The sequence below is a fragment of the Oncorhynchus keta genome, chromosome 10 (genome assembly GCF_023373465.1).
Source record: "Oncorhynchus keta strain PuntledgeMale-10-30-2019 chromosome 10, Oket_V2, whole genome shotgun sequence".
In the NCBI taxonomy this organism is placed as follows: domain Eukaryota; kingdom Metazoa; phylum Chordata; class Actinopteri; order Salmoniformes; family Salmonidae; genus Oncorhynchus; species Oncorhynchus keta.
The window spans coordinates 12,961,320-13,096,317 of NC_068430.1; the positions used below are offsets into that span (position 1 = coordinate 12,961,320).

General features: G+C 41.9%; 4 protein-coding genes across 22 annotated transcripts; all 4 read left to right on the forward strand.

Moving 5' to 3' along the window:
* The first annotated feature begins 10,355 nt into the window (after window positions 1-10,355).
* Window positions 10,356-42,999, forward strand: igfn1.4 (immunoglobulin like and fibronectin type III domain containing 1, tandem duplicate 4). Of its 17 annotated transcripts, none has more exons than XM_052526510.1 (28): window positions 10,356-10,496; window positions 15,567-15,660; window positions 18,083-18,115; window positions 19,807-19,929; window positions 23,634-23,773; window positions 23,946-24,045; window positions 24,252-24,327; window positions 24,433-24,619; window positions 24,823-24,936; window positions 25,235-25,403; window positions 26,044-26,316; window positions 26,418-26,654; window positions 26,965-27,024; window positions 29,249-29,308; window positions 31,436-31,519; window positions 32,880-32,927; window positions 34,447-34,512; window positions 36,379-36,494; window positions 37,101-37,242; window positions 37,343-37,636; window positions 37,758-38,057; window positions 38,263-38,442; window positions 38,717-38,845; window positions 39,047-39,126; window positions 40,960-41,152; window positions 41,652-41,948; window positions 42,198-42,518; window positions 42,641-42,999. In XM_052526510.1, exons 2-28 carry the CDS (start codon window positions 15,612-15,614, stop codon window positions 42,643-42,645), a joined length of 3,876 nt encoding a protein of 1,291 aa, XP_052382470.1. In that variant the 5' UTR covers window positions 10,356-10,496; window positions 15,567-15,611; the 3' UTR covers window positions 42,646-42,999. The 17 variants fall into 17 exon arrangements, with proteins under 17 accessions (XP_052382470.1, XP_052382471.1, XP_052382474.1 ...); XM_052526511.1 differs by having other exon boundaries at window positions 31,460-31,519; XM_052526514.1 differs by lacking the exon at window positions 26,965-27,024.
* A 10,746-nt stretch (window positions 43,000-53,745) lies between these two features.
* On the forward strand, window positions 53,746-85,564 carry LOC118389615 (immunoglobulin-like and fibronectin type III domain-containing protein 1). Its single transcript, XM_052528631.1, has 28 exons — window positions 53,746-53,788; window positions 54,534-54,686; window positions 54,851-54,990; window positions 55,202-55,301; window positions 55,418-55,444; window positions 55,550-55,598; window positions 55,798-55,987; window positions 56,098-56,211; window positions 56,310-56,472; window positions 56,605-56,877; window positions 56,980-57,465; window positions 66,711-66,829; window positions 67,092-67,233; window positions 69,099-69,220; window positions 69,503-69,644; window positions 73,368-73,486; window positions 75,865-76,006; window positions 76,478-76,596; window positions 76,864-77,005; window positions 77,113-77,406; window positions 77,580-77,882; window positions 82,455-82,631; window positions 82,800-82,928; window positions 83,578-83,660; window positions 83,798-83,990; window positions 84,165-84,442; window positions 84,603-84,942; window positions 85,256-85,564. Exons 1-28 carry the CDS (start codon window positions 53,746-53,748, stop codon window positions 85,258-85,260), a joined length of 4,587 nt encoding a protein of 1,528 aa, XP_052384591.1. The 3' UTR covers window positions 85,261-85,564.
* Window positions 85,565-101,272: 15,708 nt separating this feature from the next.
* zgc:66479 (uncharacterized protein LOC327541 homolog) lies at window positions 101,273-113,002 on the forward strand. The gene is made up of 4 exons (XM_035777073.2): window positions 101,273-101,698; window positions 106,772-107,250; window positions 111,033-111,180; window positions 111,619-113,002. Exons 1-4 carry the CDS (start codon window positions 101,420-101,422, stop codon window positions 112,015-112,017), a joined length of 1,305 nt encoding a protein of 434 aa, XP_035632966.1. The 5' UTR covers window positions 101,273-101,419; the 3' UTR covers window positions 112,018-113,002.
* Window positions 113,003-122,756: 9,754 nt separating this feature from the next.
* On the forward strand, window positions 122,757-132,775 carry LOC118388231 (protein phosphatase 1 regulatory subunit 12B-like). Of its 3 annotated transcripts, none has more exons than XM_035777076.2 (7): window positions 122,761-123,684; window positions 126,922-126,938; window positions 127,121-127,232; window positions 127,575-127,679; window positions 130,288-130,347; window positions 131,142-131,215; window positions 132,310-132,775. In XM_035777076.2, the coding sequence occupies exons 1-6, from the start codon at window positions 123,577-123,579 to the stop codon at window positions 131,211-131,213; spliced, it is 474 nt and encodes a 157-aa protein (XP_035632969.1). In that variant the 5' UTR covers window positions 122,761-123,576; the 3' UTR covers window positions 131,214-131,215; window positions 132,310-132,775. The 3 variants fall into 3 exon arrangements, with proteins under 3 accessions (XP_052382485.1, XP_035632969.1, XP_035632968.1); XM_035777075.2 differs by having other exon boundaries at window positions 122,768-123,684; window positions 131,142-131,192; XM_052526525.1 differs by lacking the exon at window positions 131,142-131,215 and having other exon boundaries at window positions 122,757-123,684.
* The last annotated feature ends 2,223 nt before the right edge of the window (window positions 132,776-134,998 follow it).

A 134,998-nucleotide genomic window follows, 5' to 3' on the forward strand; every position in this document is an offset into this window, starting at 1 on the left:
ACATAGTGCAGCAGCCTCTAAGGTGCAGGGTTGAATAACCGGGTTGAAGCTGGCTAGTGACAGTGACTAAGTTCAGAGCAGGGTACTTGGTGGAGGCCGGGCTAGTGATGGCTATTTAAAAGTCTGATGGCCTTGAGATAGAATGGCTATTTAAAAGTCTTGTGGCCTTGAGATAGAAGCTGGTTTTCAGTCTCTCGGTCCCAGCTTTGATGCACCTGTTCTGAGCTCTACTTCTAGATGATAGCAGGGTGAACAGGCTGTGGCTCGGGTGGTTGATGTCCTTGATTATCTTTTTGGCCTTCCTGTCTTCCTGTGATATCGGGGGCTGTAGATGTCCTGGAGGGCAGGCAGTGTTTCTGCCAGTAATGCGTTGGGCAGACTGCACCACCCTCGGGAGAGCCCTGCGGTTATGGGCGGTGCAGTTGTCATACCAGGTGGTGATACAGTCCGACAGAATGCTCTCAATGCATCTGTAACAGTTTGTGAGGGTCTTAGGGGTTGAATATAATTTATTCAGCCTCCTGAGGTTGAAGAGGCTCTATCGTACCTTCTTTACCATACTGTCTGTGTGGTTGGACCATTTCAGATTGTCAGTGATGTGTACACAGAGGAACTTGAAGGGGTGTACTCCCTGTGCTGTTTCCTGAAGTCCAGGATCAGCTCCTTCGTTTTGTTGACGTTGAGGGAGAGGTTCTTATCCTGGCACCACTCCACCAGGGTACTCAACTCCTCCCTGTAGGCTGTCTAGTCATTGTTGGTAATTAGGCCTACTACTGTTGTGTCATCTGCAAACTTGATGATTGAGTTGGAGGCGTGCATTACAACGCAGTCATGGGTGAACAGGGAGTACAGGAGGGGGCTGAGCACACACCCTTGTGGGCCCCTGTGTTGATGATCAGCGAATCGGAATTGTTTCCTACCTTCACCACCTGGGGGCGGTCCGTCAGGAAGTCCAGGACGCAGTTACACAAGGAGGGGTTCAGACCCAGGGCTCTGATCTTGATGATGAGCTTGGAGGGTATTACTTAACCTCTCTTGTGTAGAGGGCAGTATATTCACATCCGGATTAAAAGCGTGCCCTAAGTAAACTTCTTGTTACTCGCATATAATTGGTAGATTTGGATAGAAAACACTCTAAAGTTTCTAAAACTGTTAAAATGATGTCTGTGAGCATAACAGAACTTATATGGCAGGCACAACTCAGAGGACAAACCACCCCCCTCCAAAAAAAAATCAGCCTACCACTGTTTTCAATGGCTGTCACTTTAATTATAAGGCGATATCCTCACAGATTGCAGTTCCTAGGGCTTCGACTAGATGTCAACAGTTTTTAGAAAGAGTTTCATGCTGGTTTTGGAAAAATGAGCCAGAAATTGTAGTTTTTCTAGGTGGCTCCCATTTTGGCTGTAGTGTTTCCAAGCATGCGGAAGAGAGCGCATTCTTTGGTATTTTTCTCCGGTTAACACAATAACGATTCTCCGTCTTAAATGTTATCGTTTGTTTACTTTTTTAGGGTACCTAAGGTTTGATTATAAACGTTGTTTGACTTGTTTGGAAAAGTTTATTAGTAACGTTTGGGATTCATTTTGAATGCATTTTGATGGAGGGAAACTGGGTCGATTATTGACGGAAGCGGGCCAGCTAAACTTTTTTTCTTTATGGAAATAAAGAAGGACATTATCAAACAAGAGGACCATTTGTGATGTATATGGAACCTTTTGGAGTGCCAACAGAATAATATCAAAGGTAAGGCATTTATTATATTGCTATTTCTGACTTTCATGGCGAACCTGCCTGGTTGAAAATCTTTTTCATGCTTATGTTGCGGGGCGCTGTCCTCAGATAATCGCATGGTGTGCTTTCGCCTTATAGCGTTTTTGAAATCTGACACACCGGCTGGATTAACAAGAAGTTATGCTTTATCTGGATGTATTACACTTGTGATTTTATGAATGTTAAATATTTCTAATTCTGTAGTTTGAATTTCGCGCTCTGTAATTTCACCGGATGTTGGCCAAGTGGGATTCTACAGTTCCACCTGCCCATAAGAAGTTAATAGTGTTTAAGGCTGAGCTGTAGTCAATGAACAGCATTCTTACATAGGTATTCTCTTGTCCAGATACCAGTGTACAGTGCGATGGCGATTGCAGCGTCGGTGGATCTATTGGGGCGGTATGCAAATTGAAGTGGGTCTAGGGTGTCAGGTAAGGTGAAGGGGATATGATCCTTAACTAGCCTCTCAAAGCACTTCATGACAACAGAAGGGAGTGCTACGGGGCAACAGTCATCTAGTTCAGTTACCTTCTTGGGTACAGGAACAATGGTGGACATCTTGAAGCAAGTGGGGACAGCAGACTGGGATAGGGAAATATTTAATATGTCCGAAACACACCAGATACCTAGTCTGCGTATGCTCTGAGGACGCGACTGGGGATGAAGTCTGGGCCGGCAGCCTTGCGAAGGTTAACACGCTTAAATGTCTCACTCATGTCGGCCATCGAGAACGAGAGCCCACAGTCCTTGAGAGCAGGCCACGTAGGTGGTTATCCTCAAAGGGGGCGAAGGTGTTTAGCTTGTCCGGAAGCAAGACAGTGTCCACGGTGTGGCTGGTTTGTAATCTGTGATTGTCTGGAGTATCTGCCACACACAGTTGAAGTCGGAAGTTTACATACACCTTTGTCAAATACATTTAAACTCAGCTTCTCACAATTCCTGACATTTAATCGTAGTACAAATTTCCTGTTTTGGGTCAGTTAGGATCACCACTTTATTTTAAGAATCTGAAGAATAATTTTTTTTTCAGCTTTTATTTATTTCATCACATCCCATACAATCAATTAGTATTTGGTAGCATTGCCTTTAAAATGTTTAACTTGGGTCAAACATTTTGGGTAGCCTTCCATAAGCTTCCCACAATAAGTTTTGTGAATTTTGGCCCATTCCTCTTGACAGAGCTGGTTTAACTGAGTCAGGTTTGTAGGCCTCCTTGCTCGCAAATGCTTTTTCAGTTCTGCCCACACATTTTCTATAGGATAGGGTCAGGGCTTTGTGATGGCCACTCCAATACCTTGAATTTGATGTCCTTAAGCCATTTTTCCACAACTTTGGAAGTATGCTTTGGGTCATTGTCCATTTGGATGAATCATTTGTGACCAAGCTTTAAGTTCCTGACTGATGTCTTGAGATGTTGCTTCAATATATCCACATCATTTTCCATCCTCATCATGCCATCTATTTGGTGAAGTGCACCAGTCCCTCCTGCAGCAAATCACCCCCACAACATGATGCTGCCACCCACATGCTTCATGGTTGGGATGGTGTTCTTCGGGCTTGCAAGTCTCCCTCTTTTTCCTCCAAACATAACAATGGCCAAACAGTTCTATTTTTATTTAATTAGACCAAAGGACATTTCTACAAAAAGTATGATCTTGTGTCTATGTTCAGTTGCAAACCGTAGTCTGGCTTTTTATGGCGGTTTTTGAGCAGTGGCTTCTTCCTTGCGGAGTGGCCTTTCAGGTTATGTCGATATAGGACTCATTTTACTGGGGATATAGATACTTTTGTACCTGTTTCCTCCAGCATCTTCACAAGGTCCTTTGCGGTTGTTCTGTGATTGATTTGCACTTTTCGCACCAATGCAGATTCATCTCTAGGAGACAGAACGCATCTCCTTTCTGAGCGGTATGATGTCTGCCTGGACCCATGGTATTTATACTTGCGTACTATTGTTTGTACAGATGAGCGTGGTATCTTCAGGCATTTGGAAATTGCGCCCAAGGATGAACCAGACTTACGGAGGTCTACACATTTTTTTCTGAGATCTTGGCTGAATTCTTTTGACTTTCCCATGATGTCAAGCAAAGAGGCACTGAGTTTGAAGGTGGGGCTTGAAATACATCCACAGGTACCCCTCCAATTCACTCAAATTATGTCAATTAGCCTATAAGAAGCTTCTAAAGCCATGACATCATTTTCTGGAATTGTCCCAGTTGTTTAAAGGCACAGTCAACTTAGTGTATGTAGGGTGTGTGGTCAGCCCCCTCCTGTACTCCCTGTTCACCCATGACTGCGTTGCAATGCACGCCTCCAACTCAATCATCAAGTTTGCAGACGACACAACAGTAGTAGGCCTAATTACCAACAATTACTAGATAGCCTACAGGGTTTAAAGGCGCAGTCAACTTAGTGTATGTAAACTTCTGACCCACTGTAATTGTGATACAGTGAATTATAAGTGAAATAATCTGTCTGTAAACAATTATTGGAAAAAAATGACTTTAATGACTCCAACCTAAGTGTATGTAAACTTCCGACTTCAACTTTACATCTTGTGTCTGAGCTGTTGAATTGTGACTCCATTGTCTCTGTACTGAAATTTTGCCTGTTTGATTACCTTACAGAGGGCATAACTGCACTGTTTTGTATTCAACCATATTCCCAGTCACCTTGCCTTGGTTAAATGTGGTGGTTCACCCTTTCAATTTTTGCAAATGTTCTGCCATTTTTCTATGTTTTTTGGTTTGGGTAGGTTTTAATAATCTCAGTGGGAAAAACATTCCCTCTATAGTTCCTGATGAATTCAGTCACCTTGTCAGTGTATACGTCAATGTTATTTTAAAAGGCAACGCGGAACTTATCCCAGTCCGCGTGATCAAAACAATCTTGAAACATGGATTCTGATTGGTCAGACTAGCATTGAAGAGAACTTAGCATGGATACTTCCTGTTTGAGTTTCTGCCTATAGGAAGCAGAATGGAGTCATGATATGATTTGCTGATGGGAGGGAAGGACCTTGTAGTCATCCCGGAAGGGAGAGTAACAGTGGTCGAGAGTTTTTGAAGGGAGAGTAACAGTGGTCGAAAGTTTTTGAAGGGGGAGTACTGCAGGTAATGTGTTGATAGAACTTCGGTAGCATTTTCCTCTAAGTTGATTTGTTAAAGTCCCCAGCTACAATAAATACGACAGGATATGTGGTTTCCTGTTTGCACAAAGTCCAATGTAGTTCATTGAGGGCCGCCGTGGTATCGACTTGAGGGGGGGTATACACGGATGTAACTATAACCGAAGAGAGTTCTCTTTAGAGGTAATACGGTCGGCATTTGATTGTGAGACATGCTAGGTTGGGTGAGCAAAAGTACTTGAGTTCCTGTGCGTTATCACAATCACACCATGAGTAGTTAATCTAGAAACATACACCTCAACCTTTCTTCTTCCGGATAGTTCTTAATTTGGGGCAGCAGGTAGCCTAGTGTTTAGAGTGTTGGACTAGTAACCGAAAGGTTGCAAGATCAAATCCCTGAGCAGAAAAGGTACAAATCTGTTGTTCTGCCCCTGAACAAGGCAGTTAACCCACTGTTCCTAGGCCGTCATTGAAAATAAGAATTTGTTCTTAACTGACTTGCCTAGTTAAATATATATTTTTAAGTCCTGCCTGTGAGATGCACTGAGAACCCAGCTGTATGGATGGGGACAGTATATCTGGAGAGAGCTATGATTCTGTGAAAGAGACTATGTAAGAGTCCCTGATGTCTGGAAGGAGATCCTCACCCTGAGCTTGTCTACATTATTGTCCAGGGACTGAATATTAACGAGTATGGTGGATGGTGTGCACGCCTCCTGAATCGGACTAGAAGTCCACTCCGAATACCTCTTCTCCAACTAGTTCCTGCTTTCTAAATTCCAACCAGTGCCTGAATTCGATGTAACAACCAGTTCCTGCGTTCCTTCATTATACTTTAAGTTCCAACCAGTTCTTGATTGCATGATTGGGATTGTGTCTAGCACACTTCAGATGTTGAAAGTTGCTTGCAGTCCATGTTGTGTCATCTACAAAGATATGTATTAAGAAATAAAGCCATTTCCCCTATACAGCTGTGCAGGCCGGGTTTGTCAGTATACCTCCAACTTGCACTAAAACAATTGTATATCATGTTGTGGATAAAGTTCTGAATGACATAATTTCATGTGTACAACATCAAAAGACCTACATCGCTATACTGAGGGCGTATTCATTAAACAAATTGTGTTTTGGGGAGCTTTTGTAAATGTTTGATTTTGGCATCCATACTGCAGAACAGGGATGAGGAAGTCAAAATCAGTGGTTGAGGTACGTTTCACGAAAACAAGTCAAATCAGGCCTCCCGAGTGGCGCAGTGGTCTAAGGAAACTGCTTTACTACAGATCATGGTTTGATACTGCAGCCGGCTGCAACCGGGAGGCCCATGAGGAGATGCATAATTGGCCCAGCGTCGTCCAGGTTAGTGGAGGTATTGGCCGACCGCAATGTCTGTTAAAGGAATTAAATTCCTATATGATTATCAACCAATTCAGTTATTACACTCTGCCCATTTCTAAGAATTTGTAAGATACGTATTTGCATGAAATAGACAGAGACCAATCAATAGCGTTTATTCTCAAGAGTACTGATCATGGTACAATTTACATCAGGTTATAAACTAAAAATGACGTCATAGGTCCTCCTCCACTCCGATACAATGGCAGTATAGTTCACAAGCCTTCCCACATCGTCCACCACCTGTTAAATAATTGACTACTAGCCCAAGGTCTCTCCTCTCCCTGTGTAGAGATAAGATGTCCTGTAAGGAACACAGCATTCTAGCCAATCTGACGATAACTCCATTAGTTTCTAACAAGGAACAGACAGTCCTTCTAGACGAAAACTACACACATTACATTCAGTATTATGATTATAATAAGATTCATACATCCATACAATAACATAGTAGTATTCTGTTTAGTCATAGTTCTGATTGAAATGTATTCATAATTTAGTCATTATTCATAAAAATCCCTTAACAATGTCCTATTCCCTCTAGCGACTCCTGTGGTGGACCGGACGCATGCACACTGACACGGTCGCCAGGTGTATGGTGTTTCTTTCGAAACATTGGTGCGGCTGGCTTCCGGGTTAAGCATGTGTTGTGTCAAGAACCACTGCGGCTGCGACCTTTGCCTCTCCTGAGTCGGTACGTGAGTTGCACAATGGGACAAGACTGTAACTACCAATTGGATATGATAAAAAAGGGTTTGAAAATAAAATAAAATAAAAAGTAAAATCGAATAAAAATGTCTGGACATTTCTATAACTTATTTTGCATACGATATACAGATGAGGTTGTTCATAAAGTAAATTCATCCTTTAATTTCTTCAGGATTGGTGGTTCCCTTCCAAAGGACAGTTGAGCTAATATAGGCTAATGCGATTAGCATGAGGTTGAAAGTAACAACAACATTTCACAGGACATAGACATATCTGATATTGGCAGAAAGCTTAAATTCTTGTTCATCTTACTGCACTGTCCAATTTACAGTAGCTATTACTGTCACGCCTTAGTCATTGTATTTTGTGTTTTCGTTATATATTTGGTCAGGCCAGGGTGTGACATGGGTTTATGTTATTGTATTTTCGTATTGGGATTTGTAGTATTTGGGATCGCGGCTGATTAGGGGTGTTGTATAGGCTTGGCTGCCTGAGGCGGTTCTCAATCAGAGTCAGGTGATTCTCGTTGTCTCTGATTGGGAACCGTATTTAGGTAGCCTGGTTTCGCTTTGTATTTCGTGGGTGATTGTTCCTGTCTCTGTGTAGTTTCACCAGATAGGCTGTAATTAGGTTTCACGTTCCGTTTGTTGTTTTGTATCGTTATTTCATGTGTCACTTTTTCTATTAAAGTCATGAGTAACCACTACGCTGCATTTCGGTCCGACTCTCTTTTGACAAACGAAGAACGCCGTGACAGAATCACCCACCACACCGAGCAGCATGTTAACAGGCAGCGACAGCTTGAACAGCGAAGGGAGGACGTTATGGACAGCAGAGGCATGGAGTATACGACGTAGGAAGAAATCGACAGGTGAGCGGCCGACCCAGAGAGAGTGCAGGAGCCCGCCTGGGATTCGCTGGAGCAATGCGAAGAGGGCTATAGGCGAATGGAGTAGAAAAAAAAGAGACGGCGGCGCAGAGCGAAAACCAAAAGTAACCCCCAAATATTTATTGGGGGAGGGCGCAGAGAGAGAGTGGCTGAGTCAGGAGTCAGATCTGAGCCTACTCTCCCTGTTAATTGTGAGGAGCAGCAATATAAGGACTTCTGGTCTTGGGAGATGATATTAGACGGAAAAGGACCCTGGGTGCAGCCAGGAGAATATTGCCGTCCCAAGGAAGAAATAGAGGCGGCAAAAGCGGAGAGGCGCTGGTATGAGGAGGCAGCACGACGACGCGGATGGAAGCCCGAAAAGCAGCCCCAAAAAACTATTGGGGGCTTAATGGGAGTATGGCTATGCCAGGTAGGAGACCTGCGCAAACTCCCTGTGCTCACCAGTGGGCTAGAGAGACCGGGCAGACACTGTGTTATGCTATGGAGCGCACGGTGTTTCCAGTGCGGGTGCATAGCCCGGTGCGGTTCATACCAGCCCTTCCTATTGGCCGTGCTAGAGTGGGCATCGAGCCAGGTAAGCTTGGGCAGGCTTGGTGCTCAAGAGCTCCAGTGCGCCTGCACGGTCCGGTCTATCCAGAGCCACCTCCACACACCAGTCCTCCGGTAGCAGCTCCCCGCACCAGGCTTCCTGTGCGTGTCCTCGATCCTGTAGCACCAGTTCCAGCACCACACACCAGGCCTTCTGTGCGCCTCACTATTTTCTATTAAAGTCATGAGTAACCACTACGCTGCATTTCGGTCCGACTCTCTTTTGACAAACGAAGAACGCCGTTACAATTACAGTAAAATAATACCATCCTATTGTTTGAGGAGAGTGCACAGTTTAGAACATGAAAAGTTATTAATAAACAAATTAGGCAGATTTGGGCAGTCTTGATACAACATTTTTAACAGACATGCAATGGTTCATTGGATCATTCTAAAACTTTGCACATACACTGCTACCACCTAGTGGCCAACATCTAAATTGGAATAATACATTATGGCCTTTCTCTTGCATTTCAAAGATGATGGTACAAAAAATGTTTTTAAAAAAGGTTGTTTTTTTCTTTGTATTATCTTGTACCAGATCTATTGTGTTATATTCTCCTATATTCATTTCACCTTTCCACACACTTCAAGGTGTTTCCTTTCCAATGGTACCAATAATGTGCATATCCTTGCTTCAGGGCCAGAGCTAAAGGCAGTTAGATTTGGGTATGTCATTTTAGGAGAACATTTAAAAAAAGGGGCGGTCATTAAAATGTTTTTAAGGTTGTTTAAGGTTGTTCAGTCAGTCTATATTTTCTATTTCACAGTCTATTTCACCTGACTTCTTCAGTTTAGCCTATAATCTTTTGCAGCGGTGTGGACCTGTTATCATCCCAGATCTTAAAGTGAACATGATGCAACATACTCTCAGGCTTTAGGGTAACCTTTGGCTAGATTACTACCTCATAAAACAAGCCAGAAAAGACATGACTTCTCTGCTAACAACATGTTAAGTCAGGTCCTCTCCTAACAGTGTGCCCATTTTATAAGATTAGAATTATGATTAGCACGTCCATTGAACTTTCCTCTTTACTGGAGACCATCCTCACTCATAGGTCAATAAATAGCACAATAGGTTGTAATGTGGTTGTTAAATCCCAAATTAAATTCCAACTCACTGGCAACCTTGCGTTTTACTACATTAACCTCTCTGGCACCTGCAGACAATCACCTCACAAACTGTACTGCATTAGGGCACCACAGAAGAAAAGAGCTGACTCACAACTTGTTAAAGGCACAATTGCTAAGATCCACTTCTCGCATTGCATTGCCAAATCAAAGAAGAGGAGCATGCATAGCGTACACCATTTTATCCAGACCATTCCTTTCACTCCAAGACATGACAAAATTATTCATTTTAAGAAACATAAGCATGATCTCTTTGCAGACAAAAGTAGCCCAAACTGTTGCCTTACCAATGTTTTTATCAATACTCCCATGTTTGCATTGGCATCATCCATAACGTCAACCAAGACAGATCAGCTAAGAGACGAGAAAATACACTCTCTAGTTTCAGTCTGATGCATCATTTCCTGAAGGAACTACACTTTACGGGAACATTAAACAACAAGCATCTGCAAACAGTACATTTATTATAATAATAATAATCATAATAATCATAATAATCATAATAAATGCCATTTTGCAGATGCTTTTATTCAAAGCGACTTCCAGTCATACATCTTACATACAGGTGGTCCCGGAATTCAAACCCACTATCCTGGTGTTGCAAGAGCCATGCTCTAACAACTGAGCTACAGAGGACCACAAGTTAGCCGTCAAAAGTAATTAAGCTGGGATGAATATCCCCTCCCCTCGCAGTGGTTGCCATTTCAGCCAAAAACATATAGGCAATCCCTTGCTTGGCAGGCACTCTGAGAACGAGGAGGCTTGTTGCAGAATCACTGGCATTCCTAAAAGGATTTATTAGCTTGTAGACCTGTGAGGCTGCACTCGAATATCAGACTGGGAAGAAGCACGGCTGGAGAGGATCACAACTAAGCGTGCTGAGAGGTAAGTCCATCGTCCATCTCATCCTTAGCAGCAAGGCTTAAACGGAGGTGTTAATTGTGGTGACTTTGGCCATAGTCCTTATCACAACAGCTCCCTGTGCTGTGGCTGAAAAGGGACTTAAGTCATTTTCTGCCCTTCAATAGGACCTGTAATGTATTATGGCATATCAAAGAACTTGTCCTACTCTGAAAGTCTGCTCATTCATATTGCATTCTATTTTATATTACTTAAAGAGCCCTGTAGAATAAAACGTGCAAGTATTACGTTAATGTATATATTTTTGGTGTAATTGCTGTTGAATATAAAAATCTCAGACAGTATAAGATTTTTAAAAATATATATTTCATAGCTTCCTACGTTGTATAAATGCTCACGAAGAGAACATTTTTAATGAATGTTAATTTAAATGACATTAAAGTTAATAATTAATTCATAGTAATGAATTGCACTGCAGGGTAAATTGTCATGTCATGAGATTTTGCAGTCACAAGGAGAGGAGTCACACTCAATTTATTTTAAGAGCATGATCATACCTCTAGTTTACATAGTTGACCGCGTTATATAGTTAGTGGATATTCTAATGCTTAAGAATACTAATACAAGAGCATACAAGGTAATTACCATCCAATACAGGATAAATTGATCAATTTAGCTATTTGAGTGAGCAGTATTTCTTGCTGCTATTGGCAAACATTTGTTTGTCATTTGGTAAAACATGATTAACTTTACATCCCTCTACCCCCTGACCCAATCATGCTGAATGTCTACAGTATGCTGCCCTCAAGGCTTATGCATCCTTTATAACATATGTCGTCATAGACTGGTGTTGGGAAAAATGCAACATTGGTGTTGTCCTGGGATATACAAAATGGGTTGTTATTTTATTTGAAATGCACAAGGTCCTCTACTCCGACAACGAATCCACAGATAAAAGGGTAAAACAAGTTTAGTTCCAGTAATCTCTCCTCCTTCAGGTTTCTTTTACTATGTTGGACTTCACATCGCTGTTGGCAACCAACTTTAAGGTGCATTACCACCACCAACTGGACTGGAGTCTGGACCTCAGTTAATCACCCATGTGGGTATTTGCTCCTAAAAAATAGGGAAGAGATGGGAGAGGTTGGATTTGCAGATCGTCAAGCGTTACAGATAGAACCAAAGTTATATTTTAGCGTGTGGTTACGCAAACGCTCATTGACGCACATGAGCAGTGTGGTGCAATAATTTAATAAAGTATGTATGCATTTATTTTTGCAACACTTGCACATGCGACGCGTGCAGTGTGGTCAGCTTGTTAGATGCAAAATTTCACGACTAAGACCTCAGCAAATATTTCACAATTACAGATTTCTTGATTTATCGAGTTCTGCTAGGAGAAAGCTGAATCTAGTATGTGGGATCTTTTAATCCAAACAGTGTAATATATATATATATATATATGTATGTATGCATAATTATTTTTGGATTATTATATTTTTATAATTATATTTTAAAAACACATTTTCAGGTGGAAAAATGATTTCAGTGTAAACTTAAATGACTTAAATCCAGATATAAAGTATATAGAAAAGATCATGGACCTAAATCGTTTTGGTGAAAATTTGAGAACTAGCAATAACTCAAATAAAAGCTATACAGACAGGGAGAAATTAAAATTCCATGAACAATGAATTTAGCACGATTGGTTTTGTTGTTATGTTTGAGCTAAATAACACATAATTACCAATGGCAAAATACTTAGAATTGCAGGAAATTCATTTTAAAAGTGGAACATTTTCTCTCAGTTCCATGGCAAAATATGAAGAATTGGAGGAAAATGGCTTTAAAACCTGAACAAATGTATCTCAACTACATAGAGAAATGTTTAGATCTGCAGTAAATTGGCTTAAAAATGCTACATTTTCTCTCATGATGGGGCCCTCTGAAATGTGCCCGACCATGCCCATTGTCACGTCTCCCTGCCACTTCCACCTCCTAAGCCCCTTTTTGATCCAGAACCCCTGAAGTTTTGCCCTTTCCAGGCTTTCTGAACCTGACCATGACCCATCTTAAGTTATTTCAATAATGACTAGGTCATTAAACACTGCACTCCGGGCATTAAGAACAGTATTCCAGCCCTGGTCACATAAGCAGGTGGCTGCGTTAACATTAAGGTGCACTGTGAGCCACATGGTCCCATAAAAACCGACCCTTGCTGTGGCATGGAGGCTGGCACTAAGTGTCCTGTCAGTCACTGGCCAAGTGGCTCATTTTCAACTGCCTGAGCGCCAAGAGAGGGGAAGCTTTGAAAAACTGCTAATTCACACTATGCACCATCAATGGTCCCAAGATTAACACTTCATTTAGAAGACACCAACCAACTGGTCATGGGATTACTGTTTTTGTCAACTCTGTTAAGTGGTGTTGGGACCCATGTGTGGTTATTTTAGTAGTCAGAATGACGGGAGGGAAATATGGGGTAAACCAAATCCTAAAACTACATAATGGATAGTATTGTGACATAATCATATTATTGCTTTACTTTTAATGATGGCCTTGGAATTTAACTGAATTAAACATCTAAAATTGTTTTTATTTTAATTATGAATTTCCAGAGAGAAATGACTGAATATTCTATTTTGAGCAGGTTTTAGTTGGGCTTACTCATCAGACAGGTCAAATGTGATTTATGGCATTTATGGCACCTTTGTGATAGGATGATCATAGTTTTACGTGGCATGTGATGTATCATATGTCAATGTACTGTAACATGCTCTCCTTCGAAAGGCCTCGATTAGGAAACCCTAGAATATCATACATATGTATAACAAGCCGTGTTGAATTTCCTCAGATATTAAATCAAAATCTTCTTTATAGACTCCATGTGACAGACCCACCATACGGCCAAGTTTAACATTACCTACATTGTTATGCAGTAAAAGTAGCACTAATAGTTTGAAATCCCAAACCATTTTCAATATTAAAATAAACATGAAAATAAACCACAAGTTGACTGTACAACAAACTAACAATTAGGCCTGCGTGATGAAAATGTTGTTTCTTGTTTCAATCTATCCACCAATTCTGAAACATTTCAACTTTGACTTGTATCATTTTCCATGGTTGTTTATAACCTCTCCTAAATACAGTAGCCTACTGGTTACATACTAACACACTTGCTACATTTAAATATTTCAAAGCCTTCTATTTATGACAGTTCCAGCATGGCCCATGCGCATCCTTTGTTCCAACCCAAGATTTAGTTGAGACCTCAACAAGTGCAGGGACACCTCAAACCATGTCAACATCACATTCCTTGAGCAAACATACTGCCCCTCAATCTAGAGGCTGCCAGCCAAAGGAGGAATAATATTCTATCATCGGGGAACACTTAGGATGTGAGGGAAAAACTGTTAGATAGAGTTTCCTACAGAAAGCCACCTGGTCTGGTACCACCAGGAGCAGGCGATCCCAACCTTTTCTCTCCAGTGCCCCTTTTTTCTCATTTGAAAAATGTCATGCAATACAACACTATATTAATGCTACACTATATTAATGCAACATCAGCTCTATTTTTTATTTTTTTGGGGGGTGAAAACCTATAAGAGGGACGCTTTCTTACAGCAGGGTTTGAGAGCTCTGTTTTGCATAAATACTGTATAACTTCAATTAAACGCAGCCTCAAATAGCCGCCTGTCCCGTTTAATCGCCGGGGATCGATACACATTTCAGGAAGTAAATGCCTGTTTCAAATAAACACAGGGTCTAAATGAATTGTTTATCGGCACACACTCTCCATGGTGCTGAAGTGTGAAACCCGGGGTGTATGATAGGCAGCTTAGTCTTTCTTTTATTATTAATTTTACACTGTTAATATTGGTCACAATAAACTGTGTGGTAGTCTTTTCAACATTTTATTGTGAAAAAGCTGTGTGCATTATGAAATAGACGCACGGCTCAAATAGAAGCCTGTTTCTAATAAGCGCTGGTCGTGATTACCGATTGAAGCAAATAAATGCCAGGGCTATTAATTTAAGTTTTACTGTAAAACCACTTCATGTGAACCCCTTTATATCCATTACACATCAGAGCCATTAGAGCCTCCAGTCTATCTATTTTGGTATAGCAATACATTCAGCTGTCTTAGAGTAGCAAACCATCTGGGTAATAAAAGTGTCCAGGAGGGTGCTCTTAGTGACATCTACTGCACATTTAACCAATGACATTTTGTATATACTTAATGTAGGAAAATAACTCTTAATATGAGGAAATCAGACCATTTCTAAAATGGACAATCCTATACAGTAACAGTACAGTCTGTCTTTAGAGGTAGTAGACTGGGTACACAAGCAATACACATTGTAGATGGTCCATTTGGAAAACTATTCGCACGATGAATTCTCTATGGTTCTCCTGCAGTACGTCTTTAAAAGTCCTACACCGGGTACACACGCATTATACATTACCCTTCAATTTTGAGTCACTGCACTCAATTAATACCTTGGTTCAGTGTTTCCCAACGCTGGTCCTGCAGTACCCCCAACAGTATACATTTCTATTGTAACCCTGGACAAGCACACCTGATTCAACTTGTCAACTAATCATCAAGCCCTCAATGAGTTGAATGAGGTGTGGTGGTCCAGGGCTACAATGAAACTGTGTACTGTTGAGGGTTGGGAAGACCAGGGTTGGGAAGCAATGCCTTAGTTGATCAGCAGAAAAGGAAGACTTTTAGCAAGCAGTAAAGATATACCGCAGCCTGACAAACTATCCCAGATGGTCATGTTTCATGTCCTCACCCCACGTGCAACTTAAAAAAACCTTAGATGTTAAATCAATGTCAATGGCATGTCACGACCTGTAAACCAGTGCTCAATCAGAGGAGGCAAAATAAAAGAGAAATGTAGAGAGAATAAAACAAAATACCATTCTTGATGGTCTCCCACAGGATCATGGGACAGAAATAACATGGAAATCAAGAGAGAGGGATCATATGTACTGTACTCATTAACTCTCTTAGGTCTTGTGACACCATATTGCTTCCAATGCTCAATCCAATAATAGAATAATCTGTTTCTCTATCTATTAAAGTTGAAGATATTCTGCTGAGTCTACCCAGCAACCAAAACTTCCAAGATGTGGAAAAAGAAGGCAAAGGTCGCGGACCAGACGGCCACTGGCCAAGGTATGTAGTAGATAATGTTTTCCCCCACATTCTCTGCAGGTGAAGGTCGAGAAAACCAGATGAATGAATGCCAGAAAACACTGTCAACAACATCTTCAATCAAGAGTATATAGTCTCTGTTGCTTTACTTGCAGACATTAGCTTAATAATAACATCATCATATAACCACCATCATCCTCCTCATCTTACTACATTTGTGTACTACTACCAGTACATTCTTTCAGTTCCCTGTCTGCAGTAGAAAGTGAATCTGATTCCAAAAGGGATGACGTAGACTACCCACAACAGAATGACAGCGTCAAAGGAATTTTGAAGACAACGAAATGACAACAAGACTACTGAACACAGCTCAATGCACCATGCAGCGCAGTAACTTTCATCCATTGAAGAAAAACAGCCCGAAAAGCCTAAATCCCATCACATAGCTCCTGTTGGCCATTAAGCCTCTAAGCGACAACAGTGAATTATATTATAGTACAAGACTACAATTGGTTGTCAACTGTGGGACGACATAATCAGGGGAACACATCAATGCAAGGGAACAACACGATTATCTGACACCCTAAAAACGGAAATATAGAGCAGAAGCCCTTTCGGGAAAACTAGAAACCCTTCACTCAAATCTGACATCAGAGAAGACATAACATCGTCTTGAATGTATAGAATGTGGCCTGAACTGTAAAGAGGAATCTCCAAATGAATTACAGTGACGGGCACAAATCAATATCAACATCAAGCAAGAGAGATGGCATCCAATACCTAGAACGTGCATTTATAATGTAGCCCATGTTAATGTGCTCTTTAACGGACCTTCATGAAGCATCCTCTATTGTTCATTGTCATTAACTGTATTCCATTTGGACACAGTCTTGTTGGTGTTGTATTTCCTTTTTTTCCCTCTTTTGTTGTTATGTGTATTGCAAAGATACAATGCAGTTCGAATGTCTTAATTTCCTAATACTGAGTGTCAGTCCAGTCCATTTTCTATTTTAACAACACCCTACTTATATCTGGATCTATGTGCTCTATGTATCTATGTGCTTCACAATAGCATGTCCAGTCTCAGACAAGTTTGACGAAGGTAGGCGGGGGGAAAAAGCACTTCTGTTCCCCCTCACTGTCGAGGCATGGAGGACGAAAATGCAATGGGTTTGTTATGTACGACAATGTACAGTTTTACATACAGGGATATATATATATATATATTTTTAGCCTTTATTTTACTAGGCAAGTCAGTTAAGAACAAATTCTTATTTTCAATGACAGCCTAGGAATAGTGGGTTAACTGCCTGTTCAGGGGCAGAACGACAGATTTGTACCTTGTCAGCTCGGAGATTTGAACTTGCAACCTTTCAGTTAATAGTCCAACGCTCTAACCACGAGGCTACCCTGCCGCCCCATATGTTCTACTGCATATCTGATCTGATCTAAGCTGTCACTTACACAATGTAAGCATGGATCCTCGAGGAGAAGAAATGAACAGTTAAATATGATTTTAAAAAATTTAACAAGGTATATTCTAAAATCTAATATGTTAGAATATACATACTGTGTTAAGCATGGTCGTGGTTATTTGGACCGAGATCAATAAAAGCACAAGCTAGTTTTAAAGAGAATGAAATGAAAGATTGCAGATATGACAGTTGCATTGTAGAATGCATCAATGCAAGAACAAAAAGCAACAATTACCTGACACAGTATAACAGACATTATGGAGAAAAACTATGAAACCCTTCACTATGAAACCCTTCAGGGAGATAATGTAGAGGACATAACACCGCCTGGTCTATGATACATTCTCACATAGAGGACATAACACCGCCTGGTCTATGATACATTCTCACATAGAGGACATAACACCGCCTGGTCTATGATACATTCTCACATAGAGGACATAACACCGCCTGTTCTATGATACATTCTCACATAGAGGACATAACACCGCCTGGTCTATGATACATTCTCACATAGAGGACATAACACCGCCTGGTCTATGATACATTCTCACATAGAGGACATAACACCGCCTGGTCTATGATACATTCTCAGTAGTAGAAAACATGTATGGAACATGGTCCAATACATCTTCAATAGATCTTCAAATCTTCAGTTACAGTTATGGGTAAAAGACAAAACCAACATCAACACAACAAACATCCCATGATGATCAACATATGTATGTTGGGAAGTCATCTGTGTTCAACATCAAACGGATTACTGAAACATGTAATGCAGTTGATTGCAGTCTTCGGACGTTTGTTTTGCATCTGCTTTTTTTTGTGTGTATATTGTAAAGTGTGTCACAATATCTATGTCTTTTCTAATACTCAAGTCTTAAGCCTCAGTCCAGTCCATTTGGCATTTTTAACAGTACCCTGCTCACATGTGTCCTGTATATGCTTTCCCAACTTTACATGAGCAGGTCCTGTCTCAGACGTTTTCGAAAAAGAAGGAGGTAGGCAAGGGGAACTCTAAAGGCTTGTTCTCCTCACTGTTACTTCTGAGGCATGAAGAATTCACCTAATGTGCAACGGGTTTGTTCTGTTCGATGGCGTACGGTTTTACGTACGTGGATATGCTTTATCGCATATCTGTTGTCACAAATGTATGTACAAGCATGGATGCTCGAGAAGAAGAAATGATCCAAAAATGATTCAATACACTATAACATCAAACATTCTAATAGGTATCTAATATATGTGCGGTTTGATGACGTATGGTTTTACGTACGTGGATGTGTTCTAAGATCATCAAAACATGATTCAATTACTGATAATGTGGAATATTTTAATATGTACAGTACCAGTCAAAAGTTTGGACTCACCTACTCATTTATTTAATTTGACTATTTTCTACTTTGTAAAATAATATTGAAGACATCAAAACTTTGAAATAACACAAATGGAATCATGTAGTAAGCAAAAAAGTGTTAAACAAATCAAAATATATTTGAGATTCTTCAAAGTAGCCACCCTTTGCCTTGATGACAGCTTTGCATTCTCTCAACCAGCAGTCTTGAAGGAGTTCCCACATATGCTGAGCACTTGTTGTCTGCTTTCCCTTCACTCTGCGGTCCAACTCATTCCAAACCATCTCAATAGCATTGAGGTTAGGTAATTGTGGAGGCCAAGTCATCTGATGCAGCACTCAATCACTCTCCTTCTTGTTCAAATAGCCCTTACACAGCCTGTAGGTGTGTTGGGTTGGACACATTTCCACCGGTCTAATGTCCATTGCTCATTTTTCTTGGACCAAGCAAGTATCTTCTTATTATTGGTGTCCTTTAGTGGTGGTTTATTTGCAGCAATTCAACCATGAAGGCCTGATTCACATAGTCTCCTCTGAACAGCTGATGATGAGATGTGTCTGTTACTTGAAGTCTGTGAATCAGTTATATGGGCTGCACTCTGAGTTGCAGTTAATTCTAATGTTTATCTTTGCTTATTTGAGCTGTTCTGCCATAATATGGACTTGGTCTTTTTCCAAATAGGGCTATCTTCTGTATACCACCCCTACCATGTCACAAAAAAACGTATTGGCTGAAACACATTAAGAAGGAAAGAAATTCCCCAAATTACCTTTTAACAAGGCACACCTGTTAATTGAAATGCATTACAGGTGACTACCTCATGAAGCTGGTTGAGAGAATGCCAAGAGTGTGCAAAACTGTCATCAAGGCAAAGGATGGCTACTTGGAAGAATCTCAAATATAAAATATATTTAGATTTGTTTAAAAAAGGTGTTTACTACATGATGTGTTATTTCATAGTTTTGATGTCTCCACTGTTATTCTACAATGTATAAAGTAGTAAACATGAAGAAAACCCTTGACTGAGTAGGTTTGTCCAAACTTTTGACTGGTACTGCATGTTAGAATGTTCATATTGTTTTATAAAGCATGGTTGTTCGGTTGAATATTATTTGGCTATACATTAATAAAACCACACAAAGGATGTAAAGGCAGTGGGATTAATGATCGATCATGTGAAATGAGCATATGATTGTAATGATGATAATGGTCTTGTCAAAGGAGAATTACTTCTCAATTAACTCACCTGGTTAAATAGAGATTGCATAACTAAACTAATCAATATAAATGTTGATTACTGTTAAGTTGCTAATAAATCAATAATTTCCTGTTACCAGTTGGGATCAAGAAGAGATCAAAAGTCCCTGGAGTTATGATCACGCAGTATGTGGAGGAAATACCAGATGGGAAAAGCCACCCTGACTTCACCCGCAAGCCCATCGCGTTGACCATTCAGGAGGGTAAGCATGAAAGTCCGTTCATCCTTATTTCCACCACCATGTGGTTCAAACTCCACATCAGCCATCTTTCTCTATCACCACCTGCAGTGCAGGAATAATATTGAATCAATCCCTACTCTAACCCCACAAAGATAAATGGTAGAGCGTGTGCCCGTGAAGTTCGTAGCTTTTAAGGCAAAGGTTGCGCACCAATCGTTATTTTAGTTTCTAATTTTTTTTGTTTTTTTGTTAACATTAATGTAGATTAAAATTCTAATGTGTAATGAGGGAATTATGGGCCGTTGTGTTATCACTTTCAAATTGTAAAATTGTATTTGTCACATGCGCCTAATACAACAGGTAGACCTTATAGTGAAATGCTTAGTTATAAGCCCTTATTAACCAACAATACAGTTCAATAAATGAGGTTAAGAAAATGTAAATAATCTGTGTGGCCATTTGATTAATTGTTCAGCAGTCTTATGGTTTCGGGGTAGAAGCTGTTAAAGAGCCTTTTGGTCCTCGACTGGGTGCTCCCGTATCACTTGCCATGCTGTCTATGATGTACAGGGCCATACGCACTACCAAGTAGCACTAACCAACATAGAAAATCAAAAGCTCTCTATGGTCAGGGCACACATCCGACTGTAAGGCTCTACAGCCTTTTGATTTTCTATGTTGGTTAGGGCGGGGTGTGACTAGTGTGGGTCATCTAGGTAATTATATTTCTATGTTGGCCTGGTATGATTCCCAATCAGAGGCAGCTGTTTATTGTTGTCTCTGATTGGGGATCATATTTAGGCAGCCATTTCCCCTTTGTGTTTTGTGAGATCTTGACTTTGTATAGTTGCCTGTGAGAACTATAGCGGCTTCACGTTTCATTTTGTACATTTATTGTTTTCTTTAAGTTTCAATTCATAATAAAGAGGATGGAACCATACCACGTTGCATCTTGGTCCACTCATTATGACGATCGTGACAGAAGATCCCACCAAAAACAGACCAATCAGCGTGCCCAGGAGGGAAGCAAGGAGTGGAGGACATCCTGGACGTGGGATGAGATTATGGCAGGAGACAGAAGCCTGCCATGGAAGCAAGCGGAGGCAGCGAGGGAAGGACGACGACGAAGCCAAGGTTCGCGGCCACGATGCAAACCCAAAAGACAACCGGAAACATGTTTTTGGGGGGGCGGCACACGGAGTGGTCGGCGACACTGAGGGGTGAGTCAGAGACCGAGTAGGAATATTGTTACAGATTGCGCGAGGAGTGGGCGGCGAAAGTTGAGGGGAGTGAACCAGACGCAACTCCTCATACTCACCGCGGGGCGCGTGTGACCGGTCAGGCATCATGTTTTGCGGTGATACGCACTGTGTCTCCAGTGCGCATTCACAGCCCGGTGCGTTCCATGCCAGCTCCTTGCACTTGTCGTGCTAAAGTGTGTATCTGTCCAGGACGGATTGTGCCGGCTCAGTGCGGCTGGTCTCCAGTGCGCCTCCTTGTTCCAGGATATCCTGCGCCGGCTCTACGCGCTGTATCCCCAGTGCGCCTTCACAGCCTAGTGCGTTCTGTGCCAGCTTCCCAAACTTGCCGTGCGAAAGTGGTAATTTGTCCAGGGCGAGTTGTAACAACAGCCCGGTGCCACCTGTACCGCCCCCACGCTTCAGGCCTCCAGTGCGCCTCCTCAGTCCAGTACGTCCTGTGCCTGCTCCTTGTGCTCGACCTGAGGTACCACCAGTGCCGGCTTCCGGCGACAGTTCCCGGTCCAGAGCTTCCGGCGACAGTTCCCGGTCCAGAGCTTCTGGCGTCAGTTCCCGGTCCAGAGCCTCCAACGATGGTTCCCGGTCCAGAGCCTCTGGCAACGGTCTCTGGTCCAGAGCCTCCGGCGACGGTCGGCGGTCCAGAGCCTCCGGCGACGGTCTGCAGTCCAGAGCCTCCGGTGGGGGTTCTCAGTCCAGAGCCTCCGGTGGGGGTTCTCAGTCCAGAGCCTCCTGCGAGGCATATTTAGGCAGCCATTCCCCCTTTGTGTTTTGTGGGATCTTGACTTTGTATAGTAGCCTGTGAGAACTATAGCAACTCATGTTTAATTTTGCATTTATTGTTTTCTTTGAGTTTCGCTTCATAATAAAGAGGATGGAACCATACCATGCTGCATCTTGCTCCACCCATTATGACGATTTTGACAGGATGACGAGCAGTGCCATACAAGGTGGTGATGCTCTCGAAGGTGCAGCTGTAGAACTTTTTGATCCATGCCAAATATTTTCAGGCTCCTGAGGGGGAAAAGTTGTTGTCGTGCCCTCTTCACAACTGTCTTGCTGTGTTTGGCCCTTAATAGTTTATTGGTGATGTCGACACTAAGGAACTTGAAACTCTCAAACCGCTCCACTACAGCCTCGTTGATGTTAATGGGCTCTAACCTCCTCCTTAAAGACTGTCTCGTCATTGTCGGTGATCAGGCTTACCACTGTTGTGTCGTCAGTAATCTTAATGATGTTATTGGAGTCGTGTTTGGCTGTGCGGTCATTGGTGAACAGGGAGTACAGGAGATGACTAAGCACGCACCTATGAGGGGCCCCAGTGTTGACAATCAGCCTTTCAGATGTGTTGTTGCCTACCCTTACCACCTGGAGGCGGACCGTCAGGAAGTCCAGGATCAAGTTAGTGATGAGCTTTGTGGGCACTAATGTGTTGAACGCTGAGCTGTAGTCAATGAACGGTATTCTCACAGAGGTGTTCCTTTTGTCCAGGTGGGATAGGGCAGTGTGAAGTGCAAATGAGATTGCGTCATCTGTGGATCTGTTTGGGCGGTATGCGAATTGGGGTGGGTCTAGGTTTTCCAGGATGATGGTATTGGTGAGCCATGACCAGCATTTCAAAACACTTCATGGCTAACAATGTGAGTGCCACGGGGCGGTAATAATTTCGTCAGGTTACCTTCACTTTCTTGGGCATATGTACTATGGTGGTCTGCTTGAAACATGTAGGTATTATAGACTCAGTCATGGAGAGGTTGAAAAGAAGATACGTCCTGGTAATCCGTCTTTCCCCGTGGCTTTGTGAATTTTGACCTGTTTAAAAATCTTGCTCAAATCGTCTACGGAGAGCGTGATCACACAGTTGTCCGAAACAGCTGATGCTCTCATGCATGCTTCAGTGTTGCTTGCCTCGAAGAGAGCATTAAAGGCATTTAGCCTGTCTGGTAGTCTTGTGTCATTGAGCAGCTCGTGGCTGGGTTTCCCTTTGTATTCCGTAATAGTTTGCTACCCTTGTCACATCTGACGAGCATCAGAGCCGGTGTAGAAGGATTCAATCTTAGTACTGTATTGACGCTTTGCCTGTTTTGAAATGATAGGGTACCTGTTTTAGGTGTTAATGGTTTTTGGGCAGTCATTTTGAAGACGCCTATGTCCCTCTGATGGGAGTCAACATGTTGTTGCTACAGAGCTCTGCCAGGTATAAGAGAGTATTTGTGTGTTTGCGTTTGTAGCCTACTTAAGTCGAGTTATTATAGTATTGTCCAAGTATGATGATTGTTTTTCCACCAAGTATTTTTGCTAAAATATATAGAGTACATGTATACAGTTAATAACCAACATTTCCAGTTGCAGCTCTATTTGTGCCCCTCTCAAGACGTCTTGAATAATTCAAATGAATGAACTTGAATAAACTACGTTGCCTCTGTACTAAATTGCTTCCTATTTGCACTTAACTTTCTTGTTCATCAGGTAAATTCGCCTTCTTCAAAGCCCTGGTTATTGGAGATCCAGAACCAACCGTGACATGGGGCAGAAATAATGGAGATGTGTCAGATACATCAAAATACGTGACAAAATATGACACTGCTACACGTGAGCACTTATTTGAGGCAAGTAAGAACAATAACCACATTATATGGATGCACAATAATGTGAAAATACATTGTAAAAACATTTATGAAATATGAAATCAATCACTCATTTTGTTCAAATAATGATTGGATGCAGGCTGGAGCTCTTTAATGGACTTCATACCAAGAACTGTGTTTGTTTTTTCAATAGATGGCCAATGTAAAACCAGAACAAGCAGACACCTACAAATGCTTTGCAGCTAATGAGTTTGGAAGAGCAGTGGTCACAGTGGTCCTCAATGTTATTGAAGGTAAGAGGTCAGATGAAAATGTTTTCTGTGGAAAGAGGGGTAGTGTTAATTTGAGATTAGCACTTTTTTAACATTATTTCTAGCCAAAAATCAAATAAGAATAAATGTATTGATTAAACAAAGTCCGGACATAATTATGCCAATGTATGTACTTGTTCAAGTCTTTACAATAGACTAGCTCAAAATATAATCTTTCTATCTTTTAGTTGGGTTCAAGAAAGCACAAGCTGACTCACAGGTGCAACCAGTTTCAGATTTTAAATCTGTACTGAAGAGAAAAAGGTATTGCCATTGTTTAACAGTAACAACTGTGTATGCTTTATTTAAACTTTTATTAACTGTAAACATAAGCATTGACGATATTTTTTTTTGTTGTTATCATAATAGTAAAATTCGTCCCAAAATTGAAAAGAAAGAAGATGGAGAAATAGATCCAAAGTTTTGGGAACTCTTGATAAGTGCTGACAAGAAAGACTATGAGAGCCTCATGTTGGAGTTTGGAGTCACTGACTTCCGCTTTATGCTGAAGACACTGAATGAGATGAAGAAGGAAAGAGAGGAAGAGCAAGCACAGGTTTGCCTGTTATAATGCCATTGTTATTCACAGTAAACCTATCAATATCACAAGCTTATTTTCCCGAGATCATAGAGTTCAGGGGGCTGAGTAAATCTTGATACTAAAGTAGTGGTCATTTTTTCATTTGTATACACATTTCATCCATACAATGTCGTTTCTCAGTATAATTCATTGTTTTTTTCATGTTTACTTTTATTCAGTTCATTGAAAACCTCGCTAACCTGAAACCTATTGAAGTTGGACCCGATGGCTGTGCAACCTTTACACTAGACATGGATCTCATTGAACCAAGCAGCAGGATATTCCTCTACAAGGTTAGACTCATCAACAGTGGAACAAGGTTGTACATAGGATCTTAATTTCATTTTTAGTCAATCTATCTACGTAACTTGTGTGAATCTATCACAATGTAAGTTGCTACCATAGTTGATTTTCTGTTGGTGAATGAAAGCTACCAATGACGTAGTAGTATGCAACTTGACGTTGTGTCGTTCATGTGAACTGACTTAAAGTTGCAGTAAAATCCACAGTAAAAGACTTGGCAAAGACAGCGCAGTTCTGTTGCTGATGACAGTTGTTCATTCCACTGTGTTTTCCCAATTCTCCCCACAGGATGGAGTGATGATTCCATACAGCAAGGAGTTGGGAGATACACTCAAACACAGCCTAAAGATAGTGGGCCGAAAGTATCAGTTCAGCATAAGGGATCTGTTTCCCGATGACGCTGGGCTCTACCAGGTGGATGTTGAGGACGTAAATGTATTCTCCACCGATTTTAAGAGTAAGTTCAGCAATACACTCTTAGATAAAAGGGTTATTTGGCTGTCCCCATAGGAGAACTCTCTTCTTTTGTAGAAACCTCTGTAGAAAGGGTTCTATATCAAACCCATAAGGGTTCTACGTGGAACCAAAAAGGGTGCTTCAAAGGGTTGTTCTATTACGATAGCCGAATGACCCTATACGTTTCTAGATACAGTGGCGATTTTAGCGTGTAAAGCTTGGGGCAAACCAAAAAACTAAATGTGGGATACATGCCAGCAAATACACTACACAACGCAACAGTAAACAATAAAAAATTAATTAAAAAACGTGTAGCTCAAAACAGGTGCCCTGAATGACGGGTTGTTACTGTCTAGATAGCACCTTTCTTTCTAAGAGTGTATCCATCCATACACCTTACGTCAATTTTCCGAGAGTTGTGTAGAGCAATAATAATCAATGATTATTTTGCAAGCATCGTATGTTCAATAATTTAATAATTGTATACAGACATTGTCTAAATGAGAATGGGTTTAAGTGTATCTAAAATATTATTGAAATCTATAAAAATACGTAGGAAGGAAGAATGTTTGCCATGCATGTTTAGTTATTAATAAACTGGGTACCAGACTGCTCGCTTATCAATGACGTGTCTTTTTCAGTTCCCATGGTGGACTTCCTGGTCAAGATTCAGGAGTGTAAGGCCATGGAGAGAGAGGATGCTGTGTTTGAGTGTGTCCTGTCACAGCCCTTCGGCAAGATCATGTGGGTTGGCAAGAACTTACCATTGGAGGCAGGGGATAAATATGATATTGAGGTTTCAGAAGACAAGCTCATCCACAGACTAATCATTAAAGACGTTGCTATGGTGGATAAAGGCATCTATGCCGCTGTGGCAGGAATCAAATCTTGCAATGCCTTTCTTGTTGTTGAAGGTAAGATGATGTACTGCACCAGTACCATTTCGCTGTCATTCCAATTCATGTTGCCTCCATGGGTGACCCACTCAATCTCTCCGGTCATGTCTTTGGTCCAGCCGACAAGGGTGAAGTCGGCAAAAAGAAACAACGTAAAACGACAAGGGCAGGAGGAGCTGGGCTTGACCTGACGGCGATTGCCCAAGAGCAGGCAGTTAAAAACACGGCAGACAGAGAGGTGCTGATGGAGAAGGTGAAAGCAATCAACAACGAGAGAGCGGCTAATGCCACTACAGCATCTGATACTTCAGCTGAAGCTAAAGCTAAAGTTAAGGGGGTAGAGGCTTCCCAAACAGGTAAGGACACTGATTGCAAGTATGACAGAGATCCATCTGAATCTTATTCCAGGTCATATTGTAGAACAAAATCTTAAAATTCTCTTTTCAGTATTTGCTATTATCCATGTATAATACATGGACATGCATGGTAGAGTACGTGGTGCTGTCTGAACTCTATCCTGATCATTACTATTATCTCATTCCAGGTCATGTTGTAGTTCATTGCTATTTAACCTGAAGTATCTACAGCATGAATGGATTGGAATATATAATTTAAAATGTGTTTCTGACAGTCATTGACTAGTTGTGATGGTGGTTAAAACTGTAGGAGCTACAAAACAGGGATCGGCAGTAAAAGGGTCTGACCATAAATCCGTGGATAATGAGGGTAAGATATTATGAGGGATGTGTTTACCTCTGCATGGATACCATGTTAAATATGGAAGCCATTTGAGACATAATGGCCTTGACAGTCTGTGTGTTTTACTCATGATTGAGGATCTTGTTTGTTGACTCCATAGATACATAGTCTCTAAACTTCACAGCACTTCAAAACAATTGATATCTTATAGCGATTTGTAGACTAGACCAGTGTCTCTCAACCTCCAACCTCCGGTCCATGGACTGGCATGTTGCTGACCGGTTCCTATGATGTTTCTCTGTGAATGATTCCATCAGCTCTAAAGTGCTAGTTTGAAAAAAAGTTGTATTTTAAGGAGGAAGGACCACAGCTTACTGGGTTGAGAGGTTGAGAAACACTGCACTTGATTTTGGGTTTACCTTCATGATCAGCCAACAATGTCCCATTGTTGAGGTCACGTCAATGTATTTGGTTTGTTATATTACACCTTGATTCATAGTGTAATTCATTCAGTGTGGTTGCTTGACTTTATAGTTTTGTTCTATGTGTTTACTAGTCTGTTTCTGCTGCTTGGTTCTCATCCTTTATGCCGTTATTGTGACTCCTAATCATCACAAGCATATCCAGGGATTGTAATGCAATGTGTAACACTCACAGTACATTGCAGAATGAACACAGACACTGTGCTTTCTAAAATGTGCTTTTTATTATGTGTTTTGTATCATATTGAATCATCTATGTCAGGGAAGGGCAACTTTGATGTGTGTGGGGGCTACAAAAAGCGAAACACATCACGAGGGGCCGCAGTGGCTCGTGGGTCTACATACCCACCCACACACTTTGTGAGCGAAATGTTTTAGCGGCCCCTCGTGACAGCGAAGAGAAAGAAATCAGTTCTAAAGTTAATTTCCTGCAATTCTGAACATGTTGCCATATAGAGAGAAGTCAAATGTTTGTATTTTTTATATGACAACTGACGATCAATGGGCCCCACCCTGTTCGGTAATTCGACCGTGCATGCTGCAAGTTCAGATAGTAGGCAGCTAAACTAATTTACCAAACTAAAATTGTTTCGCTGAGATGGGCAAATTGAGTGACTGCTAATGCACAACCAAATTTTTCGAAATTCAACTTGTGTACTCTAATATTCTGACTCTCAATAGTAAATTGAGACCCCGACTGAGTTCCCCCAAAAATGTTAATATATATTTTTGTATTTATTATTATTGGTCCGTGGAAATACAAAAAGGGGGCCATGCCCCTCCGCGGGCCGACAGTTGCCCATCCCTGATCTGTGTATTTTACGTGTATACTTTTAGTGTCATGCTTTTGTCAGTAGGCCCTGCTGTCGCCCTCATGAAAACATTTAATGTTGTTAACACAAAATACTGTATTTTCTGACACTTTATTCAACACATCTTAAGTGCAATTGACGACACGTCATTGATCAATTTGAATGCACACATCAATAACATTTTGTCAAATCTAAATGTTATTCTAGTGGGTAATCATTGTTGATTTTAGTTAGTTAATATTATACATGTTTCCTGTTGAAGGTAAGTATGTGCAACAATAATATAAATGAAACAATTAGAAACCATGCACTGGAGAAAAAGCTTAAGCTAAGGTGTAAGAGGCTTCCCAAACAGCTAAGGACACTGATCACTAGTATAACAGATGACAAGAATAAACATTCCAGCTGACTGAATAAAGTTAGCTGGATAAGGCTTTGTGATGTCCTTCAGACGGCTGTTATCATAAGACCTAAATCAATAGTAATAGTTTTTTTTTAGTGTTGGCCATCTTGATTTGTTAAAGTTGGATTACTGCTGGGCGACAGCACCCATAGATGAGCATATCACATTTTTTATTCTAAGTGAATTTCAACGTAAAAGTTCTCACCATGACTGAAGCAGAACTGTCTTAGAGATTATTATTAGGAATATTATTATGATACTTGGCTCATAGGTTGATGCTTTAAATGTGCAATAGGTAAGTTGTCTCCTCAACAAAATCTTAAATTCTCTTTTCAGTATTTGCTATTATCCATGTACAATACATGGACATGCACGCTAGAGTAGTCGATTCTGTCTGAACTCTATCCTGATCATTACTATTTTCTCCTTCCAGGTCATGTTGTAGTTCATTGCTATTTACCCTGAAGTATCTATGGCATATTTAGCAAGGAAAATATCATTAAAAATGCATTCTGACAGTCATTGACTTGTTGTGATGTTGGTTAAAACTGTAGGAGCTACAAAACAGGGACCAGCAGTAAAAGGGTCTGACCATAAATCCATGGATAATGAGGGTAAGATATTATGAGGGATGTGTTTACCTCCGCATGGATACCATGTTAAATATGGAAGCCATTTGAGACATAATGGCTTTGACAGTCTGTGTGTTTTACTCGTGATTGAGGATCTTTTTTGTCGACTCCATAGATACATGGTCTCTAAACTTCACAGCACATCAAAACAACTGATACCTTATAGCGATTTGTAGACTAGACCAGTGTCTCTCAACCTCCAACCTCCGGTCCATGGACTGGCACGTTGCTGACCGGTTCCTATGATGTTTCTCTGTGAATGATTCCATCAGCTCTAAAGTGCTAGTTTGAAAAAAGTGGTATTTTAAGGAGGAAGGACCACAGCTTACTGGGTTGAGAGGTTGAGAAACACTGCACTTGATTTTGGGTTTACCTTCATGATCAGCCAACAATGTCCCATTGTTGAGGTCACGTCAATGTATTTGGTTTGTTATATTACACCTTGATTCATAGTGTAATTCATTCAGTGTGGTTGCTTGACTTTATAGTTTTGTTCTATGTGTTTACTAGTCTGTTTCTGCTGCTTGGTTCTCATCCTTTATGCCGTTAATGTGACTCCTAATCATCACAAGCATATCCAGGGATTGTAATGCAATGTGTAACACTCACAGTACATTGCAGATTGAACACAGACACTGTGCTTTCTAAAATGTGCTTTCTATTACGTGTTTTGTATCATATTGCATCATCTATGTCAGGGAAGGGCAACTTTGTTGAGTGTGGGGGCTACAAAAAATGGAACTCATCATTAAGGGCCGCAGTGGCTCGTGGGTCTGCTACCACCCTCTACCCACCTCTCTTCCCCACACAGGTTACGAGCAAAACGTTTTAGCTGCCCCTCGTGACAGCGAAGAGGAAAAAAATCAGTTTTGAAGTAAATTTTCTGCAATTCTGAACATGTTGCCATAAGGAGGAATCAAATGTTTGCATTTATTTATATGATAACTGATTATCAATGGGCCCCACCCACCCTGTTTGGTCATTTGACCGTGCTTGCTACAATTTTAGATAGGTGGCCGCTAAACTAATTTACCAATCTAAAACAAAAAATGCTGACATGGGCAAATTGAGTGACTGCTGATGCACAACCAAATTTTCGAAATTCAACTTGTGTATTCTATTATTCTGAATCTTAATAGTAAATTGAGACCCCGACTGAGTTCCCCCAAAACTGGTAATATATTTTTGTTTTTATTATTATTGGTCTGTGGAAATACAAAAAGGGGGCCATGCGCCTCCGCGGGCCGACAGTTGCCCATCCCTGATCTGTATATTTTACGCTTATACTTTTAGTGTCATGCTTTTGTCAGTAGGCCCTGCTGTCGCCCTCATGAAAACATTTAATGTTGTTAACACAAAATACTGTATTTTCTGACACTTTATTCACAACATCTGAAGTGCAATGGATGATTGGTAAATTTGAATGTTCTCATCTATAACAGTTTGTCAAATTTAAATGTTATTCCACTTGGTTATCTTTGCCGATTCTAGTTAGTTAATGTTATTCTTTTTTCCTGTTGAAGGTAAGTATGTGCAACAATAATATAAATGAAACAATTAGAAACCATGCACTGGAGAAAAAGCTGAAGCTAAGGTGTAAGAGGCTTCCCAAACAGCTAAGGACACTGATCACTAGTATAACAGATGACAAGAATAAACATTCCAGCTGACTGAATAAAGTTAGCTGGAGAAGGCTTTGTGATGTCCTTCAGACGGCTGTTATCATAAGACCTAAATCAATAGTAATAGTTTTTTTTTAGTGTTGGCCATCTTGATTTGTTTAACGTTGGATTACTGCTGGGCCACAGCACCCATAGTTGAGCATGACAGATTTTTTATTCAAAGTGAATTTCAACGTAAAAGTTTGCTCACCATGACTGAAGCATAACTGTCATAGAGATTATTATTATTATTATTAGGCTCATACGTTGATGTTTTAACTGTGCAATGTGTAACTTGTCTCTACAACGCAATCTTTAATTGTCTTTTCAGTATTTGTTCTTATCCAAGGTCATGTTGTAGTTCATTGATATTTACCCTGAAGTATCATATAGCATATTTGGCATGGAATATATCATTTAAAATGCATTTCTGACAGTCATTGACTAGTTGTGATGGTGGTTAAAACTGTAGGAGCTACAAAACAGGGACTGGCAGTAAAAGGGTCTGACCATAAATCCATGGATAATGAGGGTAAGATATTATGAGGGATGTGTTTACCTCTGCATGGATACCATGTTAAATATGGAAGCCATTTGAGACATAATGGCTTTGACAGTCTGTGTGTTTTACTCAAGATTGAGGATCTTTTTTGTCGACTCCATAGATACATGGTCTCTAACTTCACAGCACTTCAAAACAATTGATATCTTATAGCGATTTGTAGACTAGACCAGTGTCTCTCAACCTCCAACCTCCGGTCCATGGACTGGCACGTTGCTGACCGGTTCCTATGATGTTTCTCTGTGAATGATTCCATCAGCTCTAAAGTGCTAGTTTGAAAAAAGTGGTATTTTAAGGAGGAAGGACCACAGCTTACTGGGTTGAGAGGTTGAGAAACACTGCACTTGATTTTGGGTTTACCTTCATGATCAGCCAACAATGTCCCATTGTTGAGGTCACGTCAATGTATTTGGTTTGTTATATTACACCTTGATTCATAGTGTAATTCATTCAGTGTGGTTGCTTGACTTTATAGTTTTGTTCTATGTGTTTACTAGTCTGTTTCTGCTGCTTGGTTCTCATCCTTTATGCCGTTATTGTGACTCCTAATCATCACAAGCATATCCAGGGATTGTAATGCAATGTGTAACACTCACAGTACATTGCAGAATGAACACAGACACTGCTTTCTAAAATGGGCTTTCTATTTACCAGTCAAAACTAATTTAGCTGACATGGGCTAATTGAATGGCTACTGACACACATCCACATTTCAAAAATGCAACTTGAGTATTCTATTATTCTAACTCAACAGTAGATTGAGTTACACCCCCCTCTAAAAAAAAATTCTATTTTTGGGGGTATTTATTCTTGTTGGTCCGTGGGCCTTCAAAAAGGAGCTATGCGCCCCCCAGGCCACCAGTTGCCCATCCCTAATCTATGTGTATTTTACACTTCTACTTTTAGTGTCATGCTTTTTACAGTAGGCCCTGCTGTCGCCCTCGTGAAAACATTTAAAGTTGTAAACACAAAATACTGTATTTTCTGATACTTTATTCATCTTAAGTGCAATTGACACATCATTGGTCAATTGTAATACACTCATCTACGGTATAACAGTTTGTAAAATCTAAGTGTTATTCTAGTGGGTATTCTTAGTTAATCGTACTTAGTTAATATTACTGAATTTACTGAACTCCTGATGAAGGTAAGTATGCAACAGTAACATATATACGAAACAATTGTAATCCTATTTGCATATGGGGAAGAATTCTGTATTGTTTTCATGTTAGCTAAGTTTTAGACACAAATGTTTTTCTGAGTAAATGAAAGGATTTAAACATATCAGTTATAAAAGGATCGCCTATTAACTAGTTATAACCACCGGTAGGGGATTTCGATGGATCTGGAGAAGGTGATGGAGGTAGTGGTAACAGTGGTAAGAGATACTGAGAATTGCATTGACCCAATAACCTTAAGAGTTGTATTAGTGCTCAATTCACCTAGCAATTTTTGTGATGTACTGCTTCATTACTTAACAATGTAATTTGACCAAAATCTAGAAATGAGTAGCATTAACTCCATTTTTAGCATTAACTCCACCAGTTGGTCAAAATGTAAAATAACATAATCCTACATTTGAGTTGTTTTAACCCCATTTTATCTGATAGCTCAACCTGAGTGTCTACATACAGTGCATTTGTAAAGTACTTCGACCCCTTGACTTTATCCACATGTTACCTTACAGCGTAATTCTAAAGTGGATTAAATAGTTTTTTCCCCCTCATCAATCTACACACAATATCCCATAATGACGAAGCAAAAACAGTTTTTTTTACATTTTGGCAAATGTATATAAAAAAATATCACATTTACATAAGTATTCAAACCTTATACTCAGTACTTTGTTGAAGCACCTTTGGCAGTTATTACAGCCTTGAGACTTCTTGGGTATGACTCTACAAGCTTGGCACAACTGTATTTGGGAAGTTTCTCCCAATCTTCACTGCAGATCCTCTCAAGCTCTGTCAGGTTGGATGTGGAGCATCACTGCACAGCTATTTTCAGGCCTCTGCAGAGATTTTCCATTGGGTTAAAGTCCGGGCTTTGGCTGGAACACTCAAGGACATTCATGTGCCTTTTACTGAGGATTGGCTTCCATCTGCCCACTCTACCATAAAGGTGGAATGCTGTTGTCCTTCTGGAAGGTTCTCATATCTCCACAGAGGAACTCTGGAGTGCTGTTAGAGTGACCATCGGATTCTTGGTCACCTCCCTGACCAAGGACCTTCTCCCCCGATTGCTCAGTTTGGCATGGTGGCCAGCTCCAGTCTTGGTGGTTTCAAACTTCTTCCATTTAAGAATGATGGAGGCCACTGTGTTCTTGGGGACCTTCAATGCTGCAGAAATGTGTTGGTACCCTTCCTCAGATCTGTGTCTAGACACAATCCTGTCTCGGAGCTCTAAGGACAATTCCTTCGACCTCATGGCTTGGTTTTTGCTCTGACATGCACTGTCAACAGTGGGACCTTATATAGACAGATGTGTGCCTTTCCAAATCATGTCCAATCAATTGAATTTACCACGGGTGGACTCCAATCAAGTTGTAGAAACATCTCAAGGATGATCAATGGAAACAGGGTGGACCTGAGCTCAATTTTGTGTCTCATAGCAAAAGGTCTGAATAGTTAGGTAAATATTTCTGTTTTTTTATTTTTAATACATTTGAAAGCATTTCTGAAAAACAGTTTTCACTTTGTCGTTATGGGGTATGGTGTGTAGATTGATGAGGATTTTTAAAATCCATTTCAGAATATTTCTGTAACATAACATAATGTGGAGAAAGGGTCCGGGTCTGAATACATTACAAATGCGCTCTATAGTATAACTGCATGGTAAAGTAGAGACTGAAATGAAATATTAGAAAATGAGAGTTGTCTGGTTGTAATCATCAATAGGACAGTCAAATAATGAATGCCCACCGGCGCCCACTGTGCCTGGCCAGCCGGTCGGAGACAGTACTGGTAAGATTTTGCGAGATTCAATTGAATATTGAATGGATGCAATAACATATATGAATAACATTACGCTATTCATGTTAAATCCGCTGCATCTGATTATTCAGGAATTTTAGAGTGTTTCTAATAAGTGGTAAGTGAGATATGGAGCATTGAATGGTTGCAATAACATATATGAATAACATTAAGTTATTCATATGAAATCATTTGAATCTGAATTACTGAGGCATTTTAGAGTGTTTCTAAAAGCATATCTACATTAAATTAATATATTACTGGCTCGTCAAAATTATTGCATTGAACTTTTTTTGCATATGATCTCATTCTCTTTTGGATGTGAAAATATGAACTGAAATTCTTGCAGTGGTGTTTTTATATACAACAAAGAAGAGTATACCACAATAACCTGTGTGCGAAAGCACACTTTAATCCTCAAACAACTTTGACTTTGAATTGCAGTCACCTTTTCTACTGTTCACCCCTCCCTGTCCTGGTGCAGTGTGTGTAGGCTTTAGTCCCATCCCAGCATAAACAGGTCCTTGATGACTAGTTGATAGGCTAGGTGTGCCCTACTTAGATGTGTGGTGGGATGTGCAATGACATTGTGACTTAGACGTTTCTCGTACCCCACAGTGTTACTAAAAACCCTATGTGGCCCTAATGATAAATTGTTGATTACTAAACCCATCCTAATCCAGATCACAGTAGCATGATATTTACCCATGATAATGATATTTAACTATTTTTATGATAATGATATTTAACCATGATAATGATATTTAACTACGTCTATGATAATGATATTTAACAATGATAATGATATTTACCCATGATAATGATATTTAACTATGTCTATGATAATGATATTTAACCATGATAATGATATTTACCCATTATAATTATATTTATCCATGTCTATGATAATGATGTTTAACCATGATAATGATATTTAACTATGTCTATGATAATGATATTTAACCATGATAATGATATTTAACCATGATAATGATATTCAACCACGATAATGATATTTAACCATGATAATGATATTGAACTATGTCTATGATAATGATATTTAACCATGATAATGATATTTAACTATGTCTATGATAATGATATTTAACTATGTCTATGATAATGATATTTAACCATGATAATGATATTTAACCATGATAATGATATTTAACTATGTCTATGATAATGATCATTAACCATGATAATGATATTTAACTATGTCTATGATAATGATCATTAACCATGATAATGATATTTAACTATGTCTATGATAATGATCATTAACCATGATAATGATATTTAACTATGTCTATGATAATGATCATTAACCATGATAATGATATTTAACTATGTCTATGATAATGATCATTAACCATGATAATGATATTTAACTATGTCTATGATAATGATCATTAACCATGATAATGATATTTAACTATGTCTATGATAATGATCATTAACCATGATAATGATATTTAACTATGTATCCATTAAGCAAGCCTTAATATATGACTGTAGTCCAGACTAGTACTGTGATTGTGATTCAATCATCAATTTCAAAGGATACTTTCTTATTTTTGTAAGGTAAGTCTATATACTGTACATGCATTAATATGCTGCTCCTTGTGTTCTTAACACACATAGACTGGATGAGTAAAAGCATTCACATGAGTAAAGCCGTGGTATATGGCCATATACCACACCGCCTCTGACCCTATTGCTTCAATAGAAAACAGCTAACAACAGAACGGTGTCTTTGCTTAAGAATTATCTTCTCAGTATATTGCTCCACTAGTAATAGCTGTGAATTCAAACCAATGCATAAATGCTAATTGTTTTGTATACTGTGCTGTGTAGGATACAGCATTAAGAGTGGACTCTCGGATCTCTTTGCTCTCCGTGGCAAGAAAGGTGAACTGGTTTGTGAGATGAGCCATGAAGTTGATGGGGCCTGGTTCAAGGATGGAGAGAAGGTAATGGCTTTATATGTAATGTCGTTCTTCGTTTGTAGAAAGAGAGTCGGACCGAAATGCAGCGTGGTGGTTACTCATGACTTTAATGAAACAAGTGACGCATGAAATAACTATACAAAAACAACAAACGGAACGTGAAACCTATTACAGCCTATCTGGTGAACACTACACAGAGACAGGAACAATCACCCACGAAATACAAAGTGAAACCCAGGCTACCTAAATACGGTTCCCAATCAGAGACAACGAGAATCACCTGACTCTGATTGAGAACCGCCTCAGGCAGCCAACCTATGCTACACCCCTACTCAGCCGCAATCCCAATACCTACAAAAACCCCAATACGAAACACAACATTAAACCCATGTCACACCCTGGCCTGACCAAATATATAACGAAAACACAAAACACTAAGACCAAGGCGTGACATTATAGCAGAAATAACTACCACAGTGTTCACGCAATTCAATTCCTTTGAATAGGTCGCCAAGTTAGTCCTGACACTGACCTGACCTGGAAAAAATTCCATAAGTAGACAAAACATTTCAATTGAGCTCTTTTTTTTATCACAAAGAATTTTACCTTACTTTGTCTTTGCTTTTTCAGTTATCCACCACAGGTGGAATAGCCATAGTGAAAAACGGAACGAGACACACGCTGACCATTCATGAATGTAGTGAAGACGACACTGGAGTCTATCACTTTGAAGCGGGAGGATTTAAATCAGAGGCAAAAGTCACTGTGGGAGGTATGTCGGCTACACTTTGACCTCTACCGTACATTTTAGTTTGGTGAACTATGGAGCATTAGCATTAAGCAGTCGTGTGTTTCTTTCTTTTACATCCTAGAATTACCTAGCTTTGATGCTGATGACCTCCATAGGTTTTCTAAGCCTGTGACTGTAAAAGTGGGCCAGAATGCATCCTGGAAGATGCCTTATACACCACAGGACAACTTGGAGGTGAAATGGTTTAAGGATGACAAAGAGTTGAAGGATGGTGGTGGGGTGAAGTTGGTGAAGGAGGTCAACCACAGCCGGCTGCTGTTTCGGGAGTGTCTGCGTTCCGACGCTGGGGAGATCAAGATTCAACTCAAAAACCCATTCGGCACTATAGAGGGCACATCTCGACTGATTGTCCTTGGTGAAAAATCCAAATTGTTGTTGATTTTTCTCTAGGCTATGTGTGTGGTATTAATTTTACATCTAGAAATACTTCTGCAACACGGTTAAGGTCATACTGTACCACAATGTGTCCCTGACAGACAAGCCCGGCCCACCAGAAGGCCCGGTGGAAATTTTGGAGACCACCTCCACTGTGATTGAGCTGCAATGGGGCGCTCCTAAGGACGACGGTGGCTCCCCGGTGACTAACTACATCATTGAGCGCCAACAGCTGGGACAGACCATATGGAAGAAGATGGGGGATGTCGCAGCTGACAAAACAACCTACAGGGACAGGAATGTGGTTCATGGGAAACTGTACATCTACAAGATCTACGCAGTGAACCCAGAGGGGACCAGTGATGCACTGCAGACTGAGGAAACCATGGCTGGCGTATTGAGTGAGTAGAATCTGAAGAGAAACACCCTCATGCCGAAACATTGGTCCACATGCCGAAACATTGGTCCATTCACTCTATGAGTACCTGAGAGTGTAAAAAAGTGTGTTACTTGGGTGAGCCAATGGTGAGCCTCATTCCTCAATGGGACTCCATCTTTACCGTACTTGTTCATTGTTTTCATTGTTATCTCACCTCCATTTATTAGTATTTGCTGGCCGACCTGGAGCACCAAAAGTGGTCAGCGCGTCAAAGACCTGCATCAACCTGAAATGGGAGCCCCCGGAAGATGACGGAGGAATTAAGATTGATGGCTATCAACTGGAGAAACGCAAAAAGGACACAGCTCAGTGGATTGCTTTGAACCCAGTAACTGAGCCTATTGAAGGTCTGGATTACAGATTATAAATTGTTGGTATTTTTTTTTGATGGTGAAAATTTAACACATCATGCCCATCAGGTTGGGATGGTCTGTGGCGTAATCACGAGCTGGCACAGTCATAAAGTCATAAAATCGGATTTTAAACCTAAGCCTTAACCATAACCTTAAATTAAGAATGTAAAATAAATTGACGTCATTCAGAATACTTTGTTCTGGAAGCTGGATGAAATAAGGATACAGATGTTACCTTTTAAATATGTGTTCTTGTCTACAACCATAGTGCTGGAGTACGCAGTGAAGGATGTTGTTGAGGGGGCGGAGTATGAGTTCAGGGTATCGGCCATCAACGTTTCTGGGGCGGGAGAGTTCAGTCTCCCCTCTGTGATGGTGACTGCAAAGAATCCCAACAGTAAGTCTCCTCAATGATCCGCATGCATGCAGTCTGCATGCAGTCTGTAGAAGTAAGTGATGTCAACCAGCACTGAACTTAAAATGTTGTTAGCCTCAGTCTGGAGGAAGAAAATCCACTGTCAGAACCAATGTATGGCCAGTGTGGAACACTTCCTAAGATGTTGCTTGTCTCAAAGGATTGTGTTTGTTTGTTTTTCAGTGAGGCCTACATTCAAAGATCCAGAGGACTTCATGGTGATCAGGGCGGGAAACTCTGTGAGAATCAAAGTTCTCTATGAGGTAATCAACAAAATCCAATCTGAGTTTATTGGTTGTGTACACAGATTTACAGATGTTATCGCTTGTGTTTCTAGCTCCAACAGTGCAGTAATACCTAGAAGTAGGTATAAGGAGGAGTGGAAAAACATTGCCTTGTAATGGTCTGCTGCTGGCAGATTCAGCATTTGGAGTAAGCAGCATGACTCCATGGCCACATCCTGCCTGGACCAATGGTCCAGGTGGTGTAATGCTGTGGAGAATGTTTTCCCGGCACACGTTAGGTTCCTTGATACCAATTAAGCGTTTCCATGCCTGAAGAATTCAGGATGTTCTAGCAATATAGTGGGGTCCGACCTGGTACTAGATGGCTGTACCTAATAAACTGGCCACCATTATAAATACATATAGTGGTGTGTAAAGATAGTAGGATATTATATGAATAGGAAAGTTGTGGACGGGCCTCCCGAGTGGTGCAGTGGTCTGAGGCACTGCATCGAAGTGCTAGAGGCATTACTACAGACCCGGGATCATCCCCGGGCTGTGCCACAACCGGCCGTGTCCGGAAGTCCAATAGGACAGCGCACAATTGGCCCAGTGTCGTACGGGTTAGGGGAGGGTTTGGCTGGGGGTGCTTTACTTGGCTCATTGCGCCATAGCGACTCCTTGTGACAGGCCGGGTAGCTGCAGGCTGACGATGGTCGTCAGTTAAACAGTGTTTCCTCCGACACAATGGTGTGGCTGGCCTCCGGGCTAAGCTGGCGGGTGTTAAGGAGCGTGGTTAGGCGGGTCATGTTTCAGAGGACGCATGACTCCACCTTCGCCTCTCCCGAGCCCATTGGGGAGTTGCTGCGATGAGACAACATTGAAAATTGTGGAGAAAAAGTGGGATAAAATAAACAAACAAAAAATACAAATACAAATAAAAGGTGTGTACCGTAGTGGCCAAAAGTTTTGAGAATTACATAAATATTAATTTTCACAAAGTCTGCTGCCTCAGTTTGTATGATGCCAATTTCCATATACTCCACTAAAGGACCAGCTGACATCATGTCAGTGATTCTCTCGTTAACACAGGTGTGAGTGTTGACAAGGACAAGGCTGGAGATCACTCTGTCATGCTGATTGAGTTCGAATAACAGACTAGAAGCTTCAAAAGGAGGGTGGTGCTTGGAATCATTGCTCTTCATCGGTCATCCATGGTTACCTACAAGAAAACACGTGCTGTCATCATTGCACAAAAAGGGCTTCACAGGCAAGGATATGCTGCCAGTAAGATTGCACCTAAATGAACCATTTATCGGATCATAAAGAACTTCAATGAGAGCAGTTCAATTGTTGTGAAGAAGGCTTCAGGGTGCCCAAGGAAGTCCAGCAAGCGCCAGGACCGTCTCCGTCTCCAGACCTTAATCCCATTGAGAACTTGTGGCCAATCCTCAAGAGGTGGGTGGACAAACAAAAACCTACAAATTCTGACAAACTTCAAGCATTGATTATGCAAGAATGGGCTGCCATCAGTCAGGATGTGGCCCAGAAGTTAATTGGCAGCATGCCAGGGCGGATTGCAGAGGTCTTGAAAAAGAAGGGTCAACACTGCAAATATTGAATATTTGCATCAACTTCATGTAATTGTCAATAAAAGCCTTTGACACTTATGAAATGCTTGTAATTATACTTCAGTATTCCATAGTAACATCTGACAAAAATATCTAAAAACAGTGAGGCAGCAGACTTTGTGAAAATTAATATTTGTGTCATTCTCAAAACTTTTGGCCACGACTGTACAACAGCAAAAGATATAGCAAATCCAACCAACAGTTATTTTCGCTAATCTAATGCTTTTGAAATTGTCTTTAGGCTGAGCCTCCACCAGAGATCACTTGGATGAAGGACAATGAGCCTGTATCCAGTTTTATACAGATCATCAACACAGAGGGCTGTTCCCAGCTTGTGATCCCCTCAACAAAACGCTCGGATTCAGGAAACTACACCATTGTGGCTAAGAATAAAGTTGGAGAGGCCAGCTTTGACATTGAGGTCCTAGTCACAGGTAATTCCAAATTGTATTATTTTTTACAGGCAGAATAAGATATCCTCGTGTGACCTGCAAAACTTTATATGAACTCTGAAATCTTATACTGTTGTGGTCTTCTACTGTTGTGGTCGTATACTGTTGAAGTCTTGTACTGTTGAAGTCTTGTACTGTTGAGGTCTTCTACTGTTGTGGTCTTATGCACTTGTGGTCTTCTACTGTTGTGGTCTTATGCTCTTGTGGTCTTCTACTGTTGTGGTCTTATGCTCTTGTGGTCTTCTACTGTTGTGGTCTTATGCTCTTGTGGTCTTCTACTGTTGTGGTCTTATACTCTTGTGGTCTTTTCACAGGGACAAATTCTAAGTCATGTTGCATTTATTATATCTAATCTGAGATTGAAAAATAAAAATTAATTACACGAGCACATTTTCAGATATGATTCAGTCTAGAGAATCATATACTGCAAAACCTCTGTTAGCCTATGTAACTGATATTTTCTTCTCTTTTGTGGTGCTAGATGAGCCAAAGCCTCCCGGTGGAGTGGAGCTGGAGCAGATTGTCCATGGCAAAGTTATTGTGTCTTGGGAGGCCTCTCCAGACCAGGAGCTGGACAACAGGCTGTATTACATGGTGGCTGAGCACGACTCCAGCACACGCATGTGGCACACTGTGGCAGACCGCATCTTTGACAATGCATACACAGCCAATAACATCATGTCTGGAAGGGAGTACCACTTCAAAATCTATGCCAAGAACGACATGGGAATGTCAGACCCCTCCATGTCACCCACCTGGGGCATCAACAGCAACAGAAGTGAGTTCAGCAGTCAGTTTAGGTTTCGGTTAAAGTCTATTTTAATCAAGTTTAATCAGAGAATGGATTAGCATTGTTGGAAACAAGTGGCCATTACTGGAATCCATAAACATAATTTGACATTCATCTCTTGACATGACTGAGGTGAAATGGAACTGCATCAGGTCACTTAAGCTCCTATATAATGTTTTCCAAATCCACAATTATGCTTCGCTCTTTAAATTTCCTTCGTTATTTCTTTCTATCTAGTTCCTATAAACATAAACACGCCAGTGGAAGTCAGCTTTGAGAAACCACCATCTGTCCTGGTCCCTCTGAAGGTGCACTCGCCACCAAAAGGATTCCAGATGTACATGACCTGCGCCATCAGGGGATGTCCCACACCCAGCGTCACGTGGCACCTGAACAACGTCTGCATCAATGGTGATAGCAACTACTACATCACCAACTCGTACGGCGTGTGCTCCATGTACATCCTTAGGGTCAGGCGCAAGGACTCCGGAGAATACAAAGTTGTGGCAGTTAACTCCTTCGGCAAGGCAGAATGCTCCACTAAACTTGTTGTTAAAGGTAAGCCTCTGAAATGACTTATTTCCATTATAGAAGTGATGTCTGTGTTGATTTGGATCATTTTTTTGTGATTATTTCCTTAATAATTTTCTTAATTTTCTCTTTGTTTTTTTTCTTCACAGACTAAATCACATTGATGAATTATCTTGGAGGTTTTCTTCTGCTCTCCTTGATTCTATGTAGAAACATATTTTTACTTGAATATGTTAGAGTTTTGGTACATGTATGCTGCATACATGATTAGGTGTTGTATATTACTCATTAGTTATGTTACTAGCCATCTTATCTTCAGTTGTGAGACAGACTTAGCTAACATTACGTTTTTTGTTCCATTTACTATATTGACTGAATTAGTTATCTCAAATGATAAGGAAACTCAATTGAAGTATTAAGTCATTATCAAAAATAGCACAATACTTTTATTTCTTTGAGAAAATCAGAAATGTACTTTGGAAAACTACAATAAATACAGCAATTGACATTCTTGTCTGATTACTTTTCCTTCATAAGTAACATCTCTTTGGTCTAATGGACGTAGGATCTTAATTTGATCATCCTGTTGCAGGAAATGTAAAACGTGTATTGTATTTGAGGTTTAAAAAGGCTTCTGAAGTTGGTCATTTCCACTTTGAAATTTCAGACTTGACTTTCCCTTAAATGTATCAACCTCTACAAAAATGTATATTCATTATAATCCCCATAATAATTCACATTTCCTGTTGTAGAAAACTGGCACAAATTAGGATCCTACATCTGTAGTTATTTAATTGATAGGCCTATACAGTATGTTATTCCTGACTCAATAAACCTAATTACCAGCACAGAGGAGCCAGATCCCGACATTTGAGATATTGATGTCATTACTGTGACCAGCAGCACAGCATTGTTTTCATATTGCATTATGAATAGCGTTTGACTCAGCATGGTTCCAGTCATCCCAGGATTCCAATAACATCAAGCATCCTAGACCTCGTCATCTAGGAACGACCCAGCAGCTCAACATTCAGCCATTACATGTCAAGTGTACATTTTCATTGCATTTCCAAAAATATCCACTTAAGCCCCTCAATAAATCGTCTCTGAAAGGACCATAATTGTGCAGATATAGAATTAGTTGTAATGACAATGAAATGTTTGCTGGGAAGCCATTGAGTTTGTCATATCATGACTCACTCATAACCCATATCATGAATCACACATGGCTACAGTTACAGGTCACAACATATTTGTCATAACAAATTAGCCATTGTTTCGCACTGAAGTTATATGATCAGATTCCATCAAGTTCAGGACTTGCCCACTATGTTTCTGAGACTTCAATTTAATCAGTGTTTACGTTCAATGCAAGAGTTGTGTTTGCAATCACAAATTGTGTTTTGATGCTATGCACTTTGATGAATCCACCTCACCAGTTATGTGTACCTTCCATATAATCAGTAGGGTCTAATGTCCAATGGCATTATTGAAAATGTTGTCAAGTTGGCAATGTTGTCAAGAACAATAAAAAAATGTATTCCACCCCATTGTATAGACAACCCCCTGAAGTTCAACCTCATTTTTCAAATTATATTTAATGATGTAGCTACAGTATATGAATCACATCTGGTGACCTTGACTTCCCGGATCCACCTGCAACTAGTTCTCCACCTCATAAGATCAACTCAATACATCCTACAGTAATAACATATTCATTTTTCGACTATGGTTGAATGAGGGATTGAGTAAGAAGGGTGATACTATTTGTATAATGATGTATGATCAAACAGCTGTTTTTGTTCCATCCCTAGGCAAAGTGCTATGGTGGTAGACCGTTGCTGTGTTCACTGTGTCATGACGTTGGCCTGGGGGGTAGATTTACGACAGTCATAAATACCTCTTCCCCCCTTTTTCCTCTCTCTACCATACTGAGATTACATTTGCAAAACCCTTGGTTAACATAGAGATTCTGGGAACATCAGTAGGTGGGGGGTGAACTATATTCTGGTAATCCGAACAATTGAACATATGCGGTGGTACTTAATGAATATGATGTCAGTTCGGTTGTCATCCGAGACATTCTCATCAATGATAAGATGACATAAACTCTACAGTGGAAAGTCTACACATCAGAGTTATCGGATTCACATGGAATTCTTGTTCAATTAAATATGTTTGAATATTCAATTATTTGTGATGGGATGAAATGTGATTTTAGCTTCTAAAATGTGAGATGTGGGTTTTCATAAGATCCCTATCCCTGCTCACTCAGTGGCCCGCCCACGTGAAGAGACAGAGGTTGTAAACTATGAAAGACACCCCTTTTCTCCCTTCCTATATAAAGCCTTGACGACAACATAACTTCCTGTTCCGGGAATGTAGGATTACAGTCCTATGTCAGAATGGTTCAGATAATAACTACAGAACGAAGCCAACATCAGCGTGAGCTTTGGTTGCGAATGGTATGAACTTTGAACTCTAAATTCACTACAGAAGTGATATCTCCTAGCCGTTGAGTTAGCAACCGCAGCTGCAAACGCAGGTTAGGAAGGAACAGATAGAGTATCCAGTCTCTCACACAGCGACGTTACCACAACTTATCCAATTGACCACCAGAGACATTCTTCAAAGGACAGAGGACTCGGTTTGTCAACACGGTCTTCCATCTACCACCAACCGAAGCGCAGCTCAGAGTAAATCGTTTTTGCATTTTCCTTTTCCAAATGGGCGGTAATTTAGAATGCATAAGATAATGTATTTACGATAGCACATCTTCTCCCTGTGTCCCTCAGTCTTCCCGCTCTTTCACACAATCCCAGCCCTTTTCCTTTGTGTAACAAGCTGTCATATCTGTTCCGCCCGCTAGGGACGTTTTCCTTTATGACGCAATTTGTAATCAAGTTATGATTAATTGTGTGTATGTTTAATTCTGTGTGATTAGTTAGGTATTTAGTAAATAAATTATTGAACCCAATTTTGTATTGCTGATTCAATTTGTTAGCCAGGGTTTGTGCAGAGAACCGAGAATTTACAACTTTCAGATGAGACTGAATTGAGGTGACGATTGATATTGACTGCAATTGATGTAAAATATTAATAGGTCTTTAAGAGTTTATTCGGTAGATAACAGCTCTATAAATATTATTTTGTGGTGCCCGACTCTCTAGTTAATTACATTTACATGATTAGCTCAATCAGGTAATATTAATTACGGATAAATTATTTTATAGAATAGCATGTCATATCACTTAATCGGGCATAGCCAAAGACACGACAACTGCCAGGTCACAGGTGTTTTATATTGTCTATGGGTGTGTGGTGGTTGACTGTAGCCCTGTTGACTCTCACCGGTTGACAGTCTCCTGTCATGCCTCTTTTCCCTGCTGTTAGGTCACAGCATGTCCTTTCATGAGGCCAGTCTGGCCATTGACGCTATTCAAGCTGTCTGAGCATGTCAAGCCTGGTGAAACCTGTCAATTTGAAACCAATCCCCTCAGAGCCATGAACACATGCCACCTTGCCAAGACACGGTTGTCTTTTTATTAGGTCAAGATCAGGATCAGTATGAGACATTGAACTTGATCTAAACCCACTCATTGGATATTGACATTGGTATTTTTGTTGTTGCTATGTGGGAGAACCATATGCTACTTCATATTTAGACTAACTAGAATCACATGCTTTTTCCCTTCCAAATAAAAAGTCTCACATTCACATTTACAAGCCAATAAACTACATAGTTGAGTGATCGTGTTTCTTGAGACCTTGTGAAACAGAAAGTCCAAAGCCTTTAGGTAAATTATTAGCCCGTCACCTATAGCAGATCATTACATAACCATTGTGGAGCCATAAATCCTCAGTGGTGGAAAAAGCACAACATTTTCATACTTGACTAAAAGTAAAGATACCTTAATAGAAAATGACTCAAGTAGAGGTGAAAGTCACAATAAAATAATACTTGAGTAAGAGTCTAAAAGTATTTGCTTTTAAATATACTGAAGTATCAAAAGTAAATGTAATTGCTAAAATATACTTAAATACCAAAAGTAAAAGTACACATTATTTGAAATTCCTTATTTAGAGCAAACCAGACAGCACAATTTTCTTGTTATTATTTAATTATGGATAGGCAGTGGCAGACTCCAACATTCAGACATCACTTACAAACTAATGTGTTTAGTGAGTCTGCCAGATCAGAGACAGTAGGGATGAGCATGGATGTTATCTTGATAAGTGAGTGAAGCATTCAAAATGTAACAAGTGCTTTTGGGTGTCAGGGAAACTATATGGAGTAAAAAGTGCATTATTTTCTTTAGGAATGTAGTGAAGTAAATGTTTTCAAAAATATAAAAAGTGAAGAACAGATACCCCCAAAAACGACCTAAGTTTTTACCTTTATTTAACTAGGCAAGTCAGTTAAGAACAAATGTTCAATGACAGCCTTGGAACAGTGGGTTGACTGCCTTGTTCAGGGGCAGAACAACATATTTTTACCTGGTCAGCTCGGGGATTCAATCTAGCAATCTTTCAGTTAATAGTCAAACACTCTAACCACTAGGCTACCTGCTGCTATTACAAAACAGTACTTTAAAGTATTTTTAGTTAAGTACTTTACAGACTTAGCAGTGAGGTGATGTGTATTACCTGTCATGAACTGACATGGAATGTCCAGATGGAATTTGGCATGCTGTTATTGTTCTGTTGGAATGTCTAAGCTATTACAATGATGTCCGCATCCTGTATACCTGGTATATGTCGAGTACCACTGTACAGCTTTCAACTTGATCCCACAGTGATTGGGGGATATTTGAAGATGTTCACCCACTTGCAGCATTCTCCAAGTTCTTCTCACATTGCCAATTTGATCCATGATCAAATTCAAGGAGCAGTAGTGGTTACAACTGCATGGGTTACAACCCCCCACCCGATCCTATCTCGTCAATATAATTATATTTACTAAATGACTAGCCATGTGACTCCAGATGGGTCTACTGTAAGTACATGGAGCGTATCTACGGGTTCCATTTTATCACCTAACAAAAGGGGGGAGGCTGTGCCGAAATATCGGAGACAGCCAAGACAGAGCTAAAGGAGAGGAGCAGTGCTTAGAGGACTTACCACTGGGAGGTAAGTAATTTCTAGACTGCCGCTCGGACTATTTGATCAGGGATGAATCTGGGAGGGCTTCCCACACACTCACCAGGGAAGAGTTTGTGCCATTCACTTAATCCCGTGGCTTGATATTTATTCAGTGGCTTAACTCTTAAAATTAGAATTCAACTGAGAGTTTTACATGAAAGACTAAGTAAACTTAGATCTGGTGCATTTGAAATGGCATAAATGTAAATACCCACTGGGCACAAACTAGTTGAATCAATGTCGTTTCCATGTCATTTCAACCAAAATAAGTATATGTGATGACGTTGAATCAACGTGGAAAACTGAGTGGATTTGAAAAAAGTCATCAACATCAGGGAATTTCATATTTTTTTCACCCAACTTTGAACTTAAATCCAACAACGTTCTTTGTTGACTCAACCAAATGTAAATCAAAACTAGACTTTGAAGTGACAACGTACCCAGTGTGTATGGTCTCATATTGTGCGACCCTCTAGATCACAGCTCTCCAAACCTGTTCCTAAAGGGCTACCATCCCTATTCCTAATCTAGCACACCTGATTCTAATAATAACTGGTTGACAAATGGAATCAGGTTAGATACTGAGGCTGGAGGAAAAACCTCTCCAGGAACAGTGTTGGAGAGCCCAGCTCTAGATGTTCTACGGGTGTTGTTGACAGATATGATTGAATGAGAATCTTAGCTAACTGGTGTAGCCTCAGGTTTCAGCAATACTGTTCTGGCATGGTCTGCACCATTTGAATATCAATTCATTTAAAATGTAGAATTTAATAATTGAGTCAAGACTATCTTGCTAGACAAAACTTTTAAACTTTCAAGACGAATGTTTATTAAGATTTGTTTGTAAATCTCTGAAAGTGTGAAGAATATGTTTTATTTGACCTTTATTTAACTAGGCAAGTCAGTTAAGAACAAATGATTATTTATAATGATGGCCTACACAGGGCAAACCCTAACCCAGACGACGCTGTGCAAATTGTGCGCCACCCTATGGGACTCCCAATCAGGGCCGGTTGTGATACAGCCTGGAAATAAACCAGGGTCTGTAGTGACGTCTCTAGCACTGAGATGCAGTGCCTTAGACCGCTGCGCCAATCGGGAGCCCCAAACAATATTACAACCAATAGAAAACAATGACTTTTTTTCAGGAATATCAGTATTTCTGATTTTAGATTACTTTTTTTGTTTAACTTTAAGATTAAATCATTCCCTGGGTTGAAAAGATTGCTAACAGGTCTAATATCATAACATTGGATATAATTGTAACCACAGTTGACATGATTGTATATTGCATGGATAGGACGTACCAATAATACCGCAACTAGAGAATCTGTGGATTTTTATATCCTTGGAGATTTAAAAATGATGTCCTAGCAGTATGTATGTCTATATAGGTATGTGTATGTATATATGTGTATATGTATGCATGTGTGTATGGATATATATATTTACCCCAAAAATATGGGGGATTGGAAATGATGCAGACAATTATATTGAAAGCAACATTCCCTCAATATTAAGCTGATCCACCCCTTAAAATGTTTATTTAAAAAATAATTATGTCTTAGGATGATTTGGAGTTCCTAGGTGCTGTTAGTACTCATCATTTTGAAAAAATCCAGTTCTGCGGAACAACAATGGGAATACAATACATGGAAATAAGTCAATGAAGAGCACTACACTCTTAGAAATAAAGGTGCTATCTAAAACCTAAAAAGGTTATTCGGGTGTCCCCATAGGAGAACTCTTTGAATAACCCTTTTTGGTTGCTGGTTGAACCCTTTTGAGTGCCATGTAGAACTATTTCCACAGAAGGTTCTACCTGGAATCAAAAATGGTGTTCCTATGGGGATAGCCGAAGAACCCTTTTGGAATCATTTTTTCTAAGAGTGTATAATGGAAAGCACTATCCCAAATTTTTTATTGTCTTCAATGAAACATTATTTCTTCATTATTCAAGATTATATTGCTACGATTGACATTATTACATTCTGATAGACAGTGTGCCTATCGTTTAATGTGGTATGTGACCTATGAGCTTGCTACCCAAGGGACACAAATGGATTGAGTAGGATCCCTTGAAATAGAGAATCCCATAAATGTGTTTACCATTGGTTTAGCATTACTCCTGACGCAATACATATCAACATATCAAATCAATCTTAATATAACTTTATTGGTCATAGTGATCATTTTTGAAGGTCAAATATAATGGGGAACTGGGAGAGCAAAACCACACATTTCCCTAGGCCTTCAGTCCATTCTTCAGATAATGTGTATCCTATTTTGTAAGATTGCTGGACAAGGACTTCGCAACCTTAAAATGAAAGACATAGTAATAGACATTATTTTGTCAATTCCCAAAATATTTGAGCCCCAAATATTGCCTCATTACCAAATTTGGTATTAGGGTGATTAAACTATTGGCACAGCCATTAGTCTCTCGCGGTAGTTACACTGAGTCATTCAGTCGTCCGTCGTCATGTGAAGTTTCATATTCCCCATTTATAGTGCCAGCATCTCTTGGATGACTGTCAAGACTGTCTCGAGGCATGGTGATACCTCATGACAACCAGGACAGGACACGATAAGAGGGATTCAGGTCTGGATGTATATGTGAAACTGAATGACCTCGGAGCAAATAGCATTGAGGGACTGTCTAATGTCTTCCTAATATCCTGAGTATGTTCCTGCACTAATCAAATCTCTAATTAATTTATAAATCAGTTTACAAAACATACCACTGTAGTAAGGTGTTATGAAAAATGTATGAATAATTTTCTGAATTACAAAAGTATATCTTTATACAATGTTCTTTCAGACATAAGCAGCTTTCAAACTCTCTGAATTGGCCTTCAACAAGTCCAGATATCAGTATGAAGATACCAGGGGCAACTGCGCCCCCACCAGGGCAGGGTAAGTATCATACATAACACTTGACCTTCTCTAACCTTTCGGCCAAAACATTGGTTACATTTGGTTGATCCAAATCACCCAATATCAAATATGACTTTTAGTTTAAAGGAGTACAGCAACATGGAAATGAAGGTCCTACTGCAGATAGAAATAACTAGAAACATATTTCTACATAAGACCATCCTCTATTCATCTTCAAGTTCCCCCTGACTTTGTTCAATCTTTCAAGCTAATATGAGTGGGTTATTGCAGGCTAAGCGCTTTATATGATTGGTTAATGAGAGTGCCACAACCACTGGGAAAGGAATTTAATGAGAATACAATTATAAATAAATATATTGTACACTCTGGCCAAGTATATGAAACAGACTTCCACCGCTCGTTCCTCTGAAGCATCTTGGTAACATCCATCTCTGCATCTGTCAATCTCAAATCTTTTGGACATTATTTGAAGAAAAAAACACATCCTTATATATTTCTGAACCATCTGGTTCCCTGCAAACACAACTTGTGGACATGTTGGAAGACATCAAACCGAGCACTTTTTCATCTTGTCCAATGGTCCCAAGAACTTCCCTTCAAACAAGCAATATAAAGGTGCAGGAAAAAACATTAGAATTTGGAGAAGCACTGTCATCCTTACTTCGTTACATTTCATTTTAGTAGATGTTCTCATCCAGAGCAACGTAGTGAGTGCATACACTTTTGTGCTGGCCATAGTGGGAATTGATCCCACAACAATATTGCCATGCTCTACCAACTGAGCCACACAGGACAAGGTACTTGAAGGAAAAGATGGTAAGACTATCTCCTAACAATGCAACCCTGATTAGGATGACACAAGAGATCGAATTAAATCTAAATTAAATCAATCATCTCCTTCTCTCCCCTCTGGCAATCCATTTTTTATCTATTGGGTCCACTGACTCCAGGCAGAAAAATGTTATATGGTAGCACTGAATGTTACCTCAAGATGCAACATGGTTTGCAGGAACAGTCATTAGTATTGTGCTGTAAAATAAAACATTTTTCTAGGCTTGAACTGGGAAATTGTTTAGGAGATTTTCAGTGATGAATAACTTTTACCCAACCAGCACCCTCTAACACATGTCCTGTATCTGTCTTTTAGCATAAAAAATGCCTGCTTCAATTAATGCTACAATTAAATTACAATTAGAATTCATTCAAGTAGTGCTACCTGTCCCTATTTTTACATGGTTTGTTATATGTTGTAGCTCTTCTTGTATGTTATACACATTGCGTATCCCACTGTGATATATTTTAGCATATGTCTGTCAGTGGGCCTTCTCTGTCATTGTTAAGCCAAAGCTGTGCCAGTTTGTCAGTATCTTAGTTCTATTGTATGTCTCCATTCATGTGCGTCATGTGCTTTAACGAGCAGAAGATGACTGGGCGCCCCAGGGTCAAGGTAGGAAGAATCACTCTGATAAAAAATAAATCACTTCAGGATGGGGCAGAAAAAAAATCAAGTGTGCTGAATGAAGTCGGTGTTCCCATTATTGATGATATCCCATCCTTCTGTAAAGATTAATGTGATTTTATGATTATCAATGTAATTGATAATCCTGATTGTTACCGTAAAGTAAACCCTGTCCTGGGTGGGCTGAACTTTCTGATGTTGCTGTTTTTCAATTGATGATGACACTAATCAGTAAGGCCATTCAAACTTGATTACCAGTTTAGCTGATTTCATGTTCATATTAAGTGATGTGTAGGAGCAAATACATTTTTTTTTTTCAAGTGCACCACCTTGTAAAATTCAACATCAGGCAACTTTGTCAAAGATTCTAGCTTGTTGTTGTCACGGCTAAGGTTTTTAATGGCAGTCACAGTGATTCGGGTGTGAGTCCTAGTGTGGGATACCCCCATTCACCATTGGTGTCAAAGTGGGATAACATCATTGAAAGCCTGTGCCGGCCGGGTCTGAGGCAAACGTAGCTTTTCATAATCTGATAGGAAGTTGTGTATCTCTTTACTAGAAGCTTGGGAATGTAATTTTTGCTATAATCTTGCAATTTTTCAGTACAACATCTCAACTTTATTTTATTTTTAAGAAATGTGAAACGGGACAGCCGTTAAACTGATAATTGAATTTGTATGGCCTAAGACTAAGTGACAAGAAAATATTCATTTCCAGTGCCAAGGTTCATTTGAAAGATTTGAAAAAAAGTATATGATTTGAATTACTAATGATACAAATATTTACTCCACTCGTTTGAACAAAATATTCTTCCTCTATTATTCACTGGGGTTTTCAATTAGTATTCCATTTGTTCCCATGTGAAGTAAATAAGCAATAGATTTAATTCGAATTACATAAATGTTTCTATTTCCTTTTTGCTGTGGAAATGAAATGTTGACCTCTTGTGGACGGTTGACTAAAATGCACCTTGAAAAGCAGCCAACCAATGTAATACAGCTCCATGTATACAATTGAATTGTAAGAGTGTACACTTAAAACTGGTGTGAAAGCATACTGACGACACAAAAAATTATAATTGCAATGTCATCCAGAAGCTTTCATTGATGGAACAGATGATACATTATAAATGGACACTAAAGATAATCTTAAAGAAATTAATCAACTATTATGAAATTTGATTTCAACCATCTCTCCTCTCTGGCAAATCCATATTTTATCTATTTGGACCAACATTGACTCGAAATAAAAAATATAGTAGCAATGTGCTGGGCAGGCAGAGTCATTTGTATTGTGCTGTAAAATAACATATTTTTAGAGGCTTGAACTGGGAAATTGTTTTGGAGATTTTAGTACTATAAAATGGGTGTATTGAAGACTTTTTACCCAACGAGCCTCTACCACATGTCCTGTGTCTGTCTTTTAGCAAATGTCTTTTAGAAATGCCTGCTTCTACAATGTCCCTATTTTTACCTTGTTTGTCATAATTTGTAGCTCTTCTTGTATTTTGTATGCACTGTGTAGCCCACTGAGACATATTTTAGCATATGTCTGCCTTTTCTGTCAGTGTTAACAAACTGGGCACATACTGGTCGAACCAACATTGTTTCCACGTTATTTCAATAGAATGGAATAGATGTGGAATAGACATAAAGGAATAGACGTTGAATTGACATCTGTGCCCAGTGAGAAGACTAAGCAGTGCCAGTTTGTCAGCATTTTGTTCTGTTGTCTGCCTCCATTCATGTGCGGCATATGCTTTTACTAGCAGAAGATGACTGGGCGCCCCAGGGTCAAGGTAGGAAGGTTGACGTTGGGAAACTGCTGAAATGCACTTCAACTCAATGCATGCCATGTTTACAGTGATCGTATTTCAAAATAATCACTCTGGTTAAAAAATCACTTCAAGATGGTGGAGAACAAAACTGGTGCACACATAATTAATGCTCCATACACGATCCCCCAATCCGCCAAAGATTTATGTTATTTGAAGATCCTGATTGTTACTGAAAACCCTGTCCTGGAGGGCTGAACTTTGTTGTGGTTTTTCGAACGATTAAAGAAATTAATGTTAATTAAAGACATCCAAATGTTAATTAGTGACGATACAATGTTCGTTTCCAGGACCAAGTTTCAAGTAAAATATTTAAAATAAAGGATATTATTTGAATGAGCTACTAATGATCTAAAGATCTTCCAATATTATTCACTGGGGTTATGTATTATATTTGTTTCCATGTAAAGCAATACATTTATTTAGAATAACTTCAACCTTTCCATTTCACGTTTATTTTTGCTTCGGAAATCAAATATTGACCACTTGTGGAGGAATGACTAAAATGCACCTTCAAACGCAGCCAACCAAAGTAATACAGCCCCATGTATAATATTGATGTGTAAGAGTGTACTTTATTTAAAACTTGTGTGAAAAAATACTGACCTACACAAAACATTCATGATGTTTTGTAATATTTCTCTAATTCAGGAAATGTTTCTTATATGTTGTTTGCTGTTTTGTTTGGTTTCTTCACAACAACTTCGAGCTGAGAGTATTTGTTTTCGGACTTCAACAGTGGCTATTAAAAGAAGATCCAGAGTCCCTGGAGTTATGATAACACAGTTTGTGGAGGAAGTACCAGAGGGCATGTCCACCCCCGACTTCACTCGCAAGCCCATCGCTTTGACGATCCAAGAGGGTAGGGTCTCTTGTTACTGTATAAACTGACGTGCACAAACTTGATTTCTGGGCTGTAAGAAGACTTTGTTTCTAGCAGAGTACATTAACATTTGGTGACTTTCAGGTATAGAGTTAAGTAGAGCATTAATGTTCTTAGTGCAATACACATATCTATGCTTTCAGGTAAATTAGCCTTTTTCAAAAGTATGGTAAGCGGAGTGCCTAAACCAAACATCACCTGGGCCAGGAACAAAGGCCCGCTGGAGGATCCAGTGAAGTATATCAGTAGATATGATGAGACTATGGAAGAATATTTTCTTGAGGTAAGTAGGAGCAGCAAGCTAAAGGCACGCACAACAATTTCAACCCTTTAAATTGTCGTTATCTAATAATTAGCTATTGTGCAAGGATGCCAATGCATTAGAAAGCCTTGCTATTACATTTATCTCTAAAAGCACTAGACCTACAGTATGTCTGGTGTGGTATCGACCGAGTGTAGGGTTAAATCTCACTACAGTGTTGTCATTTCATCAGATACCCAATGTAAGAGCAGAACAAGCTGACACCTACAAATGTTTTGCCGCCAATGAATATGGAAGAGCAGTTTGCACTGCCACCTTGAATGTTATTGAGGGTGAGAAATGAATTGATTTATGTCATTAGGATGATTCATTGAAATGGCACTGTGTTCACTTTGCTAAAACACATTTTCTATTAGCAATACAAAAATATATAGTTTTCTATTTTCAGTTGGATTCAAGAAGAAAGCGACAACAGGTGTGAAAATTATTGTATATCCTAATATTACACAATTCCTTAGCGTATGAAGATTCGAGATCACCTATTTATCCGGCTAGTTATTTTAACTCTTCATCTTTCTAGGTCCAAAAAGAGCGGCACCAGAGGATTTCAGAAAAATGCTTAAGAGGAAGTAAATTACTGTTCCAAGTACACATATCCGAAGCAATTACTTCATGTCCCGTTTTGGGAGTATACATGTACATATTTGGAAACCATTAATTTGGACTATACTTCAGACAGACATATCAAGGATAGTGTTGTGACAAATAGATAAAGATGGCCAACCACTAGTTTCTCCAGAGTTTTAACTCTTCCTATTCCCATTTAAGGGTTGTACGAACTAAACCACAACTAAAGAAGAAGGAGGGAGAGATTGATCCAAAGTTCTGGGAGGTGTTGCTGAGCTCACCTAAGAAGGACTATGAGAAGGTCTGTATAGAGTATGGAGTCAGTGACTTCCGCTGGATGCTGAAGCAGCTGAACTTAAAGAAGAAAGAGAGAGAGGAGGAACAGGCAAAGGTATCAGCGATGATGCAACAAGGCAATCAATTTACAGATTACTATACATTGTGGGTAATAATTTACCCTCCTGCTTTAGACTATCCTGATCCTCTCTTTCAATTTTATAGGTTGTTGAAAAAATTGACAATCTTAAACATATTGAGGTGAAAACAGATGGCTCAGCAGAGTTTGAACTAGACATGGAACTGAAGAATCCCAACAGTCAGGTTTTCCTATTCAAGGTACGTCCTCCCTCCCACCATGGAAGCCAGTGATAAGCTAAATGATTCACAAAATATGTTATGAAGTGCATAATGTGTTTGACTTTTCTGCCCAAAAGGATGGGGTAATGGTTCCCTATTCTGACGACGGCAGCGGGAAGCACAACCTAAACAAAATTGGCAAAAAGTATATCTTTAGCATCAATGACCTGATGCCGGACGACGCTGGGTTGTACCAGGTGGACGTTGAGGATGCCAATTGTTTCTCAACTGACTTTAAGAGTAAGAGTGTCTTCTCCTAGCTTTCTGTATGACCAACTTAGCAACTGTAACACAGTATATCATTTGATTATTCTTTAGGAATGTTTGAGAGAAATGTTTCCCACCAATATCGTACTGTCTTTCCCTCTACAGTTATACCAGTGGAGTTTGTGGTCAAGATTCAGGAGGTGAAGGCTAAGGAGAGAGAGGATGCCATGTTTGAGTGTGTCTTGTCCCACCCCTTCCAAAAGATTGTGTGGACTGGAAAGAAGATCCCTCTCGAACAAGGGGACAAGTTTGACATCACTGTGTCAGAAGACCACCTCATTCACAGCTTAAAAGTGAAAGATTGTGCCCAAGTCGACAAAGGAGTCTACACTGCCATGGCTGGCATTACCTCCTGCAACGCTTGGCTTATTGTGGAAGGTGGGACAACTGTGATACAATATTTTATAAGCAAAAACTAACATAAACATGAAGCCTTATACTTGAACTTAAACCCCTCTTTCCATGTCCCTGTTCACTCAGCCGATAATGACCCAAACATGCGTGGGGGAAAAGCGTCCCGTAAAACCACCACGGCTGGTGGTGGAGGAGAGAACCTGGCTAAGATAGCCGCAGAGCAGTCAGCTAAGCTGCAGAAGGAAAAGGATGACCTGGATGCAGCCAGACGGGCCCAAGCAGAGAAGGATGCTGCGGATGCAGCCAGACAGTCCCAAGCAGAGAAGGATGCTGCGGATGCAGCCAGACGGGCCCAAGCAGAGAAGGATGCTGCGGATGCAGCCAGACGGGCCCAAGCAGAGAAGGATGCTGCGGATGCAGCCAGACGGGCCCAAGCAGAGATGGACCCTGCGGATGCAGCCAGATGGGCCCAAGCAGAGAAGGATGCTGCGGATGCAGCCAGACGGGCCCAAGCAGAGAAGGATGCTGCGGATGCAGCCAGACGGGCCCAAGCAGAGAAGGATGCTGCGGATGCAGCAGGAGCCGGAGAGGGGGATGGAGAAGGACATGGAGGTAAAGGTAAATTGTTCAACAACTTTTTCTATCCCAGTACATTAGGAAACTCAATGTTGCCTACATTTAAGGACATTGTGTAGGCAGCAGTGTTTTGTTGCTCTTGTTGTGTTGTTGCTAATGTAAATGTTGTAAGCTGACTGTCTTGATGACGCTTGTAAAACTTTGTAGTTGCTGCCAAAGATAAATAAGGAGATTCGATGAATGATATGTGCATTGGTTATGATAATCAACTTGGAGAAAGAGTCAAGGCCCGGAGTGGGGTGAAATACCAGACTGACCGATTCTCTGGACGTGACGTGATAAGAGAAGACAGAGGTTGACTATTGCATGTTAGAAAAGGCCAGTAATCAAAGTCATTTAGAATAAAATGGCTGTGATATTATGTATGATATATAATCACAGATTGTTGATGAATCATCAAGAAAAAAATAATAACCTACAAACTAGAGCAAAAATTGATGTACATTTGGTTTGAATATGTAACATTAAATTAAAAAGTTACTTAAATTTTTATCTCAAATTATTAGTGGGAAAATTTATGTCCAATGGTCTTTGCTGGGTTTATCATCAGCAACTTTCCGTTGCTTTTTTGATCATTTGCTAACCTTTTTACACTTGTACATACAAATGTATGTAACTACATCCGAATGTAGAAGACTAAACTGTTTCCAGAAACTTTTGATCAAGTTTAACCCTAAAAGGTGCTGGTTTCCTTCATTTCAGTCTGATGGCAGCTGTGATTTAAATGATAAGCTGACACAATTCTGCCTGAGGGAATCTCAGCAAAAAGTAGGGAGCTTGTTGTATGTTAAACTCTGACTTTAATGTATTGTCATTTTTATATGGTAGCTTAATTTGTACTTGACAAATAAGCTGACCTTAGATTCATTATTTTTATCAAAGCTTTGTTGTGGGACTGTTTATTGAAGATTGACTTCAGCCTTTGATTTATAAGCAAAGCCTTTTTTTTTGCTGTGTAGACTTCATAAGCAGGCTTTGTCAGCAACAGACCAGGACTTGCAGTACTTCCTAGATAGCACTACAGAGAGACATATACCAGTTAGCTGATAAGTACTGGTGGGTTGTCACACATCATATCAAGGGCCACGTTCAATTGCCAAATTTTGTTAAACCTTGCAGACTGCCCTGACCTGAGTATTCTTTGTTTTCTTTATATATTTTGGTTAGGTCAGGGTGTGACATGGGTGATGTATGTGTTTTTGTACTGTCTAGGGTTTTTTGTAGGTTTATGGGGTTGTTTACCATCTAGGTGTGTATGTATGTATGTCTGTGGTTGCCTAGATTGGTTCTCAATTAGAGGCAGCTGTTCATCATTGTCTCTGATTGGGAACCATATTTAGGCAGCCATCTTCTTTGGGTATTTCGTGGGTTATTTTCTATGTCTAGTTGCCTGCGTCTGCACTGTTTATATATATAGAGTCTCGTTTGTTGTTTTGTAAGTTTGTTTTAGTGTTCTTTATTCATTAAATATAGAACATGTATTCACATCACGGTTTTGCTTTGGTCTCCTCACTGCAACGATCGTGACAGAATAACCCACCATAAAAGAACCAAGCAGCGTGATTAAAGGCAGGAGCAGCGATCGCAGGACTCATGGACTTGGGAGGAAATTCTGGACGGCGGAGGACCCTGGGCATAACCAGGGGAATATCGCCACCCCAAGGCAGAGCAAGAAGAGAGAAACCTGTTGATTTGGCGTAGGATGCATGGCATTCGCCCTGAGGAGTATGTTAGCTGTCCGATGCCACCTGTGTCAGTTCCTCGTACTCAGCCTGAAACTTGTGTTAAAGTTCCGTAAGATTTGATGCCGGCTATACACACCAGGTCTCCAGTACACCTTCACAACCCGGTGTGTCCTGTTCCTGCTTCTCGCACTCATCCTGAGGTGCGTGTTCTCAGCCCGGCACCACCAGTACCGGTACCACGCACCAGGCCTCCAGTGCGCCTCGCAAGTCCGAGGGTCCGGCTACAGTACCCAGTCCAGAGCGTCCGGCTACAGTACCCAGTCCAGAGCGTCCGGCTACAGTACCCAGTCCAGAGCGTCCGGCTACAGTACCCAGTCCAGAGCGTCCGGCTACAGTACCCAGTCCAGAGCGTCCGGCTACAGTACCCAGTCCAGAGCGTCCGGCTACAGTACCCAGTCCAGAGCGTCCGGCTACAGTACCCAGTCCAGAGCGTCCGGCTACAGTACCCAGTCCAGAGCGTCCGGCTACAGTACCCAGTCCAGAGCGTCCGGCTACAGTACCCAGTCCAGAGCGTCCGGCAACAGTACCCAGTCCGGATCCGCCAGAGTCTCCCTCCAGTCCGGATCCGCCAGAGTCTCCCTCCAGTCCGGATCCGCCAGAGTCTCCCTCCAGTCCGGATCCGCCAGAGTCTCCCTCCAGTCCGGATCCGCCAGAGTCTCCCGCTAGCCAGCCAGGAGCCGCCTGTCATGCCGGCGATACTAGAATCTCCCTCCTGTTCGGTGCTGCCAGTGCCGCTCCTCAGTCCAGAGGCGCCTTTCCATCCAGTGGCGCTCTCTATGATGAGCTTCAGTCCGGGGCCCGCTGCGAGGGTCCCCGCTCCAGAAGCATCACCCAAGTGGGCCAAGACTGAGGTAGAGCGGAGTCCACGTCCCGCACCCGAACCGCCGCCATGAAAAAGGCCCTCTCGCACCCTCCCCTTCTGATTAGGTTTTGCGGCCGGAGTCCGCACGTTTGTGGGGGGTACTGTCACGCCCTGACCTATATATTCTTTGTTTTCTTTATATATTTTGGTTAGGTCAGGGTGTGACATGGATGATGTATGTTTTTTTTGTACTGTCTAGGGTTTTTTGTAGGTTTATGGGGTTGTTTACCATCTAGGTGTTTATGTATGGCTGTGGTTGCCTAGATTGGTTCTCAATTAGAGACAGCTGTTCATCGTTGTCTCTGATTGGGAACCATTTTTAGGCAGTCTTCTTCTTTGGGTATTTCGTGGGTTATTGTCTATGTCTAGTTGCCTGCGTCTGCACTGTTTATATATAGCGTCATGTTCGTTGTTTTTGTAAGTTTGTTTTAGTGTTCTTTCTTCATTAAATATAGAACATGTATTCACATCACGCTGTGCATTGGTCTCCTCACTACGACGATCGTACGGCAATCGTACGACGATCGTGACACAGATAGGCTCTATTCATGGAATTTCTATGTGATTCCATATTTATACATGTCGGAGAGGCATGTTTGTTCTACATAGTCTATTTCTATATGAACGTTCCAATACGTTGCATCCTGCTGAACGTGCCACAGAGGTGCATTGACTACTAAGTCCATAAATGTATATTGTCAATAACCTCTTTTTTTTTTTCTTTTTTTTACTAAAAGCAAAAAATGTACTTGTTTGTTTCACTTCAAATAGTATATTTAAGCAATAAGGCCCGAGGAGGTGTGGTATATGGCTAATACAGTATTCCACGGCTAAGGGCTGTTCTTACGCATGACGCAACGCGGAGTGCCTGGACACTGCTCTTAGCTGTGGTATATTGGCCAAATATCACAAAATCCAGAGGTGCCTTATTGCTACTATAAACTGGTTACCAACCTAATTAGAGCAGTAAAAATAAATGTTTTTATACCGTCTGATAACATGGCTTTTAGCCAATCAGCATTCCGGGCTCGAACCACCTAGTTTATAATCATTTACAGTGGGGAGAACAAGTATTTGATACACTGCCGATTTTGCAGGTTTTCCTACTTACAAAGCATGTAGTGGTCTGTAATTGTTTATCATAGGTACACTTCAACTGTGAGAGACGGAATCTAAAACAAAACTCCAGAAAATCACATTTGTATGATTTTTAAGTAATTCATTTGCGTTTTATTGCAGGGTTCTTTGCAGGTTTGCAAGTTCTTTCACACAGATCTCAACAAACCATTTATGTATGGACCTCGCTTTAGGCGCACGGTCATTGTAATGCTGAAACAGGAAAGGGCCTTCCCCAAGCTGCTGTCACAAAGTTGGAAGCACAAAATTGTCTACCAAACATTACAGTTGGCACTATGCATTGGGGCAGGTAGCATTCTCCTGGCATCTGCCAAACCCAGATACACCCAGATGGTGACGCGTGATTCATCACTCCAAAGAGTGCGTTTCCCCTGAGTCCAGTGGAAGCTTTACACCTTTCCAGCTGACACTTGAAATAGCACATGGTGATTGTAGGCTTGTGTGTGGCTTCTCTGCCATGGAAACCCATTTCATGAAGCTCCTGACAAACTGTTATTGTGCTGACGTTGCTTCCGGAGGCAGTTTGGAACTCGGTAGTAAGTGTTGCAACCAATGACAGACGATTTTTATGCAGTACGCACTTCAGCAGTCAGCGGTCCCGCTCTGTGAGCTTGTGTGGCTTTTGAGCTGTTGTTGCTCCTAGACGTTTCCACTTCACAATAACAGCACTTACAGTTGACCAGGGCTGCTCTAGCAGGGCAGAAATTTGATAAACTGACTTGTTGGAAATGTGGCATCCTATGACGGTGCCATGGTGAAAGTCACTGAGCTCTTCAGTAAGGCCATTCTACTGCCAATGTTTGTCTACAGAGATTGCATGGCTGTGTGCTCTATTTTATACACCTGTCAGCAAAGGTGTGGCTGAAATAGCCGAATCCACTCATTTGAAAGGGTGTCCACATCATTTTGTGTGTATTTATAGTGTATTTATAAAAATGCCAATATACAGATGAGATCATGAGGAAATATGTGATGAATTACCTGTCTAGATTATAGGTAGGATGTAAACGGTAGGATGTAAACTCAGCAAAAAAAAGAATTGTACACTCACTGTCAACTGCGTTTATTTTGAGCAAACTTAACATAACAAGATTCAACAACGGATACATAAACTGAACAAGTTCCACAGACCTGACTATCAGAAATGGAAGAATGTGTCTCTGAACAAAGGGAGGGGGGTCAAGTCAAAAGTAAAAGTCAGTATCTGGTATGGCCACCAGCTGCATTAGGGGGCACTATTTGGAAGTTTGGATGATTGACTTTCCCAAAGTAAACCGCCTCTTACTCAAGCCCAGAAACTAGGATATGCATATAATTGGTAGCATTGGAAACACTCTGAAGTTTCTAAAACTGTTAAAATAAGGTCTGTGAGTATAACAGAACTGATATGGCAGGATAGAACCAGAGGAGAATCAATCCCGAAAATATTTGTTTTAGGTCACAGGCCATTTCAATGCTAGTCTATGGGATATTAAAAAGATTTCCTCCCAGATTGCAGTTCCTATGGCTTCCACTAGATGTCAACAGTCTTTAGAAAGGGTTTCATTCTTGTTGTTTTTGAAAAATGAGCAAGTAGTTGGAGTTTTTCAAGGTGTCCCTCATTAGGACTCTGGTGGAGCGCGTGAATGAGGGCATTATTTATCTCCGGTATTGAACATACTACATTCTGTCTTAAATTGTATTGTTTATTTACATATTAGGGTACCTGAGGATTGAGTAGAAATGTTTTTTTATTTGTTTACCGGTAACTTTTGGGATTCCTTTGAACGAGTGGACCGGTGGATTACGCAATCAAACGTGCCAACTGAACAGACTTTTCTGGAATATAAAGAAGGACTTTATTGCTGGTGGCATTGTCATGCTGGAGGGTCATGTCAGGATGAGCCTGCATGAGGGAGGAGGATGTCGTCCATGTAACGCACAGCATTGAGATTGCCTGCAATGACAACAAGCTCAGTCCGATGATGCTGTGACACACCGCCCCAGACCATGATGGACCCTCCACCTCCAAATCGATCCCGCTCCAGAGTACAGGCCTCGGTGTAACGCTCATTCCTTCAATTATAAACGTGAATCCAGCCATCACCCCTGGTGAGACAAAACCGCGACTCGTCAGTGAAGAGCACTTTTTGCCAGTCCTGTCTGGTCCAGCGACGGTGGGTTTGTGCCCACAGGCGACGTTGTTGCCGGTGATGTCTGGTGAGGACCTGTCTTACAACAGGCCTACAAGCCCTCAGTCCAGCCTCTCTCAGCCTATTACGGACAGTCTGAGCATTGATGGAGGGATTGAGCATTCCTGGTGTAACTCGGGCATTTTTTGTTGCCATCCTGTATCTGTCCCACAGGTGTGGGTGTACCGATCTTGTGCAGATGTTGTTACACGTGGTCTGCCACTGTGAGGACGATCAGCTGTCCGTCCTGTCTCCCTGTAGCGCTGTCTTAAGCGTCTCACAGTACGGACATTGCAAGTTATTTCCCAGGCCACATCTGCAGTCCTCATGACTCCTTGCAGAATGCCTAAGGCACGTTCACTTAGATGAGCAGGGGCATCTGGGCATCTTTCTTTTGGTGTTTTTCAGAGTCAGTAGAAAGGCCTCTTTAGTGTCCTAAGTTTTCATAACTGTGACCTTAATTGACTACCGTCTGTGAGCTGTTAGTGTCTTAACGACCGTTTCAACAGGTGCATGTTCATAAATTGTTTATGGTTCATTGAACAAGCATGGGAAACAGTGTTTAAACCCTTTACAAAGAAGATCTGTGAAGTTATTTTGATTTTTACAAATTTTCTTTGAAAGACAGGGTCCTGAAATAGGGCCGTTTCTTTTTTTTGCTGAGTTTGCTTACCTAATGTTACATCCTAAGCTAAGGACCTGGGGACTAAACACCTCCCTCTGCAACTGGATCCTCAACTTCCTGACCGACCGCCCTCAGGTGGTAAGGTTAGGTAACAACACATCCGCCACACTGATCCTCAACACTACAAATACCTGGGTGTCTGTTTAGACTGTAAACTCTCCTTCCAGACTCACATTAAGCATCTCCAATTCAAAAATAAATCTAGAATCGGCTTCTATATCGCAACAAAGCATCCTTCACTCATGCTGCCAAACATACCCTCGTACAACTGACCATCCTACCAATCCTCGACTTCAGTGATGTCATCTTTAAAATAGCCTCCAACACTCCTCTCAACAAACTGGATGCAGTCTATCACAGTTCCATCCGTTTTGTCACCAAAGCCCCATACACTACCCACATTGCGACCTGTACGCTCTCGTTGGTTGGCCCTCGCTTCATGCTCGTCGCCAAACCCACTGGCTACAGGTTATCTACAAGTCTCTGCTAGGTAAAAGCCCCGCCTTATCTCAGCTCACTGGTCACCATAGCAGCACCCACTCGTAGCACGCGCTCCAGCAGGTATATCTCACTGGTCACCCCCAAAGCCAATTCCTACTTTGGTCATCTTTCCTTCCAGTTCTCTGCTGCCCATGACTGGAATGAATTGCAAAAATCTCTGAAGCTGGAGAATCACATCTCCCTCACTAGCTTTAAACACCAGCTGTCATAGAAGTTTACAGATCACGGCACCTGTACATAGCCTATCCGTAAACAGCCCATCTATCTACCTACCTCATCCCCATACGGGTATTTATTTTATTTATTAATTTCGCTCCTTTGCACCCCAGTATCTCTGCCTGTACATTCATCTTCTGCCGATCTACCATTCCAGTGTTTAATTGCTATATTGTAATTACTTCGCCACCATGGCCTATTTATTTCCTTAACTTACCTCATTTACACTCACTGTATATAGACTTTATGTTTTCTTTTTGTCACGGTCTTCCGAGGCGAGAAGGATCGGAGGACCAAAATGCGGCGTGGTAGGTGTTCATCATGAATTTTAATAAAGAAAACACTGAAACACACTATACAAAAACAATAAACGAAATAACGACGGTGAAGCTAATGAGAACTGTGCTGACACAAGCAATCAACATAGACAATCACCCACAAACAAACAGTGAAACCCAGGCTACCTAAGTATGATTCTCAATCAGAGACAACTAATGACACCTGCCTCTGATTGAGAACCATACTAGGCCGAAACATACAAATCCCCAAATCATAGAAAAACAAACATAGACTGCACACCCCAACTCACGCCCTGACCATACTAAATAAATACAAAACAAAGAAAATAAAGGTCAGAACGTGACACTTTTGTTCTACTGCATTATTGGCTGTATGTTTTGTTTATTCCATGTGTTGTTGTATGTGTCGAATTGCTACGCTTTATCTTGGCCAGGTGCCAGTTGCAAAAGAGAACTTGGTCTCAACTAACCTACCTGGTTAAATAAAGGTGAAAAAAATAAAAAATTAAATAAAAACACAGGGGCCACTCAGGGGTGGGTGCTCAGCCCCATCCTCTACTCCCTGTTCACTCAAGATTGCATGGCCAGCTACGACTCCAACAGCATCATTACATTTGCCGATGACACAACAGTGGTAGGCCTGATCACCGACAACAACGAGACAGCCTAAAGGGAGGAGGTCAGAGACCTGGTCATGTGGTGCCAGGTCAACAACCTCTCCCTCAACGTGACCAAGACAATGGAGATGATTGTGGACAACAAGAAAAAGAGGACCGAGCACGCCCCTATTCTCATCGACGGGGCTGCAGTGGAGTAGGTTGAGAGCTCCTTGGAGTTCCTTGGTGTCCACATCACCAACAAACTAACATTGTCCAAGCACACCATCACAGTCGTGAAGCGGGCACGACAAAACCTATTCCCCATCAGGAGAAAAAAATTTGACATGGGTCCTCAGATCTTCAAAAGGTTCCACAGCTGCACTATTGAGAGCATCCTGACTGGTTTCATCACTTCCTGGTATGGCAAGTGCTCGGCCTCCGACTGCAAGCACTACAGAGGGTACCTTGAACGGCCCAGTACATCACTGGGGCCAAGTTTCCTGCCATCCAGGACCTCTACACCAGGCGGTTTCAGAGGAAGGCCCAAAGTTGTCAAAGACTCCAGCCACCCTAGTCATAGACTGTTCTCTCTGCTCCCACACAGCAAGCGGTACCAGAGCGCCAAGTCTAGATCCAGGAGGCTTCTAAACAGCTTCTACCCCCAAGCCATAAGACTCCTGAACATCTAATCAAATGGCTACCCAGACTATTCGCATTGCACCCCCCTGTCCACACCACTGCTCCTCTCTGTTGTCATCTATGCATGGTCACTTTAATTAACTCTACCTACATGTACATACTACTTCAACTAACTGGTACCCCCGCACATTGACTCTGTACCGGCACCCCCCCTGTATATATTGTTATTTCACTGCTGCTCTTTAACTTACTCTTATCTGTATTTTTTTTAAACTGCACTGTCGGTTAGGGGCTCATAAGTAAGTATTTCACTGTAAGGTCTACCTGTTGTATTTGGCGCATGTGACATGGATTTGATTTTATCCAGGTGTTCAATTCCTTAATGGACTGGCTGATATTACTGGCAGCCTCGGGGAAACAGCAGAACTGTCCTGCAAACTGAGCCATGAGAACTGTGAGGGAGTCTGGCTTAAAGACGGGCAACGAGTGAGTGCAGTATTCTTAAATCACACAAATAGAGTGTTCTTCAACCTTGTTTCAGGAGACACACATGTTGTGCAGGCTTTTGCTCCAGACCAATACTAACACATTTTATTAAACTAAAATCTTGAAGATGTGTATTTATTGTCAAAGTTAAATAACGGGAAATAATACTCATTTGCAAATAAGCTATGACAGTTGAATGAACAACAAGAAGCTATTTTCAGTCCCCTGCTGGATTGAATCCATTCTCTATTTCTGTCATCAGCTAACCAATGAGGATGGGCTGAAAATCATCAAAGATGGAGCCAGTCACAAGCTGGTAATTGAAAACTGTAAAAAAGACGATGCAGGAGTCTATTCATTTGAGGTGGATGGTCATAAATCTGAGGCAAGGTTCACTGTTTCAGGTAAGGATGGACGGTTACTGTGGATTGCATCCAAGATCAGGAAATGCTTCTGTAAGGCTCTTGTTGTCACGCCCTGGTCAAAGTATTTTGTGTTTGTCTTTATTTATTTGGTCAGGCCGGGGTGTGACATGGGTTTATTGTGGTGTGTTTTGTCTTGGGGTTTTGTTAATTATTGGGTGTGGCTTAGTGGAGGTATCTAGCAAAGTCTATGGCTGTCTGGAGTGGTTCTCAATCAGAGGCAGGTGTTTATCGTTGTCTCTGATTGGGAACCATATTTAGGCAGCCATATTCTTTGAGTGTTTCGTGGGTGATTGTCCTTAGTGTCTTGATTTCCTTGTTCTGTGTGTATGTGCACCAGTATTAGGCTGTTTCGGTTTTCGTTACGTTTATTGTTTTGTAGTGTTTATATTTAGATTGGTGTTGCTTCAGTTGAATAAACATGGATCGCAATCTACACGCCGCATTCTGGTCCGACTCTCCTTCACCAAAAGAGAACCGTTACAGAATCACCCACCACACCCGGACCAAGCAGTGTGGTAACAGGCAACACCACGCATCAAGCCTACAGTGCGCCTCGCCTCTCCAGCGCTGTCGGAGTCTCCTGCCTATCTAGCGTTGTCAGAGCTTTCCTCATCTCCTGCGCTGCCGGAGTCTCCCGCCTGTTCAGTGCAGCTAGAGCCTTGTTCCTCTACAGCGCTGCTGGAGTCTCCTGTCTGTTCAGCGCAGCCAGAGCTGTCAGCCTACATGGAGCAGCCAGAGCTGTCAGCCTACATGGAGCAGCCAGAGCTGTCAGCCTGCATGGAGCAGCCAGAGCTGTCAGTCTGCATGGAGCAGCCAGAGCTGTCAGTCTGCATGGAGCAGCCAGAGCTGTCAGTCTGCATGGAGCAGCCAGAGCTGTCAGTCTGCATGGAGCAGCCAGAGCTGTCAGTCTGCATGGAGCAGCCAGAGCTGTCAGTCTGCATGAAGCAGCCAGAGCTGTCAGTCTGCATGGAGCAGCCAGAGATGTCATTCTGCAAGGAGCTGTCGGTCTGCATGGAGCAGCCAGAGCTGCCAGTCTGCAAGGAGCTGCCAGTCTGCAAGGAGCTGCCAGTCTGCAAGGAGCTGCCAGTCTGCAAGGAGCTGCCAGTCTGCAAGGAGCAGCCAGATCTGTCAGTCAATTTGAAAACAATTCTAAAAACCAGTTTTAGCTTGATCATTGTCAGGTATTGTGTATAGATTGCTGAGGATTTTTGTAAATATTTCATCCATTTTAGAATAAGGTTGTAACGTATGGGTCTGAATACTTCCGAAGGAACTGTATATCCAAAAACAAAACATGTCAATATCTCTGATGTTAGAATGTTTTGCATGTCATTTCCAAATCACCTTAAAATTGATTGTCTACCTCAATAAAGTTACTTTGAGATGATTTGGACATGGAATACAAAACATTGGATATACTGTATTGACTTGCATTGGATTTTGGACAAAAGTGTTTTAAAGTTTGGAGACAGTGGCCATGTAAATAAAACCAAAGCATGGTTGCTGTCTTACCTTGTCCATAGACTGCTTACAGAGTAAGTCAACCAATATGTAATTTGAGTGATCTATCCCTTTTACTTTGTATCTAGTTCCATTGAGTAAGAGCATATACAATATGTTTGCGATTTACAGCAGAGATTTGTGGTGCATTACAAACTTTGACATTATACTAAACTATCCTGCTGCTGCAGGAATATTTTCCTGCTGTAAATCAAAACGGTTCAAATTAAGATCCTACATCTGTATGACAATTTACGGCTAAGATAAGGAAGGTTCTGGTGCATTACACACTTAGAAACTATATTATTACTATTTCTGCTTTCTTTATTTATTTATACATCCAGGTGCTCAATTTGTTGGATGCGGACTCTCTGATATCGAAGTTAAATTTGATGAAACAGCAGAGCTGTCCTTGACACTAAGCAGTCCGAATGTTGAGGGGTTCTGGTTTAAAGACGGGAAAGAGGTGAGTGCAGTGTTCTTCAATCCCCAAAATACAGTCAGTGTTTACTTCAACCTTGGTCCAGGGGCCCACAAGGTGTGCAGGCTTTTGCTGCAGCCCAATACTAACATATGTGATTCAACTAAACAATAGCTTGATGAAGATAAATCATGATGGGAAAAACGCAACTATTGAAGTCATTCAAGTGAAAAGTAACTATTTGGAAAGATTTTATGACAGCTACATGAAAAACTAGATGATATTTTCTCCTGTTGGATTTAATGTGTTCTCTATTTCTGTAATCAGGTAGCTCGTGGTGACAGGCTGAAAATCATCAAAGAAGGAGCTAATCACAAGCTGGTCATTGATAACTGTAAAAAAGACGATGCAGGAATCTACCACTTTGAGGTGGATGGTCGTAAATCCAAGGCAACGCTCACTGTGCAGGGTAAGAATGGACGGTTACAGCATGCGGGTTACATCCAGGATCCGGAAATGTATCTCTGAGGCCGATGTTCCCTTGATTAGAGCACTTTAAGATACTGTAGATTAAATTGAATGATACATCATTTTTGATTATATTAGTATGTTGATTAACCTGATATACTGTACATCTCCGTTCATTCCAATATACTTTCTCCCCTGCCAACTCTGACAATTGCTGTTATGAACATGGATAACAATTCATCACCTCACTTGGTATGTAACATTACATTGCTGCTGTTCTCTGTAATTTCTAAGACACAGTAATTATATCACTTGCTGGTCTATATTCATTATGACAAATGACAATGTGGTATAACATTTGAAACCACCATTCTGTGAACTTCCTAAACATCCTAAACAATCTATAGTCACCATTATCTTGTCAATAGTCATTTGTAACCTTGTTTATTTTCGGTTCATTGCTAATGCATATGTCTTGAGCTTACAGTTGTAGGATCTTCATTTGTTTGCTTTTGTAGCTGATAATAGTTGTATTCTGAGGTTTAAAAAAGGCGTATAAAGTTAGTCATTTCCACTTAAAAATGTCAACTTGATTTGCCCTAGCGAAAAATGTATTGAACACTACACAAAATGTCCTGTAATTATAATCCACATACAGTTGAAGCCGGAAGTTTACATGCACATTCGCCAAATACATTTAAACTCATTTTTTACAATTCCTGACATTCAATCCCTGTCTTACTTTACAACAACTTTATTTTAAGAATGTGAAATGTCAGAATAATAGTAGAGTGATTTATTTCAGCTTTTATTTCTTTCATCACATTCCCAGTGGGTCACAAGTTTACATACTCTCAATTAGTATTTGTTAGTATTGTCTTTAAATTGGTTAACTTGGGTTAAGAGCTTCGGGTAGCCTTCCATAAGCTTCCTACAATAAATTGTGTGAATTTTGGCCGATTCCTCCTGACAGAGCTGGTGTAACTGAGTTAGGTTTGTAGGCCTCCTTGTTCGCACATGCTTTTTCAGTTCTGCCCAAACATTTTCTATAGGATTGAGGTCAGGGCTTTGTGATGGCCAGTCCAATACCTTAACTTGTCCAATACCTTGACTTGTTGTCCCCTCTTAGGGCTAGGGGGGCAGTATTCGGGAAGTTCGGATAAATTACCTGTACAAAGTAAACGGCCTGTTACTCAGGCCCAGAGGCTAGGATATGCATATAATTGGAAGCATTGGATATAAATAATGTCTGTGAGTATAACAGAACTGATATGGCAGGCGAAAACCTGGGGAAAATCCATCTGGAAATCTTTTTTTTTTTTAGGTCACAGGCCATTTCAATATTTGTCCATGGAATACACAAATAAATAGCTCCCACATTGCAGTTCCTATTGCTTCTACTAGATGTCAATAGTCTTTATAAAGGGTTTCAGGCTTGTTTTTTGTATTAGCAAGTATGTAGTCTTTTAAGGTGTCCCTCATTAGTACTCTATTGTTGTGGCACTCCTGAATTTGGGATTCCTTTGTCTGCATGTTGAACGAGTGGAACGGGTGGATTACTGAATCAAACGCACCAACTAAACTGCATTTTGGGGATATAAAGAAGGACTTTATCGAACAAAATGCCCATTTGTTGTGTAGCTGGGACCCTTAGGATTGCAAACAGAGGAAGATCTTCAAATGTAAGTGATTTATTTTATCGCTATTTCTGATTTTTTTGTGACACCTCTGCTGGTTTGGAAAATGTTTTTAATGCTGGTTTATGCGGGGCGCTGTACTCAGTTAATCGCATGGTATGCTTTTGCCGTAAAGCCTCCTTGATAGCTGACAACGAGGTTGGATTAACAAGAAGTTAAGCTTTTAAATGATGTAAGACACCTGTATGTTCATGAATGTTTAACATTACAATTTTGCTATTTGAATTTGGCTAGCGGGATCTGTGCGCTAAGAGGTTTAAGCCATTTTGCCACAACTTTGGAAGTATACTTGGGGTCATTGTCCATTTGGATGTCCGATTTTTGACCCAGCTTTAACTTCCTGACTCATGTCTTGAGATGTTGCTTCAATATATGCACATAATTTCCCCGCCTCATGATGCTATCTATTTTGTGAAGTGCACCATTCCCTCCTTCAGCAAAGCACCCCCAAAACATGAAGCTGACACCCACGTGCTTCCCTGTTGGGATGGTGTACTTCGGCTTGCAAGCCTCCCATTTTTCCTCCAATCTTAACGATTGTAATTATGACAAAACAGTTCTATTTTTTTTCAGACCAGAGGACATTTCTCCAAAAAGTACAATCTTTGTGCCCAAGTGCGGTTGCAAACTGTAGTCTTACTTTTTATGGTGGTTTTGGGGCAGTGGATTCTTCCTTGCTGAGAGGCCTTTCAGCTTATGTCGATATAGGACTCGTTTTTTACTGTGGATATAGATATACTTTTGTACCTGTTTCCTCCAGCAAGGTCCTTTGCTGTTGTTCTGGGATTTATTTTCACTTTTCGCACCAAAGTACTTTCATCTCTAGGAGACAGAACGTGTCTCCTTCCAGAGCAGTATGATGGCTGCGTGGTCCCATGGTGTTTATACGTGTGTACTATTGTTTGTACAGGTGAACTTGGTAACTTTAGGCATTTGGAAATTTCTCCCAAGGATGAACCAGACTTGTGGAGGTCTCCAATTTTTTTTTATCTGAGGTCTTGGCTGAGTTTGGCACTGAGTGTGGAGGTAGGCCTTGAAATACATCCACAGGTACACCTCCAATTGACTCCAATGGTGTCAATTAGCCTATCAGAAGCTTCTAAAGCCATGAGAATAATTTTCTGGAATTTTCCAAGCTGTTTAAAGGCACAGTCAACTTAGTGTATGTACACCTCTGACCCACTGGAATTTGTGATACAGTGAATTATGTTTTACATTTTTTTATCCGTTATTTTACCAAATAAGTTGACTGAGAACACGTTCTCATTTGCAGCAACGTCCTGGGGAATAGTTTCAGGGGAGCGGAGGGTGGGGATTATTAGGTGACCATGATGGTTTGAGTGCCAGATTGGGAATTTAGCCAGGACACCAGGGTTAACACCCCTACGATAAGTGTCATGGGATCTTTAATGACCTCAGAGAGGTCAGGACACCCGTTTAACATCCCATCCAAAAGACAGCACCCTACACAGTGCAGTGTCTCCAATCACTGCCCCGGGGCATTAGGATATGTTTTTTAGACCAGATGAAAGAGTGCCTCCTACTGGCCTTCCAACAACACTTCCAGCAGCATCTGATCTCCCATCCAGGAACTGACCAAGACCAACCCTGCTTAGCTTCAGAAGCAAGCCAGCAGTGGTATGCAGGGTAGTATGCTGCTGGCGAATATGTGAAATTATCTGTCTGTAATCAATTGTTGGAAATATTACTTGTGTCGTGCGCAAAGTACATGTCCTAACCGACTTGCCAAAACTATAGTCTTAACAAGAATCTTGTGGAGTGGTTGAAAAAGACATTTTAATGACTCCAACCTAAGTGTATGTAAATTTCTGACTTCAACTGTAGTTATTAATTTCCTTTTGCTGCAGGAATATTTTTCTGCCATAGCAAGATGGTTCAAATTAAGATCCTACATCTGTATGACAATTTACGGCTAAGATTATAAGGACAGTGGTGACGCATTACCCACTTTGAGATTATACTAAACTACGATGGTTTCTGTTGTCTTTACTTATTTTTAGATCTAGGTGCTCAATTCAGCATTGGACTGTCTGATGTCGACGTTAAGCTTGACGCAACAGCAGAGTTACTCTGTGAAGTGAGCAGTCTAAACATTGAGGGGGTCTGGTATAAACATGGAAAACAGGTCAGTACATTAATCTTCAATCAAACAAATCCATTTCTTCATAATTGTTTTATTTAACTTTTTAGGCAAGTCAGTTAAGAACAAATTCTTATTTATAATGATGGCCTACCCCAGCCAGTGCTGGGCCAATTGTATACTGCCCAATCACCAGGGTCTGTAGTGATGCCTCTAGCATTGAGATGCAGTACCTTAGACCACTGTGCCACTCATCCTTGGTCCAGGAGAACCACAAGGTGTGCAGGCTTTTGCTCCACACCAGGATTGAAGAACTCACAAAAGAGGGACTGTAGTGGCTGAATTTGCCTCAGTTTTCCTCCTCATTAACAAATGCTTCTAAGTCTAGATTTGTGTCTAGGAGGCATAGTTTGTGGGTGTTTCTTGCATGTTTATTTTTATATGTTTATTTTACTAGGCAAGTCAGTTAATTAAGAACAACTTCTTATTTTCAATGACAGCCTAGGAACAGTGGGTTTAACAGCCTTGTTCAGAGGCAGAATGACATATTTGTAACTTGTCAGCTCAGGGATCCGATCTTGCAACCTTTTGGTTACTAGTCCAACACTCTAACCACTAAGCTATGCTGCCACCCAAGTTTGTAAATTCGCTCTGACAATCTACTCCAATATTAACACTCTGGTTTGAGAGTCCAAGAGAGAAGAATAATTGATGATTTTAAAACCAGCCTACACCAGGTTGTTATGACAGGTTTCAGTAAACATTGGCAAAAAAAACTGTTCTCTGTTGTGTGTGGAAGTAGCTAGCTAACTTTAGCCAATTAGCTTTGATGCTTGACTGATATTTTGAGATCTATCACTACCCTTCAGCTGGAGCGACTTGTGTGCGCTCCGAGAGAGAATTTGTGAACAAACACCATTTTAGTGGGCATTACATGAAATCAAAACTCAACCTTCAAATATAACAAGAAAAGCAGAGACTTCACAGGTACTCCTAATCTCAGACTTTATAATTTTGAAAATACTGACTTTTCTTTTTAAATGATCATTTTTAAAGCTATTAGTGAATTTCGGGACTATATTTTATGTATTTGACTAATACCGATGCCACATAGGCGATAGGCCGTTTTCAACCGGGATTTATTTTTTTCCGTGACATCCTCTTTAAGCGTACTGTATATAGACAATAGTTATTGTCAGATGGTGGGGCGATCAACATTATGAGTTTAAGTGAAATCATGACAGGATCAACACAACTCCACAGAGCAAGAATATAAAACGCAAGCTGTAAAGTGTTGGTCCCATGTTTCATGAGCTAAAATAAAAGATCCCAGAAATGTTCCATACACACAAAACGTATTCCTCTCAAATGTTGTGCACAAATTGGTTTACACCCCTGTTAGTGAGCTTTTCTCTTTTGCCAAGATAATCAATACACCTGACAGGTCTAAAATATCAAGAAGCTGATTAAACATCATGATCATTATGCACCTTGTGCTGGGGACAATAAAAGTCCACTCTAAAATGTGTTGTTTTGTCACACAACACAATGCCACAGATGTCTCAAGTTGATGGAGCGTGCAATTGGCATCCTGACTGCAGGAATGTCCACCAGAACCGTTGCCAGAGAATTGAATGTGAATTTCTCTATCATAAGCCGCCTCCAAGGTCATTTTGGATAATCTGGCAGTACGTCCAACCGGCCTCACAATCGCAGACCACGTGTAACCACGCCAGCCCAGGACCTCCACCTCCGGCTTCTTCACCTGCGGGATCATCTGAGACCAGTGACCCGGACAGCAGGTTTGCACGATTGAAGAACTGTCAGAAAATGTTTCACGGAAGCTCATCTGCATGCTTGTCATCCTAAGCAGGGTCTTGAATGCAGTTCGGCGTCGTACCTGACTTCAGTGCGCAAATGCTTACCTTCGATGGCAACTGTGATGCTGGAGAAGTGTGCTCTTCAAGGATGAATCCCGGTTCAACTGTACCGGGCAGATGGCAGACAGCGTGTATGATGTTGTGTGGGTAGCGCTTTGCTGATGTCAACATTGTGAACAGAGTGCCCCATAGTGTCTGTGGGGTTATTGTATGGGCAGGCATAAGCTACGGAAAACGAATACAATTGCATTTTATCAGTGGCAATTTAAATGCACAGATATACCGTGACAAGATCTTGAGACCCATTGTCGTGCCATTCATCTGCCACCATCATCTCGTGTTTCAGCATGATAATGCACAAACCCATGTCGCAAGGATCTGTACACAATTCCTGGAAGCTGAAAATGCATGTTGCGTTTATTGTTGTTCAGTGTATTTCAGTCATGGAAATGAAAGTAACCATTAGGAAAGATTGTATGACAGATGAACGACAAACAAGAATCTCTTTCAGTCTGATATTTCAATCCCTACTTCTGTGACCAGGTAACTCCTGATGACAGGGTAAAAATCATCACAGATGGAGCCTGTCACAAGCTTGTCATTGATTGCTGTCGAAAAGATGATGGAGCAGTCTATCGCTTTGAGGTCGATGGTCGTATATCAGAGGCCACACTCACTGTTCAGCGTAAGTGACAGACTGTTACAGTATATCAACATGTCATTACACCAAATTGTTTCCATCTGACATTCAGTGACACAAGATGTCATGACCTCTGATGTTATGTCTGTTTTATGACGGTGTTGTGTTTTTGTCTGATAAAATTGTAAAACTATCATAGACAAATGTTTATTCACCTGTTATACATCTGTGTTCATTCTACTTTACAACCCCCCACACACACACACACACACACACACCAACCCTGTGACGATTGCTGTTATGGACATGGATAACAATTCATCACCTAAATTGGTATGTAACATTTTAAGTAAAATGTTGTTGTTCTGTCATTCATAAGACACAGTAAATATATATTATATAACTTGTTCATCCATAGTCATTATGATAATGTTGTACAATGACAATAGTGACTTTATATACACACAGTCTTTGTGCATGACCATTTTGGGTGTCTTTACTTATTTATAGAACCAGCTGTTCAATTCATTTTGGGAGTGGCTGATGTCCAAGTTAAAATCTGCACACCAGCAGAGCTGTCCTGCAAACTGAGCAGTGCAAACTGTAAGGGGATCTGGTATAAAGACGGATTTCAGGTGAGTGCAGAATTCTTCAATAACATAAATAAAGTATTCCGCAACCTTTTGCTCCAGCCCGATTAATATTTGTTTCAGAACAATAGCTTGATGATTAGGTAATTAATTGGATCAGGTGTATTGATGTTGGACTAGGAAATCCTCCACCTCATAAATAAAATATAAATCAAAACTTTATTCACCCTGTCAAAACCGTCATCAAAGTGAAAAAGTACCCATTAGCAAAGATTCTGTTTTTCTCCTAATATATTCTCTTTCTGTAATCAGGTACCTCCCGATGACAGGGTGAAAATCATCAAAGAAGGAGCCTGTCACAAGTTGGTCATTGATAACTGTAAAAACGACGATTCAGGAGTCTATCACTTTGAGGTGGATGGTCGTATATCTGAGGGATCACTCACTGTGCAGAGTAAGAATGGACAGTTACAGTATGTGGGTTACATCCAGGGTTATGACAAGCTTCAATAAGGCTGTTGTTCCCTTGATTAGAGAACTTTCTTTTCTTTCATATTTAAGACCCGCCAACATTCAACATGGATTCTCTGAGAGAATTCTCTAAGCCGGTCATTGTGAGAGCATGTGAAACTGCTGAGTGGAAATTGGCCTTTTCGGGTGGTGACCCAATGAAGATCAAGTGGATCAAGGAGGATGAGGAACTCCTGGAAGGCCTCAATGTCAAGATAGAACAGACTGACATAAAAGCCAGCTTGTGTATTACCGATTGTCAAAGGAGGAACTGTGGAGAGGTCAAAATCAATATAAAAAATGACTATGGTACATTGGAAGCCACATCCAGACTGATTGTTCTTGGTGAGTTAGGAAGCAGGATATGAAATTAGATTCCTGGCAAATCCGATGCAGAAACATTTAACAAAATGCCTCAATGATCACATACTTTTCGCTTGAAGACTTTTGTGGAATATCACTAACATCTCATTCTGTTGTTAGGCCACATTTTCATTTTCATAGTTTTCTCCCAACAGACAAACCCACACCGCCACAAAGACCTGTGGAAATTGTGGAAACTTCTCTAACCGCCATTGAATTCAAATGGAAACCCCCAAAGGATGACGGTGGCTGTCCAGTCAAACACTACATTTTGGAGCGCCAGCAGGTGGGGGGAAGCAAGACATGGACAAATGTAGGGGAGCTCCCAAATGACCCCCTTAAATACAGGGATACTAATGTAAAGCCTGGGAAAAGATACTGTTACAACATCAGAGCCAAGAATGAGGAGGGAGTCAGTAATGCGCTGGAGACAGAGGACATCCAGGCTGGCATATTGTGTAAGTATTGTTAAAAATCCATTTAGTTTAGGACAGATCTCTCAATCATTCAGTTATCAAGAGGGACAAGACAGGGATGCCTGGTGTCTATTTTCTTTAGCCACATAAACCCTAGAATCATAATTACAACTCATGGCTCAATCCGGGGCATAGAGATTGGTGGAGATCAACATGCGATCTCATTGTATGCAGATTACATTTTACTTTATTTAACTGAACCAGAACATTCTCTGTCATTTATTTGACTATTGATGGATACATAATGCTGTATCAGGATTCAAAGTGAATTCTGAATCATAATTTCTCAAGCTTAGAAAGTGCATTTAAATGGAAATGGACAAAGATACATGAAATACCTTGATGTACTGATTCCATGCAGTCTGGAGGAAGCCTATGAAATCAATTGCTCTCCTTTGAATTCAAACCTATCTATTAATGTTCAGAGATTGAGATATGTCCCTATGTCTATGTTAAGTAGGGTCAACATAATCTAAATGAATATATTACCAAGGTTGATGTATTTATTCCAGACCCTGCCCATTTCAATTCCAACCAACTTTTTAAATAAAATAAACTGCCCGCTCTCCAACTTTATTTGGAGTGGAAAGATCTCAAGAGTCTGTTTTACAATTACCCTATAAAGCTGGTGGTCTTGGACTACCTCATATGAATATGTATTACTGGACTGACAACTGCCTTCCCTTAAACAATGGACAGATGGCTATACTTGTGCAGGGAGGAGTATCAAAGCCATAAATATAATACCTTATGATTTACAATATATTCACTACTTTGGTTCCAAGGCGTTGAAGAAGAAACAGAAAATCAAAAATGATATTGAATCTCTTCAACAGAATCCTGATGAATCTAAGGAATCTAGCATAGAAAAAAATACTGAAAGAATCTGCTTAGCCAGAGAAGTTGATTGCCAACTTATATCAAGGGTTGATTGATAATATACCTAATGGTTCTGAACCTAAAATGAAAAAATGTGAAACAGATCTTTTAGGCAGAAAATGAGGAGAACCATTGTTCACAAATATGTGAAAATGCTCATACCTGCTCCTACAACCTAAGACATGAACTACAGCAATTTAAGATAACCATAGGACTTACTACACTCCTGCCAGAATGCATGTATTGCTCCCAGAAATGTCATATCTCTATTGAAGATGCAAAAAGCACAAAGGAACCCTATTACATATGCTGTGGGCCTGTGATAACTAACACCCTTTTGGTATACTGCATGTGCTATCATTTAATTTTGTCTAGGAATTTATATCCATCCATGCGCGTTATGTCTGTTGGGAAATGTAAATATAGGTGATCAATATTAGAGAAAGTTGTGCAATCAAGGTATAATTGCTGCAAAACATGTATAGATTGGAAAGCCTCATATTCACCCTCAATAACTATTTGGAGGACTGAACTATCTAGTTCCAGATTTGATTACACACGGGAAACTGTTGAGCATGAAAAAAACAGCAGTCGTGCAGTTCTTAACACACTCTAATCGGTGCGCCTGGCACCTACTACCAAATAAATGTAAATTGTATTTATCACATGTGCCGAACACAACTGGTGTAGACTTTAGTGGAATATTTGCCTATGAACCTTTCCCAATGACGCAGAGTTTAAAAAATAATAATACAAAGTAGTAATTAACGTGAGGAATAAAACTAAATACATTAAAATGAAGCTATATACAGGGAGTACCAGTACCATATCAATGTGCAGAGGTACGAGGTACTTGAGGTAGATATGTACATGAAGGAAGGGTAAAGTGACTAGGCATCCAGCTGTGTGTGGACCATGTTAAGTCCTTAGTGATGTGGACACCAAGGTACTTAAAGCTCTCGACCCGCTCCACAACAGCCCCGTTGCTGTAGATGGGGGTGTGCTTTACCCTCTTTCTCCTATAGTCCATGATTAGCTCCTTGGTCTTACTGATGGCGAGGGAGAGGTTGTTGTCCTGGCACCACACTGCTACATCTCTGACCTCCCTGTAGGCTGACTCATCGCTGTCGGTGATCAGGCCTACCACTGTTGTGTCGTCAGAAAACTTGATGATGGTGTTAGAGTCGTACGCGGCCTTGCAATCGTGGGTGAACTGGGAGTACAGGACTAAGTACACACCCCTGAGGGGCTTCCATGTTGAGGATCAGCATGGCGGAGGTGATGGTCCCTACCCTCACTACCTGGGGCCGATCCGTCAGGAAGTCCATGATAGAGTTGTAGAGGGAGGGTTTCAGTCCCAGGGTCCCTAGCTTGGTGATGAGCTTGGAGGGGACAATGGTGTTGAGTGCTGTAGTCAATGAAGAGCATTTTCACATAGTTATTTCCCGTCTTCTCTAGGTGAAAGAGGGCAGTGTGAAGTGCATTTGAGATTGCATCATCTGTGGATCTGTCGGAGCGGTATGCGGATTGGAGTGGGTCTAGGGTGTCTGGGATGATGATGGTGGTGATGTGTGTCATGACCAGCCCTTCAAAGCATTTCATATTTACAGTTGTGAGTGCTACAGAGCGATAGTCATTTAGACATGTTACCTTGGATATCTTGGGAACAGGGACAATGGTGGTTATCTTGAAATATTTTGGGATTACAGATTGTGGACAAGGAGAGATTGAAATGTCTGTGTAGACACCTGCCAGCTGGTCTGCGCATGCTTTGAGAACGCGCCCTGGTATTCCGTCTGGCGGCCTTGTGATTGTTAACCTTAAAAACGTTTTACTCACATCAACCAAGGAGAGCGAGATCACACAGTTATTCGGAAAGGGCTTTCCCACAAGGCACAATGTTCTATTCCTCGCAGCGAGCATAAAAGTTATTTAGCTCATTTGTTTTGCATCGCTGGGCAGCTCGCTGGGTTTCCCTTTGTAATTCATTATCGTCTGCAAGACCTGCCACATACGACAAGCATTGTAGCCGGTGTAATAGGATTCCACCTTACTCCTATATTGTCCTTTTGCATGTTTGTCTCATCGGAGGTCGTAGAGGGATTTCTTGTATTAGTCCTTGTCCCGTTCATTGTAAGCGGTAGGTCTAGCTTTTAGCCCAGCATGGATTGTTACCTGTAATCTGTAGTTTTTGATCGGGGTATGTTCTTATAGTCACTGTGGGAACGGTTGTGTTAAACGCCTTAATGTTATCGAATGAATCCCAGAATATATCACAGTCTGTACTTGCAAAACAGTCTTGTAACCTTGCGTCTGCTTCGTCCGACCACTTCCGTATTGAGCGCATCACTGGTAATTCCTGCTTCAGCTTTTGTTTGTAAACAGGAAGCAGAACAATAGAGTCATGGTCAGATTTGCCGAAGGAAGGAAGAGAGAGGGCTTATATAAGTTTCTGTGGTTAGAATAAAAGTGGTCTAGAGTTGTATCACCCCTAGTGGCGCAGGCCAGGTCGCAGTTGCAAATGAGAATAAAGGTGAAATATGTTTTTTTTTTAAAGGAGACTTGTTGGTAGAAGAGAGGTATGGCGGTTTTAAATCTCCCTGCGTTAAAGTCTCTACCCACCAGATATTGTGCCTCTGGGTGAGCATTCTCTTGTTTGTCTATTGTCCCATACAGTTTGTTGAGAGTCGGAGTTGTGTTGACTTCTGAAGGAATTTAGACAGCCGTGATAATTACGGATGAGAACTCTCTTGATAGATAAAAGGGTCTGCAGCTTACCATGAGGTATTCTATTCTATTCTTCACACTTGAAGAAGCATACCAGTTGTTATTTATGAAAAAAGTACTACGTGCATAGCGTCATCATCCTCCACATTTCCGTAAGACATATAATGTTGCAGGTTTTCAAGTCTCTATGTTAGGAAAATCTCGAACAAATCTTATTCTCGAGTGAATGGACATTTCCCAATAAAATGGAGGGGAGCAACATTTGGTTTACTCTTTGCCTCAATTACACCAGGGCTCCACCTCGTCTCCTGCATTAAACTCGTATTTGAAGTCAAAATCAAGGGTAGTAACTGTCGAGCTCATGTCCAGAAGTGCTTGGCGTTCACATGATAATAGTATGAACTTTCTGTAGAAAAAAAAAAATAATATAAACACGATACAAGTCACTAAATAGCAAAGTTGGATTGGAAAGCGTGAGATATTGCCCTTCTCCGTCGGCGCCATCTTAATACATACACAATCCATGTCTCAATTGTGTCTTAAAAAGGCTTAAAAATCTTTCTTTAACCTGTCTCCACCCCTTCATCTACACTGACTGAAGTTGATTTAACAGGTGACATTAATAAGGTATCATTGTATTCACCTGGTCAGTCTATGTCATGGAAAGAGCAGGTGTTCCTAATGTTTATACATTCAGTGTGCGTTTTGTTTTTTGTGAAGTTCCATGATTTTTATCTAAACTAAGCAAATCAGTATTTTTACATGAAGAAAGTGTTCTGCCTGACATTACATCCAGATAGATCGTTCTCTTATTCTACACAGCACATATTTTTGCTATATCGACTTTACATACAGCTTCTGTCATTCCTAGGAAGTATTCTCCACTGTGATTTGATTTGGCACTATATGCATGGTAATGGAAAGCAGAATAACAAGTTTTCCTCTCAGGTTACCCAGGACCCCCTTCGGCACCCAAAGTGGTCAGTGCCTTCAAGGACTGCATCAACCTGGTTTGGTCTCCCCCTATCAACACTGGAGGAACTGAAACTTGGGGTTACAACCTTGAGAGACGCAAGAAGGGAAGCAACTTTTGGAGCCCTGCAAACCTAGATGGGCCTATCAAAGGTGCGGCCTCCTCATAGGCAATGGCTCAAGGAAATATATCTACAAATGTGTTAATTTACCTGGAAGTGTACAACAAGAACCTTTCATAAAAATATATAACTTGCAACTGAGTCTTTGTAAGTATTTTCTGGCATAATGATACTCTGAACTTTTTTTATTTTCTCTCAGACACAACGTTTGCAGTGAAAGATGTTATTGAGGGAGCAGCTTATGAATTTCGAGTGTCAGCTATTAACATCTCTGGTGTCGGCGAGCCCAGTCCTCCCTCTGTTATAGTCTTTGCCAGAGATCCCAAGAGTAAGTCATGGTCATCAAAACAATTTATGTTTTTGAAATATTAGAACATTCAATTACACCAATAGCCTGGCAGAACCAGCCTGATCGTTGTCTTCACCCTGAAATAGAATAATGAACGCAATGATCAGGCTGGTTCCAACGTAATATTGCACATGTCAACTAAAATAATAACTACTGTATCACATTGCTGTAATTCCAGAACCCCCTGGTAAAGTCATAGACCTTAAGCTAACAGATTCCAGTTACACCACGTTTTCTCTGGCTTGGACTAAACCAAAGGAGGTGGAAGGGGTGGAGGATGAGGCCAAAGGCTACTTTGTGGAGATCAGACCAAATGAGAGCCCAGAGTGGACTCGTTGTAACATCAACCCCATCATCTCCACCTCCTTCAATGTGATTGGCCTGAAGGCAATGGGAATGTACTGGGTGAGAGTGATCGCCACAAATGATGGAGGCGAGGGCGAGCCCCAAGGCTTTGATAATTACATCATCGCCATGCCTCCTCCTGGTAAGGAATAGCATCTCATTTAAATCACTATTGTGATGTTCAATAATGAATATCGTATATACAGTCGACTGTATTCCTGAAATGTAATTTGATAATCAATAAAAAATGTAATCTGACCTATACTTTTCTTTACCCTGCAAGTGAGGCCACAATTTACAGGAAAAATGAAGAGCTTCATGGTTGTGAGAAAGGGGAATACTGTACGATTCAACATCAACTTTGAGGTAAAGGGAAGAAAATGCAGCTTTCAGCTGACAAAAGAGACTGTAAAAAGATAAAAGCTTGCATTGTAATGACTACTGCAGTAGCCTGCTTGTGTCACCAAGTTCTCTGTGTTTACATGGTTTCACATGTTCCACAGGCCTCTCCTTTGCCAGATATCTATTGGTTGAAGGACTGCGTGCCTCTGTCCAAACGTGTCACCATCACCAACTCTGACCGAGGTTCACAGCTTCTGATCCCCACGTCAGAGCGCTCTGATACGGGCATCTTTACCATCATTGTCAAGAACATGGTCGGTCAGGAGACATTCAGTGTCGAGATCCGAGTCACAGGTGAATGTTAATCATTTTGCCTATATGTTTTTTATAATTTCAACTATAATATTATGGCATCGGTAGATGAGAAACAGAATCGTAAGTGAAGTTTTTAATGCCAGTATTAATGCAGTTACTGGATGTAAGTTTGGCTCTCAATCAGATGACTATGTCTTTCTGACCTGGTTCCAGATGATCCCAAGCCTCCTGGCCCGGTGGAGTTGGAACAGAATGTTCCTGGAACAGTGACTGTGACCTGGACTCCCTCCCCAGATGAGAAGAAGGATGACAGGCTGCACTACGTTGTGTACAAACGTGACTCTGTCAAGCGCACCTGGAGGATGGTCGCTGACAGCCTCTTCAACCATAAGTTCACAGTTATCAACATTCTACCCGGCAGAGAGTATAACTTCAGAGTGTTTGCTAAGAATGACATGGGCCTCTCAGAACCTGCTGTGTCCCCTACATGGAGAACCACAAGGAGAAAAGGTTTGTGGTGACAGTAACTAGCCTCCTTGCATTTGTTGAATGAAAGATCATTGAACCGTGATTTTTTTTTTGCCACATCACAGAGAAATGTTGCCTGTATACAAAACGGTATTAGTTGCGAGGTAATCTTTCTCTCTTTTCTCCTGTAACTCAGATAATTTCATACTGGACGTGCCAGACGTAAAGGGCTTGGATCTTCAGTGTCCACCATCGTTTTTACTCCGATTGAAAATCCGCACCGCTCCACCAGGCTACGAGTGCTACATGAGCTGTGCTGTACGAGGGAATCCAAAACCCCATGTCACATGGTACCATAACAACGTCAGCCTCAACACCAACACCAACTACCTTATCACCAACGTGTGTGGGGTCTGCACAATGCTCATATTGAAGATCGGACCCAAGGACAGCGGTGACTACAGTGTCATCGCAGACAGTCCCTTGGGCAGGGCAGAGTGCTCCACCAAGCTCACAGTCAGAGGTAGTATCTCACAGTCCCATCATAATAAAATGCTTTTTTTGCGACAGGAACAATCTGCAATTATTTTTAAACACCAGGTCTGAGGCGGAGGGTCTTCGTGACTATACTGTGCATTAATTGGCTCATAGACACCAATTATTTATTTTCTGTTTAGTGAATATCATCCGTTGGCTAAAGGATATAATGAAGTAGCATATCTTGACCTTTGAGGGGGTCTTTGATCAATGTACGTCAGTTCTACATCATGGAAGTCCTAGTGTGTGATACTAGGTGTAGTAGAATACTAATTATGTACCATTGGTTTGTTTTCCAGAGTGAAGAGTTCACCCAGATGATTGATTGGCAGCAGCTGGCAACACAAACTTATGTATTGATCTGTCATAGTCTTCAAATAGACTAGGTGTTGTGTGTGTGTGTGTGTGGAGGCTCAGATGCCCTTTTTCTTTTTTCAAAATGGTACACTCTTAGTTTTCTATGTGCTCACATGTAATGTGTCCTTCTATTTATTCTAGTTGTTAAAACATTGCAAAGCATGAAATGAACATGACAAGACAAACACATGTCACTAACTTTTGTGAAAGTGTCTATATAAATATATATATAAATAAAGAGACAAATCTACATAGGCTACATATCTTGTATATGGAAATTAGTTTAGCCTATTCATTTAATTAATATGGGGATTCCATATAATATTGGTAATTAAGAGTGATATTATGTGTAATTGTCTTTCAATTTGTTATACAGATGTATCAATCTGTTCATATTTGAATCAAATTATATTTAATTAAGTTACATTTGTCATTTAGCAGATCCTCTTACCCAGAGTGACTTACAGGTTAAATAAAGGTCAAGTGCTTTGCTCAAGGGCAACTCAACAGATTTTTCACCTAGTCAGCTCGGGGATTCAAACCAGCGAACTCTCACTTACTGGCCCAACGGTCCTAACCGCTAGGCTATCTGCCACCTTTCAGGCCCTTTTTCACAACACACTTGATGTCATGCACAGATTGTGAGCGACTCTTGGCAGTAGTAAGAAAGCCATCACTATCTGCACCCATTCAACATAACCTAGAGTTACGTTTTTATTACTTCTTAACAAAATACAATTTTGGGTTCTCATACACTTACAATTATGTTTTGATTATTGCTTGAACAGTCACTAAGATTATATTTGGTTGTGATCTTTGCAAAATAACTATTTTAGATTCAGCAGTAGTTAGCTACAATACTAACGGTAATTGAGAAAGGCTGTAGCAAAAGCTAGCCAAAGAGATATTTTACTGGTCAAAGTTTAAGTGTTTTTTAAAGTATAATGCATTTGATTTGTGATGATGACACAAACATTATATTAAGCAGGACATACATACTGTATGAGCCTTAAAATCCAATTATAATCCAAAAGTAGTGTGAAATGGACTCATGAGAAACATGTAAATGGAGGCCTTTTTTGCTGGTGTTCTGACAACTCCCCCGTGTTCTGCCACCAACTTGCGAGCATCGTGTGGCAATGTTTGCAAACACAGAAAGAGGTCTATAAGTTTAAGTTTTATTGTCACGTGCACATACACCACCATTCATCCACCAGTGTTGGTTAACTACCAGACAGATTTGGTGCCTATGTGCCAGAATCTCGCAATCTTGCAAGGGTGTGTATTTACATAATTATTCTGAAAGAAAACAGTGCTGCCACAAAAGTATACATTATGGGGACAGCTAAACAGTGCTGCCTCATCAACAGCTCAATTAAAATGGTGCCCCCTTGGGGAAGCCCCTCCCATCAGCACAAACTCATTAATGAATTAAACAATCATAATCAAGCGTACACTTTCCACTCAGCTAAACATATCATGAATTATCTTCATTGAACCGTTGCAATCGGTTTATCATAATACAATATAGCACAATATATAATACATATACACAAGCCCATCACTACTGACATGGTGTCTTCCAATACGCCCATTCACATGAACACGCAATTCAGAACAGGTACTACAAATCCAGTTGATTGCTGTAGCTCGGGTCCTTATTCCAGCATACCCAGAAGCTACTGTCACTGATCCCAGGTACTGCTGCTCATTCTGTTCACCAGTTCCGGAGGTCAACATCACCATCCTTCTAGGCTTCACTGAACTGGATCATTACCACCAGAGACAAGACCGTCTGTCTTGTCTGATTACTCACACCTGGTTCCCATTTCCCCTGATTAGTATGTTATAATTGTGCCCTCTGTTCCCCTTTGTCCTTGTTGGTTATTATTCCCATGTCTGTTGGTCGTGTGAGTTGTTTCAGCTTTTGTGCTGCGTGTCTTGTGCATGACGGGGTCTCGGCCTGTGTCGTTCTACGAGGTTTACCCTCGCTCTTTAGTATGGGTACATCTCAGTGTTTTGTAAAAGTGCTTGTTTTGGGTATATTAAAAAAACCATGTATTCCTGCACCTGTCTCCCACTCCTTTATATCAGCGTGACAGCTACCGTATAAATGCCAAAATAACATGTAAAACAGGTTGCCACTGCAATACACACATTATTATAAACTCCCTTCAGTAAAAGTTTGGTATGGTATAAGGAATTTGCAGACAAGCTGTCATGTTTAATTTAAGTGATGTTTATTGTACTTATCAAATGTTTTGGATGAGCATTCTGTTTGTTTGTTTCTGTTCCACTCTCTCTGTCTCATGTCACATATCAGTTTGCAAAGAATGTAAAAAAAATGTTATTGAGTTAATGAAACCCCATACAAACATAATGCATTTTTTGCTTTCTCAAGTAAGGCAGCTCCAAAATGGAGGTTTCATTCTAGCGCAGTGCTTTCTGTGGTGGTGGGGCAGCCAGCGGAAAATACAGAGCTTAGGGGTTGGTAGTGTTCTCTAGTTGCGCCGTGATTGGCTCAGTGTTCTGTCACTCATGGGGACAATACGTCACCTCAACATCTACCGGGGGAACTCGAAAATTCAAGCCCCTTGGGTGCTGCCATTGAGTTACATTAGAAGTGCCCGTTCAAGAAGGCTCAAGGTCATTGGCCACAGATACAGTAAAATGATGTAAAATCACCGTATATCTCCCGTAGCTTTGTTTTGACTGATCATGTCAACATCATACTTTCAAAATATTAGCTAGCAAGCTAACAGTCATCATGAATAAAGTCAACAATCTACTGGCAATAACAGTCATCATGAATCAAGTCGACAATCAACTGGCAAATCCCTTTCAATCTATATTATGAAGAGAAATTACAGATAAAAACGTATCGGCCGTTGGACATAAACATTACACAAAAAGTTGGAAATCGCAAATTCAACAATGAGTGGTTTGGAAGGAATCAGTGGCTAACTGTAAGCATTGCAAAGCAATCACCTGCCTGCTATTCAATGGAGTGGGTGTGTGGTCCAAGCCAATGGTCATCCAAGTCGGGAACTCGGGCCTCTTTCTAGAGCTCTGACCTGAAGATCACTGAAGTCAAATCAAATTGTATTTTTCACTTGCGCCAAATACAACAGGTGTAGTAGACCTTACAGTGAAATACTTACTTACAAGCCCTTAACCAACAATGCTTCAACACGTTTTTCTTCTTAACCTCTTAAGTGAAAAATAGATAGAAATAGAAAAGTTACAAATAATTAAACAGGAGCAGTAAAATAACAATAGCAATAGCGAGGCTAAATACTGGGGGTACCGGTACAGATTCAATGTAAGACAAGGTAATTGTGGTAATATGTACATGTAGGTCATGATTCGACCTTGTTTTTTTTTCAAGTTCCCAGTTGTCTTGAAAGTACCATAAATCCAGAGAATGGGTGACTTTGTTAACTTCTTGGTGACTGGGGGGCAGTATTGAGAAGCTTGGATGAATAAGGTGCCAGAGTAAACTGCCTGCTACTCAGCCATAAAAGCTAGAAAATGCATATAATTAGTACATTTGGATAGTAAAGACTGAAGTTTCTAAAACTGTTTGAATGATGTCTGTGAGTATAACAGAACTCATATGGCAGGCGAAATCCTGAGAAAAATCCAACCAGGAAGTGGGAAATCTGAGGTGTGTAGGTTTTCAACTCAAAGCCGAAGATACAGTGGGTAATTGGTCATGTTGCATAAGACTTCCATTAGATGTCAACAGTCTTTAGAACAGTGTTTGATGCATCTACTGTGAAGTGGGGCCAAATGAGAGGGGAATGAGTCAGAGGTCTGGCAGAGCCACGAGCTCGTGGCGCGCGGTCATGTGGAAGTTAAGCTTACGTTCCATTGCTTTTCTACAGAAAAATGAATTCTCCGGTTGGAACATTATTGAAGATTTATTATAAAAACATCCTAATGATTGATTCTATACTTAGTTTGACATGTTTCTACGACCCGTAATATAACTTTTTGGACTTTTTGTCCTACCTTTCGGCTGGACTTGCACGCGTGATTGGATTTGTTTACCAAACGCCCTAACAAAAGGAGCTATTTGAACATATATGATGAACTTTATCGAAACAAATCAAACATTTATTGCAGAACTGGGATTCCTGGGAGTACATTCTGATGAAGATCATCATAGGTAAGTGAATATTTATAATGTTATTTCTGACTTCTGTTGACTGCTCAATATGGAGGATATATTTTTGGCTTGTTTGGTCTCTGAGCGCCGTACTCAGATTATTGCATGGTTTGCTTTTTTCCGTCACGTTTAAAAAAAAATCTGACACAGCGGTTGCAATAAGTGGAAGTTTATCTAAAGTTCCATGTATCTTTTATCAATGTTTATTATGAGTATTTCTGTAAATTGATGTGGCTTTGGAACTACTGAACATAACATTTTTGGATATAAATATACAATTTATCGAACAAAACATACATGTATTGTGTAACACGAAGTCCTATGAGTGTCATCTGATAAAGATCATCAAAGGTTAGTGATTCATTTTATCAATATTTCTGTTTTTGTGACTCCTCTCTTTGGCTGGAAAAATGGCTGTGGTTTTCTGTGACCTAACATAATCATTTGTGGTGCTTTCGCAGTAAAACCTGTTTGAAATCAGACACTGTGGCTGGATTAACGAGAATTTTATCTTTAAAATGGTGTAAAATACTTGTATGCTTGAGGAATTTTAATTATGAGATTTTTGTTGTTTTGAATTTTGTGCCCTGCACTTTCACTGGCTGTTGGCACGGTGGGACGCTACCTTTCCGAATATCCCAGAGAGGTTAACAAAGTTTGATGACAAAATGTGCCCACAAAGTACCACCTAACTGTTCAAGTGAGCACAGCACAACGATGTGAGTCCAAATATGTCTTGTATGCTGCTGCATAAATGATGTAATATGCCAGGGAGATATGTATTCTGTAGCTAAGAAAGTAATACTAAGTGTATGTTGTGTAGTAAGCTGTTAGTAGCCCTTGTGCCTCACCCTAATAATTTGGTCCTTTTTCGTGCACATGTAGCCTATAGCCTGTTTTAGAGAAATGTCATCATTGAATATTGTAAGAGCTTTCATTGTCTGCTAATATACCCCCATATATTTATCATATGGTTCTGACTTAGTGTACATGGGGATTACTGTAAGAATGGCCCATGTTCCGAATTTTGTCGCTGTACATTTCAAAGGTGCTGAAAAAATAGTTATATTGCCTACGTCTAAGCTACAGGACTGTTTTCCTAGCACAGAGTGGAATATGTCCCCAGATTCTTCCGATGGCATTGAGGAGTACACCACATCAGTCACTGGCTTCATCAATGACGTCGTACCCAGAGTGACAACAGGTACATACGCCAACCAGAAGCCATAGATTACAGGAAACATCCACACTAAGCTAAAGGGTAGAACTGCAGCTTTCAAAGAGCAGGACTCTAACCCTGAAGCTTATAAGAAATTCCACTATGGCCTCCGACGAACCATCAAACAGGCAAAGCGTCAATACAGGACTAAGATCGAATCACACTGCACTGGTTCCGCCGCTCGGCTGATGTGGCAAGGCTTGCAAACTATTACAGACTACAAAGGGAAGCACAGCCGAGAGATGCCCAGTGACACGAGTAGAGGTCGACCGATTAATCGGAATGGCCGATTAATTGGGGCCGATTTCAAGTTTTCATAATGATTGGTAATCAGCATTTTTGGACACCGATTATGGCCGATTACATTGCACTCCACGAGGAGACTGTGTGGCAGGCTGACTACCTGTTAAGCAAGTGCAGCAAGGAGCCAAGGTAAGTTGCTAGCTAGTATTAAACTTATCTTATAAAAAAATACATCGGTGCCTATGAATTTATCATTGAATCACAACCTACTTCGCCAAATGGGTGATGATTTAACAAGCGCATTCGCGAAAAAAGCACTGTCGTTGCACCAATGTGTACCTAACCATAAACATCAATGTCTTTCTTAAAATCAATACACAACTATGTATTTTTAAACCTGCATATTTAGATAATATTGCCTGCTAGCATGAATTTATTTTAACTAGGGAAATTGTGTCACTTCTCTTGCTTTCTATGCAAGCATTGTCAGGGTATATGCAGCAGTTTGGGCTGCCTGGCTCATTGCGAACTGTGTGAAGACCATTTCTTTCTGACAAAGACCGTAATTCATTTGCCATAATTTTACATAATTATGACATAACATTGAAGGTTGTGCAATGTAACAGCAATATTTAGACCTAGGGATACAACCAATTAGATAAAATACGGAACTGTTCTGTATTTCACTGAAAGAATAAACGTTTTGTTTTCGAAATGATAGTTTCCGGATTTGACCGTATTAATGACCTAAGGCTCGTATTTCTGTGTGTTATTATATTATAATTAAGTCTATGATTTGATATGTGATAGAACTGTCTGACTGAGCGGTGGTAGGCAGCAGCAGGCTCGTAAGCACTTTCCTGTATTTGTCAGCAGCTCATTGCTGTGCTTCAAGCATTGCACTGTTTATGACTGCAAGCCTATCAACTCCCGAGATTAGGCTGGCAATACTATAGTGCCAATAAGAACATCCAATAGTCAAATGTATATGAAATACAAATGGTATAGAGATAAATAGTCCTATATTTCCTATAATAACTACAACCTAAAACTTCTTACCTGGGAATATTGAAGACTCATGTTAAAAAAAAACACCAGCTTTCATATGTTCTCATGTTCTGAGCAAGGAACTTAAACGTTAGCTTTCTTACATGGCAAATATTGCACTTTTACTTTCTTCTCCAACACTCTGTTTTTGCAATAGTTAAACCAAATTGAACATGTTTAAGTATTTATTTGAGACAAAATATATTTTATTGATGTATTATATTAAGTTTAACATAAAAAAGTGTTCATTCAGTAATGTTGTAATTGTCATTATTACAAATATATATGTATATATAAAATTTTAAAAACGGCAGTTGAATCCATATCGGCTTTTTTTGGTCCTCCAATAATTGGCATCTGAATCGGCATGGAAAAATCATAATCGGTCGACCTCTAGACACGAGCCTACCAGATAAGCTAAATTACTTCTATGCTCGCTTCGAGTCAAGTAACACTGAAACATGCATGAGAGCATCAGCTGTTCCAGACAACTGTGTGATCACGCTCTCTGCAGCCGATGTGAGTAAGACCTTTAATCAGGTCAACATTCACAAGTCCGCAGCGCCAGAAGTATTACCAAGACGTGTACTCCGAGCATGCGCTGACCAACAGGCAAGTGTCTTCACTGACAATTTCAACCTCACCCTGTCTGAGTCGGTAATACCAACATGTTTCAAGCAGACCACAATAGTCCCTGTGCCCAAGAACACTAAGGTAACCTTCCTAAATGACTACAGATGTAGTACTCATGTCTGTAGCCATGAAGTGCTTTGAAAGGCTGGTCATGACTCACATCAACACCATTATCCCAGAAGCCTTAGACCCACTCCAATTTGCATACCGCCTTAACAGATCCACAGATGATGCAATCTCTATTGCACTCCACACTGCACTTGCATACCTGGACAAAAGGAACAACTATGTGAGAATGCTATTCATTGACAACAGCTCAACGTTCAACACCATAGTGCCCGCCCCAGGACCCAGGACCCTAGACACCGTGACCCAAAGCCCTGACTCCTGCACGTCCATTCTTGTAGCCATTTTCAATGCCTTTATGTCCTCTAATTGGTTATATGTTCCCCACTTTACAGACAAATCCCCATCCAATGACTGTGGACACTGCAATGCATTTGTTGTAAGAAATGTGCAATATAAATACACTTTGATTTTATTCATGATATTACAGCTGTAGAATATTTAATAAACTGTAATTTTCACAAGGACAATTGATAACTTGGAATTTTATCACTCAACATATCAATCATATAGTGGGAAGGATCCTATAAATCAAGAATGTGTGAATGCATGTACCACTCCGAATACATTTACATTACATTTAAGTCATTTAGCAGACGCTCTTATCCAGAGCGACTTACAAATTGGTGCATCCACCTTATGACATCCAGTGGAACAGTCACTTTACAATAGTGCATCTAAATCTTAAAAGGGGGGTGAGAAGGATTACTTAAATAAATACTGTGCCTTTGAAGATTTGTCTCTGGTCATGAAACTACAATACAGGCTGGATGTCAAAACAAAGTAAATTCTGAATGTCAATAGATTTTTAGATTCATTCTCATCAATGACAACATACTAGAACTGAGTTATCACTCATCGAAGTGTAGTATCTGGGAAAATCTGGTTAATGATTATATACTTGATTAAGTGTCTCTTTCCTTTTAGAATGTTGACAGCTGTATAGGAAACATTGTATTGCTAAGACGCTCAAAATTAACTTAATAGTTACACTCACTGACACAGGATAAACTTTATCCACAAACCGGTAAATTGCCCCTCACTATAGCTTAACTCAAATCTATTTGCACTTCTCCACATGGCCAGACTTGGTGGTCTTCTCCCTTTTTAATGTTCTTATGCTGATCTTTGAAAATTGCCATGAAGTCAAATAGACACCAAAGTTGACATACTCTACAAATAACTATCTAGGCCAGTGGTTGCAAAAAAGGTTATAGACCCGTACCCCTTCAAACATTCAACCTCCAGCTGCGTACCCCCTCGCACTTTCAAATGTTTGTTTTTTGCCATCATTGTAAGCCTGCCACACAGACTATACGAGTGTGTGTTTTTGTCACAACCCGGCTTGTGGGAAGTGACAAGGGCACACATAATAATATAATAATCAATAATTTTGCTCTTTATTTAGCCATCTTACAGGTTCATGAGAAGGGTGTGCTTGAAATTATGCACATAACTGCAATGCTGGGTTGTATTGGAGAGTCTCAGTCTTAAATCACTTTCCACACACAGTCTGTGCCCGTATTTAGTTTTCATGCTAGTGAGGGCCGAGAATCCACTCTCACATAGGTACATGGTTGCAAAGGGCATCAGTGTCTTAACAACTGGATTTGCCAAGGTAGGATACTCTTGAGCACAGCCCTATCCAGAAATCTGGCAGTGGCTTCTGATTAAATACAATTTTCACAGAACTGCTTGTTGCAATTTCTTTGACGCTCTCTTGCTCAGATATCGGTAAGTGGACTGGAGGCAGGGCATGAAAGGGATAATGAATCCAGTTGTTTGTGTCGTCCGTTTCAGGAAAGTACCTGCGTAATTGCGCACCCAGCTCACTCAGGTGCTTCGCTTTATTATGTTTTACATTGTCTGTAAGCTTGAGTTCATTTGCACACAAAAAAATCATACAATGATGGAGAGACCTGTGTGTTGTTCTTGTTAATGCAGACAGAGAAGGGCTCCAAATTCTTAATCATAGCCTCAATTTTGTCCCGCATATTGAATATAGTTGCGGAGAGTCCCTGTAATCCTAGATTCAGATCATTCAGGCGAGAAAAAACATCACCCAGAGAGTCATGTGAGAAACTCATCATCATGCAAGCGATCGGACAAGTGAAAATTATGGTCAGTAAAGAAAACTTTGAGCACATCTCTCAATTCAAAAAAACGTATCAATACTTTTCCCTTTGATAACCAGTGCACTGTTGTGAAAGCATTACATGGTCGCTGTCCATATCATTGCATAATGCAGAACATACACGAGAGTCCAGGAGCCTTGCTTTAACAATGTTTTTTAAATTGTTTTCTCCACAATTTTGTGGTATCCAATTGGTAGTTACAGTCTTGTCTCATCACTGCAACTCCCGTATGGACTCAGTAGAGGTGAAGGTCGAGATCGGTGCATTCTCCAAAACACAACCCAACCAAGTCGCACTGCTTCTTGACACAATGCCCACTTAACCCGGAAGTCAGCCGATGACGCTCTCGGAGGAAACACTGTGCACCTGGCGACCGTGTCAGCGTGCACTGTGCCATAGGTCTCCCGGTCGCATGTGACAGAGCCTGGACTCGAACCCAGAATCTCTAGTGGCCTTAGACCCCTGCACCACTCAGGAGGCCTTGGTTTAACAAAGTTAACAACTTTCACTGTAGTGTCCCCTTGGCAGCAAGAGCCTCTCAGTGGATGAGGCAGTGTACCCAAGTGGCGTCGCAAGCAACTGCTTGCACACGCGTTACCACTTCACTATGTGTCCCTGTCATGGCTTTTGCGCCATCAATACAGATACCAACACATCTTGACCACCAAAGTCCATTTGATGTCACAAAGCTGTCCAGTATTTTTTACATTTTCCTCTCTTATTGTCCTGGTCGCCAGAAGAGGCTTAATTGACCCTCCATGAATGTAACGGACATATACCAGGAGATGTGCCAGGTCAGCCACGTCTGTTGTGTCATCCAGCTGTAATGCATATAATTCACTGGCTTGTATGCGAGGCAGTAATTGTTTCAAAGCATCTCCTGCCATGTCACTGATGCGTCGTGAAACAGTGTTGTTTGATGAAGGCATTGTCTGTATAATTTTTGGAGACTTTTCCCCCAGCACTGTCCCAGCCATATCTGCGACAGCAGGAGTAATTAAGTCCTCCACAATAGTATGGGTCTTGCCTGTCCCAGCCACTCGGTAGCTCACCATATAAAATGCTTCTAGCCCCTTCTTATTAATTGTATCCTTTGCTTTTATACATGTCTTACTACTTACTAAAATTCTGAAATTTCCAACCCCAACTACAACATTTTCAGCCTAGATAGAACTGCCAAAGGTGGTGGAGTTGCAATCTACTGCAGAGATAGCCTGCAGAGTTCTGTCATGCTATCCAGGTCTGTGCCCAAACAGTTCGAGGTTCTACTTTTAAAAATCCACCTTTCCAGAAATTAGTTCCTCACTGTTGCCGCTTGTTATAGACCTCCCTCAGCTCCAAGTTGTGCCCTGGACACCATATGTGAATTACTTGCCCCCCATTTAACTTCAGAGATTGTACCGCTAGGTGACCTAAACTGTGATATGCTTAACACCCCGGCCGTCCTACGTTCCAAGCTAGATGCCCTCAATCTCATCCAAATTATCATGGAACCTACCAGGTACAACCCTAAATCTGTAAACACGGTGTCGTGACGTTGTATTAGTTAATGTGACGACTGTTGCTCATCGAATGATTAAAGGTTTCTAATTGCGTGATTAACTGAATCAAGCAATTATTAACTCATTAACCTGGGGCACATTGGGAAAATTAGTTTTATTGAGTTTCTATTTCCCAAATTAACTCAAAGAATATCAGAATATCGATTTTACAACAACCACTAATTAATCAGTTACCTCTACAGTCTTGTTCTGAACGTCGCATAATCCAGGAATCTGCACGGACCCGGGTCTCACCAATGAGTTCGTACCACACCAATGTTAGTTGAGTATTTATTTACTATAAAGCTAAAATGATGATAAAAGATACACATACACAAAAACACATTCTAGGCTATTGATTAGAACTTTGTATAACGGGCCAACACACTATGGCACGTGTTACCCAAAATGGGGGTTTAAAAGAGAGAGAAAAAGAGAAAGTACACGAGAGAAATATACATTTGGGTGAATTTGTCAGCTATGCTTATTCTCACCCTAGCCTTGCCCCAAACTGCCGCTCTTATGTGTCAGAATATAATGATATAATTACGTGTGGAAGGTCTCCGTGGATTCCCCGCGTGTACCGTTCAGGCTGCTCAATGACGCACTTCCCCGGCGCAACTCAATTGTCCTGACGATGTCAGTGTCCTTTTGGCTTAGGAGTCTGTTCCCTCGCCCTTGCTCTGGAAGGGCTCTTCTGAGGACAGACAGCTCTGTAGCTCAGAGCTCACAGTGTGAGGAATGAAACAGTGTAGATACCATGATTCAATGGGGAGTGGAGGCTAGGTGGTCCGACTTGAATTCACCCGCTTAGACACAGCTACTCATCCGTAGCTTGGGTAGAAAAAGATGTGTTTGTCCTCACACTTGTTGCGATTTGGGTTCGTTGACTTTTTAGACCTCGGCTGCAGCTTGGGTCACTTAGTCTGATATGTTAATTCTTCACTCACAGGTTTTATACCCTCAGGTCAGAAGTGGGCGTAACTGCCTTTAGGGCAATTCTCTGGGTATACCAAGATAAGAGGCAAGGTCTAGAAAGGCAAGGTTACTCAAATCCAATTTTAGACAACTAACTTCACATTTCATCTTTACCAAAACATTATCTTTGATTTGGACATTTTCTATACAACATATACTAGGAAAACTCTTAACGTTGCATTGTTTTCGTAATAACGTCATCTATTAACCCTTAATAACAAAACAAAAATGACGTACATTTTCATATTACATCTATCGTCATGACCACCATTGTGGCTGACGGAAACCATTGTTCCAAAGTCCCTTAATTTCATGTTAAATGTTCTTTGGCTGGTTCTCCATAGTGACAGGACAAAGGAATTTGTCTGTGGCCTAAGCTTTACCATGGGCGTGAGGGGTCATAAAACCCCCACATCTTCAGACTCCTAGATCTCTCCTCCTCTATTGGGGTTGAGAGATAATCTGTAGGGTTGTGGTCTCCTCTTTAACTGCGATCACTGCCTCATTGCCTGCGTCCGTAATGGGTCTTTTCAGGAAAGTTAGGAACCAATATACACAAGCAGTAAGAAAAGCAAAGGCTAGCTTTTTCAAACAGAAATTTGCATCTTGTAGCACAAACTCCAAAACGTTCTGGGACACTGTAAAGTCCATGGAGAATAAGATCACCTCCTCCCATTAGCCCACTGCACGGAGGCTAGGAAATCTACTATAATCGAGAATTTCAATAAGCATTTTTCTATGGCTGGCCATGCTTTCCAACTGGCTACGCCTACCCCGGTCAACAGCTCTGCATCTCCCACAGCAACTTGCCCAAGCCTCCCCATTTCTCCTTCACTCAAATACAGATAGCTGATGTTCTGAAAGAGCTGCAGAATCTTGACCCCTACAAATCAGCCGGGCTAGACAATCTGGACCCTCTCTTTCTAAAATGATGTGCCGAAATTGTTGCAAATCCTATTACTAGCCTGTTCAACCTCTCTTTCGTATCGTCTGAGATTCCCAAAGATTTGAAAGCTACCGCGGTCATCCCCCTCTTCAAAGGGGGTGACACTCTAGACCCAAATTGCTACAGACCTATATCTATCCTACCCTGTCTTTCTAAGGTTTTCAAAAGCCAAGTTAACAAACAGATTACCGACCATGGGAGCACCTCAGCCACACTCAAGGTCCTAAACGACATCATAACCGCCATCGTTAAGAGACATTACTGTGCAGCCGTATTCATCGACACTGTCAATCACCACATACTTATTGACAGACTAGACAGCCTTGTTTTCTCGAATGATTGCCTCGCATGGTTTACCAACTACTTCACTGATAGAGTTCAGTGTGTCAAATCGAAGGGCCTGCTGTCCGGACCTCTGGCTGTCTCTATGGGGGTGCCACAGGGTTGAACCCTCGGGCCGACAATCTTCTGAGAGTTGTCTGTGAGTATAACAGAACTCATATGGCTGGTGAAAACCTGAGAAAACATCTGAGGTTTGTAGTTTTTCAAAGCTTGGCCTACCGAGTACACATTGAGATATGGATGAGGTTGCACTTCCAAGGGCTTCCACTAGATGTCAACCGTATTTTGAAACTTGAATGAGGATTCTACTGTAAAGGAGGGGCTCATGAGACCTGTTTGAGTCAGTGGTCTGGCAGAGAGCCTTGGTCTCATGACGCGCTTCCCGACAGAGTTACCTCTCGTTCCAGTGCTTTTCTCTGGTTGGAACATTGTTGGAACATTATTGATGTTTTATGTTAAAAACATCCTAACGATTGATTCCATACATCCTTACGCATTTTCTTCAGTAATCCACAGGCTCAAACGCAGTCAAAACAGGCAGACAAAAAATACAAATTGTATCCGTAAAGTTCATAGAAACATGTCAAACGATGTTTATATTCAATCCTTGTTTTTAGCCTAAATGAACTATAATATTTAAACCAGACAATAACGTTGTCAATATAAAAGGTTAACAAGAAAGGCACTCTCTCGGGATTGCGCATGAAAAAGCTCTGTGACTCAACAAGGATCCACTCATTCAGACTGGTCTTACTCCCTCATTTATCAGAATACAAGCCTGAAACCATTTCTAAATACTGTTGACATCTAGTGGAAATCATAGGAACTGAAATTTGTGTACTTAGTCAATGGATACTGTAATGGCATTGAATAGAAAACTACAAAACCAACAAACAAAAAAACTACTTCCTGAATGGAGTTTTCTCAGGTTTTCACCTGCCAAATAAGTTATGTTATACTCACAGACACTATTTTAACAGTTTTGAGTAGCAGGCCGCTTAATTTGGGCATGCTTTTCATCCAAAATTCCAAATGCTGCCCCCTACCCTAAAGAAGTAAGCATCTCCAATCCAAAATTAAATCTAGAATTAGCTTCCTATATCGCAACAAAGCATCCTTTACTCATGCTGCCAAACATACCCTCGTAAAACTGACCATCCTACCGATCCTCAACTTCGGTGATGTCATCTATAAAATAGCCTCCAACACTCTACTCAACAAACTGGATTCAGTCTATCACAGTGCCATCCGTTTTGTCACCAAAGCCCCATACACTACCCACCATTTCGACCTGTTCGCTCTCGTTGGTTGGCCCTCGCTTCATACGTGTCGTCAAACCCACTGGCTACAGGTTATCTACAAGTCTCTGCTAGGTAAAGCCCCGCCTTATCTCAGCTCACTGATCACCATAGCAGCACCCACTCGTAGCACGCGCTCCAGCAGGTATATCTCACTGGTCAACACCAAAGCCAATTCCTCCTTTGGTCGTCTTTCCTTCCAGTTCTCTGCTGCTAATGACTGAAACGAACTGCAAAAATCTCTGAAGCTGGAGACTCATATCTCCCTCACTAGCTTTAAGCACCAGCTGTCAGAGCAGCTCACAGATCACTGCACCTGTACATAGCCCATCTATCTACCTACCTCATCCCCATACAGTATTTATTTATTTATCTTGCTCCTTGGCACCCCAGTATCTCTACCTGCACATTCATCTTCTGCACATCTACCATTCCAGTGTTTAATTGCTATATTGTAATTACTTCGCCACCATGGCCTATTTATTGCACTCACTGTATATATACTTTTCGTTTTCTTTTGTTCTACTGTATTATTGACTATGTTTTGTTTATTCCATGTGTAACTCTGTGTTGTTGTGTGTGTCGATTTGCTATGCTTTATCTTGGCCAGGTCGCAGTTGCAAATCAACTAGCCTACCTGGTTAAATGGTGAAATAAAATATAAAAAAATACCTTTTAGAATTTGCTGGGCCTGACCTGTATAATCTTATGGTGATGCAGTATGTAGGCCAGTTTTGAGCATGACCCAGGCATATACTGGGCCAGAAAAATACAAAGTATGTGGCCCACAGCTGTACCCGAATAATTTCTCTATCTGGGTTGGAGAGGGGCAGGGCTCAGGAAACATTTTAAATTGTGATTGACAGCAGTGGCCCTGCTAAAAAAATCATGGCAAAATAATTTTTTTCGAAATATATTTACTGTATGTTCACATGTGCAAGAACATTTATGATATATTTCTTACATCTATTTTCCTACGGTCTAAATATGTTCAACTGTCAAAATATATATATGACCATAGGCCTACTACATTAGTTTTCTGAGGTGTCATAGAAAAGGGTTAAAAGGCACATTGTCCATATAATATCAGATCAAACTTCAATAAAGAGGCGTATAACACGTGACAGAAGCCTTTAAACATTGTATGCAAGTTACATTCGATTACAAAACACATTGAGCTCTAGGCTACGAGAGCAACTCCCGACCACAATGAGGAACGAGGGGGTGTCACGCTTCTGATACTAACATTAGAACACTTGCCTGACTTCAGTAAATGTCCAATGAATGAACGGGGTGTTGCAGAGTAGAGAGAGCACAGTAGCATACCCTAATAAATCGAAGCACCACTTTATCTCGAGTGCCATCATTCTCCCTGTCTCGCGTCTCCTGTGTACGTGAGTCTCTCTCCAGGGAACAAGGTATCCAAAATGACTAAGCGCAAATCAAAGACTGCCGCCAACTTCAAGCCAGAGCGCGAGGACAACTCTTTCTTAATAGAATCCCACCCAGTGTCCGAGTCACGAAGAAGATTAAATCAAGTTGCGCTGCCATGCATGTTGTTCCTTATGGTCGCGATTGGAGGGGCATCCGCGGGCTGGTTTTGCCTGCAACAGCAACAATCCATTGATCAGCTATCAGAAGCGTTTAGGGCCATGCAAATAAGAATCACCAAGTTTCAGCAGCAGATGGGGCTGAGAGACGCACAGGTAATGGACTGATCTGATTCTGAAATTGTCATATGACCATGAGTAGGCTATGTCGTTGATCTTTGCAATAATGTAAATCAAATGAGCCCGGCTGAGAATGAGAAGGGCTTTGGAGTTGTTATTAAAGCATTGACGGAGAAAGGAAATGGAAATATTGTTAGTATCAATTCCTCCCATCACAGAATATACACTGAACAAAATTATAAAAGCAACATGTGAAATGTTGGTGGTCCCATGTTTCATGAGCTGAAATATAAGATCCCAGAAATTTTCCATATGCAGTAAAAATGTATTTTCCCTGTTAGTGAACATTTCTCCATTGCCAAGGTAATCCACCCATCTGGCACGTGTGGCATATCAAGAAGCTGATTAAACAGCCTGATCATTACACAGGTACACCTTGTGCTGGGGACAATAAAATGACTATCTAAAATGGGTAGTTTTGTCACAAGATACAATGCCACAGATGTCTTAAGTTTTGAGGGAGCGTGCAATTGGCATGCTAACTGCAGGAATGTCCACCAGAGCTTTTGCCAGATCATTTAATGTTCATTTCTCTACCATAATCCGCCTCCTTCGTCATTTATTAGAATTTGGCAGTACGTTCAACCGGCCTCACATCCGTAGACCACGAATATGGCATTGTGTGGGAGAGTGGTTTGCTGATGTCAAGGTTGTGAACAGAATGCCCCAAGGTGCCGATGGAGTTATGGTATGGGCAGACATAAGCTACGGACAATGAACACAATTGCATTTTATCGATGTCAGTTTGAATGCACAGAGATACCGTGACGAGATCCTGAGACCCATTGTGAGAGCTATATTTTTTTATGTTATCTGTGACCAACAGATGCATATCTGTATTCACAGCCATGGGAAATCCATAGGTTAGTGCCTAACGAATTTATTTCATGTGACTGGTTTCCTTAACTCAGTCAAATCTTTGAAATTGTTGCGTGTTGTTTATATTTTTGTTCTGTATAAAATATGAAAATGTTGATATATTTATATTTTGTCATCATCAGTTTATGTTGATGTTCTGATCATGATTGAATACCAGCATGTGCCATGTGCATAGGATGTCTACAGCTCTTTTTGAATTGATCTTTTTGGTCAATGTCGGGAACCGAATCGCATCGGTGAAAGAGATGTTCATTTGGCTCCCTGTTTTGCATACTGTTACGACTGCTTTATGAGCTCAGAACAATTTTTTTCTGCAGATATGTTACAAAATAATTATCTAAAGAGGGTGAATCCTCGCTTCAGAAACAATAATTAGTGGGGATAGCACGTAAATCTGAGCCAGGTAAACATTTATTTGTATGCCCATTTCACAACCTGACATAATGGTAACCTTTCCGCTATTCATGGTTATAGATATTTTCGGGAACTGAGCCAAATGAGTCGGCTCACCGAAAACACTTGGAATGCCCATCGCTACAGTAGGTTCTATAACAGGGTTCCACAGTAGGTGGCTATTTGGCAAGTTTTCTGAGCACATAAGTTTTGTTTATGGACATAAAATAATATTAAGTCACTATGAAATCAGCTCAAAGTCATTTTAATTCCAGAAATCTATTCCCAAGTATTTCCACTCATAATTTTGAGGCATATGTGGTCATATCCCAATGTAAACAAGGGTTGAAATAATTCAGTTTTTATCAAATACTATATCTGTATGGGATTATTGTGATCAATTTGTGGTGAACAAATTGATTATAACTTTGTTCCGGCCCTCTGACCATCTGCTCAATGAAAAATTGGCCCATGGCTGAATGTAATTGGGGACCCCTGGCCTATACTGTACACATGCATACAGGAGAGGATAGCTATCTATATATAGTATGCTACCAGTCTGCAAGTTCATGCTCATGTTTCCCAACCACACATGTTGAAATGAATGGAAATGACATTTGTTAAGCAACGGAACAAACAGCAGCAGCTGTTTAAAGATCAGTCAGGACCTCCCTCTACCCTTTAACACTACCAAGCTATTTTCACAGCCCTGTATGCCAGCAGCTTGCCTGGCTACCCAGACTCCTTGCTCTGACCAAAAGCTACGTCACGCCATGGACATTAGTTTCTTCTCCGCAATGGATCTGAGTACATCCCGACCCTTTACCGAATGCTAACACATTCGGGGCTGTCCGATTGATCCAGAAGCCAATAGGTTGGGCCAGAGCCAGAAAACACGTGGGTAAAGCGTAAAGCGGCAGTTTGAAAATCCGTCATTGGCTTGGATGCTGTGATTGGTTAGAGACTCCGTGATTGGTTAGAGTTGTTTTGTACAACACCCCTCGTGCCACTTGTCAGCACAAACAACTTAAATGATGGCAGTCTCAGACCAAAGTATGTGGCGAAAGACAGAGCAGCGGAAGATTTAGTATGAGTTGTCAGGCTAACCAGAAACGGCTGTATGACTGAATGTCCTTGTAGGTAACAGATATTAAACGTGGGTGAGGAAAGTCTTTGCTTATGAACATAATCAGAAAGCCTGCACAAAACCATATATTCCTCTTCACTGTAACCAGAACCGCAATACAATATTGCAGGTTCTCTTTCTTAGTTCTTGGTGTTTGTTGTTGGTCCAGCACGGATGTGGAGAATATTTTCCCTTTCCTTGTGTATTACTGGAATCAGAATTTCTATGTGAATAACAGGGATGAGCAGTTGCCGATAAGGTCAATCAAAATCTATTTGGTTTTTTACAAGTTGCAACAGGGAGACAACTCCAGCACAGAAGCAGAGAAATGTCTAACTAGCCGTCTCTGAGAAGGCCTTTACATCCTAAATCAGCAGACAACTTCTCTGGAAACACCAGCCAGAAAGGCTTGTTAGGAAGTCAAAACAAAATGCAGGGGCTTTGTAAGCTGCTACAGAATCACACAAGCATTTTGTCGGTCCTTACACCTCCCGACCGGCGGCAATCACTATCTACAGATATTTGATAAATATTTAATCTCTAACATAAAACATCGAGTCTAGTGACCATCAATCCTCAACTCTCCCAAACAGAACACTGGAAATCATGTGTATTACAGAAAGGTAAAAAATATATAAATATGCTAAACATTGTGTTAATCACTCTAAACTGTATGAATCTGATTCAGCTTAAATATTGGCATTACAACTACTTAATAACACAACTTGTTTTCCTCAGAATTGCAGTGTAACTACACCGATATAATAATGTAACTGTAACACAAGCTTTTGGGTCTTTTTAAATATTCTTATTTTGTCTATTTTAGTAAATGAACGGACAACAATATTTTACTGATACTTACAGCTATTTTGCTTCAACCTTACTTGTAGTTAAGTCATTATACTGTACATTGCCTCTTTCTTCAAGTGCTGGAATTTCACCATCAGTGGCCAATCCACCATTCATTCTGACCTTAACTCCAACCCTCCGCTGTCCACAGATGAACCCATATTTCCTAGTATAATTCTATTTAGCTATTTATTTTTGCAATACATCCCTCCATTTTACTATGAGGTTTTAAAGGGGTACTGAACCTCCCTATTTGTAACTTTTCTACTGATATTGACCTAACATTAACAATCATACCTCGACCTGAATCCAAACTCGAGCCACTGATTGACAGTAGCAGAACATATGATCTATTGATTCTGTTTCCTCATGGCAGAATCTGCACAAGGCTGACTGTTCAATGCCCCATATATTCAGCATTCTTCTTGTAGCAAGTGTTTTATATAATAGCTTAAATTGTAACAAACTGATTGATGTGTCAATTGTTGTTTTACATGTCAGTTCATAGACCCAATGCCAAGGTATTGGGACATTAAAAACCTGTTCCCAACTGACTTGATTTTATGCTGTCAAACCTTTTGACTTTAATTCTTTGGGCTCGGGGGCAGTATTTTGACGTCCAGATGAAAAGCGTGTCCAAAGTAAACTGCCTGTTACTCAGGCCCAGAAGCTAGGATATGCATAGAATTGATAGATTTGGATAAGAAACACTCTAATGTTTCTAGAACTGTTAAAATAATATCTGTGAATATAACAGCACTGATATGGCAGGCGAAACCCCAAGGACAAACCATCCAAAAATAATAATAATTCAGCTTATTACTGTTTCCAAAACATCCTCCCAGATTGCAGTTCCTACGGCTTCCACTAGATGTCAACAGTCTTTAGGAAGAGTTTCAGGCTTGTTTTTGGAAAAAAATAGCTCAAATTTGTAGTTTTTGTAAGTGGCTCCCATTTTGGCTGTAGTGTTTGCATACGCGTGGATAAGAGCAGGTTCTTTGTTGTTTATCTCCGGTAAAGACAATAACGATTCTTCGTCTTAAATTTGATTGTTTATGTACGTATTAGGGTACCTGAGGTTTGATTATAAACGTTGTTTGACTTGTTTGGAGAAGTTTATTGGTAACGTTTGGGATTCATTTTGTATGCATTTTGAAGGAGGGAAACCGGTGGATTATTGAATGAAGCGTGCCAGCTAAACTGAGTTTTTGGGGATATAAAGAAGGAATTTATCAAACAAAAGGACCATTTGTGACCATTTGTGTAGTTGGGACCTTTTGGAGTGTCAACAGAAGACAGTATACTTTTTTGGGGGGGGAATTGTTCTTATTCTCCTCAATTAGGTTGTAAAAATAGGATGATCAAGCAGCAGTGAGGGCTCTTGAATATTGCACAGTACTGTCTTTCCAAGCTAGTCGGAAGACTTCCAGTTTGGTGGAGGGCCATTTCCGTTCAATTGATACTTTTGTCTCTTCCCTTCATTTTTAACCCCTTAATGTTATCATTAGATCTAACAATTCAATGCCAGTAGCAAATAGGTATGGTGACAGAGGGCAACCCTGTTTTACGCCTCTTGACAATTCAAAGTTCTCAGAGAAGTAACCCTTATTTATTATTATTTAGGATTGTTGTACATGACTATTACCCATCTTATGAGAGACTTTCCAAATTTGAAGAAATTCAAGCACTTATAAACAAATTCCAGACATATCAAATGATTTCTCAAAATCTGCTATAAAGATTATACCTTGTTTTTCTGGAACACAAGCTTTAACTGATATCTGTTTTTTAACCAAGCCCAGATGAAATCAGGAGGTCTGATCGAGGAGAGGATACTGGCTTTGGAGGCAGCTCAGAAACAGGCCCAGCAGAAGGCGGAGGTTACCCTGGCAATGTCAGAGCAGTTGAAGAGCATCGACCTCAAATCCCAGTTGTGGGCACTCCACAACGAGATGAACACCAGGCTGGCTGAGTTCCAGCAGGTAGCCATCTCCTCCGCAGCCCTGCAGGCCATGATGAAGAACAAGAGCGATGACTTCGAGTCAGTCAAGGAGAGCGTGGCGGCCGTTTCGAGCTCCAACTCTGCGCTAGCAGTGAGCTTGGCGAGGATGACCAGCACAGTGGACAACGTCAAATCCAGTCTGGACGAGCAGGTGTCTACGGTGGACGGCTTGACGTCACAGCTGGAGGGACAGGTCACTGAGCAGAGGGAACTGAGAGAGTTTCTGAGTCTTGACAGGGTAGTGCTTCATAACAACCACCAGGAAGTTGGTGAAATCAAGTAAGCTTGGGTTTTGTGAATCTTATTTTTTATTTTTATTTATTTTTTATTTCACCTTTATTTAACCAGGTAGGCTAGTTGAGAACAAGTTCTCATTTGCAACTGCGACCTGGCCAAGATAAGGCATTGAGGTGTGAGCAGACAACACAGAGTTACACATGGAGTAAACAATTAACAAGTCAATAACACAATACGAAAAAAAAGTGGAGTCTATATACATTGTGTGCAAAAGGCATGAGGTAGGCAAATAATTACAATTTTGCAGATTAACACTGGAGTGATAAATGATCAGATGGTCATGTACAGGTAGAGATATTGGTGTGCAAAAGAGCAGAAAAGTAAATAAATAAAAACAGTATGGGGGTGAGGTAGGTAAAAATGGGTGGGCTATTTGCCGATAGACTATGTACAGCTGCAGCGATCGGTTAGCTGCTCAGATAGCAGATGTTTGAAGTTTGTGAGGGAGATAAGAGTCTCCAACTTCAGCGATTTTTGCAATTCATTCCAGTCACAGGCAGCAGAGAACTGGAACGAAAGGCGGCCAAATGAGGTGTTGGCTTTAGGGATGATCAGTGAGATACACCTGCTGGAGCGCATGCTACGGATGGGTGTTGCCATCGTGACCAGTGAACTGAGATAAGGCGGAGCTTTACCTAGCATGGACTTGTAGATGACCTGGAGCCAGTGGGTCTGGCGACGAATATGTAGCGAGGGCCAGCCGACTAGAGCGTACAAGTCGCAGTGGTGGGTGGTATAAGGTGCTTTAGTGACAAAACGGATGGAACAGTGATAAACTGCATCCAGTTTGCTGAGTAGAGTGTTGGAAGCAATTTTGTAGATGACATCGCCGAAGTTGAGGATCGGTAGGACAGTCAGTTTTACTAGGGTAAGTTTGGCGGCGTGAGTGAAGGAGGCTTTGTTGCGGAATAGAAAGCCGACTCTTGATTTGATTTTCGATTGGAGATGTTTGATATGAGTCTGGAAGGAGAGTTTACAGTCTAGCCAGACACCTAGGTACTTATAGATGTCCACATATTCAAGGTTGGAACCATCCAGGGTGGTGATGCTGGTCAGGCGTGCGGGTGCAGGCAGCGAACGGTTGAAAAGCATGCATTTGGTTTTACTAGCGTTTAAGAGCAGTTGGAGGCCACGGAAGGAGTGTTGTATGGCATTGAAGCTCGTTTGGAGCTTAGATAGCACAGTGTCCAAGGACGGGCCAGAAGTATATAGAATGGTGTCGTCTGCGTAGAGGTGGATCAGGGAATCGCCCGCAGCAAGAGCAACATCATTGATATATACAGAAAAAAGAGTCGGCCCGAGGATTGAACCCTGTGGCACCCCCATAGAAACTTCCAGAGGACCGGACAGCATGCCCTCCGAAATGACACACTGAACTCTGTCTGCAAAGTAATTGGTGAACCAGGCAAGGCAGTCATCCGAAAAACCGAGGCTACTGAGTCTGCTGATAAGAATATGGTGATTGACCGAGTCGAAAGCATTGGCAAGGTCGATGAAGACGGCTACACAGTACTGTCTTTTATCGATGGCGGTTATGATATAGTTTAGTACCTTGAGCGTGGCTGAGGTGCACCCGTGACTGGCTCGGAAACCAGATTGCACAGCGGAGAAGGTACGGTGGGATTCGAGATGGTCAGTGACCTGTTTGTTGACTTGGCTTTCGAAGACCTTAGATAGGCAGGGCAGGATGGATATAGGTCTGTAACAGTTTGGGTCCAGGGTGTCTCCCCCTTTGAAGAGGGGGATGACTGCGGCAGCTTTCCAGTCCTTGGGGATCTCAGACGATATGAAAGAGTGGTTGAACAGGCTGGTAATAGGGGTTGCGACAATGGCGGCGGATAGTTTCAGAAATAGAGGGTCCAGATTGTCAAGCCCAGCTGATTTGTACGGGTCCAGGTTATGCAGCTCTTTCATCTGCTATCTGGATTTGGGTAAAGGAGAACCTGGAGAGGCTTGGGCGAGTAGCTGCGGTGGGGGCGGAGCTGTTGGCCGAGGTTGGAGTAGCCAGGCGGAAGGCATGGCCAGCCGTTGAGAAATGCTTGTTGAAGTTTTCGATAATCATGAATTTATCGGTGGTGACCGTGTTTCCTAGCCTCAGTGTAGTGGGCAGCTGGGAGGAGGTGCTCTTGTTCTCCATGGACTTCACAGTGTCCCAGAACTTTTTGGAGTTGGAGCTACAGGATGCAAACTTCTGCCTGAAGAAGCTGGCCTTAGCTTTCCTGACTGACTGCGTGTATTGGTTCCTGACTTCCCTGAACAGTTGCATATCGCGGGGACTGTTCGATGCTATTGCAGTCCGCCACAGGATGTTTTTTATGATTAACTTCATGCATGAACTCACTCACTAGCTACAGTGGGGCAAAAAGGTATTTAGTCTGCCACCAATTGTGCAAGTTCTCCAACTTAAAAAGATGAGAGAGGCCTGTAATTTATCATCATAGGTACACTTCAACTATGACAGACAAAATGAGAAAGAAATAAAATCTAGAAAATCACATTGTAGGATTTTTTATGAATTTATTTGCAAATTATGGTGGAAAATAAGTATTTGGTCACCTACAAACAAGCAAGATTTCTGGCTCTCACAGACCTGTAACTTCTTCTTTAAGAGGCTGCTCTGTCCTCCACTCGTTACCTGTATTAATGGCACCTGTTTGAACTTGTTATCAGTATAAAAGACACCTGTCCACAACCTCAAACAATCACACTCCAAACTCCACTATGGCCAAGACCAAAGAGCTGTCAAAGGACACCAGAAACAAAATTGTAGACCTGCACCAGGCTGGGAAGACTGAATCTGCAATAGGTAAGCAGCTTGGTTTGAAGAAATCATCTGTGGGAGCAATTATTAGGAAATGGAAGACATACAAGACCACTGATAATCTCCCTCGATCTGGGGCTCCACACAAGATCTCACCCGTGGGGTCAAAATGATCACAAGAACGGTGAGCAAAAATCCCAGAACCACACAGGGGGACCTAGTGAATGAACTGCAGAGAGCTGGGACCAAAGTAACAAAGCCTACCATCAGTAAGGGCATTGAAGATTAAACGTGGCTGGGTCTTTCAGCATGACGATGATCCCAAACACACCGCCCGGGCAATGAAGGAGTGGCTTCGTAAGAAGCATTTCAAGGTCCTGGAGTGGCCTAGCCAGTCTCCAGATCTCAACCCCATAGAAAATCTTTGGAGGGAGTTGAAAGTCCGTGTTGCCCAGCAACAGCCCCAAAACATCACTGCTCTAGAGGAGATCTGCATGGAGGAATGGGCCAAAATATCAGCAACAGTGTGTGAAAACCTTGTGAAGACTTACAGAAAACGTTTCACCTCTGTCATTGCCAACAAAGGGTATATAACAACGTATTGAGAAACTTTTGCTATGGACCAAATACTTATTTTACACCATAATTTGCAAATAAATTAATTAAAAATCCTAAAATGTGATTTTCTGGATTTTTTTTCTTCTCATTTTGTCTGTCATAGTTGAAGTGTACCTATGATGAAAATTACAGGCCTCTCTCATCTTTTTAAGTGGAAGAACTTGCACAATTGGTGGCTGACTAAATACTTTTTTGCCCCACTGTATATGTATAGTGAAAGTTACTTGATGGCTGTAATTTATTTGTCTTGACTATAGGCAGGAGCTTGTCCTGACAGACACATGGTTTTTCTTGGTCAGGTCATATGCTTAGTTAAAATATACCAGTTCAAATGTTGGTTCTAATATTCTATCGCTCATTGAGTCTCTATCTGTCTGTGTTTCAGGGAGTTGCTGGAGGAATGGCAGGCCAAGAAGGCCCAGACTCTGGAGCAGCAGCTGCAGTTAGTGACCAGGACCCTGGATGAGCAGCACATCAGCTCCCAGAGCATGCACCCCCATCTCAAGAAGCAGCTGGAGGCTGTTCACAGCCATGTAGGCCCCACTTCCACCACAGCTAATTATTATATTTCTATATCCGTAGACTGCAAGGAAAATGAACAATAAAGTATTCCTTATTTATACATTTTTTAAATGAAAGAACATATCATGGTTTTGAGGCTTATAGTGTAGACTTACACACAGTGCTCTAACAAAAGTAATTATATCTGCTTTCTGACACATCCAGTAAGTTAGTCAAGTATTGTATAACTTCAGGTTGACTTAATAGATCGCTCTGATCTGTAAACACCAAACTAGCGTGATCAGAGAAAAGCAAATCCTTTTATCGACAAAGGGTTGAAAATGTTGAACTAATATAAAACTAATATTGGAGAGGAGCATTGTAAGTGTGTAACTGTTTCAGACACACGATGACCCATGTGCTCGAGTGCCCTCTTGAATGTACAGTACGGACTGTTCTCTGTGTTCTAGCTGGTGAATGGTGGTCCACTCAGCCAAGAGGAAGTCCACTCCGAGGCGGCAGAGGCCTCGGAAATGGCAGAACGGGAGCATGAGGGAACAGAGGAAGAAACTGCTGAGGAGGAGGTAGAGGAGGACTTTACTGAGGAGGCAGTGGAACAGGAAGCTGAAGAGGAGGGCGTTACTGAGGAGGCAGTGGAACAGGAAGCTGAAGAGGAGGAAATGGAGCAGGAGGAGTCAGTGGAAAAGGAAGTGACAGAGGAGCCAGAAGAACAGCTAGTTGTAGTGGAGTCATTGGAAGATGGTGTCACAGAAGAGCAACTGGAGGAGGAGGAGCCAAAGGATGAGGAAGAGGAGATTGATGATGACAATGACTTCCCAGAGGACTGGTCTCCTGAGGAGCAATGGTAGGAGGAGGAAAAGGTTCAGGTACACATTGCTGACTCTGGTATGGCTAGAGCAGACATTTTGACAATTGAAACATTACTGTATTGAAAGAAGTGGAGGCCACTCAACCAACATGAGGAGTGGTGCATTAACAAAAATTTGATAAGGCGCAACGCTAACTCACCATTAAAAACATTATTTTATTTAAGCAACTATTAATAGCCTGACAAAATGATGACGTAGGGGCCTATATGTACATGTCCATTCCCTCTGAAAAGGCCTGAAATGTGACATTTTGAATAGTTTCTTGAATAGCATAATGATACAGTATGTCTTTAATGGTGAGCGAGTGTGGGCCATTTCCTTTTTAATTAATCATACTTTACTGCATTGGCAGAAATTAAATTACATTTGACCAAAATGGCGAGGTCTTATGGAAATATTAAAGATATATTTCTAAAGATAAAGACGAGTGCCTATTGAGTACCCACTCCTCAAGACCCACACCCTCATACAGGGTCTTTAAAGTTCAACAGGAATACTTCAGATAAAAATAAAGACTCTGTCAGTGCCAACTGTAAACAGTTGTCTGTACCTAAGTAAGCAGTCTGAAGTTTTCAGTTCTCTGTTTAAATATGAATTTCAGAGCAATAACATCAGTTTTTAAGATGAGTGACAAAAGCTACTTTCCAATTAGTTGGCAAAGCCGCAGAATTCCAAACACTTACCAGCTTGGTTATGAACTTATTTGATGTTTCAGTTGTAAAATGTCCTTACTAAAAAGTTGTAAATCAAAATGTGTGTGATTATTTGGTTTTGATTTATGTAAATACATTTTCTTAAATGTCCATATTATTGACCTAGCCTACATTCAGTAGCTGGGATTATTAATGGAGCCTCATTTTATTTCTGTCATGTTATAGATGTGACATTTTCAAACCTGCAAATTGCAACACAGATGTCATTGATGCACTTTTGTAATAAAAAAAGTGTATACTTTATTTATTTACCTCTGCTTCTGTCCTCTTATTTGTTAATTATAGCCTAACAATTACTTAAACCTCGATTTACAAGAAAGCTGTTAAAATATAATTCTTCAGCTCATGGTTTAAGTTAATTTATTTGAGCAACTGAAAGCTTGCCTCTGTCTAAAAGAGAATGGAATGAAACCTTGACCGTAATGGGATCTGTAACAAAACACCTTCGCACAACCTCTCCCCAAATGTTATTTATGGTGTTGGCTTAGCCTATGGCACTAAGAACAGTATAGCCCTGTGCTGGACCTGCTGTACATGTGGTTGGAGTTTCCCCTGTCTGGTGGACATGTTGTACATGTGGTTGGAGTTTCCCCTGTCTGGTGGACATATTGTACATGTGGTTGGAGTTTCCCCTGTCTGGTACTGGACATGTTGTACATGTGTTTGGAGTTTCCCCTGTCTGGTGCTGGACATGCTGTACATGTGGTTGGAGTTTCCCCTGTCTGGTGCTGGACATGTTGTACATGTGGTTGGAGTTTCCCCTGTCTGGTGCTGGACATGTTGTACATGTGGTTGGAGTTTCCCCTGTCTGGTGCTGGACATGTTGTACATGTGGTTGGAGTTTCCCCTGTCTGGTGCTGGACATGTTGTACATGTGTTTGGAGTTTCCCCTGTCTGGTACTGGACATGTTGTACATGTGGTTGGAGTTTCCCCTGTCTCGTGCTGGACATGCTGTACATGTGGTTGGAGTTTCCCCTGTCTGGTGCTGGACATGTTGTACATGTGGTTGGAGTTTCCCCTGTCTGGTGCTGGACATGTTGTACATGTGGTTGGAGTTTCCCCGTCTGGTACTGAACATGTTGTACATGTGGTTGGAGTTTCCCCTGTCTGGTACTGGACATGTTGTACATGTGGTTGGAGTTTCCCCTGTCTGGTACTGGACATGTTGTACATGTGGTTGGAGTTTCCCCTGTCTGGTGGACATGTTGTACATGTGGTTGGAGTTTCCCCTGTCTGGTACTGGACATGTTGTACAGAAGGACCATCCATGTGGTTGGAGTTTCCCCTGTCTGGTACTGGACATGCTGTACATGTGGTTGGAGTTTCCCCTGTCTGGTGGACATGTTGTACATGTGGTTGGAGTTTCCCCTGTCTGGTGCTGGACATGTTGTACATGTGGTTGGAGTTTCCCCTGTCTGGTGCTGGACATGTTGTACATGTGGTTGGAGTTTCCCCTGTCTGGTGCTGGACATGTTGTACATGTGGTTGGAGTTTCCCCTGTCTGGTACTGGACATGTTGTACATGTGGTTGGAGTTTCCCCTGTCTGGTGGACATGCTGTACATGTGGTTGGAGTTTCCCCTGTCTGGTACTGGACATGTTGTACATGTGTTTGGAGTTTCCCCTGTCTGGTGCTGGACATGCTGTACATGTGGTTGGAGTTTCCCCTGTCTGGTGCTGGACATGTTGTACATGTGGTTGCAGTTTCCCCTGTCTGGTGCTGGACATGTTGTACATGTGGTTGGAGTTTCCCCTGTCTGGTGCTGGACATGTTGTACATGTGGTTGGAGTTTCCCCTGTCTGGTACTGGACATGCTGTACATGTGGTTGGAGTTTCCCCTGTCTGGTGGACATGTTGTACATGTGGTTGGAGTTTCCCCTGTCTGGTACTGGACATGTTGTACATGTGGTTGGAGTTTCCCCTGTCTGGTGGACATGCTGTACATGTGGTTGGAGTTTCCCCTGTCTGGTACTGGACATGTTGTACATGTGTTTGGAGTTTCCCCTGTCTGGTGCTGGACATGCTGTACATGTGGTTGGAGTTTCCCTGTCTGGTGCTGGACATGTTGTACATGTGGTTGCAGTTTCCCCTGTCTGGTGCTGGACATGTTGTACATGTGGTTGGAGTTTCCCCTGTCTGGTGCTGGACATGTTGTACATGTGGTTGGAGTTTCCCCTGTCTGGTGCTGGACATGTTGTACATGTGTTTGGAGTTTCCCCTGTCTGGTACTGGACATGTTGTACATGTGGTTGGAGTTTCCCCTGTCTCGTGCTGGACATGCTGTACATGTGGTTGGAGTTTCCCCTGTCTGGTGCTGGACATGTTGTACATGTGGTTGGAGTTTCCCCTGTCTGGTGCTGGACATGTTGTACATGTGGTTGGAGTTTCCCCCGTCTGGTACTGAACATGTTGTACATGTGGTTGGAGTTTCCCCTGTCTGGTACTGGACATGTTGTACATGTGGTTGGAGTTTCCCCTGTCTGGTACTGGACATGTTGTACATGTGGTTGGAGTTTCCCCTGTCTGGTGGACATGTTGTACATGTGGTTGGAGTTTCCCCTGTCTGGTACTGGACATGTTGTACATGTGGTTGGAGTTTCCCCTGTCTGGTACTGGACATGCTGTACATGTGGTTGGAGTTTCCCCTGTCTGGTGGACATGTTGTACATGTGGTTGGAGTTTCCCCTGTCTGGTGCTGGACATGTTGTACATGTGGTTGGAGTTTCCCCTGTCTGGTACTGGACATGTTGTACATGTGGTTGGAGTTTCCCCTGTCTGGTACTGGACATGTTGTACATGTGGTTGGAGTTTCCCCTGTCTGGTGCTGGACATGTTGTACATGTGGTTGGAGTTTCCCCTGTCTGGTGGACATGCTGTACATGTGGTTGGAGTTTCCTTTGTCTGGTGGACATGTTGTACATGTGGTTGGAGTTTCCCCTGTCTGGTACTGGACATGCTGTACATGTGGTTGGAGTTTCCCCTGTCTGGTGGACATGTTGTACATGTGGTTGGAGTTTCCCCTGTCTGGTACTGGACATGTTGTACATGTGGTTGGAGTTTCCCCTGTCTGGTACTGGACATGTTGTACATGTGGTTGGAGTTTCCCCTGTCTGGTGCTGGACATGTTGTACATGTGGTTGGAGTTTCCCCTGTCTGGTGCTGGACATGTTGTACATGTGGTTGGAGTTTCCCCTGTCTGGTGCTGGACATGTTGTACATGTGGTTGGAGTTTCCCCTGTCTGGTACTGGACATGTTGTACATGTGGTTGGAGTTTCCCCTGTCTGGTGGACATGCTGTACATGTGGTTGGAGTTTCCCCTGTCTGGTACTGGACATGTTGTACATGTGTTTGGAGTTTCCCCTGTCTGGTGCTGGACATGCTGTACATGTGGTTGGAGTTTCCCCTGTCTGGTGCTGGACATGTTGTACATGTGGTTGGAGTTTCCCCCGTCTGGTACTGAACATGTTGTACATGTGGTTGGAGTTTCCCCTGTCTGGTACTGGACATGTTGTACATGTGGTTGGAGTTTCCCCTGTCTGGTGCTGGACATGTTGTACATGTGTTTGGAGTTTCCCCTGTCTGGTACTGGACATGTTGTACATGTGGTTGGAGTTTCCCCTGTCTCGTGCTGGACATGCTGTACATGTGGTTGGAGTTTCCCCTGTCTGGTGCTGGACATGTTGTACATGTGGTTGGAGTTTCCCCGTCTGGTACTGAACATGTTGTACATGTGGTTGGAGTTTCCCATGTCTGGTACTGGACATGTTGTACATGTGGTTGGAGTTTCCCCTGTCTGGTACTGGACATGTTGTACATGTGGTTGGAGTTTCCCCTGTCTGGTGCTGGACATGTTGTACATGTGGTTGGAGTTTCCCCTGTCTGGTGCTGGACATGTTGTACATGTGGTTGGAGTTTCCCCTGTCTGGTACTGGACATGCTGTACATGTGGTTGGAGTTTCCCCTGTCTGGTGGACATGTTGTACATGTGGTTGGAGTTTCCCCTGTCTGGTGCTGGACATGTTGTACATGTGGTTGGAGTTTCCCCTGTCTGGTACTGGACATGTTGTACATGTGGTTGGAGTTTCCCCTGTCTGGTACTGGACATGTTGTACATGTGGTTGGAGTTTCCCCTGTCTGGTGCTGGACATGTTGTACATGTGGTTGGAGTTTCCCCTGTCTGGTGGACATGCTGTACATGTGGTTGGAGTTTCCTTTGTCTGGTGGACATGTTGTACATGTGGTTGGAGTTTCCCCTGTCTGGTACTGGACATGCTGTACATGTGGTTGGAGTTTCCCCTGTCTGGTGGACATGTTGTACATGTGGTTGGAGTTTCCCTGTCTGGTACTGGACATGTTGTACATGTGGTTGGAGTTTCCCTGTCTGGTACTGGACATGTTGTACATGTGGTTGGAGTTTCCCCTGTCTGGTACTGGACATGTTGTACATGTGGTTGGAGTTTCCCCTGTCTGGTGCTGGACATGTTGTACATGTGGTTGGAGTTTCCCCTGTCTGGTACTGGACATGTTGTACATGTGGTTGGAGTTTCCCCTGTCTGGTACTGGACATGTTGTACATGTGGTTGGAGTTTCCCTGTCTGGTACTGGACATGTTGTACATGTGGTTGGAGTTTCCCCTGTCTGGTACTGGACATGTTGTACATGTGGTTGGAGTTTCCCCTGTCTGGTACTGGACATGTTGTACATGTGGTTGGAGTTTCCCCTGTCTGGTGGACATGCTGTACATGTGGTTGGAGTTTCCCCTGTCTGGTGGACATGTTGTACATGTGGTTGGAGTTTCCCCTGTCTGGTACTGGACATGTTGTACATGTGGTTGGAGTTTCCCCTGTCTCGTGCTGGACATGCTGTACATGTGGTTGGAGTTTCCCTGTCTGGTGCTGGACATGTTGTACATGTGGTTGGAGTTTCCCCTGTCTGGTGCTGGACATGTTGTACATGTGGTTGGAGTTTCCCCGTCTGGTACTGAACATGTTGTACATGTGGTTGGAGTTTCCCCTGTCTGGTACTGGACATGTTGTACATGTGGTTGGAGTTTCCCCTGTCTGGTACTGGACATGTTGTACATGTGGTTGGAGTTTCCCTGTCTGGTGGACATGTTGTACATGTGGTTGGAGTTTCCCCTGTCTGGTACTGGACATGTTGTACATGTGGTTGGAGTTTCCCCTGTCTGGTACTGGACATGTTGTACATGTGGTTGGAGTTTCCCCTGTCTGGTGGACATGTTGTACATGTGGTTGGAGTTTCCCCTGTCTGGTGCTGGACATGTTGTACATGTGGTTGGAGTTTCCCCTGTCTGGTACTGGACATGTTGTACATGTGGTTGGAGTTTCCCCTGTCTGGTACTGGACATGTTGTACATGTGGTTGGAGTTTCCCCTGTCTGGTGCTGGACATGTTGTACATGTGGTTGGAGTTTCCCTGTCTGGTGGACATGCTGTACATGTGGTTGGAGTTTCCTTTGTCTGGTGGACATGTTGTACATGTGGTTGGAGTTTCCCCTGTCTGGTACTGGACATGCTGTACATGTGGTTGGAGTTTCCCTGTCTGGTGGACATGTTGTACATGTGGTTGGAGTTTCCCCTGTCTGGTACTGGACATGTTGTACATGTGGTTGGAGTTTCCCCTGTCTGGTACTGGACATGTTGTACATGTGGTTGGAGTTTCCCCTGTCTGGTGCTGGACATGTTGTACATGTGGTTGGAGTTTCCCTGTCTGGTGCTGGACATGTTGTACATGTGGTTGGAGTTTCCCCTGTCTGGTGCTGGACATGTTCTACATGTGGTTGGAGTTTCCCCTGTCTGGTACTGGAAATGTTGTACATGTGGTTGGAGTTTCCCTGTCTGGTGGACATGCTGTACATGTGGTTGGAGTTTCCCCTGTCTGGTACTGGACATGTTGTACATGTGTTTGGAGTTTCCCCTGTCTGGTGCTGGACATGCTGTACATGTGGTTGGAGTTTCCCCTGTCTGGTGCTGGACATGTTGTACATGTGGTTGCAGTTTCCCCTGTCTGGTGCTGGACATGTTGTACATGTGGTTGGAGTTTCCCTGTCTGGTGCTGGACATGTTGTACATGTGGTTGGAGTTTCCCCTGTCTGGTGCTGGACATGTTGTACATGTGTTTGGAGTTTCCCTGTCTGGTACTGGACATGTTGTACATGTGGTTGGAGTTTCCCTGTCTCGTGCTGGACATGTTGTACATGTGGTTGGAGTTTCCCCTGTCTGGTGCTGGACATGTTGTACATGTGGTTGGAGTTTCCCCGTCTGGTACTGAACATGTTGTACATGTGGTTGGAGTTTCCCATGTCTGGTACTGGACATGTTGTACATGTGGTTGGAGTTTCCCTGTCTGGTACTGGACATGTTGTACATGTGGTTGGAGTTTCCCTGTCTGGTGGACATGTTGTACATGTGGTTGGAGTTTCCCCTGTCTGGTACTGGACATGTTGTACATGTGGTTGGAGTTTCCCCTGTCTGGTACTGGACATGCTGTACATGTGGTTGGAGTTTCCCCTGTCTGGTGGACATGTTGTACATGTGGTTGGAGTTTCCCTGTCTGGTGCTGGACATGCTGTACATGTGGTTGAGTTTCCCCTGTCTGGTGGACATGTTGTGGTTGGAGTTTCCCCTGTCTGGTGCTGGACATGTTGTACATGTGGTTGGAGTTTCCCCTGTCTGGTACTGGACATGTTGTACATGTGGTTGGAGTTTCCCTGTCTGGTACTGGACATGTTGTACATGTGGTTGGAGTTTCCCCTGTCTGGTGCTGGACATGTTGTACATGTGGTTGGAGTTTCCCCTGTCTGGTGGACATGCTGTACATGTGGTTGGAGTTTCCTTTGTCTGGTGGACATGTTGTACATGTGGTTGGAGTTTCCCCTGTCTGGTACTGGACATGCTGTACATGTGGTTGGAGTTTCCCTGTCTGGTGGACATGTTGTACATGTGGTTGGAGTTTCCCCTGTCTGGTACTGGACATGTTGTACATGTGGTTGGAGTTTCCCCTGTCTGGTACTGGACATGTTGTACATGTGGTTGGAGTTTCCCCTGTCTGGTACTGGACATGTTGTACATGTGGTTGGAGTTTCCCCTGTCTGGTGCTGGACATGTTGTACATGTGGTTGGAGTTTCCCCTGTCTGGTACTGGACATGTTGTACATGTGGTTGGAGTTTCCCCTGTCTGGTACTGGACATGTTGTACATGTGGTTGGAGTTTCCCCTGTCTGGTACTGGACATGTTGTACATGTGGTTGGAGTTTCCCCTGTCTGGTACTGGACATGTTGTACATGTGGTTGGAGTTTCCCCTGTCTGGTACTGGACATGTTGTACATGTGGTTGGAGTTTCCCCTGTCTGGTGGACATGCTGTACATGTGGTTGGAGTTTCCCCTGTCTGGTGGACATGTTGTACATGTGGTTGGAGTTTCCCCTGTCTGGTGGACATGTTGTACATGTGGTTGGAGTTTCCCCTGTCTGGTACTGGACATGTTGTACATGTGGTTGGAGTTTCCCCTGTCTGGTACTGGACATGTTGTACATGTGGTTGGAGTTTCCCCTGTCTGGTACTGGACATGTTGTACATGTGGTTGGAGTTTCCCCTGTCTGGTACTGGACATGTTGTACATGTGGTTGGAGTTTCCCCTGTCTGGTACTGGACATGTTGTACATGTGGTTGGAGTTTCCCCTGTCTGGTACTGGACATGTTGTACATGTGGTTGGAGTTTCCCTGTCTGGTACTGGACATGTTGTACATGTGGTTGGAGTTTCCCCTGTCTGGTACTGGACATGTTGTACATGTGGTTGGAGTTTCCCCTGTCTGGTACTGGACATGTTGTACATGTGGTTGGAGTTTCCCCTGTCTGGTACTGGACATGTTGTACATGTGGTTGGAGTTTCCCCTGTCTGGTACTGGACATGTTGTACATGTGGTTGGAGTTTCCCCTGTCTGGTACTGGACATGTTGTACATGTGGTTGGAGTTTCCCCTGTCTGGTACTGGACATGTTGTACATGTGGTTGGAGTTTCCCCTGTCTGGTACTGGACATGTTGTACATGTGGTTGGAGTTTCCCCTGTCTGGTACTGGACATGTTGTCCATCTTTTCCCACCAGGCTTTTTGTGAGCTCTTTGGAAACTTTGTATAATGCCACCAGGTGGTGCCAGTATCTACAGGTCAGTGTCTCATCCTCACTGTGTGACAAAGTGTGACCGAGACTTGTCCATACAGTTCTGATGTTATCACCCAGTTCTGGTAGTAAAATATTACCATGAGATGGTGCCAACATGTTCATTTCCATATACTATTCAGATAATATAGATGACCAACCTGTTGTGTGATTAAAATTTGATGAACACTTTTTCTTGATTAATCTTGTGGAGTGGTATTACTGTAAATATCACTTTTCAATTGGTCTGAGCAAAAACATTGGGTAGATATTAATCTTGGTTAACCAAGGACAAAAATCTTGTGTAATTATGTCCACAAGAGATTAGATAGAGATAGCTATATGGCTTGCTGTAATATTTCAGTCCAGAAATGTAATTTCTGCTGTTGTTACCTTTCATATTATGCTCATATCCCTCTCTGTAAAGTGAAGATAGTGATTATTTGTCCATAAGGTATGTATATTGTATTTATAGCATGCTGAAGCCAAAAGATATTCTTAGACAGGCACTGACCACAAACCCATCAGGGGAGCACTAATCAAAGGAAGTAGAGATTATGAGCACCAGCCAAAATGACTTCCTGTTGTTGTCATCATTTCCCTCTACCCCCACACTCTCCCCCTCTCTCCCTCTCTCCAGATCCCTTCCTACCCTCCTCTCTCTCCCCCTCTCCCCAGATTTCTCATACCCCCCTCTATCCTTCACCCCAGTTCCCCTCCTACCCCCTTCTCTCCCTCTCTCCAGATCCCCTCCTACCCCCCTTTCCCTTTCTCCAGATCACCTCCTACCCTTCTCTCTCCCCCTGTCTCCAGATTCCCTCCTATCCCCCTCTCTCCCCCTCTCTCCCTCTCTGCAGTTCCCCCATACCCCCTCTCTCCCTCTCTGCAGAGCCCGTTCCTACCCCATCTCTCCCTACTACTCCCCTCTCTCCAGATCCTCTCTCCTGCACTCTCTCTCTCTCCAGATCCCCTCCTACCCCCCTCTCTCCCTTTCTCCAGATCCCCTCCTATCCCCCTCTCTCCCCACCTCTCCCTCTCTGCAGATCCCCTCCTATCCCCCTTTCTCCAGATCCCTCCTACCCCCTCTCTCCCTTTCTCCAGATCCCTCCTACCCCCCTCTCCCCCTCTCTCCAGATCCCCTCCTACCCCTATTTCTCCAGATCCCTCCTACCCCCCTGCTCCCTCGTTCCCTCTCTCCAGATCCTCTTCTACCCCTTCTCTCCAGATCCCCTTCTACCCCTTCTCTCCAGATCCCCTTCTACCCCCTCTCTCGAGATCCCCTCCTACCCCTCTCTCTCTCTAGATCCCCTCCTACCCCCTCTCTCCAGATCCCCTCCTACCCCTTCTCTCTCCCTCTCTCCAGGTCCCCTCCTACCCCTTCTCTCCCCCTCTCTCCAGATCCCCTCCTACCCCACTCTCCAGGTCCCCTCCTACCCCGGCTCTCCATATCCCCTACTACCCCTTCTCTCCCCCTCTCTCCAGATCCCCTCCTACCCCACTCTCCAGATCCCCTCTTACCCCTTCTCTCTCCAGATCCCCTCCTACCTTTTCTCTCTCTCGAGGAAAGGATCCCCTCCTATCTCCCTCTCTGCAGATCCGCCCTCCTACCCCCTCTTTCGCTTTCTCCAGATCCCTCCTACACCCCCTCTCCCCCTTTCTCCAGATCCCTCCTACACACCCTCTCTCCCTTTCTCCAGATCCCTCCTACAGCCCCTCTCTCCCTTCTCCAGATTCCCTCCTTCCCCCCGCCCCCTCTCTCCAGATCCCTCCTACCCCCATATCTCCCTTTCTCCAGATCCCCTCCTACCCCCTGCTCCCTCTCTCCATATCCCCTCCTTCTCCCCTCTCTCCAGATGCCCTTCTACCCTCTCTCTCCCTCTCTCCAGATCCTCCCCTACTCCCCTCTCTGCAGATCCCCTCCTACCCCTCCATATCTCCCTCTCTCCAGATCCTCCCTACCCCTTCGGTCTCTCTGCTGCATCATGCACACACTAACAAGGGAATACTGGCAGCCATGTTTGTGACGCTGTGAAATTAGATTTAAAAATGACGAATTACATTTTTTTATTATCTTCATAACAAATTCCAATGTCCAACAAATCCATATTAGTCCATAGCTCAGACCAAAGGGTGATTAAAGAAAGAGGGGGAAAGAGAGACAGTGAGGCAGAAAGAGAGAGAGCGAGAGGCTGTCAGGCAGAATGAGACCCGAGAGCTTTACTTTGAAGTTTTCATTTTTGTTGAATCACCACAGTCCAGAGAGTGCTCTCATTAGCGACACTGCTGTCAAGTCCCAGGCAGTGTCCCTCCCCATACAGTCTACAGCACCGCCCAGCGCCCACCCTCTTCCTCCTCCACAGCTCCCTCCCTTTTGCTACTCACCTTCCACTCATCTCATCTCAGGATCACTCAACATCACCTGGACTAAGATCACACTCCTGACCACAGCTATTTCTGTATCATTAGAACTTTATTATTTTGATCACAATCTTGACTCTGTCCCTTCACCACCTTCATTCACATCACAGGGATTTTAACTGTGTGTCACCGGATTGTTCATGCAGTAGTCTTTTGGAATCAAGTTGGTTGGACCGGACCGTTGGACCCCACGTGAACCTCATGCAGTGGAGATTATCCTGCAGCGATGTCATCTCATCTCTCCCCCCGCAACGCAAAGGATCAGCCACGCACAAGAAAGTCATCCACTGATTCGTCTCCCGCTAAACCCTCGCCGACCTCCAGAAGCCTCAAAGTAAGAACAGATTACTTCTCTTTTCTATGGGCAATAACAAGGAGACGCCTAGGCTGCCTTTTGGAAACATTGCCATGTGTTGAAAAAAGCTGTGGATCAGATAAAATGCCATGCTTGACTTATAACTTTAACCATTAGTTTTGAGCTCTCCAGACTAGCCAAGCACTATGTTGATGTCTAATACCATAGGTGTTATGGCATACTGTTCATGATTTTAGTGGAAACCTTTGTAATTGTTTCATGAAGATTGTAGTGAGCGATGGTGATTAGCCCTCTTGAGCCAAGTGGCTTATGTGGGAGTAAATTTGACTAAAGGAATAGGAAGTTTCAGACTCAGCTGCATGGATGTAACTATTCAAATATAATTTTAAAACACATTAAACATACAAAGTGTACTCATAGCCAGACTCTCTCTCTCTCTCTCTCTCTCTCTCTCTCTCTCTCTCTGTCTCTCTCTCTCTCTCTCTCTCTCTCTCTCTCTCTCTCTCTCTCTCTCTGTCTCTCTCTGTCTCTCTCTCTCTCTCTCTCTCTCTCTCTCTCTCTCTTTATGAGGTCCAGAATCCGTCCAATACAGCCTCAGCATTTTACTCCCACGACTGGTCATATGAGTGTCAGATAACTTTTGATTTTCCATGACATCATCAGCTCCATGCAATTTTTTCACGAGGAAGAAAGTTGCCTCGGAATTTGACTGAGAGGAGTCCTGTGTAACTTAACAAAAGAGACAGCTGACATATATACAACTCAGATTGTCATTGAAGATACTTATCAGACAGGATCAACTAGATCAACTTCTTATTACAACTTCTTAAACATTTCCCTGTTTTGTTTTCCCGGTTGGCTTGTGTGCAGGAACGTGCTGAGTCTTATCCAGGGTGATATCAGGGGGACCCACTTGAACGCATGCCTCTGAAAATGTGATATATATATATATCACATTTTCTTCTTTGGAAGAGCTAGTCAGCAGACAGGAAGTCCCCCATCGGATCTAACAGAGTAGGAGGGGAGCACAAAGAAAGACTGGCCTGGTCCACAAACAACCACTAGCTCCAACATTCTGGGCACTGGTGTGAATCTGAAAGGATTCTATTGGTGTAATGATTCATCAATACAAGCCTACTAGAGAACCAGATGGACCTACAATCATATTGTTTACATCATCCAACTATTTTTGATCTACATGAAATGCCTAGGGTTTAGAAATTATAAGGGTTATTCCTGGCTGGGTTGGGTATTATAGGGGCTATTCCTGGCTGGGTTGGTCATGGTGGAAGGGTTGGGTATTATAGGGGCTATTCCTGGCTGGGTTGGTCATGGTGGAAGGGTTGGGTATTATAGGGGCTATTCCTGGCTGGGTTGGTCATGGTGGAAGGGTTAGATATTATAGGGGTTATTCCTGGCTGGGTTGGTCATGGTGGAAGGGTTGGGTATTATAGGGGCTATTCCTGGCTGGGTTGGTCATGGTGGAAGGGTTGGGTATTATAGGGGCTATTCCTGGCTGGGTTGGTCATGGTGGAAGGGTTAGATTTATTGGGGTTATTCCTGGCTGGGTCTGGTCATGGTGGAAGGGTTAGATATTATTGGGGTTATTCCTGGCTGGGTCTGGTCATGGTGGAAGGGTTAGATATTATTGGGGTTATTCCTGGCTGGGTCTGGTCATGGTGGAAGGGTTAGATATTATTGGGGTTATTCCTGGCTGGGTCTGGTCATGGTGGAAGGGTTGGGTATTATAGAGTTTATTCCTGGCTGGGTCTGGTTGTGGTGGAAGGGTTGTGGTGGAGGGGTTAAATATTGTAGGGGTTATTCCTGGCTGGGTCTGGTCATGGTGGAAGGCTTCGCTGAGGCATGTTAGACTCAGAGCAGGCCCTCTCCATCACAGCCCAACTTCTCCCAGTGCCAGATCCAAGCAGAGCTTCAGGAGGTAAGCCTTGTTAATGATAACTTACAATGGCTCCAAACACAAAGACAGACTCTTTAATAAGAGAGAGCTGACAGTGTTGACACAGACAGAGAGAGAACATCCTGAGAGCTTGTTGATGTCTGATGGGAAACATTCCTGTGTGTTTATACATGATCCTTCTAGAGCCCCTTGAACAATTCAGGTGAATTTATATCTGTCTCCATAGAGCCTTACTTGGTGTGTTATGTCTAAACACTGCAATGAGTTCTTATGCCTGTGTGTATGACCTTAAGTTTGTTTTCCAGACTTCAGTTCAAGTCTCTTTTATTCTTGAAGCAATAATAGGCGAGTGCACAAAAAACAAGAAAATATTTATGTAATCGTACATTGTTAACCAAATCAATTGACGTCAATTGAAACAATGTTTTAATGCCTTCACTCTTGCTCACTGTTGCATACCATGGCGTAAAAGCCTAAATATTTGGCTTTGAGGGCTGAACTCTTGAAATTGCCTGACAAAGTGCTTGCTCGTCATGGTTCCCTGGACACATAGAAAGCGGCACAGGCTTGAAAACGGAAGCAGGCTGTCCGCTGCAGCCTGAGAACACAGAGGTCAGGGGTTGGCCAAACACTGGAAGAGTATCACTGAGGACATTTTCTAGAGGGAATGATTATGCCTGCAGTGGAACGCATCTCCTATTCTATCCTATAGTATTGTATATTGTATTGTATCAGGAATAACCTTTTCAACTCTTCTACTGAAATAAATCCACAAGTGACTGAAGTAACAAATGCCCCGAACATTAATGCCATTGTCAACATTGCCAATTTTGCGGGAGTGTCTCTTTAAAAACAGATTCATATCCCCTGTTTCCAACCCTTCAGCAGGCAATAACCGTCAAGATTCCCAGGCTAAGCCGCTGCCATAGTTATGACCTTTTTTGGATGTGTTTAGCTTTATCTCTGCGTCTCAGTTTGCACATGTGACTGTTTCCACTGTCCTTCTCTAACTTGGCGTGAGTATGGAGTTTCATCCCAAGATGCTCTCTGCTGATATCCACATGCTTGGCTGCAGGACAGTGTGAAGGTCTTCTGTTAGCCTTCTATGAGAGTTCAGAACTAGGGCCATGGGGTTTTCCTGGCCACGTGAGCTGAAATGTCAAAATGTAATTACAGCACATAATATTTATGCATACAGGACACAAAGGCCTTTTACAAAGTGCTCATCTTCACAGCTCTGCTGTCGGAAGACATTACACCTCAGTGTTGCAGATCATCCAAAACTACTCATGTTCTATGCATTTTGTAAGTGACATATCTTCTCTGTTTGTTTTCAGCATGAAAGAGTGTCCAGGTAAGATGCTCTCAACTCAATTAACTTCATCAAAAGACACTGAAACATATCCTAACAGCCATTGGTCACTCAGGCCTAGATTGCAACTGATTGTTATTACAATTAGGGTCAAAGGTACATTGGTGGTTCAGCTCTGACACAGTGCAGTAGATTCAGGTTCAGCTGTGCAATCTTACCCTCAGACTGGACTCGTCTGGTGCTTACGACCGAGAGGCCTATGACGCTCGAAGGGAAAACAGAATGGCAGCGCGGAAAAAAGCAGAGGAGGAGGCAGGGTGCACTGACTATAAGAAGGTAACCTGTAACTTGGAAAAATTACCGTAGTTTGCTAATGTTCTGTTATAAATCTGTTATGTCATGATAATGACATTGTTTTGTAGCCCTTATGACTCTGGGTTCAAGTACTGTGTAACCCAAAATGGTATTACATGGTATTTCATTGCACTGTTGAGAGGTAGTTCACAAGTAAGCATTTCATTTCACTGTTTACATCCTGCTGTATCCTGGGTATGTGACAAATAAACTTTGGTTTGAATTGGAGATCAGGCTACATGAAAAACACAACTGGTTGATAACCTAAGTCAAATTATGTGGCATGTTATGATGTTCTGGGTCTGAGTTTGCTGTGCATCACAGATGTACGAGGAGGCCTTGTCTACCAATGAGAGACTCAAGTCCAGGCTGCAGGGCAGCAAACAGGAGCTGGTATTGGTGCAGACTCAGCTGGAGAGAGTGACACAGGTGATTATCCCCAACTGGTATTCATCCACCACACAAAATAGTTCCCCAACAAACAGTCATTGTAAACACATTTTTAAAAAAAAATGTTCCTCAACCAGTGGCTGACTTGGGCAGGAGCTCACTGGAGCTGTGTACCGGCACCTAAAATGTTCTACTGCTTGAGCTACCGTTCCTCTTATAGAATATTAGCTCAAAAGTATTGTGGCACTTCTGCACCTAAATCTACAGTAAACAGCACCGGCACTCAAAATTAGTACCGGAACCTATTTCAGTCCAAGTCAAGCCAACAAACCATCATCCTAAACATCAAACGAAACTGCAGAAATCAGATGAAGAGTCTAATGAAGAAGTACAGTGCATTCGGAAAGTATTCAGATCACTTGACTTTTTCCACATTTTGTTACGTTACAGCCTTATTCTAAAATGGATTAAATACACGTTTCCTCATCAATCTGCACACAATACGCCACAATGCCAAAGCAAAAACAGGTTTTAGAAAATTTTGCAAATGTATACAAATTATAAAACAAACCTTATTTACATAAGTATTCAGACCCTTTGCCATGAGACTCAAAATTTTACTTAGCTGTATCCGGTTTCCATTGATCATTCTTGAGATGTTTCAACAACTTGATTAGAGTCCACCTGTGGTAAATTCAACTGATTGGACATGATTTAGAAAGGAAAACACCTGTCTATATAAGGTCACAGAGTTGACAGTGCATGTCAGAACAAAAACCATGCCATAAGGTCCAAGGAATTGTCCGTAGAGCTCAGAGACAGGATTGTGTTATTTTTTTCACCTTTATTTAACCAGGTAGGCTAGTTGAGAACACCTTTATTTAACCAGGTAGGCTAGTTGAGAACACCTTTATTTAACCAGGTAGGCTAGTTGAGAACAAGTTCTCATTTGCAACTGCGACCTGGCCAAGATAAAGCATAGCAATTCGACACATACAAAAACACAGAGTTACACATGGAATAAACAAAATATAGTCAATAATACAGTATAACAAAAGAAAACAAAAAGTCTATATACAGTGAGTGCAATAAATAGGCCATGGTGGCGAAGTAATTACAATATAGCAATTAAACACTGGAATGGTAGATGTGCAGAAGATGAATGTGCAAGTGGAGATACTGGGGTGCAAAGCAGCAGGTGGCGAAGTAATTACAATATAGCAATTAAACACTGGAATGGTAGATGTGCAGAAGATGTTGTGTGTTGAGGCACAGATCTGGGGAAGGGTAACAAAACATTTCTGCAGCATTGAAGGTCCACAAGAACACAGTAGCCTCCATCATTGTTAAATGGAAGAATTTGGAACCACCAAGACTGTTCCTAGAGCTGGCCGTCAGGCCAAACTGAGCAATCGGGGGAGAAGGGCCTTGGTCATGGAGGTGACCAAGAACCCGATGGTCACTCTGACAGACCTCCAGAGTTCCTCTGTGGAGATGGGAGAACATTCCAGAAGGACAACCATCTCTGCAGCACTCCATCAATCAAGTCTTTATGGTAGAGTGGCCAGATGGAAGCCGCTCCTCAGTAAAAGGCACAAGACAGCCCACTTTGAGTTTGCCAAAAGGCACTTAAAGACTCTTAGACCATGAGAAACAAGATTCTCTGGTCTGATGAAACCAAGATTGAACTCTTTGGCCTGAATGCCAAGTGTAACATCTGGAGGAAACTTGGCACCATCCCTACAATGAAGCATGGAGGTGGCAGCATCATGCTGTGGGGATGTTTTTCAGCGGCAGGGACTGGGAGACTAGTCAGGATCGAGGGAAAGCTGAATAGAGCGAAGTACAGAGAGATCCTTGATGAAAACCTGCTCCAGAGTACTCAGGACCTCAGATAGGGGCGAAGATTCACCTTCCAAAAGGACAACGACCCTAAGCACACAACCAAGACAATGCAGTAGTCTCTGAATGTCCTCGAGTAGCCCAGCCAGAGCCCAGACTTGAACCCGATCAAACAGCTCTAGAGAGACCTAAAAATTGCTGTGCATCCTGACATACCTTGGGAGGATCTGCAGAGAAGAATGGGAGAAACTTGTCAAATACAGGTGTGTCAAGCTTGTAGCGTCATACTCAAGAAGACTTGAGGCTGTAATGCTTCATCAAAGTACCGTTTTGTCGCTATGGGGTATTGTGTGTAGATTGATAAGGTAAAAAACAAACATTTTAATACATTTTAGACGAAGGCTGTAACGTAAAAAATGTGTAAAAAGTCAAGGGGTCTGAATACTTTCCGAATGCACTGTATGTGTCTGTTTGTGCAATTTTATTGCTTATCATTGTGATTTCCAGTGTACAGTTCTTGTCAAATTCATGGTGGAATAACTCTTCCATATCCTACTGCAATGACCACTGCACAATACAATCAGGAAAGTTGCAGGAGTGTGAAGAATGTGACAGGTTATGCAAGGAAGATGCATTGGCTGATTCCAGAGATAAATGCTTGGGAGGTATTATTTGTGAAGTACGGTAGTATGCTTGTGAGGTGACCATGATTGTTTTCAAAGGTATATATGAGAAATGTCTGCCGGCTTCAGGGATTGCGCTCTTCTCATTGTCCCCATTTTAACCATGGGCTTTTGCATTGCAGAGAAAGATAACCATGACTGAAAGGTCCAATGAAAGGTCCATGCTTGAGACAGAAAAACGGGTGAGATCCTTATGTCACTGAATGTTTGCTTATGCACTTTTAACTTCTCTCTTGGCCTTGTACAGCATATCTATTCATTCTATGTTATTTTAATAGCTCATAGGTCCAGTCATGGTAAGGCTGGTAGTCACATCATGTTCAGTCTCACTGTGACATGTCTCCTCTCCTCTCTGGGAGCCTCATCATGTTCAGTCTCACTGTGACATGTCTCCTCTCCTCTCCTCTCTGGGAGCCTCATCATGTTCAGTCTCACTGTGACATGTCTCCTCTCCTCTCTGGGAGCCTCATCATGTTCAGTCTCACTGTGACATGTCTCCTCTCCTCTCTGGGAGCCTCATCATGTTCAGTCTCACTGTGACATGTCTCCTCTCCTCTCTGGGAACCTCATCATGTTCAGTCTCACTGTGACATGTCTCCTCTCCTCTCCTCTCTGGGAGCCTCATCATGTTCAGTCTCACTGTGACATGTCTCCTCTCCTCTCTGGGAGCCTCATCATGTTCAGTCTCACTGTGACATGTCTCCTCTCCTCTCTGGGAGCCTCATCATGTTCAGTCTCACTGTGACATGTCTCCTCTCCTCTCTGGGAGCCTCATCATGTTCAGTCTCACTGTGACATGTCTCCTCTCCTCTCTGGGAGCCTCATCATGTTCAGTCTCACTGTGACATGTCTCCTCTCCTCTCTGGGAGCCTCATCATGTTCAGTCTCCACCATTGTGACATGTCTCCTCTCCTCTCTGGGAGCCTCATCATGTTCAGTCTCCACCATTGTGACATGTCTCCTCTCCTCTCTGTAGGAAACGCGTGTCCTGCAGAAGAAGATATCAGACATGGAAGATGAAGTGAAGGTATCTGTCCAGTTGCAATAATGGTGAATTTCCTGAATTGATACTGAGAGATGTTCAAGGTCTGACCAATTTGGGGTCGTTTTCTTGTGGCTTAATGCCAGTTCTTGTACTTCTTGAGAACCTCTCCAATAGACTAAACCTAGCCACAGCAGAGACAGAACATATTTCCAAAACATAGTCTCCGCAGGAGGCCGAGCCATCACAAAGTTGCCCTGCAGATAGACAGAGCAAGCTGCTGAACAGGGAATATCCCTCTGGGACGTGCCTTGGTACTGTAGTGTGTCTGTCTCAAACGACACCCTGTTCCCTTAAAAACACACTGCTTTCTGGTCAAATGTGCCATTAGCGATGCAGCCCGAGTCTCAAGCCAGCAGTGACAAAGCATACATGGTGTGTGGTGTGGTATTCTAAGCTGACATCATTTGCCACCATTATGTAATCATTATGCTCCGTTGGCTGTGAAATGTGTGAGTGCATTGATTTATATTCATGGCATGAGTACACCATTGGTATTCCTCCATAATCACTACTGCCACAAGCATCTGCTGTGTTCCATACAGGAGGGTACAGACAACAACCATTTGTTGTCTCTGAATGAGAGGTCTCAATAAAGATGGAACACTAAACTGAAAATAGACAATCTTGTGGGAGAACATTACATGTTCAGTTGACTCGGAGGAGAGGTTGGTGATGAGTGTCGTTGTCATTTGTTCTGTGAATCAAACTTGAACTGGATTTGCTTCACCCTAACCCCAACCCTATTCCGAAACATAACCCTAATCCCAACCATAACCCCAACCCTAATCATAACCACAACCCCAACTAACCCCTAACCCTAATCCCAACCATAACCCCTAACCCCAACCATAATCCCTAATCTCAACCCTAACCCCTAAATTTAACCATAACCACAACCCTAATCCCAACTCTAACCTCTACCATATCCCCAACCCTAAACCCAACCATAACCATAACTCCAACCCTAACCTTAACCCTAACCATAACCCTAACCTTAACCCCAACCCTAACCCCAAACCAAACCTTAACCCTAACCCCAACCATAACCCCAACTCCAACCATAACCCTCTGTCTGCGTGTTGTCTGCTGTCCTCCACAGGTCCAGACAGAGCTGAAGAATGAGAACCAGAGACTGAAGGACGAGAACGGAGCCTTAATCCGGGTCATCAGTAAACTGTCTAAGTGAGAAGAAGAGGAAAAGGAAGAGAGCAGGGGATGATACAGCTTTATTTCCCATGTTTACACCCACTTCTCCAACCCCACCACTCCCACCAACACCCCCACCAACACCAGTAGTCTTCACACGCAGTTTGCATATTTGCACATTTTTTGTATTAATTTATGGATTGTTATAATGCATAATTTTATAATCACAGCACATAATAATACAGTATGAATGTCTGCAAATGTTTAATCTATAAACTGATGTAACGGGTTATATATTATCACGTTTTGTATCACTATGTGACATTTGAAATGTTTTTTTGTTTGTTTTGTTTACTCCATCACATGAACAGTCTCCTACGCCTTGTATAAGTTATTTATAAAGATTTTCTATGCTGCAATCCAACGCAATCTCTTGTATTCAGTGTCATCAACTGGTCACGTGTGGTAATGCATCATACTGCAGAGGCCTACAGTATATACTTTAATGTGAATCAGGATTTGTACACATTTGTAAGGGTTATAGATTATATACATTGTTATTATTATAGTTTACATGAAGTAGTGAATTTGAAAAGAGAAGGGAGTGCGGAGGAGTAGAGGAGGGAGTGAGGAGGAAGAGAGGAGGGAGTAGAGGAGGGAGTGAGGAGGAAGAGAGGAGGGAGTGAGGAGGAGGAGAGGGAGTGAGGATGAGGAGAGGAGGGAGTGAGGAGGGGGAGGAGGAGGAGGAGAGGAGGGAGTGAGGATGAGGAGAGGAGGGAGTACGAAGGAGGAGGGAGTGAGGAGGAGGAGAGGAGGGAGTGAGGATGAGGAGAGGAGGGAGTGAGGAGGAGGAGAGGAGGGAGTGAGGAGGAGGAGAGGAGGGAGTGAGGAGGAGAGGGAGTGAGGAGGAGGAGAGGAGGGAGTGAGGAGGAAGAGAGGAGGGAGTGAGGAGGAGGAGAGGAGGGAGTGAGGATGAGGAGAGGAGGGAGTACGAAGGAGGAGGAGGGAGTGAGGAGGAGGAGAAGGAGTGAGGAGGAGGAGAAGGAGTGAGGAGGAGGAGAGGAGGGAGTGAGGAGGAGAGGAGGGAGTGAGGAGGAGAGGAGGGAGTACGAAGGAGGAGAGGAGGGAATGAGGAGGAGAGTAGGGAGTGCAGAGGAGGAGAGGAGAAGGTGAGGAGAGGAGGGAGTGAGGAGGAGGAGGAGAGGAGCGAGTGCAGAGGAGGAGAGGAGGGAGTGAGGAGGAGGAGAGGAGGGAGTGAGGAGGAGAGGAGGGAGTGCAGAGGAGGGAGTGAGGAGGAGAGGAGGGAGTGCAGAGGAGGAGAGGAGGGAGTGAGGAGGAGAGGAGGGACTGAGAAGGAGGAGAGGAGGGAGTACAGATGTAAGGCAGAGGGGTACAGTTCTTTGGAATTATTGCAGTATGGTGGCCATGGAGGAACAAAATGCATAAAGAGGAACTTTTTTTTTTTTAAAGCAGCAAGGTCGGCGGTATTGCATTGCGAATGTAGCTCTGCACTGTTTGGGTCCACCCCATGCTCAAAAGAGTTCCAAAGGCCCAGGAAGACGGGGATTTAGTTGCCTGCATTGCAGTAATGTTACAAACCCACTCCGTTTCAGTTCAGAGAGGAAACGTTAGAAGAATACAGACGTTATTGGTCCTATTGTAAATACAATTGGAAACATTTAAGGCAGACAGAATTATGGTTGCTGCTCAAGATACAATAAACACAAGTAACACAGGACCAATCTATAAAACGATCTTAATCAATCCAAGTACACTCAATAGGAGGGATAGTGAAAACAAGTCAGGAAGTAACAGTATTAATGTATCACCACAATTAAACTAATATTTAGAGTAATAACTGCCATGCTGGAATGGAGGTTATACTGAATGGTTTGTACAATTCAGATCCATAGGCCTTCTTGCAATTGGAGTATTCAGAGCGTACTGGGAAAGTGGAAAGGAGCTATAATTCTGCTACAGGCTCTTTATGCTGACGTTTAAAAAACGTTGTTTTGCATTCCATGTGGAAATGATATGAATTACTGAAGGTTCATTTTAAACTCTTTTGAACATAAGTATGTATATGATCATCACAAAAAGCCAAGCAGTCATATGATTTCATAAATACAGAGGCATGTACATCTTACAATATCAACTTTAAGTCATACCAATAATGTTGGTAAACATGACCACTATCATCATGTTAAGTACATATTTCTATAAACAAAACGTGCATTCTACAGTGTGAGGTGAAACTCCAACAGCGCTGCTTCTGGTGACGATAGATGAACAAATATCATCATTTTTCACCTGTTCTTGCACAGGAAAGGAATCAAGTGTGAATCAGCCGCTCTGTTAAAATATCTCTATAAGGTTTTTAATTGAGTAGTAATAAGCCTTTGCTCAGAGTATAGAAACTTAAGCTCAAGTTGCATGGCTTTACTTCTTATGTTAATCAACATACACAAAAATACATGTTTAACTGTTATGACACCAGTCAATGACAGCAAGCGGAGGACTACTCAGGGTACAGATATGGAGAGAGTTATTGAAAGGGGGCTACAAGTCCATGCTTTGACTCCTATACAATGAGCTGATAACATGAACCTGGGACTAAACAATCTAACGGTAAGCACGGTCTA

Coding starts and splice junctions, on each gene's coding strand:
- igfn1.4 (XM_052526510.1), top strand. CDS start 15,612: ATGTGGAAAAAGAAGGCAAAGGTCGCGGACCAGACGGCCACTGGCCAA. Junction 15,661..18,082: donor CCAGACGGCCACTGGCCAAG/GTATGTAGTAGA, acceptor TTACATGAGCAG/GTCCTGTCTCAGACGTTTTC. Junction 41,949..42,197: donor GGGCATCAACAGCAACAGAA/GTGAGTTCAGCA, acceptor CTTTCTATCTAG/TTCCTATAAACATAAACACG.
- LOC118389615 (XM_052528631.1), top strand. CDS start 53,746: ATGCTTTTACTAGCAGAAGATGACTGGGCGCCCCAGGGTCAAG. Junction 56,212..56,309: donor GTCAGGTTTTCCTATTCAAG/GTACGTCCTCCC, acceptor TCTGCCCAAAAG/GATGGGGTAATGGTTCCCTA. Junction 76,597..76,863: donor GGTATAAAGACGGATTTCAG/GTGAGTGCAGAA, acceptor TTCTGTAATCAG/GTACCTCCCGATGACAGGGT.
- zgc:66479 (XM_035777073.2), top strand. CDS start 101,420: ATGACTAAGCGCAAATCAAAGACTGCCGCCAACTTCAAGCCAGAGCGC. Junction 101,699..106,771: donor TGGGGCTGAGAGACGCACAG/GTAATGGACTGA, acceptor AACCAAGCCCAG/ATGAAATCAGGAGGTCTGAT. Junction 107,251..111,032: donor CAGGAAGTTGGTGAAATCAA/GTAAGCTTGGGT, acceptor TCTGTGTTTCAG/GGAGTTGCTGGAGGAATGGC.
- LOC118388231 (XM_035777075.2), top strand. CDS start 123,577: ATGTCATCTCATCTCTCCCCCCGCAACGCAAAGGATCAGCCACGCACA. Junction 127,680..130,287: donor AGCTGGAGAGAGTGACACAG/GTGATTATCCCC, acceptor TTTGCATTGCAG/AGAAAGATAACCATGACTGA. Junction 130,348..131,141: donor TGCTTGAGACAGAAAAACGG/GTGAGATCCTTA, acceptor TCCTCTCTGTAG/GAAACGCGTGTCCTGCAGAA.